General features: G+C 38.7%; 1 long non-coding RNA gene across 1 annotated transcript; it reads right to left on the reverse strand.

Moving 5' to 3' along the window:
* Positions 1-21049: 21049 nt before the first annotated feature.
* LOC118500962 lies at positions 21050-112154 on the reverse strand. The gene is made up of 4 exons (XR_004903531.1): positions 112002-112154; positions 84765-84907; positions 62473-62594; positions 21050-21847 (listed from the first exon to the last, which is right to left on the reverse strand). It is a non-coding gene; the product is annotated as an uncharacterized LOC118500962 (long non-coding RNA).
* Positions 112155-144179: the final 32025 nt, after the last annotated feature.

Below are 144179 nucleotides of genomic sequence, written 5' to 3' on the forward strand. Positions count from 1 at the left end.
CACGTTTCTCCTTTCACTTGGGAGACTCTCCTGGAAACCAAGATATTGTATCACTAAAGGAAATAAGTGGTGTATGACACCTGTTTTCAAAGCAACATTTGTTCCTAAAACCTCATTTCTTACCAGCAATATATTCACAAATACAGTTGATTTTTTTTATCTGAAAGCACAAAAAGTATTACATTTTAATCTTTTATTGCATTTTAAGTGTCTTTGAGCTGACAAACCCAAGGAGTGTATCTTCTGTTTAATTTCTTAAGTTATATTATATTTTAAGAGGTTAAAGTACATAGTGTTCTAGCCAGGATTCATGGGAGATAAGCAAAGATAATTACTCTGGATCTCCTAAAAACACAAATATGTAGGTAGGTAGGTAGACAGACAGATAGATAAATAACAGATAAAACGAAGTTCATGGATTTTCACGAGATGCTAGATGGAAGATTAGGCTGAAAATATCCATAGTTAAAGACAAATTATGGTCTACCTGGTACTCCTGCTGGAGCTGTGACAAGCTGACCTCGGAATGTCCCTCTGTCTATTCTATTTTCTCAAATTTAAGGTCCCCTCAATATTTCTTCTTCTCCTTTCCAATGTTTATCCTCAGCTAGGCAACACAGTTTTCAGAAAATAGCAAAGCTTACAATATACCTTAAAAGGAAGGATCTCTAAGCAAGGAGGAAGAGAGATGCAAACAGGTACTGGTTAAGCCTAAATCGCAACTTCATAGACTTTCCCCACTAGCAGCCCACAAAAAAGATTATTTGAAAAATCACAAGCAGGGGCTCAGATGTCATCCTTCTTTTAGGTATGGATTGGTGACTAGAGAAAAATAATCCCAAGGAAATACTAGCTCATAAAGGGAAATAATGAGACAATGAGTAATGAGTGGGAGTAAAATAAATGTATAGGCTAAATAAAGGAACATAGAATCAAAAGTGATTTAATATAGTTAGCCAGAAGATCCAGTGAAAGAATCATCACAAAAGGTATTAAAAATTTTCAAATTAAAAAGAGTAAATAAAAAGTTAAGAGATACAGGAGATGTAGAGGTGTCAATAAATAGTGCTAGTACCAGCATAAAAGAAATAAAGGAGGAAAAGATATATTTGGAGAATGATGAGCAATAAGTTGTCTAAATTAAAAGTTATGCAGTACTACAGATAAAAGGGGTCATAGAGTTCAATGAATAGATTTTTTAAAGTTAAATTATATTGATTATGCTATTATATTTGTCCTAATATTTCCCTTTTTGTCCCCTCCACCCAAACCCTCCCCACTCCTTCAGGTAATCCCCAAACCATTGTTCATGTCTATGGGTCATGCATATACATTCTTTGGCTACTCCATTTCCTATACTGTATTTTACATCCCTATGGCTATTCTGTAACTACCGATTTGTACCTCTTAATGCTCTCACCTCTTCACTCATTCACCCACACCCCTTTCTATCTGGCAACCATCAAAATGCACTGTATCCATGATTCTGTATTTGATCTTCTTTTTTGCATAGTTTGTTTTTTAGATTCAGTTGTTGATAAGTGTGTATTTATTGCCATTTTATTGTTCATAGTTTTCATCTTCTTTTTCTTAAATACGTCTCTTTAACATTTCATATAATAATAGTTTGGTGATGATAAACTCCTTTAGTGTTTTCTTGTCTGGGAAGTTCTTTATCTGCCCTTCAATTCTAAATGATAGCTTTGCTGGGTAGAGCAATCTTGGTAGTAAGTCTTCACTTCTATGACTTCAAATATTTTTTGCCAATCGCTTCTAGCCTGCAAAGTTTCTTTTAAGAAATCAGCTGACAGTCGTATGGGGACTCCCCTGTAGGTAACTAACTGCTTTTGTCTTGCTGCTTTTAATATTCTCTCTTTATCTTTAATCTTTGGCATTTTAATTATGATATGTCTTGTAGTGGGCCTCTTTGCATTCACCTTGTTTGGCACTCTCTATGCTTCCTGGACTTGCATGTCTATTTCCTTCACCAAATTAGAAAATTTTTCTTTCATTATTTTTTCAAGTAAATTTCTAATTTCTTGCTCTTTCTCTTTTGCTTCTGACACCCCTATGATGTGAATGTTGGACCTCTTGAAGTTGTCCCAGAGGCTGCTTATGCTATCATCATTTTGGGGAATTCTTTTTACTTCCTGTTCTGATGGCTTGGTTTTTGCTTCCTTTTGTTCCACAGCATTGATTTGATTCTCTGCTTTATATACTTTACTGTTGTTTACCTGCAAATTGTTCTTTATCTCAACTACTAAATGCTATGGGCTGTGACCCCTGACCATAAACCTCTATCCTCCATGGAGGATTCACTGTGTGGGGGCAGGTTAGTGGTACTCCAATGTGATCTGTAGCTGTCCACATGGTGTACAGGCTCTGGGTTTTCCCAGGTGGTGCAGGCCAAGGTCAGCCCCCCCACCTGTGTTCTGCCCAGGGCCACCCTACATGAGCTCTAAAGCAATCTGAGATGGCTGCTACTTATGCTTGGCATGGAGATTCCCAAGTGAAGCCAAGCTGTGGATCCTGGCTGGCTGCTGCTAGTGAAAGCTTGGAGTCACTTAGCAAGAGGTATGGCGGTTGGAGGCTCACTGAGGTCTGCTATTTCTTGTTTGATAGAATTTAGTAAGTTGTGAAGCATGAGCCAGGACAGCTATTCATATACAAGAGTCACAGTTAACAGTTTGAGTGGGCTCATACATTTTGTGGGATGGAGTCTCTGGGGATCTCCAGGGTGAGGCCAGCAGTGTTAGCCACATTGATGGAGTCTCAGATATGGCACCCACATTCTGACTCTGTGGCTCTGTGAGTGGAGAACTCAGAAAAAAGACAATGGCATCTGCCTACCTTTCTGTCTAGGAGAAAGCTGTCCTCCAGCTCCTACCTTGATTCCAGGCACTTCTGTTCCTCCATGTATGCCACTAATGCCTTCTAAAATGATACCCTGGTTCTGGAGTTCAGAGGGAGTGAGTCTGAGTAAGTCCGTGTGTAGATTCTTTTGGAACTCCAGAAGTTTCTCCCACCAACTGGTGTTTGCAGGCAGAAGTTATGGGGATTTATCTTCCTGATACTGGAACCCTGGAATGGGGGGCCTGGTGTGGAGCTGGGACTCTTCACTCCTGAGTAATCCCTCCCAAATTTTTATATACCACACATGGATGTAGCACTAGCCCATTCCATACCTCCACCCTTCCTACCAGTCTGGATGGACATGGTTTATTTAATAGTTGTTGGACTCCCATTCAGCTCCATTTCTGATGGTTCTGAGCAATGGCTGTCATATATTTCAGTTGTAATTTTGATGTGGTTGCATGAAGAAGCAAGCTGTGTTTACCAATGCTTCCATCTTGATCAGAAGCCCAGAATAGATTTTTAAGTGCCTACATATATTTTTATAATATCTAAAATACCCAATTCTCATAGAGAAAAAAAAATTGTAATTCACAGAGCTAAAACAATTCACCTAAAATAGGAAAGAAATGAAATTGATATAAAAAATTCCAATACTTACATTGAATATAAGAAAATGTATAAAAATTTTTATTTTAAAGAAAAAGAACTTGAGAAAATGCTATATCCAGTGAATTATCACTTATATATGAGAAGAGACATTACGCCACTTCTAAGCCAGCATAAGAAAATATGGTCTCATTCCAAAAAATCCAAAAAGATGGAGTCTCCCAAACTCTTTTTATGAGGCCAACATCATCCTAATTCCAAAACCAAATAAAGACACAACAAAGAAAGAAAACTTCAGGCCAATATCACTGATGAACATTGACACTAAAATCCTCAACAAAATACTGGCAAACCGCATCCAACAATACATTAAAAAGATCATACACCATGACCAAGTGGGATTCATTCCAGGGATGCAAGGATGGTTCGATATTCGCAAGTCAGTAAATGTAATACATCACATAAACAAAAGCAAAGACTAAAACCACATGATCATATCAACTGATGCAGAAAAAGCATTTGATAAGGTAAACCACCCATTCATGATAAAAACACTCCGCAAAGTGGGAATAGAGGGAGCATTCCTCAATATAATAAAGGCCATATATGAGAGACCTTCAGCCAACATCATACTCAATGGCCAAAAATTAAAATCTTTTCCACTAAGATAAGGAACAAGACAAGGCTGTCCACTTTCACCACTTCTATTCAGTATAGTACTGGAAGTTTTAGCCACAGCAATCAGACAAGAAAAAGAAATAAAAAGTCATTCAAATCGGAAAGGAGGAAACAAAACTGTCACTGTTTGCCACTGTTGTTCAACACTGGCACTGATGACATGATAGTATACATAGAAAATCCTATAGGCTCTACCAAAAAACTGCTTGACCTAATAAATGAATTCGGCAAAACAGTGGGATACAAAGTCAATATCCAGAAATCAAAGGCATTTCTGTACACCAACAATGAAACAGCAGAAACAGAGATCAAGGAAAAAATCCCATTTGAAATAGCAAAAAGAAAAATAAAACACCTAAGAATAAATCTAACCAAAGAGGTAAAAGACCTGTATTCAGAAAGCTACACAATGCTGAAGAAAGAAATCAAGGGAGACACAAACAAATAGAAACATATTCCGTGTTCATGGATTGGAAGAATTAATATCATCAAAATGTCCATACTACCCAAAGCAATTTACACATTCAATGCAATACCTATTAAAGTACCAATGGCTTATTTCACAGACATAGAACAAACACTTCAAAAATTTATATGGAATTATAAACGACCCCGAATAGCTGCTGCAATTTTGAGAAAGAAGAGTAAAGTAGGAGGGATCACAATACCTGAAACTAAACTATACTACAAGGCCACTGTAATCAAAACAGCCTGGTACTGGCATAAAAACAGGCACATAGACCAATGGAACAGAACAGAGAGCCCAGAAATAAGCCCAAGTCTCTATGGTCAATTAATATTTGACAAAGGAGGCAGCAACATTAAATGGAATAAAAATAGCCTCTTCAACAAATGGTGTTGGGAGAACTGGACAGCCACGTGCAAAAAAATGAAACTTGAGCACCAACTTACACCATATACAAAAATAAATTCAAGATGGATAAAAGACTTAAATATAAAACGTGACACCATTAAAGTCCTAGAGGAGAACATAGGTAGGAAAATCTCAGATATTTCACGCAGAAACTTTTTTACTGACGTGTCCCCTAGAGCAAGGGACATAAAGGAAAGAATAAACAAATGGGGCTCATCAAAATTATAAGCTTCTGCACAGCTAAAGAAAACAGTATCAAAATTAAAAGAGAACCAACTGTATGGGAAACATATTTGCCAATGATACCTCAGACAAGGGTTTAATCTCCAAAATATATAAAGAACTTACAAGACTGCACTCTAAGAAGACAAGTAACCCAATTAAAAAGTGGGCAAAGGATTTGAACAGACACTTCTCCAAGGAGGACATACAGAAAATCCAAAGACACATGAAACGATGTTCAATATCGCTAGCTATCAGAGAGGTGCAAATTAAAACCACAATGAGATACCACTTCACACCAGACAGAATGGCCATCATAAACAAAGCAACAAACAACAAGTGTTGGAGAGGTTGTGGAGAAAAAGGGACCCTAGTGCACTGCTGGTGGGACTGCAGACTGGTACAACCACTAGGGAAAGCAGTATGGAACTTCCTCAGAAAAATAAAAATGGATCTGCCCTTTGACCCAGCAATTCCACTGCTGGGACTCTATCCTAATACTAAAACACCAATTCAAAAGAACCTATGCATCCCAATGTTCATAGCAGCACAATTTATAATAGCTAGATGCTGGAAGCAACCAAGATGCCCATCAGTAAATGAATGGATCAAAAAACTATGGTACATTTACACAATGGAATTCTATGCAGCAGAAAGAAAGAAGGAGCTCCTACCCTTTGCACCAGCGTGGATGGAGCCGGAAAACATTATGCTTAGAGAAACAAGCCAGCCAGTGAAAGACAAATACCATATGAATCACCTTTAACAGGAACCTAAATAACAAAACAAAGAAACAAGCAAAATATAACCAAAGACACTGAAATAGAGGACAGGCCGACAGTGACCGGAGGGGAGAGAAGAGGGAATTTAAGGGGACAGTGGGAAGGGTTCACAGGAACAAACTTAAAGGACACATGGTCATAAACTAAGGGGAGGGTGGTAATGGGAGGGAAATGGGGAGGGTGGGAGGGGGGACTGGATTGCGAGTAAAAAGGAGAAAACTGTATTTGAACAATGATTAAAATAAAAAAAATAAAAAAAAAAGAAAGTGATTGTGGACCCAGCAATTCCACTGCTGGGACTCTATCCTAAGAATACTAAAACACCAATTCAAAAGAACCTACGCATCCCAATGTTCATAGCAGCACAATTTACAATAGCTAGATGCTGGAAGCAACCAAGATGCCCATCAGTAAATGAATGGGTCAAAAAACTATGGTACATTTACACAATGGAATCCTATGCAGCAGAAAGAAAGAAGGAGCTCCTACCCTTTGCAACAGCGTGGATGGAGCTGGAAAACATTATGCTTAGCTAAACAAGCCAGTCAGTGAAAGACAAATACCATATGATCTCACCTTTAACATGAAGCTAAATAACAAAACAAAGAAACAAACAAAATATAACCAAAGACACTGAAATAGAAGACAGGCTGACGGTGAACGGAGGGAAGACAAGAGGGAATTTAAGGGGACAGTGGGAAGGGTTCACAGGAACAAACTTAAAGGACACATGGTCATAAACTAAGGGGAGAGTGGTAATGGGAGGGAAGTGGGGAGGGTGGGAAGGGGGACTGGATTGGGAGTAAAAAGGAGAAAACTGTATTTGAACAATGATTAAAATAAAAAAAAGAAATTTAAAATAAATGCTGAAGTAAATGTTAAAAAAATAAAAAAATAAAAAATAATTTAAAAAAAGAAAATATAGTCTCAGTAAAGGAAATCATAATAAAGAAAAAGAGGAAGGAGAGGAAGAAGAAAGAAAGAGGTGGGGAAAGATGGGAGGGATGAAGGAGGAGGGAGAGAGATACATGGTTTAGGAAATATAAATAACATAATAAAATAAGTCTTAGCATTACCTATAATAATTAATATAGCTTAAGCTAACTAATACAGAATTAGAGTTTCTCAGAATAGTTTTGTTTATCCAGTAATATGTTGAATATAAGAGATGGTTTTAAATTAAAAAGAAAGAAATTACATGTAAACAGATGGAGACTGATACCAAGCAAATATTGAAGAACAGAATGCTTGAATATCAAATTTAATATGAGACAAAATTGAACTTAAAAAAATTGAGTTATAAAAATCTATGTTATAGAATGGAACTATATATCAATCATAAACATGTATGCCCCTAATAACATAGCCTTGGACTATAAAAAGCAATAACTTGCATGATGACAAAAGCAGATAAGCAAAGATATTTTGAACATTTTAGTTATAAATGTTAATGTCTTTAGCATAAAAACTGAGAAATAAAATACACAAAAATATAAATGTTACATTAAGACAAATAATAAATACTTAAAAAATCAGAATCAAAATTATGCTAATTATATTCTCAAATAGCTATACTATCATAAATAAATTACTAAATGATAACTTTAAAAAACCATATATCAAATAATTAAAATAATACCACCAAATAAATTATGGGTAAAAATTAAGCCAGAAGAAAACGATTAAAATTGGAGCAGAAAGACAATAAAAGCATGACATTACAAAATTTGAGAGATACAATTATAACAGTATTTAAAGTACATTTATTAAAAATGTATATAAGGAAGACAAAAACAATGAACTAAGTATTTGATAATAAGCTATGAAAAATACATACAGCTCAAGAGCAAAACAAAAACAAAAACAAACATTTGACTAAAAAAGTGGGCATAGGGTTTGAATAGACTCCAAAGAGCACATATAAATGGCTAATAGGTACATGAAAAGATACTCAGCATCAGTGATTGTCAGAGAAATGCAACTCAAAACCTTAAAAAAGAAATTCTGTCATATGTTACAACAAGGATGAAGCTTATAGATATGATGCTAAGTGAAAAAAGCCAGTCACAGGACAAGTACTACATGATAAGATATCTGAAGTAGTCAAACTCATTGAGGCAATAAACTGAATGATGCAGTTCTAGAGGTCTGCTGGATAACAAACACATATAGTTAAAAATACTGTACTGTACACTTAAAAATATGGTAAGAGGATAGATGCCATATGATCTGTTTTTACCACATTATTTTTTATTTTTTTATTTTAATTGTTGTTCAAGTATAGTTTTCTACCTTTTATTCCCATCCCAGCCCACCCCCCAGCCTTCCCCACCTCCCTCCCATTTCCACCCCCCTTTCTTGTCCATGTGTCCTTTATACTTGTTCCTCTCTGCAGTGTTTGCAGGAAACACAATTTTTAAAAAAGAAGCTAAAAAAAGAATATCAACCTAAACACAAAGAAACAAAATGAAATAATAAAGAGCAGAAATAAGTGAAAAAGAAACAAAACATATAAATTGCAAACTATAATATTTTATAAAAGATTAATAATACAGATGAATTTCTAGCAAGTACAAACTAACAGACATAGAAGAAGAAAATGTGCATATACATACATGTGTGAATACAAACACATACACAGAAGGAAAAAAGAGAAATAAATACAAATGTAACAGAGAATTTTATAAAGGAACAATACTTCTAAGAATCTACATAAATTGATATGTTTCTAGAAGAATATAAAATGCCAAGACCAGCACATAAAATACTACAAAATTTTGATGGATCAATATTCATTTTTTCAAAAAATGAAATGGTAACCAAATACCTCACCCACATTAAAAGCTATTGCAGGGATAGATTTTCAGATAAATTATACTAAATTTTCAAGAAATAAACATTTTTAAAAGTAGAAAAAGAGATAAAATAACCCTATCCATTTTTATGAGGGTAATATATACTTGATATCAAAATCAGATGACAAGATAAGAAAATAAAAATATAAGTCAATTTCAAATTTAAAAGTAGATGCAATGTCCATATAAAAATCTGCATGGAAATGTTTTTGGCAACTTTATTTATAATTTCTCAAACACAGAAGCCACCAATATGTCCTCCAGAAAGTGAATAATAAACAAACTGTGCCAATCCACACAATGGAATACTAGCCAGTGAAAGAGAAAAATAAACTATTAATCCATGCAACAACACCAGTGAATCTTAGGTGCATACTGTTTCATGAAAGGCAGATCAGTAGACACCAGGGATTTGTGAAGGGGGAGGGTTGAGTAGGTAAAACACAAGGATTTTTTAGTAAAACTCTTCTCTGTGGTACTATAGTAGTGCACTCACACTACCATGTATTTATTGAACCCAATGACCTTAACAACAATGAAAGTAAACTAAATGATATTTACTGATTTATAAATAAATTTGTTTAAAACAAATAATTTGTATATTTTCAAGGACTTACAAGCATTTACACTATGCCAGCCACTAATTTTATACTGCATATATATTAATATATTTACTTTTCAAATAACCATACAGAAATTAAGAAACTGGGGCACAGAGAGCCAGAATAGCTTGCCTTGTCACACTGGCAGGGTGAGGAGTTGAATGCAGGTTCTAATCCCTGAATTCTTTTTTTGTTGGGAACCACCCTGACTGGTATCAGAAGCTGAAACCCCCACCTAGGCTAAGGCTAAGGGAACACCCTTGGAACCCTAAGCCAGCAAGGAGACAAAAGCTTATCTCCCTGGCAGGAATGCTGCTTCTGCTGCTTTATTCATAACTGAACCCCAAAAAGCTTGGTCGGTTAGCCAAAGACGGGTAAGATTCCCCATGGGGGGAACGACCTAAGACAGGCATGATCACTTTGGGAGGCCCCCCAAAAGAAGGATTTGGGGGGCTGCAGCAAAAGGGGGTGATGGACCCTCGCTCCTCGGCTTTGACATAGCCTGAGTTCTCATTGTCTGGGAGAAAATCTCCTTATTGCCTTAGTTCCCTTGCTCCAGCTAAGCCTGAAACAATGACAGGGTGGTGCAGCTCTGCTGAAAAGGGCAGATTCCCGGGTGATCAGGCCTAAGAAAGAACATGTAAATTACTGTGAAACTTTCTTTGTTTAGAATGCTCTCAGTTGAATGAGAGGGGTCCAAGGAGGAAGTTACTTTGTTCCTCAAAGTCTTACAGCTCCTGGACCCCGACTCAATAGACCAGCAGAGTTCCTTGTTTTCTATAGTTCTTACTTCCCCCTGATGAGTACTGTACTTTACCTGAATTATTATGCAAAATGAGCCCAATAAAAGCAGGTATGGATGGTAAATCAGCGTGTTCCCCACTAGAAGGGGTAGCCTTTTCGTCCCTACTTCTCCACAGAAATTAGTTTGTCTCTGTGCATGTTTTTTCTCGCGTGTTTTTCGTCGAGCCATCTGCAGCGTTCCGTGATCACTGCTGGCCGGTGACCCACGCAACATTTTTTTTTATTGATGAGACAGAGAGAGAAACATTGGTTTATTGTTCCACTTATGCATCCATTGGTTGACCCTTGTATGTGCCCTGATCAGGGATTGATGCAACCTTGATATATTGGGACAATGCTCTAACCAACTGAGCTCTGCCAGTTGGGCAGAGCTCAGCCAGAACCCAGCCAGAGCCTGAATTCTTAAAACAGTGCCTTACTACCTCTTTTGTGGCAGATGGTTTAGGGAGCATATATCAAACATATTGTATTGTTTGTGTGGCAATTGTGAGAGGGAGAAAAAAGAACTAGGAGGAGAAAATGAAAGGAGAAATTACCAAAACATAACAAAACAACAAAAAAAGGGCACATGTACAAAGACTGATAGTGAAAGTGAACCAGACTGAGGAGGATGATTAACTTAAATCTATGCATCTGATGTTGAAAAAATATGCTGACATTAGCCAGAAAAGTCTGATTACTCTTCAATCTTAGATAACCAAACATTTTAGATGCCTGTTTTCAACTAAATGAGCAACTTTGTAGACCAGAAATGCCTTGCCCAACAGATTCACAAATACCTGCCTAGAACATCTGAAGGACAACTTCCAGACACCCCTTAACCCTACAGGTCTACTCACAACTCGCTTAGACTATAGTGCCAAACTACATATTCCTGATTTATGCTTGAATTTACTGACCAAAATTTCCTCCAATTGGAGAATTTCTTCTGAATGAAGATCAGTGTACTGTCCAGCATATAGCTTCTACCCACCTCCATCTAGAATACCTATTTCCCCAACTCCTTTTCTCCTACTCTGTTTTGCCCCTCGGCTCTGACACAACAGTCCTACATGACATGCATGTAGCCTTATAGATATTTTTCAGTATCTTCTCATCTTCTTGTCCATATCTGTATTCAACCACCAGACATCCAGTCCTCACTATGTGCCACACACTGGCCAGGCACCAAGGACACAGGGATGAGTTGGACACTAATCCTAATGACAAGAAGTTCACAGTTCAAGAAGGAAGACCAATATACAAATAAATGAATAAAGTACAATGAAACCTACCTTATTGGATTATCACTGGATTTAAATAAAATAGTGTATATAAATAACATGTTTATGAAAAGTACTGTGGTCATTTAATAGCTATATCAACTTCCACAGAGCTTCCCCCCAATAGACATCAATTTAATTATGCCATTTATTTATTCGGTAATTAGGCACTGTGAAAGGTGCTTGGGCAGAGTCAGCTAATTGAACACCCAAAAGCTGTACTCCTCTTTCCAAAGTATTGAAACAGTTTTCACTGGGAAGTAGTTGCATAACTAGGGATTATATTTTCCAACAGTTTCTGCTTCTAGATGAAGCTGGGTGTATTTATTAGAATAACCTTAGCCACTGTAGCAAACAGATTTCAACATTTCAGTGACTTAACACAATAAAACTTTATTCCGGCTCCCTGCAATAAAATGAACGTAGTCATGGTGAGTGAAGTGAGGAGCATTCTATAAGGTCACCCAGAAATCTAGGTTCCTTTGCTTTGTGGTTCTGTCATGCCCTGCAGCCTTATCATCACTGGAAGGAAAACGAGATTGAAAAATGCTCTTTTAACCACCATAGCCCAGATAGACATACATTACTTCCATTTATCTTTCATTAATGAGAAACTAGTAGTACAGCTCCAGCCTAATGCAAGAAGATACTCAGTAGTACCTGTCTGGACAGCTATCTTCCAGTGACAAATCCACACAATTTTAAAAAAAGCATAAATTTTAATGGTTTCATGGGACTAGTTCTAACCAATGAAATGTAAGAAGTATAGAGCACCACTCATGAGCCAAGGTGGTGAGGCAGTCAGTGTATTTCTTCCCCCTTATTTCCCTTCTCCCAGGTGGAAGGCCCTCAAGGATGACTGAGCGAAAAGTTTTGTTTGCCAAATCAGCACATGGAAGAAAGACTCCCACTAACTAGAAATGCCAGCGTGGACTATAATGTGATCAAGAAATAAGTTTCTTCTAAGTTCACCCATTAACACCCTGGTATTTGTTTTTATTGCAACAGCTAGAATTGCCCTGGTTAATGAAATACTATGATTCACTATTTAAAACTCTATAAATGATAGCTCAATAAATGGCTCAGCATCTTGCATGGCACAGAGCTAGAGTCAATAAATACTGTATACTTGCCTATTTGTAATTTCTTTAATGTCTTTTTGGAAATAGGTGATCCTCTTTCTGGTTAAATGACTCCCACACATTTGCATTCATCTCAAAGGCCTTCAGGATGTGGCTGTGGCCCTGCTGCTGCTTATATTAATGTGCAAAAGAGCAAATATATCAGGTTCACATTTAGTGTCAGGAAAAAAAAACCTGGGAAAACTTTCTCTACAGCATATTTTCTCACTTCTCTATTCATTTTTCGGAGCTCTCTTCCAGCTCTTTTCTGTGATATGAAAAGATATCTTGCTTTTGAATTTCAACAATTTAATCTACACAGCCATTTCTTTAAATAAATATGAATATTTACCATTATAAAATGTATGAATTATTAAAACTTTTGAGAACAAATCTAATGTGATCCAAAGGATTTATAAAGGTTTAAAAAAAGGCCAGATATCTGTATTAGTCAGCTAGGGTTGCCATAACAAAATGGTACAGACTGCGTGACTTAAAAAATATAAATGTATTTTCTCACAGTTCTTGAGGCTGGAAATTGAAGATCAAGGTGCTGGTTGGCTTGGTTTCTCCTGAGGCTCTCTCTTAGGCTTGTGGATGGCTGCCTTCTCACTGTGCCCTTTTCTCTATGCATGCTCCTGGTGTCTCTTCCTCTTCTCATGTGGACACCAGCACCTATTGGATTAGCATCCTACCCAGATAATCTCTTTTAATTACCTCCCTAAACCCCATCTCTAAATATAGTTATTTTGGGTATTGGAGCTACAAAATATGAATTGTGTAGGGGGAAAGGAGGCACAATTCAGTCCATAACATCATCTTTAGAGGTACAATATCTTCATTCCCAAGGAACTCATTGCTAAGTGTGCACAACAATTCTAAGTGTGCACACAACTTGAAATAAAATCTATAGCTCTACCACAAAAATCAAAAGTAATTGTTGAAGAATGATATCGTCAAAATGGCAAAATAGGAGTTTTATGCCATCTTCCCCCCCCACAAAAATACTAATTTTTAAATCATTTTTTAGATGTTGTTTGAATATAGGTGTTTCCATTTTCTTTCCACCACTTTCCCCTACCCCACCTACCCCCTCCTCCTACCCTCAATCCTACCCCCCTTTGGCTTTGTCCATGGGTCCTTTATACATGTTCCTTGATGACCCTTTGACAGTCACCCCAGATAAGAGTGCCTTTGTAGAAGTCTGGTAGTCCAGCAGAGAAATCCCAGCACACCAAGGGTGGGGGGGGGAATCAATATTGGACATATTGAAGAGGGCAAAAGGGACAATTTCACTGGATCTTTGTCACTCCTCCCCCAAGATGGCACAGTTCAGCACCAGTGGGAACTTTCTAAGCCCCCCATGAAAGATGGTGATTGAGTTTGAGTGAGCAACTGGCTTCTCTAATTGTGCAGGACTCTGCCAAAGCCCACTTCTTCCACATTCAGAATACTGAGGTGTACTGAACAACTCAGGGTGGGAAGAAGTTCCGGGAGAATAATAGCTGCCACTTAGAGGGTATCAAAGGAACATAAATCCTATGAAATGCATCACAAATTCCATCAGGTAGCCTGTCCATAGCCAATGGGGACACATTGCCTGTGGATCTCCCCAATTGGCTCATGGTACCCTCATTGCTCAGTGTATCCCACATCCAATGATATGACTATCTTAAAACAGCGAAACTGTGAACAGTAAAATGATTGGTGGTTGGGGAGGAAGGATGGACACATAGACAAAGCCCAGAGGATTCTTAGAGCAGTGGAACTACTCTTTATGGTGCTACCATGATGGATACATGTCATTCTAAATTGTCCAAACCCGCAGAATGTACAACACCAAGAGTGAGCCCTAGTGTAAACTATGGACTTTGGGTGATAATGACATATCAATGTAGATTTACCAGTTCTAACAAATGTAACACTTTGGTGGGGGATGTTGACAATGGAAGAGGCTACGCATACGTGGGGACAGAGGACATATGGGAAATCTTTGTACCTTCTCGCAATTAGGCTGAGAACCAACAGCTGTTCTATAAAATAAAGTCTATTTTCTAAAAAACTTAGAAGCATAGCTGTAATATCATTTTTATAGCTAGTTACAAGATTATTTTAATAAACAAGGTTTTTCTAATTAGTAATTGTGATTTTCTTTCACCTGCATTTCTTTTACCTGTTTATATAAGTAAGGAATATTGTTATCTCTCCTCCAAACTAGTACAATCTGCAGGTTACCCCAGGTTACCAGAGAAAGAAGGCATTTACTGGCACTATGGAACAAACATGATGTTCACTTTTATACACATTAGCTTATTTAATCACCTTATGAAGAAAGGATTATTATTCTTATTTAGCAAATGAGAAAACTAAGACTCAGAAACATTATATTATTCAAAATCACTGAACAAAAGGAAGGAAAGAGAATATTATTGCGGAAACTTCATAGACTTCAGAATGAAGGGGATAAAAATCTTGTCAATTACTAGCTATAAACTTGGGTCAGCAACTTAATAGCCATAGGACCTGACTGAAATAATGTCTATAAAAGCCTGCTTCATTGGGACTGTGATTTGACCCCACATCTGTCCAACTCCACAGTCTGTGCTCTGTGCCTTCCAAGTCTCCCTGCATCAGAAGGCTGCCTGGTGTATATTGGGGGCATGTGTTTTTGCAGAGTGCAGAGCTGGAAAAGAATTATTATATACAGCAACCTTAAAAATTGAGTATGTAAGTATTAATGTATTTTTATTTAATATGACTTCCTGAAAAACCTGTCTACTAAAGATTCCAGTGAAATTATTAGCCTACAGACATTTATGGATACATGACATGCAGCTCTAATAAAAATGAATTAACCCTCTCTTTCATATTTTACACTGCATCAGGCACTGAAAACTAAGTCTGATGTAATAGATCTCTTTTGTGGTTTTAATCATAACAATTGTACTAAATGACTTCTTTTGTGCATGTGATAACGTTATAATGGAAAACTAAATCGATAGCATATTTCTCAATCTAATTATATGCCTTGCATTTCTAAACCAGTTTTAATGAAATACAATAAGTTGTAGTGTGGAAATTAGGAGAGGCTTAAAAAAAGGCAGTTGCAAATAATACTGTCAGTGATAGGAATAGATGTATGAACTATGTCAGTCTATGAGAACAATGCCTTCCCAGTGGGCTTGTACAATAAAACAACAACAAAAAACCCTAGGGAGGATGATCCAAAAAAATAATCATGTTCAAAAACAGTCATTTTCACAGAATACACCTAAAATATAGCAGTTCAAAAATAGATAAGGAGCATCAGAGACTACAAAGTTACCTACACATAGACCTCACATGTGTGTCATAGTTTGGCCACCAATTTACAAACACATTAACACCTTCATATGATTTTTAAATAGTTTCTTTCCTTATTAGAAGAGGAAGTCATACTCATTACAAAAACAAAAAATTATGTTACCCCAAAATCCTATACCCAGAGATAACCATGGTTAATATTTCACTACAGTGCCTTTGTGGGTTTTGTTTGTTTGTTTTAATACTAACACTAAATACAGTGTGGGGAAAAAGTAGGTTTACAGTTGCATGTATGCAAAACAGAACTTATTCTTGTATTATTATTTATTTTATTATTTTCCATTCAAACAACTTTAAACTTAGTTTTGCCCACCCTGTATTTAAAATGAGGCACTAATCTGTTAAAAACAAAGTCAGGTAGTTCAAAGTAATAAACAAACAGGCCCTAATGTAAGAATATATTGCTTTTATAAGTCCTGTATTATGTTTTAGGGCTGCCATAACCAAGAACCACAAACTGGGTGGTTTAAACAAGAGATGTTTGTTTTCTCACTGTTCTGGAGGCTATGAATTTGAAATCAAGGTGTCAGCAGGGTTGGTTTCTTCTGAAGACTGTCCGTGGCTGGTGGCCATCTTCTCCCTACGTCTTCACATGTTCTTCCCTCTATGTGTGCTTTTTGTCCATATTTCCTCTTTATTTTTTAAGGAGACGAGTCATATTGAATTAGGGCCCACCCTCAGGACCTCATTTTAACTAGTTACTTTTTTAAAGGCTCTATCACCAAACACAGTCAATTCTGAGGTATCAGGGATTAGGACTTCAATATACAAATCTGGAAGGACACAATTCAGCCCCCAACAGACGTTAACTGTAGCAACACAAACACGTCATATGCCCAATAGGAAGATAACATGTTCTAGACCCTACAGCAGGTACTAGAGACATAAAGATTAGCAAACTGGGTCCCTCCCTAGAAGAAACTTAAATCAGTGGGTGAAGGAAGGATTATTTAGCAAACATTACTGGGAAATCTATGAAGGCTCTGTGGAAAATATAATAAAGGTTCACCTTATACTGTGTACCAAAATAAATTACATGCTTGGTAAAATGATGTTGGGGGGGCAGGGGGAAGAAGAAATAGGAGGTAGAAGAAGGAAGAAGAGGATGAAGAAAGCAAGGAAAGGGAAAGAAGAGAAAAGGGAACAGGAGATTGGAGAAGAAAAAATTAGAAAATGAAAATAAGTTTTATCTATCTTACCTATTGATGGGGTAAGTAGTTTGTTTTTAATACAGTCATTTATTCTTGATAAGCATTAGCTTATCATTTACCACAAGCCAGGTGTGCAGCTAGGCACAGAAATGGACCAGGTTTTTTTAATGTTTAGGTACACTGAAAGGAGCCTCTTGGATTGCTTATAATGTAAATACAAGTTCACATTTTTTTTACTGGCCTATTTGACATTGGTCACATCTCCCTATATAAAAGTCATGAGCTGTAGGCAGTCAATATGATCCTGCATAAGTTGTTTTCAAGACATTTTTGTAAATCAAATCTTACTAGAAATGCACAAAGAAGAGGTGGCTGTTTCGAGGAGCCCTGGAGAGAACCCTGTGGTAAAAAGAAGCATGCTGTGTAAAGGCAGGAACTCGACCTTAGATCCAGTGCTGTGTCAATCCCAACTGTCATACCTGTGTCCTGGCTTGCAGGTTATGCCTGAGTGCTCAACTGTGTTCTCAATGTCTGTCCTTCTGCCTTGGATTACAAATCCCTGGAGGTTGGCCCACCACATCTGTTCCCTTTATTGTGTTTCTGTCACAGTGTAACATTTACAAAGAGATCTTAGTAAACGCTTTTAGATGTGCAGAAATAGATCTCAGCAGGCAGTGTCCATGGGGCTACAATGAGGAGCTGCCCCATACATCCTACTTCTAAACAGTAAGGCTCTAATATGCATGCCACTGCACTGCCAGCTGTAGGGAGCAGGTTCCCAGGATCCCTTGGTCCTATCTGTGATCCCAGCAACAGAGAAGAAAAATTATTTGAGGAGATGACCAAAGAGTAAGAGAGTTGGAGACCCCTTGGGATACTGCAAGAGGCTTGGTCTGAGCTGTATTTTGTTGCTCACTCAGTGCTCTGAGGAACACAGGCTTTTCTGTAAGCTTCCAGGTAGGAGAGTGACAGTTGTGGTCCTCCCCAATGGGAATCCTCTCATACTGGTAGCACATTGCACAGCAGCTTGCTCTCAGAATCTAATTATCGACTCAGAAGATATGAATAAATCTCTGTCGCTTATCTTGGGTTCAGAGAAATACTTGAGCCCACAGTTGCCTTTCTAATAAGTACTTTTATAGTGTCATGGCTAATAAATGAGTGGTATGATTTCTGGCTGACAATTGGTCAATTTAATCAAAATGTAGGGAACAGAAAATTGTTTAAACTCAATATTCACAAAGACAAACATGTGCCCAGAATTACACCAATATTGGTGAATTTACCTAAGGAATATATATATATATTTATTCATGGTATAATTAAGTGATTTTAATGTTTTACCAATTTCCAATTTAGTAATATTTTCCATTTTTATTTCTATCTTACTAAAATTATTTTCATGAATATCAACTGCTTTCCATGCATATTTTATAATAGAGTTTTCATTCATTGATTTCTTTTTTGTCCATATCAAATTGAATGATAGTAGTTTCTGCCATTGTGAGTTTTCTTTGAGGGCCATTATTTCTACAGATTCTAATTTTCTTTACTCAATTCTTCATTTATACATTTTGTTAAAATGATTTTATTCACTCACTAATATTATCAAATTTTATCATACCTCATTATGACCATTGATAGTTTTGTTGGATTATGTCTTAAAAAACATTATTTCCCTAGTTAATTTTTGCATTTTTCAACTTTACCAATTTTTTTTATCTGAAACACATTTAAACATGTATAGTTTTAGCTGTTGCCAATTTTTTAACTTTGATTAATTCCACCAATAGTATCCTGTTAGATATAAAATAATGTATTTTATTATTTGTAAAGGTAAATAGAAAACAGAAGGAGTCAACATATCTGTGAAGTTAAATGTAGTGTGGTGAAAACTCCTTACTTCATTCAAATACAAATAGCCCTGGAAAGGTCAGCCACCATTTATATTTGGAATATGGAAAAAGTGATTCACATCGCATGCTTTCCTGAAAGATGAAAATGGAGGTTTTCACTTTCCCAGCTGCCTGGCAGCTGAGATATGAGCACATAACCTGGTCTCCATCTGTCCCTTTTTCCTCCCTGAAGTTTTGACTCAACAACTGGAGAAACAAAGCCCCAAAAATGGAAGAACTGTCTCCTGGAGGCACAGCTGTAGCAGCAGGGACACACAGAGCCCTGGAATGATCACAAGAGCCTCGAATTCCATGCTAAGGGGGGTGAACTTTACCCTGCAGGGATTGGGAGCCATGGAGGGCTCTATTTGGGGAGCCATATGCTCAGATCTGAGATGTAGAAAGATGTCTCTGGCAGCAGCATGGAGAACAGATTGAATACAACAAGTCTGGAGACAGACCTCGGCAGGGAAGCCTGCACCACAGTTCTGCATTTTCCCAAGCAAGACACTGGGTGCCAACACTGCTACCCTGGTCTTTTACAATGCAACCAGAAATTCCCTACTCCCATTCTTTCAATCTGACAGGCTTGTACACACATTTATTTCAATATGGAACAAACCTTAAAAACTATAATAATAACACTAAATATTTATTGGGAATATAGTTTACACCACTCACTGCCATTAATCTCATCAGGAGGTTCCGAAAGGTTGACTAACTTGTTCAAGTTTGCCCAGGTAGTGAGCAGTGAGCCTAGATTTAAATTTAGTTTTATTTTAGAGCCTTTGTATATTCTTAACCTACATCATACTGTTCCCCCAGCAAACATTTGAATGTGTCATGTATTTTCATACATATTCTCTTATTTAATCCTATGGCTACTCAAGGAGGCAGCTATTATTATTTTAATGCAGAGAAAAGTGAACTTTGGTAAATTTAAGTAATTTCCCTGGAGCTGGTCTATCTAACTATAAAGTCACTATAATTTTCTGTAAGTTCCTGGCTCATAGATGGTTCCTGACACATATTGGCCCCTTCTTGTCTATCTGTTCTGGCCGTTTCTGTCATGCCCATGTACCTGGGTTACAGGTACACAGGTAATGGGTCTGATGACACCTTTATCCAACACCAGCTAGTGCACATTTCTACTGGGAATCCAGCTTGACTGTAGGGCTGGAGAATTCAATTATTTATTGTACCTTCCTACCCAGATTCTTTTCAGCCCACAGGCCCTGCTACCTAAATGACTATGTTGTATATTATATGATTCTGCTCTTTCACCACAGCTGATTGTCCCTAAAAGCAGATAATCAGACATCCTTTCTTGAAAATGTTAAAATGAGTGCTAAGAAGATGAGTTAAGTTAATGTTGGGAACTGCAGCTCAAAGGTAGAGAGTCAGGATCAGAAGCCTCATAATGACTCAAGGGCAAGCCAAGGACAGAGGATACAAAAACAAAGCAGATGCCTAGAGATTCAGGTGGTAGAAAAAAAATGAATGCAGCGAATGTGCTCATGGACAAGTGAGAATTCTAAGAGGGTGGGGAGGCCATGCAGCTTATGAGAGAGGAAGTAGGAAGTCATTAGTGCTGCCTTATTTCCTAACAACTCCTTTGTTTCTATCCAAGTGTGTCCCTATAGAACACCTTTTCTCTCAGTAATGGGGGTGACACTCTGTTTCTTACCACTCAAAGAGCCAAACAAAAAAAAACAAACAGCCACTCAATCTTGAGGGTTTCCTATAAAAGACCTTTGGGTTTCAAATCCAAGAGCAAGATGGGAAAAAGTCAAACTATAAGATGTAAAGCCTTGAGGCCTTAAACTAAGCCCCTCACCTCAGCTGCCAACCCACACAGTCATCCTCCCCATTCTTCTTGTGCCTCTTCTTTGCATCCTCCCACCAACTCTCAAGAGCCTCATTCAGTCTCTTTAGAGCACAGGATGGCTGGGCCGTGGGCAATCTTCCTTTTATCTAGAACTTCTGTTATTTATGTGATTTGACCTCTCAAGCCCTTCAAGCTCTGTGGCTCAGGAATGGATTTTTGCTGTTGTTCATTCACTGCTGTTACAAATACAACCCAGATCTGAACCCCTCTCATTTCTGGGCCTTTTAAACCTGCTTTCAGAGCAAGACACCAGAAGGAAACATATCTTGACTTATTTTTCTTTGCTGATGATATTTCAAGTCAATTTTGTCCAGTGACCACATATACCATCATTACTAATGCGATTTAAAAGGTGAAGGTCTGGATTCTGGCAGCTTCACCAAACCTCTACATTTATTTTCAAACAACATTCTCACAGACCCCTGTAGTCATGAAAAGCTGCACTTGACAAAGGTAAAAATGTGAGTGCATTTGGACTTGACTCCTCTGATAAATGGTTTCCATGCATTCTTTGAAGGAAGAGGCCCCATGTGGCTGTGATGCAAGCAACTCACCATGTTCCAAATCTCTGTGTGTCTGCTTTAGTGGGAGTTTACTGGAAAATGAAAGAGAAGGTGATGTGGAAATAATGACTCAGCAAAATTGCCTTATTTTTTGTCTTGCCGATTGCCCCTTACCACTCACTCTGAATGCACAAACACACATGTGTACACACACTTACACACACAGTTGTCTGGAATACAACTGATCAGAGGCCAAGTAGGTCAACAGCATGATATCTTTTTCACTCACTGGCCTCTTCTGCCTGAAGTTTCTGTCATTTCCAGTTCTGGGTGGTGAGGGGTAAAGGGGGGTTCTATAGTATTTCTAAAGGTACTGAACTTCTCCCTGGAAAAGACAATGCAGATATCCTAGTGCCTTTTTGGGAATGACTATAAGAACCTTCCCTTATTAATAAGAGGAGCAAGTACTTAGATTTGTGGAGTGAGTGAGGAAAGGCAGAGTGGAAGATATAAAAAGAGTTCATTAATAATAAAGTTTGTATTTTATAATTTTTTAAATAAAAATATATATTTCTCTCATAATTTGAAGAAATGTAAGTAAATATTATTAAAATTTTTCAACTTATCATCCCATAACTATATCATTTTTTTAGGCTGCTCAAATATACCAGTTTTGGTAGGTTTGTATACCCTCATATAAGGTTTTATGTCTTAGGCTGGTTCCCCATAAAATGGTCCCCATAAAATGTCTGAGTCAAAAGTTTTCACAGCATACTTGATTGGGCAGTACAGGTCCAGGGACGCAGGAGATGGAGGAAGAGGAGTGGGGCTGGGAACAATGAAAGCATTACCTGGTTGGTCACAACTCAGTCACAGATGTCTTCTGAGAGATCCTATGAAATTATTGCTTCTCTATACAAGCTAAATATGGAGAAGAAGGGAGAAATATCCAGTGGTAAAGTTCATCCCATAGGGCTTCAGCTCCCTCATAAGTGCAACTTGTGTTATCCAGCCCCTTGGCAACCTGAGGGAAGCCAGGTCCCTGGAAATAGCTGAGGTGTGAGTCACTGCAAGAGTGAGATGGGGAGCCAGTGGCTCTCCTTGCTTGCACATGCGAAGCCTGCAGCTCTGCTGCCCAATCATGGTGAGCCAGCATGCAGGTATCACACTGAATCTTGGGACACTGTGGTGTTTCCTGCCTTGGTAGCAGCAAGGAATGTCCAGAACAGGAGCCATGTCAATAAGGGACTAGAAACAGGTGAAGTAATCATGACAACTTGACCTTGCCACAAAGGTGGTTACAGAACTCAAGATCAAAAACTCCCCTCTTCCCATGGGAATACAATTATTGTCACATGATTGTCCTAGAAGGCCATTAGTACCACCAAGCAGAAAACCAGGGCCAAGAACTCATGAAGCATGCATACAATGGGTCTGGCAGAACATCTAATAAACACCAATTAACATCTAAAACTTAAATAGCAGCTCTACCAATTATTGGTGTTGTGATCAGGCAAGTTTCTTAAATCAATTAGTTAACATAGTTTAAGCTGTTACAGTAAAAGTCCCTAAATCTCAGTTGCTCCATCATAATAAATACTACTTTTTGCTTACATCTCAGTCAAGTGTCAGTTAGAGCCCTTCTCAACTAATAGTGATAGCATCTGGGATAGAGGCCTCCAAGATCACCACAAAAGGGCAAAATATGGCTAGGGAATGCGCAGAATGTTTTTAAAGGTCAGACTTAGAATTAGCTTATGTTGTCACTTCTGCCCACATTCTACCAGACAGAACTCAGTTCATGACTTAATCTAGCTGCAAAGGAGGCTGGGGAGTGATGGGGAGTGCAGTCTGTATGTGTGCTCAGGAAATGCCATGGTGAGTACATGGCATTATTCCTACCATATTTAACCTTCCTGGACCTTAGTGTGACCTATACTTTGAAGATAATGATTCTCTCTTCCTTTCTCCTCTTCCTTTCTCTCTCTCTCTCAATGTTTAATGTGAGAATTAAATGAGGAGATGTTAATACAATTATCAAGTTCAAATAATAGATGTCAAGAAAATGGTGTGATAATAGTGACAAAAGAGATGGCAATGGTAATAATTGTTGTAGTCAACATAGTGGATGCAATTACTACTGAAATACTACTATTAGGATTTAGTGACCACATTTTCTTCAATATGTCAGAATCTTAGATCTAAAGCAGTCTATTTTCTGTCTTCAGTTTCTTCTAGCGAGCAATTATCTCATCTTCTGAGGTCAGAGTTCCTCTAGCTCAATATCTCCTTAGGACAAACATCCATTACCCAAAGTGTTTGGCTATCATAGCAGGTTCTTGTTTCTTTCCTTCTGTGTTCTGTCATTTTTCACATGTCCCAACCTCCCACCCTCTCAGTTGGGAAGATTCTGTAACTATCACTTGGCCCAGCCCTAGATAGCTTTGCTTATGTGGCCACAAATTGGAGCCAACCAGCATCAGGAAAATTAATCAGAGCATCAGGAGTTGGTCCTTTCTCCACAACGGAGCCAGTTTTTCTAATTACCAACTCATTTATGTAGTCACTATATACTTACTGGGTACCTTTTATGTGCCAAGAGCCATGCTGTGCACTGGGAATATGGAGAGAAATAAGACATGGTCCAGGCATTTAAGGGGGAGGGACACAAAAGACAGCATAAAAAGACAGTAATAATCAAAGAGATTAAATTTCCTTGAGGAGAACAGATTTGAAGCTTTTAGGAAGGGATTGGTTATTGTCAAGTAGGTGTCACAGTAATGGATTACGAAAGCCTGTTTACATCTTACCCCATAGGAAGAGGGCCATCCTACCTGATAGGACATGATACCTTGGATCTCTAACCATTTGGGATGCACAGTTAGGTTCTAACACTAAGGTGTTTGAGAACAAAGATCTTCAGTTGGTCAGGTAGGCAGTCCACAAATGATCAGGGAATCCACAGCCCAGGACTCACAGAGGAAGCAGGTTCAACATACTCACCCAAACTTTACCCAGACTTTGGTTGGGAAGTAACATGCTTTACCCAGACCCATTTATAGGAAGAAATGGTCCTTTAATGTCCTAATACATAGAACTAAGGGTTGAATCCTTAGTTCTTAAGCCTAGGAGTGAGGTTGTTAGGCCACCTTATCTCTTACAGCTGGGTCAGGTTGAAACCGCAAATCAGTATTTTTAGAGCTCTCCTGAGTTCATAACATCTAGATACCCACGCTTTGTCCTGAGTTTCTTAGAGTTCCTGATTCTAATGACAGCACATTGTCATGGAAAATATTGGCACCTATTTCAGTTAGGAATTATTTTCCTTTAATGAAAGTAGTTCAGAGATTGAAGTCTAGGGCCGGTAAGGCAGTTTTGTGTTTTTATCAATATCAGACTCCCTTTATTGGCTTCTCTGCCTGAGTAGAGTAGTGCAGATAATTTAGGATGATGAGAATGGAAACTGACTGTCTCTGATTAATGATCATTGCTTTGTTTCAATTTACTCCTCTGCCCTGGCTGGTGTAGCTCAGTGGATTGAGTGCAGGCCTGCAAACCAACGGGTCACAAGTTCAATTCCCAGTCAGGGCACATGCCTGGATTGTGGGCCAGGTCCCCAGTAGGGGCTGCATGAGAGGCAACCACACATTGACGTGTCTCTTCCTCTCTTCCTCCCTCCCGTCCCTTCTCTCTAAAAACAAATAAAATATTTTTTAAAAATTTACTCCTGAAATTTCAGCAATTAGAGAATAATGTTTGCCACTTCCTTAAAAATGCATCTTTCCCCCATGAAAGTAAAATTAAAATCAGTAGTTCATTCCTTCATACATATAGGTTGGTTTAAAAAATACTATTAATGCTTAATAAAATGTTGAATTTTTCAAAGGCATGGAAAAAGAGAATCATTTTGGAATGCAGTACTAGTGTCTTAGCATGTTCAGGCTGCTATAACAACATACTTAAGTGGCTTATAAACAACAGAAATCTATTTCTCATAATTCTGGAGGCTGGGAGGTCCAATATCAAGGTACCACCATGGTCATATTTAGTGAAAAATTTCCTGGTTCAGAGCCGGCCCCTATTCTCTGTTTCCTAACATGGTGGAAGGAGCTCGGGTCTCTCCAGAGTCTCTTTTATAAGAGCACAAATCCCATTTATGAGGGCTGTACCCTCATGATATAATCACCTCCCAAAAGTCCCACCTTCTAATACCAGCACATTGGGAGTTAGGATTTAACATGAGGCTATGGGGGGAACATCAATATTCAGTCTATAGCAAGTAGGAAAATTAGGTGTCTTAGAGAAGACAGGATTTTATGAGTGCAAAGTGGGAACAAGCTTGTTTTAATTTCATTCTCAGGGATTTATCACAAGGGTACAAAGGAATTTGGATTGCTGTGATACCACTTGATTCTTACTCATAGAATCATTTGTCTTCTAGTATCTTGAAGATGAGCAAATATTTCAGGCTTCAACATTTCTAATGACACAATCTGTATCCTAACTACCTGCTTTTCTATTTATATCTGTTAATTCCACATGCCAAAACAAATGGACAAACAAAAAACTGAGTACTGTATTGAGGTAATGCTAGCCACCATGACAAACTCAAAATGTATAAAAGCTCAAATACAACAAAACTTTCTTATTCAAGTATAGTCCACAACAGTTAACCTGATTGGAGATGACCTTATTCCTGAGGATGATTCAAGTGGCCCAGATTCCTTCCATCATGTGACTCCACCATCTTCAATACATGGTTTCTGAAACTACTGTGCTTGCCTCCCATAAGCCAGTGTTAGGAGAAAAGAACATGGAAGATACCTCATGGGAAGTTTCAAAAGCCAAGGCTGGGAAGGGACAGGTATTACTCCCACTTCTTCCATTGGCTAGACTTCATCAAATGGCCATGCTTAGGAATAACTTAGACAAGGAAGTATAGCCTGGCTCATGCCCATGAAGAAGAGGAAGAGGTTTGGTGAAAGCTACTGTTCTGCCATAAGTGCCTGTTCTCTTCCAGGCGTTGGGCTATGTACTGGGAAGACAGCAATTAACACAGACATGGCCTCCCCTCAAGAAGCCAAAAGTATAGAAAACAATGAAGAGCTGCAACAAATAGTCACAAGTACATGAGCACATATTGAAACAACTCCACTACAAATACTATGATAACATAGAGTACAAGAGGGAAATTTAATAAATAGTATGATCTATGTTACAGGGGACTATGATGTACAAGAAGAAGTAGGAACGAACACAGTTGAGAGAGGAGAGAGACAGAAAGATGGTGTGTGTATATGCACATGCACAAGCACAAAGACACATGTGATCTTTACAGGAAGCATTCCAGGGTGCAGTTATAACATTATGTAACAGCCTTTGGTGTGACAATGCCATTGGTTCCATCTACTCATTCAGAAAGTTGAGTGTTCACTCTATGCCAGGTATTCTGCCAGTTTCCATAGAAGATTCCAAAATGGAGAATGCAAAATCCTGCCACTACCTTGAAGAAGAACACATTTTGATCCATCAGGAACAAGATCTTACAGATAACCTCATATATGTGGTATGATTTCATTTGTGAACAAGGACCTTTATGACACTGAGTGATTAGCCTCCTTCCATTTTTTTAGCAAACTATTGAGTGCACTTCTGGGATATCAGTGGCATTCTCTTAACTCAAAGACCCAGCTTTAACCCACCTGAAAACAGACTAAAAATTTAAATATCTGTCATCTTCACAGTCCCATTTTAGGAAAATTCTTCCAAGCATATTATTGTGCATGACATTTCTGCAATCAGAGCATGAGCTCACAACGTCCAAATAAGATGGCAATGCACTGACCAGTTTTTTTCTGTTTATGCTTACAGGGATTGTAGCAGTCGTATTTTATAGTAAGAATTCAGTGACAAACTTACCCAATCAGATTCCCTCTCTTAGTATGACAAAACCAAATTTATTTCTCTTAAGATAAAATGCAGACTTAAAAAAAAAGTTTGTACACAGCAATGCTTCCTAAGTTGTACTAGCTGGATAAGAATTTACAAAAACATACAAGCTGAATTGCTCTGCATGTAAAGTAATAGGAATGTTGGAGCTGTGATCTAAGGAAACATGTCTGCAAGCAGGACCTGAACATAAACACAGCAAGTGAGGCTGTCGCCATGGAAAGGGAGCCGGGCAGTTGAGACATGTAGTAACCCAATTTTTAATTTAGGTTGGTTCCTGTTTGGTAGCATAATCCCTATGGCTACCCCTAAGTTTTTAGTGAAAGTCTGTTACATATAGCTGTCTTCTGTCAGTGATGCTTTGGAGAATGAAGAAGTCTGTCAGCAAAGGGAACAGGGTGGGGAAGGCAGGAGGGCAGCCACAAGAGGCCTAGTTGAGCTGGTTGATCAAGAAGCCAAGCAAGAGGCTACAAGAGATGATAAGGAATCATGTCATGGATCCCTTAAATCTTCAGGAGGGCACTGGGCTGCCCGCCGTAGACAGGAGAATGGCTCCAAGCCATTTTATCTGGTCATTAAATTAAAAAGTGGCCTACAGATGGCCAAAGCACATGGGGCCAGTGGAGTCAACTTCACAGGCCTCTACTCAGGCCCTGCTGACCTCACACATGCACATTTTCAGATGCTTGTGAAGATACTGATGGTTTGGTTTAGTAATAACACACGTTCTTCAAGCAACAAATAAGCAGAAAGAAATACATTGCCTCTACTTTCCTTCTCATATTTTGTTTCTAAATATATATATGTTGTTGGTTGATTATAGGTTGATGTTTTCCACTTTTTTTTCTGCAAGAAAATAAAAAAATTGCATCATGAAAAGCAGCCATAAATGCTTTCTGCAATTACCAAGAAACCTATCAATTTTATAGACAACCCAGCGGATAACATAAGGGTTTTCTTTTTTGTGTGTTTTTGGTTGTTTTTCTAATCTTTGGTTTCTTTCTTTTTGCTGTCTGAAACTAGCACACTTTAGAGTAATATTTTAATTTATTATTATGAAAGGGACAGCAACTGGTTTTTAATGGTTACAGAATGGTGACTTGCAGCCCTGTCCCAGCTGCTGTCACGGCCGTGCCGAGAGCAGACTTGCAGCATCTTGTCTCAGGCACACATCAGTGCTCCTGCCTGCTGCCTCCCTCCCTCCCAGTGGACAGGCCGCCACCTGCTGTTGGCACAGTGCCCACTGGCCCTTCGGGGAACAAATGTTCTCTGGCTGCTGGGTGACAGGACAGGACAGACGCTGGATTTCAAGGGAACCAGGGAAAGGAGCCCTCAGGCTGGCTGCCCCTACTCCTCCACCCATCTGCCTTCTCAGCCTAGCAGAGATCTCACTAACCAGGGCCTCGGAGAAGGGGCTCTGTGGTCAGACTAAGGTCAAGATTGTTCTGTCTCCTTTTTCCTACCAGTCTCCCTTAAGGCTATACTGGCCTTTTATTATTCAGGCCACAGGCATTTATTAAGCCCGTGTTCCATGCCAGGCAATTTGCTAAGTGCTAAGAATATAGACTTGAATATCTCAATCTCTGACCTTGAGAAGGTCACAGTTTAGTAGTATAAACAGGACACACCAACCAATAAATTATGATATAGCCTTGAGACAAGAGAGGTAAAAATGGAAGGCACACAGAAGAAGCATTAAAGTATCAAATGGGCATGAAACATACAGGCTTTGGAGACCGTTGGGCCAGGGAAATCCCAGATTTGCCTCTGGCTGCCTGATTGACTTTGGACAATTTATTTAAATTCTTTAACCCAGTGACTCATCCATGAAGGGTTATATAAGATAATGCAGTAAAGCACTTTAATATAGCAGGTAGTAAACATTCAATATATATGGGCCTTTCCTACCCAGTATAATTTGTATTCTAATGCCTCTCCCAGAGAAGTAGGGTCCCAGTCCCTGTACCTAGGCAGAAGTTCTGGAAGCAGAGAAAAGATGGGAAGATGAGCCCGTTGGTGGACTTCAAAGCTTAGAGCCAAAAGAAATCCCAAACAACATTGTCCGAGGACAAAGCTGGAATAGAAAACCAAGTAAAAAACAATCTACCTGGACAATCAGGCTGGAGGGGACAATGTGCAAGGAACTAAACCCAGAATAGTATAACAGGAATCAGAGATTATCAGGCAAAACCCCCTGAAAAAAGACAATGTGATGCAGCAGTGAAAATCTGGAGCACTGGAGTTTTGAAAATGCTGGGAAAATTTCAGAGAAGATGGCATTAATCTGGATCTTTTAAGATGAGTAAGAGTTTTCCAGGAAGATACCCAGGAGGGCTGTCCTTCAAGGGAAAACAGCATTGGCAAAGGCATAGTGATTCCCACAGTGGAGAGTGGGGATGTCAAGAATAGCTGAAAAGTGGAGTGTGTAGAAAGAGGTGAGGATGGAAACAGGAAAAGAGTCAAGACATGGAGGACCTTGAGTGCCAGACTAGGAAACCCAGTCTTATCCTGCAATCCCACAATGGGTGCAAATCAGAGTTATCCACTGAACTCTTACAAAGTGCCAGCGGTCAGGCCACACTACCAGTGATTTCTAGTTAATTGGTCTCAGGTAAGGCCCGGCCATGGGTAGTTTTTAAGTCTCCCCAGGTGATTCTAATGTGCATCCAGGGTTGCAAACTGCTGCTGCCAGCAATCAGAAGTCAGTGGAGATTCTCCTTGTGTGCCCAGAGTGCTGTGAAGCTAAGAAAAGAGATTCATTTTATTTCAACAAACATTATTAACACCAACTCAGTGCCAGGCCCTGTGCTAAGCTTTGTAAATATGGAGATGAGTAAGTCAGGGTCTACTGCTCTCTGTTTAGCTCTTTAGAGTTTATGAATCATGTTCACCTTCACTGTCTTATCCTGCCTGGGAATTGAGAGGGAATGTGGTTGCAGTCCTTCAGGGGAAGCGGTGCACATAATCAACTCGGTCATTGTGGTGCCTACCCTGAGGTCTGGCACTGGGCCGCAGTGGAGAAAATGAATTGAGCAATCTTTTATAGAGCAAAATCAATAGCATCAGAACAGCCAGCCACACCAGCAGCTGGGGCTGGAGGGAGGAGGAGAGAGAAAGGGGGAGGGAATGGGGGCTTGAGGGAGAAAACAAGGACACTGTAGTAGAGAGAAGACACAGAGATGTCACGGAGGGAGGAAGCAAAGGAGGTCCATGAGGAAAGAGTTAGGGGAGTGAGGTCGTGGTTCCTAAGAGAATCTGAACAAAACCACTGTATCCCTCTTAAGCTCCCTCCACTGCTAAAAGCAGTAAGTGTAGAGGTAGGTAATGTGAGAAAGCATGAGGGAGAAACTAACCCTTACCAAGTTCCTGGTGCTGTGCTAGGTGTTTGCATGCATTAATATAGTAATCCTCACCAATCATTAGTTTTACAAGTGAGAAAATAGAAATTCTAAAGGTCACGAGGCTACCAAGCTCATGTGTGATGGAGTTATTTATCCTCTAACAGCTTTAAAAGAGAAATGCATAGGAGAGTCATTTTATAAAAGGAAAGATACTTCAAAATAATTATTTTTTCACCCTCAGGCCACATGTAACTCATGTACAAGACTCAGAGTAGGAAAGAACATCACAGATAATCTGGTGTAGATGTGAGTGAATCCAAACCAAGAGCCTCACTGGCCCACATAGGTCCAGATAAGACCTTCAACCTATCCTTGACCAACATGATTCAGTTGGTCAAATGTCATCCCACAAAGCAAAAAGTCACTGGTTCAGTACTTGGTCAGGGCACATGCCTGGGTTGCAGATCAGGTTCCCAATTGGGGTGCATGCAAACAAGAGGCAACTAATCAATGTTTCTCTCACACAATGATGTTACTCTCCCTCTCTTTCTCCCTCCCTTCTCCTCTCTCTAAAAATAAGTAAATAAAATCTTTTTTTTAAGACCTTCAATCTATGTGGAAACACAATCATTCAGTTTACATGAAGCAATGAACAAGAAAGAGAATGTGCACTGTGTAAATGCAAAGAAAATACTTTAGAATCCTCAAACACAATATCCTAATAAGGGAGACCCATGAGAGGGATTGTGGCTTTCCCCACTGGGTCTTGAAAGGCTTGCAGGGTGGGGAATGAGCTCACTGCAACTTACCAGAGCAAGGAATGGGCCCTGTGGGAAAGCCCTTCTGGAAGGCAGCAGACTCTTGTTCTGACTCACCATGGGCTATTAAATGGAATGATAGGTCTTTTGAGATTGCTTAGATATATACCCAACTCAGACTAGCTTAGGTGAAGAGGGAATTTATTGGAAGGACTCTGGGTTATCTCACATAGATGGAAGTGTTGAACCAAACTGCAAGAATGTGAGGTTGTACTGGGCCTTGGAGCAATTAGAATCCTGGATATGAACTGTAAGTTCTCCACTTTCTCTTCTGCCCCTCCCTGGATTTGCCCCACTGATTTTCTTGTCTATCACTACAGACTGCCTTCTGTTGCCAGGTGGAAAACGTGGCCACTGACTGCTTCTGAGCCTCATATCCCACCTCCAGAGAAGTTAATTTCCTTAGTTGCAGCTTGAAAAATCCCAGAGAAGGCTTCTGTAAGGGATTTTATTTGGTTCAGCTTGGGTTGGTGCCTACACCCCACTTTATGAGAGCAAGGTTATGTTCAACAATGTGGCAACCCTACTCTATCCACATGAAGGGGAGGTGGAAGGAATACTGCCAGAAGGAGGGAGAGGAATTAGGATTCTATACTTCATCTCATCAATAGAAAGAAAACCCTTCAACAATGGCAGAGGGAGGTCAAGATGGTGGGAAGATTCTCAACACATCATTCATGGGCAAAAACAATGTGCAATCCAGAAAGAGAAATAAGACTCAGGCCTAAGTCCCCAAAGTGCTCACTAATGTGACAGATCATCATGTCCCACTTGTGGTCAGCAGGGTCATGTGATTGCCCTATGACCAATCACAGAAAGTGGTATGAGTCATTTTGAGACCTGTTTCATGAAAATGGCCCTCATGCAGTCCTCCATGTGCTCTTCCCTTCCCAGCTGGATGGAAGACAGATGAGCCCAAGTAGCCTGGCAGCTGAGTGCTAAGGACTATAGAAGCACAGGTGAAAGAAGGCTGGCTCCCTAAAGCACTGCTTAGAAGAGATCCACTAATCATAAGCACACACACTTGGGCTCTTAGATTCACAAGAAAAAAAACTTTATAGTGTTAAGTATTAAAATGTGGAGGTTTATTTATTACAGCTATTAGGCCTGCCTTCATTAATAAAGTTAGTAAACATTGTGTTAACTGGAATTAACTACTCTGAGTTCCAGCTCTGTGGCAAACCTGTAGGGTGACTTAGAGAATATCACTTTACTTCTCCAAGTCCCCCCATTAATTATACCCACATTGCAAGATGTTTTCATTAATGAATAGAGATAATGCATGTGAACAAATGTGAGTGCTACATTACTCTACAATTTCAGATGGCATATTACAAACTCATCTCTGTGTTGCTATTTCTCAAGTATGCCAAGATTTAATTTTAGTGGCTTATAAAGCTTTCAAGTTTCTCATTGAAAGTCTCCTACTTAATAAAGGAGGCAATATGGGTTATAGGAATATATTTTTTTCATAGAACTCAATAAACTTATTTTCACTTTGAATTGTTTTAAATAAGTGGCACTTAAACATTTTTTATTTCCTGAATTAGTCAGCTTTAGAACATAAATAGCTTGTTCACCACTGATATCATGAAGCTTCATTTATATCTTGAAGAAATCAAGGCTGAATTGAAGGTAAAAAAATACAAAAGTCTTTGTCCTTAGTAACTGGCAGCTCTGAACCTTGAACCTGAATCATGTGCCTTCACATTAGCATGCCCTGCCATCTTCTTTGTGATTCCCCTCTATGATGCATAACTAGTTCATAACTGTCATGGCCACTGTGTAGCCTCACATGACATTATGAATAAATGCCCAATCTCAATTAACCCTTACCTTCAACCTCACTAGAATGCTTTAATAAAGATGCATGCACCCCACTATGCTAACAATTTCAAATTGTGCTCTTATGAGCTCCTTAGGAGCCATTTGTGTTTGATTTTGAGAGGAGTCTCCACTGCTGCTTTAGCCAAAATAGCATGGACTTTATCTGTTTTTCCTATGGGGCTTCTGGATAAGATTTGCATTGAATGAGTTTCCTAGTGTGTTTTTTTCCCCAAATAAAAGTGAAAGCCACTAAACTGAAAAACTGAACATTGGGGTTACAATATGATGACAAGACCTTAATTTTCTAATGTCAAGTCTGTTACCTCTTATGCCTTTAGATGAACCTTTTCCTCTTTTAGGATTCAGTTTCCTTGTCTGTAAAATGGAAAGTTTAACAACATGTGAGCTCAGCCCCTTTCTGATTTCACTTTAGAAGGTCCATGGGGAGAGACAGCTCAGGGTGTGTATTCAGCATTGGAGGTGTATGCAGTGAATGCGGGAGGAAGCAACTGTGAGAGGAGAAGCGAAAGCCAGGACAGAGAGATTTTAATTGCATTAAAAAATTAAAAGTTGTGCCCCATTGTGGCACAACTACGTGCCAATCACTGTGCAAAGCAGAGAGAATATCACATTGAACCAAACAGATATGGTGCTCCTGATGCCAGATGTTGCAATGATAAATGTCAACACAGAGGGAGCATGGGGGCTGTGTAAGAGGCAGGGAAAGGCAGCAGGACGACAAAAGTGTCTCTGTTTGTTGGGGGTATTTCCTCACAAATTCAATCATTATCTTCTTCATAGAGTCTTAACTCCCTCTCTCATGCTTTCAGCCATTCTTCCAAATGGGTGGTAGAGGCTAGAATGAACCTAGTCCTTTCTTAATCATTATTCACTTTCACGTTCATTTTTAATTTATATAAGCATACCTTTACTGAGAATCTCTTACATGTAATAAATCATACCAGGCACTGAGAACCCAGAGATGAATTCAGTGTGATACCAGGCCTCAGATGCTCATGGTCTAGTGGGGAGATGTGTACAGCACTGTGATACAATATGCTAAGAGCTGTGATGGAGGGCCTCACAGGCAGGTGAGAGTGGAGCATTCACAGGTGGTTTTTCTCCACTCCTCAGGTGATTCCAGATTCCTCCTCCTCCCCCACCTCTCTGCACCTCACCTATGCCTCACGTATATGCCCCCGTATGCTGAATCAACAAGATCAGGCACAGACATCCGCAGTGAAAAAATAATGAGGGTACCAGAAGGTCACTGAAAATAGAAGGCAGTTAAGTTGCTTCATGATTTAAAGTACTAAATGGTACATTTATTTCCATTAACTGCAATGGGATGGTGTTCTTGTGAATGATAACAAAGGGATTTTCATGACATCACTTTGGCCTATCTGGTTACAGAAACTACTAGGTTTCCTGAGTATTGAATGTTTCTGAAACATTGAGAAATAAAAGATATTCTGTACTTATCTTCCTAGTTCCCTCTACTTGATTTTTTTTTTAGTTATAGACAAAGTCTGTTATTTTTCCATTGTTCAGTTAGGAGACATTTACTGAACTCCAGTGCATGGCAGACACTGTGCTTTTTACAGACATATAAATAAAAAAGAAATTGTCCCTGATCTCAAACATAAGAGTCTCATGGGGAAAATAATCAAAAAGATTAAATTCAATATGATTGGTGCCATATGAGAAGTGAGAGCAGCACACACAGGGAGCACAGGAGGGGGACATACCACCAGCTAGGAGATTTTCTAAAAGCTTCTGTGAAGAGAAAACCAACTTGAGTCAGAGGTAAAGAATCCTGGTTGCTCAAGTAGACAGGGGTGCTGAGAGGGTGTCCAGGCAGAAGAGAGCTGTGTCCTGTAACTTCTGCCCCAGTGAACTGCCCAAAGTGGCTGTGTTCATACAGCTCAGCATGCCACATGAGCTTTGTAGTCAGAAACATTTTATCCTCATTTTTGTTCTGCCTTCTCACCTGCTTTGAAGCATGATTATGAAACTGAAATGAAAAAAATGAAGTAGATGATGTGTTTCACACGGTATCTGACACCAGCAAGTTTCATAAATGGTGTTGGACAGAGGGAGGATGTATGTGGGGTATGGTGAATATGCAGATCAGAGAGAAGCCCCCTGACTAGGCCTTTGCAGCATTGAAGGATTACTTAATGTAATAAACTATCTCCAATGTGTGACCAAAGGTCCACTCCCAACCTCTCGTCACCAGCTCTGTGCCCTGGAAGCCTGGCCTGCTTCAACTGTATCTAAGGGCTGTCTCTTTGACTTCCAGATGGGTCAAGAACTAAAGAGCACTGGAGGAGATCAGAGGGAAGGAAGAGTGAGGTCAACTTCCCTCCTACAAAGTCTTCTCAACTGCTGCATTTTTGGCAGAAGGTCACAACTCCTGCCAAGTGGTCTTCTCCTTGACATTTTCTATATCTCTAGATTTTGTTAACTGCTCCCTCCTGTTGCCCATTAATCACAAGGGTAAAAACAGACAGCTTTTCATAGCCCCAGGACACTGCATTATTCTAGCGGTTTCCATACAACCTACCCAAACCTTTATAAATGGATTCTTTATACAATTATTTTCTAATCACCCAGTATGAGTATGCCATTTATTTCTTTCTGGGACCTTGACAGATACATATTCTGTAAGACATGCAAAGGATCTCCAAATATCAAATATGTGGACCCAGGGCCTCATTAAAGGTGGGGAGGAAATCCTTTTGTTAGGTACAGAGTAAGAAACTAAACATAAATGAACATGTATGAGGAACCCATGGAAGGAGCCAAGGAGGGGTGGGCTTGAGGGTGGGAGGTGGGCATGGGTAGAGTGGGGGGAAGTGGTGGTGGGAAAATGGAGACAACTGTATTCAAACATAAGAAAGAAAGAAAGAAAGAAAGAAAGAAAGAAAGAAAGAAGAAAGAAAGAAGAAAGAAAGAAAGAAAGAAAGAAAGAAAGGGAAGAGAGAAGAAATGAAGGAGAAGGAAGGAAGAAAGGGGAAGAAAGAAAGAAAGAAAAAGAAAGAAAGAAAGACCAAGAAAGAACGGAAAAGGCCTGCAGGAAGGAAGGATCTTTGACTTCAGTTTCCTTCACTTCCTGACTTGACATCTTCCTTTCCTCCACGTGCCTCCCCCGTCCCTCCTCTCTACCCTCCTCCCGACTCTCCCCCATCCTTCCGTCCTCCTCCTCCCTTCCTGCCTTCCTTCGGACCTTCCTCCGCCTCATCCCCTTCCTTTCCTGGAAGAATGAAACCTACACCATTACAGGAATCTTGAGAGGTGGGAGGCTCTCCTTTCTCTCTCTTCCTTCACAACCTGAACAAATTGAGAACAGTGACCAACTTTTATCATCTTTTAACCTGTGCCCCCCAAAATCTAGCTCAAAAGCTGGGATACAGAATATGTGCTCAATATATACAGAGTCCAACAGAAGTAAGGCCTGTTTGAGCGTGGTTGGTAGGGTAATAATATGGGTGTAATAATTTATAGTTTTAATTTGAACATTTCACCTAAAATGTTATATGGTGTGCTTGAGTGTGGTACTGTTATGTTACTGAATTGCATGCTTATGATTTTGTAATAAAAAAGGGGTATTGGGGTATTATTTGTGCTGGATTCTCTGTGTTAACTAGGTTTCCACAGAATTACCAGTGGATAGAAAGCTGAGAGAGATAAGAAAAAATTCAATGATATATCTATATTTCTTCTCTCTCTGTGCTCACACACACACACTTGTTATAATTATGCCTTTTGAAAATCATTTCAAGAAAGCTTCATTTGAGCATTCCAATATTGATTAAAATAACATTGGCCGTGGGAGTGGGGGGGCAGGATAGGGGAGAGCAATGGGGGAAAAGGCGGGACAACTGTAACCGAACAACAATAAAAATAATGTATTTCATTTCTTAAAAAATGAAATAACACACCTCTAAAGGTCCATCAGAAAAAAACCCATCTTCACTTTGTGAGATCAGGACTCAAAAGTGCTATACCACAGGTAGGTGGGTAAAAAACTCTACAATTGAATCCAAGACCTTAAAGCCAGATGGAAGCTTGGAGGTCATGTGGCTCAGCACTGCATGATGCTGACCACTCTGTTTGAACACCTCATCAAGGACATGGAGACCCCCACCTCCTCAGGAATGCACACCCTTCTATGGCTTTTTAGCCCTTACTGATAGGAAGGGCTTCTTTGAACAATTCAAAATCTGCCTTTCTATAACTTCACCTCTCTCTGAGAAAAAGCAAACATCTTTCTGACAGATACTTCAGGCTGTTCCAGGGCCCCAAGATAACAACTTCCTATAAATCCCTGACTTTAAATACTGGTGGCCTCTGAGGTGTGATCAGCAGAGAACCAGAAGGAGCACATGTCTGAAACTTCTCTGTGCCCCAAATCATCTCCTGCCACCAAAAATGTCTTCAGCTGGAGTCACAACTGTGGGTGAAAACTTGTATTCAAGGGGCCCCCTTTAAAATGGAAATGATCATTGTACATTTCTCTAAGAGAAGGGCTGTATTTTTCCACATGTTTTATATTGTGTCCGAACACTGGAATGCAGGACTGGGAGACTAGAGGTGTGTCAGGTGAGGCCAAATCTCATAGGAAGAGGAGGCACCCTAGGGAGCCATGGAATGAAAAATATCCCTGCATAGAGAACACCATTTTCAAAAGCACAGACAAGGGGAGAGTCCAGCCCACTCAGGTGCCACTGTAGTTGGTGAGGTTGCAGAGTGCCTGTGGAGGGAGGTTAAGCTATGGACTGGAGAGGGTGCAGGACCCAACTCTGCTCCCTTCTAGCTGTGACCTTGGGTGAGTCACTTCCCCTCTGTGTGAAATGAGGAAGTGGGAGGGCTACATCATCCCTAAAGGCCTTCCTTTCCATAAATCAATGATTCTAAAAATGCCTCCCATTTCTATAGCTCTTCACAGTTCATAAAGTACATTACCTCATTTCATTCTGCAGCACTGAAGGCAAAACTTGGCAGAATTCAGGGTTGACCTTACCCTTTTCTCATGACTTTTCAACTGGAATGCAAAACTCAGAGCATGCCCAACTTCTCACCTCTGAATCATTCTCTCAAGTAACTTATCACCCCCTTGTTCATAACTCAGCACACACACACACACACACACACACACACACACAAACACACATACACCCACAGTTTCTCAAGAGCAAAATAAATCTTCTTAAAAGATTTCCCATACTTAAATTTCAAAAACTAGTCTACACCCCAACCCCAACCCCAATTAAAACTCTGAAGAGTAAAAACCACTTCCAGTGCCTGGAGAATTAGGCAAATCACACTCCTGCCCTAGAATCCCTTAATTATTGGGAGATTCAGGTAAAATTCCTGAACATAGGGTCTGAATCCAGGGTATCAGTAAAGGTATTTCTAATGGGGATTTATTAGTGAATGGGAAGCCTTTTGATTCCTCACACTAGAATTTAAATTTGTATAATTGATCCAGAAGTATCTTAATAATTGACACTACATAGTAATGGAAATTCTGGAAAGTTACTTTTAGTCTAGATTCTAACAATACCTGGATGGGTAACCTAGAGCAAGTTAATTAACATATCTGAGATCTGTTTCCTCATGTAAGACTGAGGTTGACTTAAATGATTTGGTTTATTTTTTTGTTCACTCAATACATATTGATTGAGCATTTACCCTGTGTGAGACATTATGGAATAAAAAATGTTAATTAAAATTAAATGTGAGAGAGAAATAAAAACAGAGAAACAGAGACAAAGAAAGAGAAATATTTCATGCCTCAAGAGCTCACATTTTGGTTGGGGTGACAGATGTACAAACAAATAAATGTAATGATAACCATCTACACAGGAAAAGCATAGGAGAAGAAACTCTAGTGAAAGAGTCAAGGAATCTTCAGAGAGAGAGAGAGAGAGAGAGAGTGTGTGTAATGTTGAAGCTAGATCTGAAGGTGAATAAGGGAGAGAGAGGCTTCCTACCAAAAAGAACAGAGCAAATGAAGACAGGTTTAGGGGAACAGCTTCAAACAAGGAGTGATGAGAAGAGAGAGTGGTTACTGGAAGTGCAGGCAGAGCCAGACTGTGTAGAGCCAAGTTAACCTATGTAAGACAAAAAAGAGTCACTTAAAGTTGTAGACAAGGGAGCAGCAACAGATCAACTCTGTATGCAGTAAACGTCATAGGGCATAAACTGGAGGAATATGAGACTGAAGGCAGGAGCTCATTGAGAAAATAAAGATCACTATATTTTCCACAGGCATTAGAATCAGAACTGAGTCAGCCTCCATGGAGATGAAGAGGAATGTGTGAATTTAATAGCCTTTCCAGGAAGGTTACACATGATTTATTTATTCAACAAACATTTGCATAGCATTTACTATGTGCTAAGCACTGTTCTAAGCACTTAGAAAATTAACTTATTTAATCATCACACAAACCTATGAAGTTAGAACTTTTATCATCCTTATATTGTTATACTACATATGACACAGAGAGGTTAAGTTACTTACCTACCCTATCACAGCTACCCTTGAGTCTATGTTCTTAACCACTAATACTAGTACCACCAATGTCATGCTGCCAAGCGTGACTCTGGTTTGGTTGACTACTGATTAGATAGATGGTCATGCCATTTACTTCCTAACAGAAGAAAGAGCAGTTCTGAGGAAAGGAACCAAGTTTGTTTAGAAGCCCATTAATCAAGCCACCTGTGACATCATGGTGGGAAAAGCCCAGCAAGAAGCTGGGAAAGTAAGTTTAGAGCAGAGAAGAGATTTCTAGGCTGGATACCTAGATTTGGAAATCATCTGTGTACAGATGGCAACGGTCACCAAGTGCGTGACCTGGACTGTCACTGGTGTGGCCCACGTGAAATGGCAGGGCATGTTCTTCAAGTTGCACATCTGGTTCTGATTGCATGTCAAGGACTGTTCCTCATTTCCTATGAAATGCTTGTTATTCTGCTAGTTGTGAACTAGCTATTGTCTAAGGACTTGGTTATTTTCAACCAATGGCCATTTTTAAAGTATTCCAAAAGACACAAAAATAACACACAATTCAGTAGCTGACAGGAAATAGGACTTTGAGAGAGAAACTATGAAAAATTGAGAGAGATAAAACTTCTAGAAAATTTGATAACTAAGTCCTCCTTAACAATTGTGTTATTTAATATTTAAAACTTACATGTAATAACTGGTACAAAACATCAGAAATGTAATTTGGTCATGTTATTTCTGTATTTATATTTCTTCTTTTTTAAGATTTTAATTTTATTTATTGAGAGAGGTAAAGAGAGCAAGAGAGAGAGAGAGAAACTTCAATGTGTGGTTTCCTCTCACATGCCCCCTGCTGGGGACCTGGCCCGCAACCCTGGCATGTGCCCTGAATAAGAAGTGAACCAGTGATCCTTTGGTTCACAGGCCAGAGCTCAATCCACTGAGTCACACCAGCCAGGGCATTTTATTAAAAATTTAGTAAAAATGAATAATTAAAGAAAGACCAGAGTTCAAAAAAATTACAGCTAAAATCAAACCATCTTTACAATTTTGTAGTCTGATGAAGCCTTTTCTTTATCCTGTTAGTGATACCTGTAGCCAAGCTCAAGCCATGAGTTATTACAAATTCTGAATTGATAACAATGAAAAACAATGAGGCATGGATTCATTTTTCCCCTTAGAAATCTACATAAAGCAAATAACCCCTCCCTCTTATTTGTAAAGGAAAGAAGAAAATGGAAGTGACATCTTTGTGAACCCTAGCTAGTCATCTGCTCTTAGCCCAGGGTAGTTATGCAATTGCTTATCCTTTAAATAACTCTATTGTAACTATGTATGGTATGTATTTTTAATGAAGGACTTTAAAATACCATTGTTGCAGTAGAGATTAGTGTCTGCAAAAATTTTTTTGCAACTACACATTAAAGGTTGAACTCTAGTCTACTGAGTAATATCTATATTCATATAAAATTGGGATATTTTGTTTTCAGAGCTCAAGAAATTCTGACATGATTTTATGGAAAGCAAAGACAACCCTCACTGATTGCAGGCAAGTCTCTTGATTCATATGCACTTCAGTTTTGAGTTTTTAGTAATGTACCAATCATTGGGTTTTATACACTTTCTATCCATTGTCTCATTAAGATCTCACAACTAGCCCTGGCTGGCGTAGCTCAGTGGATTGAGTGCGGGATGGGAACCAAAGTGTCCCAGGTTCGATTCCCAGCCAGGGTACATTCCTGGGTTGCAGGCCATAACCCCCAGCAACCGCACATTGATGTTTCTCTCTCTCTCTCTCTCTCTCTCTCTCTCTCCCTCCCTTCCCTCTCTAAAATGAATAAATAAAATCTTTAAAAAAAAAAAAGATCTCACAACTGCCATGCAAAAGCAAAATTATTGTTCTTGATTTAAGAATGATGAAATCATAGTTTAGAGAGGGGAATTCACTTGTCCAAATTCATTCAGTGAATAAATGGCAAAACTGAGAACTCCACCACTATTCCAAGTCCACATTCAATTTGGGTGGGAATCAAAGTCTCTCCAACTTCAGAGTCCTACCATTTCTCGATGCTAGTACTATTTCGCTACTTCCCTGGAAAGCCCACCATCTGTTTTTCAATGACCCAGTCTTATCCATTTTTCCACACATTGTGTCAGGATCCACCTCCCACCCAGCCAATATCGATTCCACTCTTTGTTTTTCCCTGGCTTATCCACCCATTCTTGTTGTCATCTGGGGCCAGGAGCTCCCCATGGACAAGCCCCACCTTTCCCACATAACTGTATGCCCTCTCAATCCAAAGTTACCAACTCCTTGCAATGGGAGTAAGACTTGTTTAGCAAATTATTGCCATGTTAATTGAAAATTGCTTGTTTTCCTGAGTACTGAACACATTGAAATATAAGCAAGAATGTCAGATAAAAATCAAAAGGTCAACTTTAGTGTCTATACTGATATTTTGAAGGATGCATGCTAGCATGAGAGCCAAAATGGCTTTCCTAGCACTGAAAACAAAAACCTGGAACCTTAGACTCAGTTACAGCATGGTTAGCCTGGGGAGGTGTGTTCAGGTGGCACCCACAGTGTGACTAAGCAGGAGAGAAATTAATTGCAGGAGAGTGGCCCTGCTTCTTCCCAAGAGGAAAAGAAAACAGAGCATCCATGGTTATTCTTACCTAATTTTTTCATAAAGTCTTGACACGTCTCTTGAGATGGAGCAACTCCATAAGAGAGATTAAGAACATGCATAAGACAAGGTATAGGAAAAAGACATTCACTTCCAACAGTGTTGAAAAATACCAAATTTTCATCCATTCTACATTTACTGAGTATAAAAAAGTGAGGAACAATGGCATCTTCTACAAGACCCCTGAGAGTACCTGAAAAACATTAAAGACTCCATCATAGTCATAACAATAATAATAACAAAAATTATAGTTTGCACTTACTATATACTATATATTATGCTATGCTTCAAATGCCTAGAACTGCCATATGTTTGACACTGTTATTATTCCCATTATACCAATGAGGATTATCAAAATTAAATAAAATTTCCAAGGTCACATATCAATTAAATGGCAAAGTCATGACTAAAATCCAATTTTTCTAACTCTACAGGCTCTTAATAATAATAGCATGTAAGTAGCCATTCCTACTTTTGCCTACAAGATAATTTCCAGACATATGACCCTTACTTATAATTCTCAAATACATATGTGTATATACATATATATAAGAATTATACATATATACCATCAACTCTCTTAAAATATGACTTCCATATTTTAAGCATATTTTATTCCAGAAGCTGTTAGCCTTTTATTCTTAACATCTACCAAAGTGATTATCAATGTCAACATATATGCATGCTGAATAGAGGCAGCTATTACATAATGTTATGTGTGATGTACTTAAAGTCTAAATACTCAGGCTTGAAAGCCAGCTCAGACATTTACTGACCATGACAGGCTATTTTGAACAAATTACTTAACATCCCAGATCTATTTTTTAAATGGAGTAATAAAACATTACATCGTGTTGTTATAAAAACTAAATTAGATGGTCTGCATAGTGTGTAGCACAAGCCTAGCACATAATAAATATAAAAAATTGTTACTAAGAGGAAGGCAACAGGTGAGAGGGAATGGAGAAGAGGAAAGCTATCATGAATTCTATCTTGGCAGTGTTTTTGTAGGAGAATTGAGGAAAGAAAAGAAGATGGGAAGGAAGAAAAGCTACAACAAAAAAGTATAAATGTAAATTGTTTATTCAAGTATTGAGCAGTATTATAACAGCAGGAACCATATGTTATTGTTTGTATCTCTGATGACTAGTAGAGTGTGTACTTAGAATAGTAACTCCATAAATGCATATGATACAGGACCAATTTTGCTGCAAGGTCATCCTAGACCCATGGTTATTTACCAGACAACTTCTTTGCTCCTCAGACTCTCCCTGACTCTCCATCTGACCTAAACTGCATTCCTTTTTCTACTAATGAATACAATCCCCTTCCCTCACCACTGCCTAATGTAAATAATTTCCTTCATGCAGGGCTGTCAATCACAGCTATGGACAGAACACTAACACTTTTCTGGACCTCAGTTTCCTCATCTGTAAAATAGGGGGCTTGCAATAGCTGCTCCTTAAGGATTCTGGTAGGAATATAATAATCAATGCATTTAAACCATGTTTGGCAGATTTATGGTTCTTTCTTACACACATACCCACTCTTTATCATAACCTTCTGAGGTAGGGAGTAAGGCTTGTGTAAAGAAACAAGCACTTATTTTTATAGTAATTTTGTTTCATTTCTTCTTACTTTATCAAAATCTGTTCTGTTATTATTGAGCTTAGGTTAATGCACAATATTTTTCTCAGTTTTCAAACAATATAGATGTTTAAATATATGTATCGTATTAATACTCAACTTTGTATAATGTTTTATAATGAGACCATTTTCATTGTCCTTTTTTTCATTTGGCCCTCTTGGTGACAACATGATGAAGCAGAGCTGCCACAATGATCATTATTTGGCAGAAGAAGAAACACAACAGAAAGATAGCAGGTCCTGCCTTAGGCACCTGGTTAATTACAAATCTGGGGCCAAACCCAGCTTCCCTAGTGCTGAAGCTCAGATCCTGTCTATTCTCTCAGACTGACATTATTGGGAAAGGAGGCAATGAACATGGGACCATTGTCAGAGCCCTTCTCTGGCACCATAAAATTATTTAACTAACAAGTGTACACTGAATACAGCCCGACAAAATCTTCAGTCTCCTGCAACAGTGTAGGGGAGCTGCCATTAGTCCTGTGTTACAATGACAGAACTTCCTCCTGCTAGAGAAAGAGTTCCACAGATGTATCAGAGACAAAAGTCTCCTCTATCCACTACTGAGCTAAACAGAATATAAGCTCCCCAGTACTAGGCTTCTCAGCTGCACTGCTTTGGTCTGCAGGGGAGGGTAAGAAGGAAGCCCTGACATGCCAGCATGGCATCTCTTTTACCTCTTTCATGGATTGTGCCTCCACCTAAGATTTCCATTCAAGAACATTTCTGCCACTATTAATAAATAGATTAATAGTCCAAAAATCACAAATCTTGTCTATATACCCTCACTGGATATTCAAATCTTCTTTATGGCATCTGCAAGAACTTATCCAAAGAACTTGACATCCCCACTGATAGGAAAATACCTACTTCAAGAAGCAGTTCATGTCATCTTCAACTTTAAAGAGTTCCTTCCTTGTGTTAAGCAGTAATCATGAAGTTTATTGCCCTTTGGTCTTAAGTTAGGGTAATAATCAAAATATTAATAGCCCACAGAGCTGCTATAGTGTATGTCATCTGCATTTCATCCCAGGTCCAAGTCAACACTAAGGCCATACAGGACAGGTGTAATTACTTATCTGCCAGAGGTCCTTTTAGTAAGGTGCATGGGGCTAGAGGGAGGTAGGGCAGGGGAGAGAAAGCCACCAATTCAAGGCACTTCAGGATTGGCTGGGATCCATGACATTCCAATTCCATGAGTATTCCTCGTTCTTAGTTGATTTTTAGATTTCAGTCTACACACCAACAAAATGTGGAAAGATTCGTTTTGATCCTTATATATATTGATATTACCAGTAGTAAGGGACCTGGAATTTCTGTCTTTAAATAAAATGTCAATATACTTCATTATTATGAAGAAAATAAATTGCACCCTGGAAGCAGAACTCCACTAGATTTAAGAAAAAAATAGTGATTTCCATAAGCTTATTTATTGACTAGTTCATGTAGTAAACATATAGAAATTAGTTTGGCATAATCATTAATAGCAGGAATCTATTTGCTCTTTGAGTTTAATGTCTAATTCTGGCATTCCTGCAAGCTGAGTTTTGGTTTACACTAAATTGCAAATATCATCCCTTAGCTAAAACTGGATGGTAACAACACTATTTAGTACACAAATTTTCTCTATTCCAAGCTAAATGGTCACAGTTTCTTCAACTGCATCAATTTCATGCACCATGCTGGTGACTTCCCTGTGTATACTGCAAATTTTAAACACCCTTAAAATAAGTTGCTCAAAGTTGACTTCCACAGTGCCTGTGTGTTTGCTCCTCAATCAAGGTAAATTTGGAGAACTTCCGGCAAGATGGAGGAATAGGTGGACGCACCGTACCTCCTCGCACAACCAAGAACAGAACAACAATAATTTACAACAATGATTTGCAGTCATAATATCAGAACTGTCAGAGGATTTATCTAAATGGAAGTTGGACAGCCTAGAAGTTGAAGTAGACCCGTACATCCAGACTGGTAGGGGACGACGAGCCAAGCGAGCGGGCGCGGGGCTGGCGCGGGTCACAGGCGCGCAGAGGTCAGGGGAAATTTGGCACAAAATCGGCGCGACAGCAATCCGGGGCGTGGGAGCGCAGCAGTGCAGTGGTGATCCCTGAGTACGCAAGCAGCGGCTGGGGGAATCAGTGGGGCAGCAATTGTGGACCAGGGCAGAGCTCACGGCCCAGAAGCCCAGGGAAGTGTCTGGCTCCAGGAGTATGGAACGGTCGCCATTGATCCCTCCTGTCCCCGCTCCCGCCCCTGCCCCCACATATAACGTCACAATCTAGCGACTGGGGCACCCAGCCCAGTGAACACCTAAGGCTCCGCCCCCTACCATAACAAGAGCGACCAGACCGGAGAATAAATAAATAAATAAATAAAATAATAGGAGAGATAGGGAAAGACAGAAGATATATTTCCAGCAGAACAGATCAGTCCCCCAGGACTCATCCTTTTGAGTGACCAAGAAATAGCCAATCTATCAGATGCACAGTTCAAAACACTGGTGATCAGGAAGCTCACGGAACTGGTTGATTTTGGATGCAAATTACATGAAAAAATGCAGATTACCATAAAAGGGATGCAGGAAGATACATGGAGGAGAGCCAATAGTGAAAGGAAGGAATCTGAGTCTCAAAACAACACAGTGGACCAGAAGGAAGATAGAATCAACCAAGCAGGAAAGCATGATGAAATAAGAATTCAAAAAATCGAAGAAAAGCTTAAGACCATCGAGGACACCTTTAAACGTTCCAACATCCGAATTATAGGGGTACCAGAAGGGGAGGACCAACAAGTGGAAAAGTTATTTGAACAAATAATAAAGGAGAACTTCCCTAAACTGGCAAAGGGAACAGTATTCCAAGAAATCCAAGGAGCGCAGAGAGCCCCAAAGAAGTTGGACCCAAAAAGAAACACACCAAGGCACATCATAATTACTTTAGCCAAGGTAAAAACGAAGGAGAGAATCCTAGAAGCAGCAAGAGATAAGGGGACAGTCACCTACAAAGGAGTTCCCATCAGACTGTCAGCTGATTTTTCAAAAGAGACCTTACAGGCAAGAAGGGGCTGGAAAGAAATATTCCAAGTCATGAAAGACAAGGACCTACATCCCAGATTACTCTATCCAGCAAAGCTCTCATTTAGAATGGAAGAGAAGATAAAGTGCTTTTCAGATAAGGTCAAATTAAAGGAGTTCATCATCACCAAGCCCTTACTTTATGAAATGCTAAAGGGACTTATCTAAGAAAAGAAGATAAAGAAAAGACATGTATAGTAAAGGGACAACAAACTCACAATTATTAACAACCACACCTAAAGCAAAACCAAAAGAAACTAAGCAAACAACTAGAATAGGAACAGAACCACAGAAATGGAGGGCACATGGGGGGCTAGCAGTAGGGGTGGGAGGAGGAGAGAGGGGGAAAAGGTATAGAGAATAAGTAGCATAGAATGTAGGTTGAAAATAGATAGGGGGAGGGCAAGAATAGTACGGGAAAAGTAGAAGCTAAAGAACGCATAAGTATGACACATGGACATGGCCTAAAGGGGGGGGAATGTGGGTGGGAGAGGGGGTACAGGGGGGAGGGAAGTGAAGGGGGAAATGGGACAACTGTAATAGCATAATCAATAAAATATATTTAAAAAAAAAAAGACATTTAAATTAGCTGTTACAGAATAGTCACGGGACCGTAAAGTACAGCATAGGGAATATATTCTTTAATAGTTTATAATAGTTTATGTGTAGTGTCAGATGGGTGTGAGATTTATCGAGATGATCACTAAGTTGCATAATGTCTAATAACTGGGGTGTACACCTGAAACTAATACAATAATGTATGTCAACTCCAATTGAAAATAAAATATGATTAAAGATGAAAAAAAAAAAAAGGTAAATTTGGCTCACATGAAGATTTCTTTGTCTTTGTAGAAATATTGCCCTGTCAGTTTACAGGGGTGGGCAAAAGTAGATTTATAGTTGTTTGTGTGGAAAATGATACAAATACCATATGATCTCACCTTTAAAAAGAACCTAAACAACAAGACAAACAAACAAGCAAAATATAACCAAAGACACTGAAATAGAGAACAGGTTGATAGTAACCAGAGGGGAGAAGGGAGGGAATTTTGGGGAAAAGGGGAAGGGTTTACAGGAACGAGTACAAAGGACACATGGACAAAAACTAGGGGCGGTGGAAATGGGAGGGAGGTGGAGAGTGCTGGGAGGATTGGCTGGGATGGGAGTAAAAGACAGAAAACTGTACTTGAACAACAATTAAATAAAAAATAAAGATCTACATGGCTCCTCCTGCCCAAGAAAGAAAATGATACAATAATTAATAAAAATAATACAAGAATAAACTCTATGTTTCTCATACTCACAATTGTAAACCTACTTTTGCCACCTCCTTATATTAAACCCAAGGCTAATTAAAACTGAACTACTGCATCTCAAATTTTGGTGTGCATAAGGCTCACCTGGGTGTTATAATTCCAGATTTCTGGGTCCCAATGTAGAGATCCCAATTCAGTAGACCTATGGTGGAGCTAAAGAATCTGAACTTCAGTAATCCCTGCACCCCAGTTATTCTAGTGTTAGTCATTTCTGGACTCTACTTTGGAGTTTTGGATTTTGGTCTGCACTTCGAGAACACTGCTTTAATTCTTTCTCATGGATGCTTTGAGTAAAGTACATTCCCTAATGGTGTTTCTTGAGCATTTGGATTTAAGAGTCCAGATTCATAATTTTGCTTCAATCCCTCTTGAATTCACCAAAGCAAATTTGTAGTGTTTTTTTAAAAAAAAAGCATAGGTGTTGCAGGTAAGAAAACTTGAATTCAAAACCTGGCTCTGCAAATGATGTCTTGGGTAAGTCAGTTAAATGCCTGAGTTTCAAGCTCCTCATCTGTAAAACAGGAGAACACATTCCTCTCTGGTTTATTGTGTACATTAAGATAATCTATGTACTATTGAAGTATAGTGGAGCTCACAGGTATTCTATATGTATTAAGTTCCCTCAATCCATTCCTCCATTACCCCAACATACAGACATCTTTGGGGAAACTGATATTATCACCCAATTAATTAATACATACTTCTTTCTGGGTCCATGTCATTGGAAAATGTTGTTGACTTTTTAACTGTCTTCCCCTTAGCCAGGGGCACCCAATCAGATGTGTAGATGGGAACCCCCCAGGAGCATCTTAAAAGAGCTACATCCCTCAAATGAAAATCTCCAGAAGTCAAGCCTAGGGACACACAGGTTTACAAATCTCCCAGGATGATTTTGATATGCACCTTGACTATAGAATTACTGATCTAAATAATTGGTAATAATATGTTTTACTATGCATCGAACCCCATAAAAAAGGGCAGAGACTTTGAGCCATAAGTATTTACTCCTAGAAATGGGCTCTGAGGAAATAACCATAGGTGGACACAAAGATTTGTTTACTAGGATTTTTAATACAGATTTCTTTTTAAGTAGAAAGAGAGGGAATGAGAAGAGGAGAGAGAAGAATTGAAGGAGGCAGTAAAGGAGGAGGAGAAGAAAGAACAAAATATTGGCCACCCCCCAAAAATAAATGGTACTTCTTACTCCACAGTACAGTGTGGCCCTAAATTAGCTGCTACATTTTATAATGGTTGCACAAGAGTATGAGAGGTATGATCTAATTCTTTGTTGTTGAAAATATAACTATGAGGGGGGATGTAGAACAAAATGTTACCAGTATTAACTTGGTGTTAGTATTATAGTTATTTTAATTTCTTTTATATTCCATGTTCTAAAATTTTTCTACAAGACATCATGTTTATATCAAAAATTTTAAATGTGCTATTTTTCATGAACTATGAATATATTGCTAGAAACTCTCTCCAGCTTAATCTGAATTTTCTTGGCTACCATTACTTGGTTCTGAGGTCAGGTCACATTCAAGTACTGTGCTGGGATGTCTCACAGATATTATTTCAAATGACCAAAACAATCTAATACAGTATGTACTATTATTACTCCCATTTTACAGGTGAAGAAAATGAGACTTAACTCGATTAAATTACTGCTCAGGATCAAAAACCAAATGATGGGAGAAGCTGGGTTCATAACTTACACTGTAGAATAACATCATTCAAAAGAGACTCATATCCTGAGAAACAGAGGGAGACAATGGTTGGGAGAGGTTTGCAGAGTACACGAGATCTCTCTGTATTATTTCTTACAACTGCATGTGAACCCACAGATATCTCAAAATAAGAAGCTTAATTTTTTAAGGGATTCACATATGACCTTATGTGACTCCAACACCTGTACTTTTTAAGCCACATCAGTACTAAATTGATCCAAAATCATCTGGCCTTTCCTTCTCCACCTTGCCCAGTTAGATAACCTGAGAGACTCCATTAGAATTTTGCAAAAGTCCAATTCGTTGTCCTCTATGGTGTGACTCTGTTTAAACTTTTCGAGGAGCCATTTGCCAGATTAGCTAGAAGCAGCAGAGGGGCATCCTGTAGATTTTGGTGCCAAGAAGGAGCACAGTAAGGAAGGTAAGAGTCAATGGGCATTTTGCCTGACTAAGGACTCTGGGATTGGACCCTCAATAGATATGCAAATTGAATTCTGTGTAATTTGTGCTTTTCAATAACCTCAGCATGTGTTGGATGTGTACAAAAAGAACCGTAAAATAAAATTGCAGACAAAGGGGGGAGTCAGAACACAGAAAGGGGAAGAATTGGTTTATTCCACAAGCCAAACAATGGGTCATAATAAATTCGCCAGCCATTAGCTCTTTGGTTGCATGGAACAAAGAGATTGAAATGAAATGGGGAAAAAGAAAATCACAGTTAACTGTTAGGTGGCTGGCCTCCTTCCATTTGGCCGACCAGACAGATCACAGGATGAGCCAGGGAGCTGCCCTGGGGCATCTGCTACCTCCATGGGGCAACCCCCACTGGTTTGCAACCCAGCCGTGGCTCTTCCATATGTTCAGGTGCCATTGGAGCAATTTTTCCTCAGGAAAAACATGTAATAAGAAGATCTGATTGTGTTTTAATCAGCCATGAGTTAATCCATAGTTACATGCTCCCAAAAGAATTATAAGATACACAGGGTGTGAAAGGAGAAGTGCAGAGATATAAAGTAAAAAACAGAAAGAGGCATGCAGAAAGAAACTCAAAGAGAAGCAGAGAGAAAGAGAGAGGAATTGATCAAGATGATAATAACCAGGAATACTATTGCCAGTGTTGTTTCTCCCACCAGCAGAGCCATCATCATTTTGGGGTATTAACTGTGGCTTCAAACCTCAGGGCAGCCTTCCCCAGCAGAACAGAGCTCTGGCAGCTCTCCACACACTTCCTAGGAGCCCAATGAAACTGTCGTCTTCTCTGAGTATGTCTCAATCACTAAACTTCCCACATTAGTTTTTAGTTATCTTGTAATTTGTCCGTCCTCCTAGTAGACACCAAGGTCCTTGAGGGTAGAGTCTAGAGTTCAACTATGTATCCTAAATACCAAACATTAGGCTTGACCCATTTTAGGTACTCAACTAATATTTATAAAATCAGTGAATGAGTTTTGAATGGAGGATGGATGGATGGATGGATGGATGGATGGATGGATGGACGGATGAATGGATGATTGGTTGCAGAGTACCCTAATTCTTACATTAGCCTAATGAAATGGCTGTTACTATTCCCATTTTACAAATAAAGAAAGGAATGCCTAGAGAAACCCAAGTCTATCTGATTCTTTACACTGTAGAATAACATCACTCAAAGGAGACTCATCCTGAGAAACAAAGAGAGACAATGGTTGGGAGAGGTCTACAGAGCAAGTGGATGGGAAAAGAGGAAGAGACTAAGAGAAAGAAACTTGGGGAAGAAGTTGGGGTAGAGCTAAAGGGAGTTCTGCTTGGCACCCTCATAACAGAGGACAAGGTTTTGGCTTTATTTGAAAAACAAATAATAAAGTCTAGAGTGAGCATAAGCCAGAAATGGATGACATCATATTAGCATAGAATCAGGAGTTTAAGAGAGACTCCTAAATCCTATTTGGCTCTCATAGCAGGTAGACTGGGGCTGGGGATTTGCAAATTGGCCAAGGTAATTCCTGGTAGTCTTAATACAAAGCAAAAGTCAACAGAGATTTGATAAACAGTAGTGCTCAGAGATTCTGGTGTTTACATTAAAAAGAGGAAAATTGTGAGGTAGTCTTGCTTGAGTGAGGCTAGAACAATCTTGCTCTTAAAGACATAAGCCCCATGGACCCTACTTGCCATAATTTTCAGAGTAATATGATTTTTGACAAATTCATTAAGCAATAAGACATGACAGATTGTAAATTGCTTCACTGTTAATTTATGTCCACTATATTATTAGGCATCCAGCCAACATTTGGTCCTATCTGAGAGCAAAGATATAAATTGCTGTGCTGTGGCCACAGTCTGGAATGCTTTGTGAGGATCTGAAAATGCTTAAATCCTAGAACCTTCAACATATAGAATGAGAACTCAATCTCTTTTTCAGGCATTAACTTCCACTGAGTGCACACTTTGGAATGGCCACCTCTCCTGATAAGAGTTTATCAGTGTCAGAACTACACATAGCTTGCTTTCTAGAAAGTGGTAAACCCTGCACTACAGGTAAGAAGCTATTACTTACATAGTACAGAAAAGTAGTAATCAGTTCTAGAATAGTAGGGATGAGGGGAGGGGATCAGGGAAGGCTATAAGAGAAGATAAATTTTGAATTGGGTCCTAACACAGGATTTCCCCAAAGAAAGTTCACTGCCTGAAAACCAGAGGCATGAAAGTATGGTGTGTTCAAGGAACTTAAGCAGTTTGGCAAAACTGTAACTCAGTGTGCACAGAAGAAAATTATAAGCGGATTATAAAACAAATTTTATAATATCTATGCTAAGTATCTAGGAGTTTATTCAACAGTTCCCTTCTATGCATCTTCATTGCCACTGCCTAACTCAAACTCTTCTTTTTCCATTTGGGGACTAAAGACTGCCATCAAGAATAACTGTCTAGATTAACCATTAGTTATTGAGCAGGATGTAAACCCTGAGACTGGTCATTTTTGGCTCCTGGACCCAATTCCAATGTGTATGTGGAGTCTTCCTCGCACCAACAAGCAATTCCCAGACACCAGAATGGTGTTCAAGAATTCAACTCAATTCTCCTGAATTCTGACAGTATCTACTTGGAGAGAGAATCAGATTCCACATGTAAAAAGAGCTCAGTTGCACAAGACAGCCCTCCATTTCAGATGGCCATTGCAAGGCTAGGTTTTTCCCTGTATTTCTGACTGATAGGCTATAAATCAGAGGTTCCTACAACCCCATTTTAAGATTTTATTAATTTGCTAGAGCAGCTCACAGAAGTCAGGGGAACATTTTACTTACTAGATTACCAGTTTACTATAAAAGGATATAATGCAGGACAGCCAGATGGAAGAGATGTACAGAACCAGTATGAGGAAACGGTGCAGAGCTTCCATGCCCTCTTGGAGCCTGCCACTCCCTTCCACATCTCCATGTGTTCACAATGTGGAAGGTCTTCAAACCCTCTCCTCTGGGGTTTTTATGGAGGCCTCGTTTCATAGTCATGATTTATTAAACTATTGGCCATCAGCTATTGATTCAGCCCTCTTCTCTCCCAAAAGGTCTGAAGGAGGGACTGAAAATTTTAATTCTCCAAATACCTGGTTGATTCTTCTGAGAACAAGCCCCCACCTGTAAGCGTGGTCCAAAGGTCACTTCATTAACTTAAAAAGAGATATTTTTATTTATCTCATTATAGGAAATTCCAAGGGTTTTGGGAGCTTCAAGCCAGAGACTATGGACAAAGACCACAGATACATGAGAAATGTACTTGGATTATCTAAATGATCAAATATATATTCTTATAAATCATAATAACTCCCTGGTACACTATGCTGATATCTAGGTAACAATCAATAATAAAAGGAGCAATGGCTGGTATGTGCTGATCACCACTGTCAGAGTGACTCCTGTGGAGGAGTCGCGTTGCTCAGGCTGGAACACTGGACTAGAACATAGCCCCTCAGTGGTGCCTTTTAGTGGGGCGATTTTTCAGGACTACTTCCTGATAATCCAAGAAAAAAATTCAGGTTCCTTCTTTTTTGTCTAATCATCTAGGGAAAGATTAGAGGAAAACTTGAGTTTTGAACAACAAATAACTCCATGGCACCAGTCCTATTCCCTATTTATTCTGCCATGCTCCTTCCACATACCCCTAGCCTGAAATCAACAAATAAATTCAGCTCCATGGACTTGATTCCTCTTTAAGTCTCCACTGGTACATTTACACAATGGAATTCTATGCAGCAGAAAGAAAGAAAGCTCTACTACCCTTTGCAAGAGCGAGGCTACAACTGGAAAGCATTATGCTAAGCGAAATAAGCCAGGCAGTGAAAGACAAATACCATATGATCTCACCTTTAACAGGAACCTAGTCAACAAAGCAAACAGACAAGCAAAATATAACCAAAGACACTGAAATAGAGAGTGGGCTGACAATGACCAAAGAGGAGAGGGTAGGGAAAAAGGGGAAGGGTTTCAGGGAAAAAGGGGAAGGGTTTACAGGAACAAGTATGGGGGACACATGGATGGAAAAAAGGTGAGGGGAATAGGAGGGAGGTGGACAGGGCTGGGGGGTGGGCTGGGATGGGAGTAAAAGGCAGAAAACTGTACTTGAACAATTAAAATTTAAAAAATAATAAAAAAGATATAAAAAAGAAAAAGAAAGAGGAAGGAATTGCAGGAACTGCTTCTTAACTTGTGGCAGCAGAATTGAGGGACTTGTACTCTGAAAAGAACCAGTTAACCTGGGTTTTACTGCTCCTTCTCACTTGCCAGCACTTTGGCCTTGAGCAAAGACACATCACCTCTAGGCTGCTAGAGGAATTAAAATGAGATCATGCATTTGCAAACATCTGGCACAGAGTAGGACCTCAAAAGAGGCTTACTGAATCTAAATCTATAGTCAGCCAGTGTGGATCATGAGAAATAATCAATGTTCATATGGGAAACGTCCAATATGTTGGAAAAGGGCTGAAGACCCAAGGAATAAGCTCAATGAAATCATCATCATGATCTCTTGACGTCGAGGGGTGTTTTAAATACTTTATCCAGTGATTTTCAGCCCCCAGAGACCTTTTATTAGCTCGCACTCTATACTGATATTGTTCGTGAAGTTGGCATGCTTTATTAGTCTTCTTCAACCTATATACAGTGAGACAGATCCCAGGAGCGGAGGGAAGTTTTGTTTTATGTGAATCCAGCTATGTGTGAAATGCATTGAGTCCTTGGGGATTCCTGACATGATTTAGATGTTCTTGCTTGCCCACTGCAGTAGGCTTTGTACAGAAAAGGCTTCCTGTCATCTCAGTAATGGGAAGCAGACAAGGTGCAGTAGACAGAATGCTGGACTTGGTCTCAGAAGGCCTGGGTTAGAAGGCTCAGCTCTGTCAACTGGGAGACTTCCAGCAAATTAACTTCTCTGAGCCTTAATTTTTTCATCTAAAATAAAAATAATATCACCTACTATTTGGGATTATTCCTTGACTCAAATGATACAACTTGTGTGAAAGTATTTAATGATTCATAAAGTGACAACAATTGTGAGTGTTACAACTTTCATCAGTATTATTTATGGTGATGGAGTGTATAGGTTTTGCTCCCAGCTAAATCTTTCAGTCCTCATGTCCCCATTTCTACTTGGCTACTATGTCTATCATGCAGGGTCACTGCAGGAGACATAATTCATTTCCAGATTTTCAAATGGGGAGACTATTGAAACTATTTAGAAAGGTGTGGGCAGAATTAAGAGAATAAATAAGGGATGGTGAGGTGCTAAGAGGACAGTAACAGCTAAAAGCAGTTACCTTCACAATGGCTAAAGGGACAAAGAGAGTAAAAGGCTTCTATCAGGGCTCAGTGAGGACCAGAGCCCTAAATGAGGATGAGCTACCCAAAGGGATACAGCTCTCATCAGATGTATGATGTTAAGACAGGGAGACTGATTTCCCACTCCTTGTGCCCACTCAACTTCCAGAAGGCAACCAGAAAGAGATTCCAAATAATGCAATTCACATGGTCAAATTCTCAAAGACCGAAGTCTTCATGGTCATCTCTTATGTCCTATATTCTGCTCTTCACCGTGTTTTATACATGATACAAAGGCAGCAGCAAGGCTGGTGGTTGGGAGCAGGATTCTTAGCCATGTATGTCTGTATTCAAATCCTAGGTGTCACTTCTAGCTGTGTAAGTTGGGTAAATTCTTTTAATTTCTCAGAACCTCCATTGTCTCATCTATTAAAGGGGCCCTATAAAAGTACCAATTTCATGGGATAATTTGAGTGTGAAATTCAGTAATATCTGTAAACCACTTTCCAAGGTACATAGTTAGCACTCCCTAAATATTATTGATGTTGCTGTTCTACTTTCCATACACCCATTTTCTACTGGTCCTCTTTCTCCCAAATTTCTACCCCAGAAATACATCTTCAGGGAAACATTACCTTTTTACACACAAACCTACTTAGTAATCCTACCATTTTTTTTCTAAATGAAACCTGGATCTCCCTGGTAGACTTTTCATAATTATTTCTTCTTTATTTGACTTGTTGGCAGCATTTAAACTGTTGACTATTGCTTTCTTCTAGAACAGCCATCATCTCTTGATTTCCTGGCTTTTGCTTTGCTTTAATAGACAATGTTCAAAACTGAATTTATTTTTCCCACAAAACATGCTCATTTCCTCTTACATATACCATTCAATTGCTTATACCTGGATGTCTCACCTCTTTCTCACTCTGTACATTCAAAACCCACAGGGCTACATACATTAAACTTCTAAATTCTCTCTATAATCCATCCACTCTTGTCCATTCCTAAGAACACCATATTTGTGTGAGCCATCACCATCTCTTGGCAACTGTATTGCAATAACTTCCTAAGTGGTCTCATTGTCCCTTGTCTTTTATTCTTCACACTATAATCTGAAAAGTTATCCTAAAGAAAACACTTTCTCATGTCACCACCCTTATTAAAAACCCCTCAGTAATTCTCTATTACCCTCATTAAAAAGCCCACCCTCATTATTGCTAGCAAGACCCTCTATGACCTAACCTTGGCCAATGACTAGATACTCATTTAGTGTGACTCCCTTATCTCACCTGACCCCAGTTATATCAAGGAACTTGCACATCCTCCAGCATTCCAACTTTCTCTCTCCTCTGGGTATTGTACATGCTGACCAGGACCCTTCATCCCCAAATTATATTTGGCTAAGTCTCAATTGCCCTTTGCAGCTCAAATTAGATGCCATTTTCTCTGGTAACCTTTCCTGGCCCTGAAATTCTAATTTAGTTGTTCCGCCCAGGTGTGCCCCAATGACTTGAAGTGCTGATTCTATGCAGGCAGGGATCACACTGGTTTTCTACCTTTTGAAAAGAAAAAGTTAATATTAAAGTCCACATCTAGTTCAATGCCCTGCTTTGGGAGAAAACTACCTTTAATTTAATTATCTTTCTGAGTGAAAATATGCTGCATGAATATTCCTCAAGACTGGAAACTAAATAAATGATTTTACTTAGCAGTTATTGCCCCCTTCCTCCAGGCACTTGCTGTAGTTAGCGTTTTGCATGCCTTATCACACAGAATCTGCACAATAAGCCTATGTGGTGGGTACAGACATGCTTCCCTTTTCACCATGAAGGAACTCAGGCCAGAAAGTTGATAGATTTCCAAGTAACAAGTAACCGGGTAAGTAAGCCCAGATTCAATTCAGGCTTTCTGATTCTAGAAACTGAGTCTTTAACCTCCATTAGCATTTAGCCTCTCATAACACTTCCAAGATCATGATGTTTGATGGTTTGAGAGTGGGATTTTGCTTCTTAAATGTTAACTAACACTCAGTCCTCCTTCCCTTCATAATTCCCAACTGAGGAAGCTCGCACACAAAATAAGTCATAGAAAAGAAACAAGTTAAGTTATTGCCCAAGTCAGGGTTTCTCCAATAGCTGGAGTGAATCACATGGCTGGCACTGGTAGGCGTAAGAAGGGCTTTTCACTTTTGACTGCATCTAAGGTACTGCAAAACAGAACCAACTGACATATCCACAAGGGCCTAAGAGTGAAAATAGCCAACCTGCTAGTTCTGAGCAGGCAAGTGTGTGATGACTGAACAACAGCAGAAAATGCAAGGCAGCAAGTAGAGACCAAGGCTTTGGATACATTAGATCAGAAAATCTTCTCCCATATCTATAGAGGGGGATGGTCTGGGATACTACTTTCTCTGCAGGCAAGAGCACAAACATGGGAGAGGAGGCAAGGCATCCCCCTCCACACATGCACACACAGTAAAGATAAAACCATACATTCAAATAGCTTCTGCAGTTTCCTAAGCATTTTAACATTTATTATTCCATTTGAACTTCACAAGAGCCCCTTGAGAATAAAACCAATGCACAGAGATTAAGTGACTTTCCTAAAATCAGACAGCTAGTAAATTAGACATTTATCCTCCCTAATTCTACCCATATCTTTCTGAAGTCCCAAGAACAATTTTCATCTCACTGTTGAATGTAGGGAGTGAACAGATCAGACAGGGAGGAATACCATTATTAGAGTGTGGTTAGACCATTTAGACACATGCTCATTCTAGCATTTCTTCTAAGTCTCAGTTCAAATTTTAGATGATTAAAAAAGAAGAAAAGAAACATTACACACAGCACATTTACTGGTCCTATCCAAACTATAACTTCTTTTTAAAAAACACCAATTTTAAAGTATGACCAATGGTTTTAATCATTCAAATGAACTCAAGAATAAACAATTAACCATGTAAAAATATTTTTTCATAATTTCTAAAAATGTCTTTTTCAAGCCACCACTTCATACCACCAATGAGCAACAGCCCTTGCTTGTTCAGTGCGCAACCTGCTTGGTCCCTATGGAAACCTTCTTCTGCCAGTTTATACCATGCTACCTAAATCCCCACACACTTACTGCGCCAATGAACCACAGTATTATCCATTTGTCCTTTGTTTTTAGTTTTTTTAAATTGAGATATAGTTGACATATAACATTTTGTAAATGTAAGGTATACAATGTAATGACTTGATACATTTATGTATAGCAATGTGATCATCATGATAGCATTAGCTAACATCTCTGTCACATCACATAATTAACATTTTTTGTGGTGAGATCTAGTCTCTTAGCAATTTTGAAGTTTATAATACGGTATTGTTGACAACAATCACTACACTGCACGTTAGGTCTCGTTAGAACTCACTTTTCTACTTTTGTAAGTTTGTAACCTAAAACAACTCCTGAATTTCCCAACTCCAGCCCCTGGTAACCACCATTCTACTACCTGTTTTTGTAAGTTTGGCTTTTTCATATCCTCCATATAAGTGATACCATACAGTATCTGTCTTTCTCTGTCTGACATATCACTTAGCATAATGTCTTCAAGGTCCGTCATGTTGTTATTACTTTTAAACAAATATTGAGCACATACTATGTGCAAGCCCAAAGCTACGTTCTAGTGATAACAATGATGCACAAGACATATTTTCTGCCAACAATACCTCACAGCTTAGTGGGGTAAAGACACAAGTAAGCATACATTTACAATGCAATGTTATAACTGTTTATATAAAAAATATATTAAGCACCTTTTATAATAGCACTGGCTTCACATGGTTGTTGTAAGGATTGAATGAATTAATGTATAAGAAGCACTTAGAATGGTACCAAGTACCAGTGTTCCTTATGCAATAATTCATTCAAACTTCACATCAACAATACAACATAAGTGCTATTATTAAGCCCATTTTATAGATGATAAAACTAAGGCACAGAATAGATAAGCAATTTTACATAGTGGTACTTGTATTTGAAACTGCACTTAGATTCCAGAGCCAACGGGATTTAATCACTACCCAACACTACCTGTCCAGGAGCAAATACAAGGAGCTGTGGGAACAAAAGATGAGGGAATCTAGTCCAGCCTGGTGTCAAAGAATGGCACACAAGTCCTGTCTGAGTTACATAATTCAGTCTCTATTCATGCTAATACTGAACTGAATACTCAGCTCTAACCTCCAGTGGCTCTCTCAAAAGTGAAACTGTGCATCAAACCAAACAACACAGTCAATTTTATATCAGCCTGTCATATTATTAGTCAGTTAGGCTTTGGGAAACTGACAAAGAAGCAGATGTTAGGAATATTATATGTGGTATAAATATCATAATGATATTCAGTTGTCAAAATCATATCCTGCCTTAGTTAAAAACAAGAGCATTTTATGTGGGAAATTTTTTACAAAGCCAAGTTTTAGCCAAGGGGAAGAGGAGAGAGTAAACATGAGAAGGCCAAGGAAAGGTACATGGAAGCAGAGGAAAAATGTTTAGTCTGTGTCTAATAGTCTGTACAGAACATGTGCAATCTGGGGAGATTCTGGGGAGAATTGCCAAGGCCAGGCACACTCTCTCTAGAGGTCTGAATGCTGAGTATTCAGAAAGCACCACTCTCTGTACTAGGTTGACCTCTGGCTTCCCTGGTAGAATGGCATAGGAAAGCAGCAGAAAGACCACTATCTGGTAAGTACTTACTCCAAGTTCTTTACATTTATCATTTAATCCTCAGAATATTTCAAGAGAAATATTTTTATGTCCTCCTTGCAACTGAGCAAATGAGTCTCAAAGATGTGCCCAAAATTGTGCTTGTAAGTTGCATAGTCAGAATTTGAATCTACATCTATCATTGAAGCCCTTTCAAAAATTATAAATTCAGATAAAATAAAATTCTAAGTCATTAAGAAAGTAGAGTTATAAAATCTGTTATTATATCATAACTTTTAGAAGACTAGGGGTAAAGGGAAGTCCTCCACAGTCAAGCCCTAACCTATCACTCTCATGTTCCCACCATACACACTCCTCTGGTCAAACTGTCCTGTCTGCTGCAGAATGTAAATCTGCTGAGTGTCTATGTGCACTGGGGTTGGGGAGTGAAGACATGTACTCTCAAATCTTAGTCTAAAATCCCTCTCATTGCTATATGTTAGTCTTCTTTAGCTCTGTTCTACTCCCTAAACTAGAAATGCAAATACAGTCATATCTCTTTCAGTATTATAATTAATTGCTATGGGGCCAGCTGCCAATATTAGAAGGAAAACAGTATCTCTACATTGACATACCTTTACTTATGAGACTTACAGATATTAAAACATAGTAAAGCTATAATAATTTAGACTGGTACACATATAAATAGGACAATGTCAAATTTTGAAATGTACCCAAATATATAGAGGAATTTGATAGTATATGATAAGTGGCATTTCAGTTTTGAGAAAATTTGATCAGTGAATAAATAGAATTAGTGTGATTTGGAGACAAAATTGGATCTCTACTTCATAGCTCACACACAAATGAATTCTGGAGGTATCAAAATCAAAATTTTTGTATAATTTAAAAGAAAACTATAAAAATACTAGAAGAAAATCTATTATTTATTTCACAGAATAACACAAAATCCTGAAACTTTAAGCAAGTCAGTAAGTTTGACCACATAAAAATAAAATATTTATGAATGGCTAAAAAACAGAAGACAAATGAAATACTTGGGGAAATGTATTTTCAACACATATCACAACAGAAGGATCATTTACTATATAAAGGGTATTCAGAGAACATTAAGAGAAAATACCAGTAATCCCATTCATAGTTAAATTGAATGTACATAGTTTACAGAAGAATACAAATGGGCTTTTAAAATAAGATATCATATTCAATTTCACTCATAATGAGAAAATATTCTGAGGTGACACATTTCTCTTAAAAACTGGCAAAGACTCATAGTTTGAAAACACACTTAGATGGTAAGGGAAACACTCTTGGATACTGTTGGTGGGACTGTACATTGCTACAACTGCTACAGAAGGACAAACTGGAAGTACCTCTCAGAATTACATAGGTCTATGCCCTTCAGCATGGGTAAATTGGCCATTAAGTAAATAGCTGTGTGACCTTGGGAAAACTTACCTAAACTTGCTGAGAGACTGATTGCTAATCAGTGAAAAACAGACAATAATAACTCTATTCCTGGGATTATTTTAAGGGCTATTTCAATGTGGCAAGGAAAAGCCTCAGCTCTGTGTGTGATCTCTTGACAGTGACACAAAACACCTCATAAAATTACATTATATTATCCTTGTCACCACCAAGGAGGAAGGTCAGCTGGAGCAGGGCAGTTGGAGGGCCCAGGGAGAAACTAAGCACCAGGTCAGGGCAAACCAGGAATTCAGGTACAGTGTCCAAAAGCTAAGCAGAAGAAATTAGGTATAATGGAGACTCAGGCTTGAAATAACAATATTTCATCCAGTTCAAGCTACAAACAGGCATGTATTGAGTTTGTTTGCAATAGGGAGGTGGTAGAACATAGTTATCAAGAGGATGAATTTTATAAAAAGACAAGAGTGGGTTTTAATCCTGACTCTGGAACATACTGACTACGTAACTTCTGAGGAAAAGGTGAAAGTAATAAGCCCAATGATATCATATTCACTGTGGTATCAGAAAAGGTGTCCTGAGAGGCAGAACGCCATGGAGGGAAGTATTCAATCCCTAGAGACAGACCTGGCTTGAATCCTTGCTTAGATATTTATTATGTGACCTTATGGAAGTTTCTTAAAATATCTGAGCCTGAGCTTTCTCAGCTATTAATTAGAGGTAATAATAATTTCTAATTGATATCAGGTAAGTAAAACACTATCACAATAACTGACACCTAGCATGTACTTCAAAAATGGTTGCCCTTTACCAGACACTATGCTATGTGTTGGGCATACAATGTGAACCAGAATACAGTCCATGCTATCCAACGTGACTTACAGCTATTTAAAGAAAAGTACTGTTTGTCCACCCCTTTCCATTCCCATCTTCTCTCCTCCACTTTCTTAGCTAGTACCCCCCATGACAAGATTTCCCCACACAACCCCCTCCTCTGCAGCCTTTGCTAGATGAGCTCTGTTTTAGCAACATTCCTTCAAAATATGGCACCCAGAATGAAAACTGTTTGGCCAGAATGTGATCAACTTGGAATATTATGGTATGAGAGTTTGGCTTTGGCCTTAACCTGTATTTCAGCTGATTCAGCCAACATCTCTGTTAATTTCTATATCCCTGTAATAGTCAGAGGAAACTACTATGGAGCTGCTGAACTCATTAGCAGAGTGCGTAACCTGAGCAAGTATTTAGTTGTTTTAAGCAAGCTTAAAACTAAAGAGGCAAAGATCCTGTATGAGCATCCAAAGGAGAATCATGGAGCGGGAAGAGGCCATGAAACCTCCTTATTCTTTAAGCACTTGGGATTGCCCTGACTTAGTACCATTGAGAAGACAGATGTTTCAGTATGGAGGGCAAGAAATGAACATGACTAACAGTAGAAATACTTACCCAGGAAGAAATAAGCTTTGAGTATGTTTTAAAGACAGACTCCCTAGTAAAACTGAAAATATTTGTATTATTAATGTCAAATGTCCCCTTTTACAGCTCATAAATCCTCCAAGAGTGACAGAGTGGAGTGAGAGCAGATTTATACCCTCCTCTTAGGGCAGTCTTCTACCAAGGCCTCCGGCTAACCCAAAGGGTCATCAAATCAGCAGCTTTAAGACAGTCAACAGGTAGTTACTCCAACTTCAGAATTTAAACAACCTTTTTCAAATTAAAAAAAAAGAAGTTCTAAAATTCAGATCACATTCTCTGAATGTTCCTGAGGACCACTTTCTGCTCTTTGATTTATGTGCCTAGGCCTGAGTGTCAATACCCTCAGAAATCACAGCTGGATTAAAGAGTTGAGCTTAGCATGAAAGTCACATTTTGTTTTATAAAAGCATCAAGGTTTGAATGGCTTGGCACCTCTTTAATCAAACCAGGGCTGCTCAGTCTGGGGCTTTGTGAGTGAGCTAATTAGTAATGTGCCAGAGACTTACCTGGTTAATCAAATGATTAATCACTTGGTAGACTTCATTCTCCTTGTTTCCTAGCTGTCTTTGGCTTTCTTATTTGGTTTTTTTGTATTTTGGTGGGGAGGGGAAGGAATTAGCATTTTAATAGCTGGCAGTCACCATTCAGGGTAAAAAAATGGCATTGTCCCATTTTAACCATTTTTTGTACAAATGAAAGTGAAACAGAGGAGATTCTTTTCTAGGACAATGAAAAGAATAATCCTCAACTATGGTTTCACCAAGAAATGTTAAGCCATTTCTGAGGAAATACAGTATTTAAGTGGAAGAGGGTTTCAGCGCTATGGAAAGTTTGAGTGTCCCTTTCCATATATAACCCTGGTTGGAGAAGAAGGTTTTGAACCTTTTTAGAAGGTTCACATGACTGCAAATCAGCAGACTGGATTTCCATTTTTCTTCCTATTATTTATTTTTTAATGTTTAAAGTAACTTTTAAAGTGACCAGAAAGGTGGCCATTTTGGCAAACTATAACATGGAGAACAAAAAATGCCTATTGCATAGTTTTATTGAGCAATTGATTAAGTTAGCTTCCAGTGGACCATCAAGACATCCAAGTTTTGGAACAAGGTATTTAAAATACATGCATCTTCTTGATGAAAATGTGCCAGCTCTGATCTTTTCCAGATTAGTGATATTATTCTTAAACTTTATATACCTAAACTGTTAAGCAGCTCAACGATCTTTTTTCATAGATAATAATATAATGGTCTGAATTCAATTCAATATCTTAAAATATTTGTCAATTATAAAAACATGTAAATAGCTAAGAACCATAATAAATTCATCAGTTACTGATAACTCCCTCATTATGTGTCTATCATCACCCATGACAAACTGTCCTCCCACTGTTTGTATCCATCAGCCCATCCTTCAGAGCCTGTAAATCTTCACCATGCACCACAGGACAGCATTTTCAATAACCCCAATGGAATTTTAAATGGATGCTAACATAGTAACAATTAAAATTTGTTTACAATATGCCATATACCTGAAATTAATACAAAATAATATTGAATGTAAACTGTAATTGAAAAAAAATTTAAGAAAAATTATTTATAATAATTCCTTTTGTTTGGACTCCCATATACATTTTCTCCCATCAGTATACATATAAAATTCCTATGTGTACTGCAAAGAAGGTAATAAGAGAAGTATTTTACTTTATTCAAGGCTAGTGTAGGTGAATCCTGAAGGCAGGTATGAATGATGTAAAGGGTCAATATGCCTCTATCCTCTAAGACTAGTGATTCTCAGTCCATCTAGAAATAGCAACAACATCTAGGTAAAATATTTCAAACAGCATAGTTTGTTGTCTCTTCAAAGACCCTGATCTTTTGCCATAATAAACCACTATTTCTAACAGGAGTCAATCATTTCAGAGGTGGTGTGTGAGTAGCATGTATGTGTGCGTGTGCATGTGTGTATGTGAGTCAAGGGACAGTGTAAGATTGATGAACTTTACTAGGTACACTAAAATGCAAGAAGAAATTTTAAGCAAAGGAGTATTATTACTCTAGGGCAAAACAGAGAAAACTTGGGAGAGGTGAGTATTTAATTGGGTGGATCAAATTTCATTCATTATTTCTTCATTAACTACTGTCCCAGAAGGGTCAGATCCCCTAGAAGCCTGTAATATAGGCAGAAATTAGTTCTTGAGACAAAAGCTTTGATTAACAAGAAGACTCATAAATGAAGAATTTCTAAGTTAAAGGTCTCTTGGATAACTTAAAGACAGTCCTCAAAAGAGAATTCAAGATAAAGACTAAGTGGTTTATTCTCCAGGCAGTTATGCACTCAAGTAGAAGTCCTAGGGGAGGAAATGCTGTCACTTCCTGGATCAGGCATATCCTATGGCCAGGAGCAGACCTAGAAATATTGTGAATTAGGTCAAGTTATTAGTTTCCCCTCCAATTTTACCCATATCCAATCAGTTATCTACTAGCCTCCAGAATGGTCTTTCTAAACACAGTCTGATCTCAGTATTCATAATAAATTTAAGCTGCCTTGGACTGGCTATGAGGTTGTCCAGGATCTTCCCTACTGCCCTCCTCCATTATTCCTTCAGCTTCACTATCTGCTTCTGGATCACATTTACCCTAATAAGAGAAATTTTTGTGGCAAGTTGGACGCCCCCCCCCCCCATTAAACCAACACTAACCACCTTCAAGACCTCCCCTACAAGTAATTTCTGAAATTCTACAGGCAGATCTCACTCCTGGACAAGTCCACACCTGCACACTGGGCATCATGGTGTTCGCTGCTCCCCTATGCCACTCAATCAAGCTGTACACCAAGGTGCATAGCTGTTTTACCTCTGCTCTGTTCTGTAATGTGTCACCTTCAATGCCTCGAAGATTTCAGTGTACCAAAGCTTCAATGTGATTTTATGGTCAAATGAAAGAGAATATTTCCTTTGCATAAATCTCCAAGAATGGGAGTAGGGGTACCAAATTGTGTATCGTTTACCCCGAAGTTTGCAGACATTTAAACAAAGTAATTATTTCTCTTTTTATATATGACAACAATGGGTTTCCTAATACCCAGGCCTCAAAAGACCATAAGACAAATTGGTAAACAAACCCAAAAGACAAGCACTGTACCATGTCAGAGCTACTGCTCCCTGGCTTCTGATGGTAAAGACTGTAACTGTACCAAGATCTTAACGAGGGATTCCTTCTCACCAGAGGATCTTTTTTTTCTTAGTACTATGCTAGCCCCTCCTAAAACCTGAGGTCATTCTACTGATATACCAGACATGCTTGAACTGCTCCAACGTATCTGTCTGGATCCCACAAGTGAAAACATCATGATTTCTTTCACAGGAGGATCCTCAATATCCCCTAAAATAGAGCTCCATCATTCCTGAATCTGCAGTTTTCCAGACATGCCCAGATCCGTGAACAAACATGGCCCATGCTCAAGCTGAAACACGAGTACACCTTAATTTATGGGTTGGGTGGAAGAAAAAGTATCTTGGGAAAAGACAGTATTTGGGCCACATATTGGAGGAAATGTAGAATTTATGCAAACACTACAGCAAATGATTCATAAAGAGAAAGCATGACAGAGAAAACAGAACCATTATAGAAGCAACATATCAAAATAATCCACTTAAATCAAATTTTGTTAAGATGTACGGAGAAGGACATACTAACATTCTTTAAAAATATAGTGACTCAAAGTAACTACTCAATAAATATTGTTGAATGAGTAAATGAATGGGTGAATTGTTTTATTTTCTTTAAGCAAATTAAATTTGACTCTGAGCTCCTACTTGCTAAGGTCAGGGAGGATTCAATTTCAGTCATTTTTGATGAGGACTTCCTTTCATTCCTCAGGTTTTAAAAACAACTTTGGAGGCTTATACAGTGTTCACAAAATGAAGGATTACTCCATGGTGTTCACTATCCTTATAGTTGTCCATTCTACACATGATGCTGCTGGGCAAACAGTCCTCCACCATCTGGCAGGTGATGGTGCTTCAGGTAGGCTCAGAAATATTCTCTCAGCAGTCATCTCAACACAGCTCTCCCTCAAAACCAACACCACTCCAAAAGCCTCTCACAACCATCTCCCCATATTTGGTGCTTTGTACACATAGGAAACAGATCTCTGTCACTCATGGAAACACCCAAAATTCTACTAATTCTGCCTCAGAAGGAAAAAAGGGAAATTTATCCTTTGACTCTGTACCAACCCTTTCTATTTCCTTGTACCACCACACTGGCCTCTCTCCATGAATTTATAAGCCAAAAGGAATCAGGGCGTTTTTCTGCAGGTGTTTTCCAATTTCTGTTCTTAACCCTGACACATAAAAACTATTGACAATCCCTTAGACAAGGAACTCAAACTCACAACAGAGAGATTTGGCTTTTTTTTTTTTGTATGTTAAGGAACGGGAAAATACCTCTTGATCTTTCCATTGTCACTAGTGGCCAGAACAAAACCCAAAATAATGCTGCAGTGGAATATGTTGCTCCCAACATTACACTAGTTCCTATGAGACTCTGGGTAATAGGCCCTAGTAAGAATTCTGAATCTGGAGTTGGAAGACTCCACCACCCTGTGCCCACTTCAGCTCATCATAGCTCCATTTTATTTCAGGTAAAGGTAGGTCCATTGACCTCTAAGACTATCATGGAGATCACATGAAAAAGGAATTTTATAAATGCTGAGGGCTAGACAGAGTGCATGGTAGTGTGGACCATGGCCAAAAGTCAGCAGAAACCTAGATTAGCGGCCCCTGCTCTTCTGTGACCAAAAAAAAGTCTTCAGAGTTGCAGTGACCCCTTGGGCCTCTGAACAGGTACTCACCTCCTCACAGGCTAGTTCTGCTGTTTCATAATCCTGGAAGGAGAACGGGCCCTAGTGGCAACCCACAGTAATACCAGGCAGAATGTGATCCCTGGGCCATTGCAAGGCAGGAAAGCAGGTCTATCACCTGCGCAACGTTTGCTGTGGGGCCCAAGGTCTGAAAGGCAGCTTTGTTCAGCTACCAGGTGAGCTGCAAGAGGAAGGTGCGTCTCCAGCCACTGCCACTAAGATCTGCACAAAGCAATCATTCAAAGGCATGCTCCTGGCTGGGCCTTCTGATGCTGCTTCTGACTTATTGGGTTGCCTATACAGAGATTATTTCCCTGCCAGGGCACCCCACTGCTGACCCCACTACTGCACAATGCCACTCGGAGGGCACGGGTAGAATATTACATTCCAGAGAGAAAAGGCAATGCTTAGGCTGAAAAGACCCAGCTACAGTGTAGGACACTCCTCTTTCACCACAGAGCTCCCTGTGTCCCTACAGACAATAGGCCTCTGTGCAGCCCCATCTCCTAATGCAGGGACAGCTTACATGTTTTCATCTTTGGAAACTTCAAACTGCTCAGTCCCCAGGAACGGCTGTAAAAGGAAGCATCTGTCTAGGAGGGAAGGAGAGAAGAAGAGGTGAGATTTATTCCTTCAAAATAATCTCCTGGCCAGGTTTATTTATTCCATGGTCAATGCCAGGTTTTGCTAGCTTATTCTTTCTTTCATTTAAACAGTCAGTACTTCAGTATCTATAGGTCATCAACTATGTGCTTGGCATCTTGGTAAGGTCTCTTACTAGAGATGCAGAGCCCTAAAGGGGAAAACTAAATAAGATTGCCCTGCCCTTAAGCAGATGGTGTCCAAGTGCCTGAATAAGCATTTTGTGAATTGGTTTTGTGTTGGACATCCTTTTTCCCACTCTATGCAGCACCTAGCTTTTATCTTCATTTTGTACAGACTCCTGAATCTCTTCTGATGTATCATGATGTGAGAATAAAGTCAAAATGTTGGGTTTCCCAGGCAATATCGTACTGATGGGAATGTAAAATAGTATAACCTCTGTGAAGGATAATTTGTCATACAACAAAACTGTATATGTATTTACCTTCAACCCAAAAATATCTCCAAGAGAAATTTACCTTGAATATATACCTCTAATATATGAAAATACATATAAACAAGGTTACTCAGTGTAGCATCATTTTTATTTGCAAGACATTGGAAACTACCTAAATGTCTAAGCATGGAGGAGATTGGTTGAATAAACCATAGTATTTCACAATGGAGTACTATGTTATACAAAAGAATGATGATCCTTATACAATAACATGGAGTGATTTCCAGGAGATATTTTTGTGACAAAAGCGCAATGCAAGATAACATATATAGTATGCCACCTTTTATAAAACATAAAAGGGGAAATAAGGAAAGATACAAATCTGCTTATCTTCACCAATAAGAGAGGACAAACTGGAAAAAAATTGGGTACTTACGGATGAGGAAACAGGGAGGTAAGGGAGTGACGCTCCTCTGGGTATAGCTTTTTATACAGTTTTGACATCTAGATTCTATAATATGCCTCAAAGGATGTTATTGGGTCAATTGACAGAGTTGGAATAGGAACAGTAGATTATATCAAAAAATTTTGTCAGTGTTTACTCAAGTTGACAAGCACCTTGTTGTTATGTAAGAGAATATTAATGTTCCTAGCAAATAGACACTACAATATTTAGTGAAAAGGCTCTAGGAGATGAAACTTGCATCAAATGGTTCAGAAAAATTGTGTGTGTGTGTGTGTGTGTGTGTGTATGTGTGTAGGGTAAAAAGAGAGGGACAATAAAGCAAAGGGAACAGAATGTTAACAATAGGAGAATCTGAGTAAAAGGCATATAGTTATCCTTTGTACTAATCTTATTCTTATAATTTTTTTGTTATGATTTAAATTATGTCCAACTTAAAAATATGTTTAAATGTTGAGTAGGATTTCCACTGATTACATTTTAGAAGAGAAATGTGAACCTGATTGCCTCAGGCCATCCTGCCACTTCAGTTATTATCAGAACCACTGAATGCAACAGTCTCTTGGTCTACTATGGGGTCTTCCTAAAGTTATTCTCAGAATTTGACAGGTAAAGTTTCATCCTGGGTGCACTTTTCACTGCACCAGGCAGAGCCCAAGGTAAAGGAAGTTAAAGATTGCCTTGATTGGGCTAAGAGGACTTAGATTAAGAATAGTTGCAACATCATGCACCAGGATTAGGCCAAGAACTTTACGCATGTCATCTCATTTAATCCTCCCAATACATGGAGACAGGAGCAGTAATGTTCTTGAGGAAGAAGCAAAGGAATAGGGGCCTTAACCTATGAAAAGTAACAGTGTCATGACTGGAATTCAGATGATCTAGTCTCAACTCCTGTGCCCTTTAACATTTATGATGCAACACCTACCCCAAAGGTAGAGAGACAAGACTGACCTAGCAAATGTTAACATTCTACAGGCATTGGTTCAGAGGCTACATCCTCTGTAAAAGCTTCCTTAAAACCTAGGGAGGCACTGATGCTGATTTTCCCAGTTTCCCATCTCACTTGGTACACACCACTGAAAGACATTACTGGCCCACAACAAAGTAAGCAAAAATAAAGACAAAGTAGTAAGTTTTTCACAAAAATGAATTACTTCAATTTAAATAGTTGGTCTTTATAACAAGATTGTGTGTCTTGGTGTTGGAGTGTCATTTTTTAACGAAATAAGGATGTCAGGAAATGGTTTTTATAGTGCCTTGACTTGGCAAAAAAAAAAAAAAAAAACTAAACTAAAAAAGCAGATTAACAAATCTGCATCAGTTGCCAAAATGTATTTTGAAATTATAGAGACTTATGAAATTCAAAATTCAATCACCTAATAGACTAGTCACCCTTTGTGGCATCTTCCACCAATAAGGGTGAATGGCTCTACATCCCATAGACTCAGAATCTTGAGTGTCACCTACTGGGTCCAGAAGAGAGATGCATGGTTTCATACCATGGTTCAGCTACTCACAAGTCAAGAGACTTTGAGCAAGTTGCTTAACATCTTTGAACCTCAGTTGTTTTTAATTTATAAAATAAGGATAAAAATAGTATCCTTAAATACAGTTTCATGGGCTTTGGGGCCCAAAGCCACACATAGGCTTGTGTGGCATATAATAAAAATGGCCACAAATCTTTGCACTTCTTCCATCAAGAGGTAGAATCTGCTTCCCCATCTTTTATATCTAGATTGGCCTTTCATTGCTTCAGCTAAAAGGATGTAGCCTGGGCTACAAGTGTCTATTCACATTTGATCTTGGTCTTGAAATACTCCCTGTCTGCCACATGAATAAACCCTGAATGACCTGAAAGTCGATAAGGCCCCATCATTCTCACTGTCCTAGTCGACAGCCAGCCAATAGCTAGAAAGGCTTTTGAAAGAGGCCATTCAGAACTAACCAGTTCTTAATTTGACCACTGATATAAGAGTAAGCCCAGCCAATATCAGCCAAGCCTGACCCAGATCATCAAGGACAGGTAAGTGAACCTTAGACTTATGAGGAATACTAAACAGTAGTTATTTGAAACCACTACATTTCAGGGTGGTTTGTTATTCAGCAAAAGCTAACTGATACAGTTTCATTTCCAGTATTAATATTTTCAAAGTGACCTCAAGCAATAATCTTATCTGAAAAATAGATTGAACAATTTCTATTTCTTTAGTTTATTTCAAGAACTACATACTATAATTCAAATATCTGTCACATAGTGCTGGTTCATATTAAATACTTAATTAGGGACAATTACAAATATTCAGTTTAGAAGTGATGTAACAGTAATAAAAGTAGCAATATATTTCCTCCCCAACCCACCCTCTACATGGGATTCTAGTCCTGAGAAACTGCAAACAGAGGTTATTTGTTTGAAGTATCTATTCATCCTGTGACCAGTAAGATGTCTTATGCAGTTTGCTAGGGTTTAATTGATTTTGTATTCCTGACTCATAGTCTTAACTTTTTAGTTATACAAGGTAGGTGCTAGAGTATCCCAAAATACAGAATTTTTACCCATTTTTTCAGAGAGTTGACAGCATAACTTTCCCCAGAATCAAAGAACCTTATATGGTAAGGAGGTTGGGAATGGGGACTGCTAACTTATTTTGCAGAGTTCCTGGGCACCAGGCATTCTCTCAAAGGCTTTACATAAGGTATTCACAACAATCTTGGGTCAAGCATTTTTGCCCCATATACTGATTAGGAAATTGAGTCCAAGGTTGTTGAGTGACTCTTCCATGACCATATAGTCAATAAGGGACACAGCCAGTGTTGTATCAAGTCAGATGCATCAAGACCTGTTGATCTTTCCCTGGAGACATGCTTTCTTCTTTGAGATCACCTGAGAAATCTCTTACAGTGTCCCCCTTTTTGCCCCAGCATCTACTGCCTTTCTAGTCAGTCAGGCTTACGGCACACCTGTCATCTCCCACCTGAACAAATACAGTAGCCTTTTGTCTCACTGCCTCTAGGCTCACCCTCTAACTATGGTTCCACTCCCCACCACAGTGACCTCTATGACATATAAATCTGATTATACAAAATTCCTGCTCCTCAAAATTATTCTGTCTCTCTATCAGCTGCAAGATAAAATCTAAAGTCTTCTATGTGGCATGAACAGCTATCTACCTCATCAGCCATGAGTTCCAACTCTCCTCCTTCCAGTCCATACTAAGCTACTTCTAGTTCCCACTGCCACTATGCTTTTCCTCATTGCCACTCTTTTGTGCATTTGTCACTCTCTGCTGTACTCTCCCCAAGGGCTTGAATTGCTTACAGACTCTGACTTGATCATCAAGTCTTCCTTCAAATATCAAATCCTTTGTGAAATCTTTACAGGAGCTTTTAAACCAGGGGTGTCCAGCCTACAGCCCATGGGCTTCATGCATCCCAGGACAACTATGAATGTGGTCCAACACAAAATCGTAAATTTACTTAAAATATTATGAGATTGTTTTGTGATTACATGTCACAATGTATTTAATGTGTAGCCCAAGACAACTCTTCTTCCATTGTGGCCAAGAAATGCCAAAATGTTGGACACCCCTGCTAGATCATCTTCTCCCACCATCCCTCCATTCACCAGGTTAAAACAATACTCATATTATAATTGTTACCCTATCTCCCCCAGTAGCATTGCAAACCAGGCATCTCTCCAAATTAGTAGATTTTGTATTTGTACCATGCTCATAAAAAGGATTATTATAATGGTCTCTGCCTTTTAGTTTAGTGGGCAAGAGTCTAAGACAGAAACCAAATTAGATGTCATTAATCAGTTATCAGACTTTGAACCAGGTAGCATCTCAGGGCTGTAGGGTAACAGGTGTCTTATTGATATGCACCTCATTTTTAGATACAATAAAGGACTGTTCAAAGCAAGCAGCTGTATCCGGAACTAAAGAATCATTGAGCTAAGAAAAAAAAAGGGAGAGAGATAACAAGGAAAACCTTAATGAAATAAATAGAAAAACCTGCAGAAGGGCTTAGAAAACTATTTACTTCAATTTTCAGAAGTGCCAAGACAGAATGTATATTCCTTGTAAGAAAAGGAAATTTTGTGAGAAACAAGATCTTCTTAAGCAGGTGCTAGAAAAATTAAATCTCATAGAGGATGCACCAATGCCAGAATTATGATCCACTTGGTGAAAAAGGAAAAGGCATTTGGCTGGACCAAGAGCAGAAAGGGATTGGAAAGAGACAACATGATACCAGGTAGGTAGAGAGATCCTCCAGGTTCAGGCTGTGCTGGCTGTGAGCAAATTCATACTCTAGACCTCAGACAGGATTGAAAGGAGCACCTAGATGCTGGTGATTGGGCCATTCTTAAGCCATTTTGCAAAGAAATAGCATCATTTTTTGTCTGGATGACAAAATCATTAGGACAATTTAACTATCTGCCTTTCAAGCATAAAGATGATAAGCTTCTCAAGAACATTAAAAACTCAAAAACAACACCTATGAGCCTTTGGTGAAAAGGTACCTGGTAATAAAAGTTAGCCAACCAACAATGTTTCTAATAAAAGGGTTCTTCAATGATAAAACTATGAAGAGAGAGAGAAAGAGGAAAAGAAACAAAATGAAATGAAAAAAAAAAGAAGAGAAGAGAAGAGGAGAGGAGAGGAGAGGAGAGGAGAGGAGAGGAGAGGAGAGGAGAGGAGAGGAGAGGAGAGGAGAGGAGAGAAGAGAAGAGAAGAGAAGGGAAGAGAAGGCTGGTAGTAAGCACTAAATAGCACTAAATGAATTTCAATGTTGAATTAGGATTAAACAATAGTGGGAATATAGTTACAGATTAAAACATTAATATCATAAATTCCAACAATGTATAATAATTTCACTAAGAAAAAAATGAAAAGTGTGAGGAAGGGAGGTAGAAACATAGATGACCTAATAGTCCCATATTTCAAAAAAAGTGACTAATAGGTACTATTTAATTTAAAGCATGTAATTTAAAAGCAATTTTTCCTCATCCCCTGAATCAATTTCAAAACATTTTTCTTAATTTTGAGGTATCTTTTAAGAATAAATATATCTTCTTGTAAAGAAACGAGCTGAAGTTTTGCAATTTCTTCTGTATTTTCTTCCATTAGATCCAAGAAAAAATAAACATACTTTGTATTAAAAATTGTATGCATACAATGATCCCACTTTTATAAAATTATATCTACTTAGCTTTATCTCATAGTTGCAAAAAGAAGTGTACAAAATAATGCTCTCTAAAACTTACATATTAATATAGGGGTAGAAGGATTTGGAGTAAGAGTTTACTTTCTTTTATGAACTTTTCAATTCTGTTTGATCTTTGTTCTTAAACAATATCTCTAAAAATAATAGATTATTCTTCAAAACAAGAAACAAAGACATAAAATTGATTTTGGCTATCATGCCCACTCTGCTGGTTGGTTGTAGTTTTCTGAAGCACCATGTTAAGAAGAATTTTGAACTGCACTGGGGCTCAGCAGAAAACAGTACTTTGAATGATCAGTAAATCTGCATGGTGCCTTCAAAGGAGTAATGCTATGCAAGCTATACAGTCAAAATCGCAATAGTCTAATAAAAATGATAGCACTGTTTTGTGTATAACAATTAGAGAAGTCAAATAAGGACAGGCGCTTACATTGTTCACTCAATAACAGTTGACTAAGCAAAGACACAGGCTAGATAGTTTATATGCATCTAGAAAGCACAATTTGTAGAGAAACATAAAAAGAGGCAAGTGATAACTGTATTATATTAGTCTTTTTAGTTCATGTATATTTGAAATTTCCAATAATATAAAATATTTAAAAAACAGAAAGTTGGAAAATTCATGTAGAAGCCTCCATCATTCTAAGAATAAGTAGTATTAATCCATAGATACATTAAACTACATGAAAAAGCCCATTCATCTCATTGAGAGATGTTTTTCAATGATATTCTAATTTTATGTTTGATAAAAATTTATCAGCATTCATCATATATATATACAGATTATTTTGATCAAATGGGAACTAACAATACAGTGATGACTTAATCCAGAAGAAAAATATTAAAACAAGATCAGGGTAGTAACAAGATTTTTTTTTAATTATATTTCAGAGGGAAAAAAAACAAATAGGAAAAAGTACATTGAAATGATTTCATAATAAATGGTGATATAACACTGCTGTCTTCTAGGAAGGGAAACACACTGCCAAAGAAAGAAATACTGTCACTCAGGTGAAAGGGAAACCAGGAGAAGGTGGGTGGGCCCTTGGAAGACTAGCAGAAGAAAGTTTGGAAAAGGAAATGCTGAGTTCTGTGGTAAAAACTGGGGTGAAAGCCATGCTATTGGGAGGTCGATGGGTGTTTCAGTGGAGCAGTAAGCAAAATTTTTAGTCTCCAGGAATCTTGGGTTGACTTGCAAGGAGCTATGATTAGGTCAGACATTTTGTATGCACAGCCTGCAGAGTGAGGGACTCCACGACAGGGGTAAATGTAGCATAGAGGGGATCTCTAAACTCCACAGCCAGACAATCAAATGTACAAAGCAGATGCCAGGGAGATTTCTGGTGGGGAAAGCTGGGGCCAGAGAGGAGAGCTAGTTATGTGGACAATACTAGCTGCAAGTCCACTTCTGTGAATTTGCCTGGACAGAATTTCCTGGGATCCAGGATGAAAGGAGGCTTCAGGGCTGCCTAGCAACACTATGTTTATGCTACCATCCTGAGGTCATTGAGGGAATAAGAGAAAAAAGTCCTCTTTCTGGAGAGAGGGTGCCAGAAAGCTAGAGCAGCACCCGTGATGGGGAGCCCCAGCTTGGGAGAAGGACTGCTGTGGCTGAGTCTGCCCTTGTGACACTCACATTCCTCAGGCTTGTGTGCTGACCTGGGAACTGGGCCTGGTGGGTCCCAGATTTCCCCAGCTTCCCCCGATAATCACAGCTTTCCTCAGCTCCTCCATTGTTTTCACAGCTGTTCGGCTGCTTCTGCTCAGTCCGGGGACAGACAGGCTGACTCCAAATCACGGAGCAGGGAATAATACTCAGGCCAAAGAGAGGATGCACAAAGCAGGATTTTTATTGGTGGAGGGAGCTGAGGGGGTGTCAGGGAGATGAGAGAGAAACAAAACTCTTAGCCCCTTTATTGGCTGAGCAAATATGTTTATTTCCAACAGAACAGACAGTACTCAGAATTAAAATTGTTCTGTAGCTACAAAATTTGTGAAAGATTGGTGTTTTCCAATATGAGATCATATTTGCCCATAAAAATAACATTAGAAATGGTAGCCATTTGCCCAGGCCAAACCACAAAAGCCTGTTTAATTCTCAATGTTTTCAGTTATATTCACCATCCTGAAAAATGAGTAGCTAGATGAGAGAAGGAGGAAACTTAACAGTCCAAAAGAAAAGCACAGCTAACATTTACAAATTGCTCATTATGGACTCAGAATTATATATATATATATATAATAACAACATCCTTACATTTATATATAATAAATGTATATATAAATAATAAATATGTATGTATGTAATAATAAATTTATATATAAATTATATATATATAAACAACATCCACATTGTAAATCTGGGAAGCTAATAATCTCATTTTACATGAGGAAACTGAGGCTTGAAGCAGTTAGTAATTTGCCCAAAGCTATAAAATTATTAAGAGATAAGGCCATTATTGTAAAAGAGCAACCTGATCAACAAATCAATATTCTCAATCACTATAGTGCACTGTTCCCTTTAATATCTCTGCATTAGTTTCCCATGACTGCAGTAACAAATCACCACACAATTTAATGGCTTAAAACAACACAAATTACAGTCTGGAGGTCAGAAGACTGAAAGAAGTTTCACTGAGCTAAAATTGAGTTGTGACAGGTCTCTGCTCCTTCTGGAAGCTCTAGGGGAGAATCCACTTTCTTGACTTTTCCGTATTCTAAAAGCTGCTGAAATTCCTTGGCTTGTGGCCCCTCCTTCCATCTTCAAAGCCAGCAGGAGAGCATTTCTTTCTCCCCTGGCTTCTATCCTTACATCTTTTTCTCTCATAAGGATCCTTTGACTACATTTGAGCCCCACCAAGATAATCCAGGATAATCTACCCATTTCAAGCTCCTTAACTTGACCACATCTGCAAAGTCCCTTTTGCCATGTAAGGTAACACATTCACAGGTTCCAGGAATTAAGATGTAAACATCTTTGGGATTCATTACTTAGACTACCACAACCCCTAATAATATATGCACATTTTAACCAATGCATGCATTCACCATGCTGTATTCCGTGAATCTACATTCTCCTTCCAACTACACAAGTGTTTTTGAGGACAGGGGCTTTTTCTGCTCATCTTTAAATTCTGAGTTCTTCAAAAAATAAAAACAAAGTGGGCTTTCATAAATGTTTATTGTATTGAAAAATAAATGATGAATCAAGACAATGAATGGATTTAAATGTGACAATAATCTGAGTCAACATATTTGAGTGACATATATATCATTTATAACAGAAATAAAAAGAAGAGAATTGAACATATGCTGGGCTTTAGTAAGCAAAATAAAGTGTACTAAATGCTCTATCCTCATGCTGTTTTAGGCCCCCTTCTTTTGCTCATTCTGTTCTTCTGCCTGGGAAGGGGAATCCTTCCTACCTTTCTTTGCCTGATTATTTCCTACTCATCCTTTCAAATTAGGCCAGGGGTCCCTTCTCCTAATAATCTTTCTCTGACACACACATATACACACACTGATGTGCTGGAGGTGTCTGCAACTAGCTCACTAGAGCTGAGTATGCACATTGCTTCTCAACTTCTCATTTTGTAACATCTTGTTGTTAACCATGGTAGAAGTATTTACACCACAGAAATCAGAGCTTTTCTTTCCAGAGAGTAATTATTCAATATTTACACCACTGCACAGATACACCCTCTATAGGCTTAGTCCTCACTTGCTGATTGTGTACCTACAGCACTCCCTCTTACTTCTCCCACACTATCTTCCCATCTTTCATAAGCTCTTGTCTATATGCTGATTGCTTTTTCAAGTGCCACTACCACCACCACACAATAGAGGAGAGGTGAAATTGGGGAATGGTTTGTTGATACCTTAAAGTTACCAAATAACCATTTGACAATATCATGATCCTTCCAATAATTCATCCTGGTTCAACAATTTCTGCACTGATCCTTCAATTCATTTCAGGAAAATGTTGAGTCCCATGCAAGAGTTATTATCTTCTATCTATCCCTGCGTCTTCCACTCAGCAGCTGCAGAAGGCCACTGAGAAAGGAGTGTGACCCATTCATCCCTGACTACTCATTTATCCTCATGTTTTTGTGTTTTGTCCTTCTCCTCCATGTCTCATGGGCTGGCTAACATGGGAGTTGGTGTAGGTGGAGGAGCAGTCTGTTCCCCAGGAGAATGTGAGGAACACACTTACACGTTCCAGTGGCCTTTCTCGTTTCTCTTTCATTGTCTTTCTACTTGAGGTTTGAGATACATGTGTATTAATTGCTTCAGCCATCAGTGACCTGGTCCTATGCAGGGGCCCTCAAGATATGCAGGGACATCTTCAGTCTGATTCCAGCCTATATCATTGATATCTGTAGTAGCCTGATAAAGTTGCAAACCACCAATCTCCTGATCTTCATTATCCCAAACTCAAGGCCTGAAGAAGCATGCATGATTTTCCACTGTTCCTTGAGAAACCACAATAATAGGTGGGATGATCTTTGCCCCTTTCCAACATTCTGCATCACTTCTGACTCCAAACTCCAGAATCCTGAAGGTACCTTAAATCCAGCAAACTTCTACTTGGAGAATGAGCTATCAGTTTTCCCTTCTTGAAAAACTCCAAGAATTCAATTACAGTGGGAAATGGATGCTAACTTCCTTTAAACTCTTTCCCCAAAGTAACTTCTCCATTCACACACATGCCACTTTTATTTGATTAAACAAGTTGGTGGTGAGTGTTGTCAATAATTTGTTTTAAAATTCCATGCTGTGTGAAAATCTCTATGCTTCCTCCACATTATTTTACTTCCCTGCTTTAAATTTCTATGTGTACCAAGCATTATGATAAGAATTTTAGAGAAAATATGTTGCTACAATAAGTAGGCATATTACAGATGAGAACATTGAGTTTCACAAAGGTTAAATATTTTCTCAGTATCACACAGCTAATAAGCTCCAAATTAAATTCAAAGACAAGTTAATTTAACTCAAAAACCTGAGTTCTTTAACACTATTCTTACCCCCATCTCAAATCCACCCCCAGCTGTGGACTCATCTCTGCCTCTCTGTAAGTATCTCTAATTTGGGTTATATTATTAAGTATCTTTTTAAAATATATGTTGCTTCCTGGAAGGCAAGCTTATTAGCCCTTTTTATTATAAGAGAGTTTTTATTGCTCATCACTGCCAAGAAGCAGATAAGGGGTCACCAAAATGGCAAACAAGTAGAAGTTTAAAATTTTATGGCATTTTACCAAGTCCCTGCAGGGCTTACCCTGGACTAGTTAAGGTAAGAAAACTGTCTCATGGAGATCCTCACAGCCCTGCCTCCAGGAATGGTCTCAGCTGCCAAGTTGCCAGTAATTTAATGACTCACACAGACCTCACAGAAGTTTCTGGGTCCCCATGGAACAAAGAGGGATATTTTTGTAAAATCTTCTGCTGCTTAAATCAGCAAGGGGCACTGGAGTTTGCTGGATTTGCAACTGGGATCCCTTTTCCCCAGCTTCCAACTTCCCTTCCTCTGTGATGTCACTGGCCCTTACTAAAGTTCACATCATTATTCAAGTCCTTTGCCCACCTCTAACGATCTGGACTGAGCTATGGGACATTTCCAGAATCTTCCTCCCCACTCCATCAGACCTAAATATACATTTATGCATTTTTTTTGACTGAGTCTCCTCTTGATCCTGAGAGGCCTTTGGAGGCAGAGTTCAACCTCCTCAGTGACTGGAAGTGCAGACAATCCTACATCATCATCCCAGGTGAAGAGCAATCCCCCCAAAATAAAACAAGCAAGAGTGTGTGACCTCTGTCTCCTCTCCCATGGGTAGGAAAGTCCAACCACAAAGGTTCTGAGTGAAATTCCCCAAAAAGAAATTTTAAAAAGCAAAATTATCATTTTAATCAATTTTCTGTTTTGACCGAATCATCTGCTCCTAACCACCAGTACTAAAACTATTTAATTCATTCAGGACGGTGAGCTCAGTGCCATAGACCTGTATATGTGTGTGTTTGTGTGTGTATTTCTAAATAAGTAGTAAAAACTACAAGTCAGGATGAACAAATGTTGCATTAAGTACCTACAATCAGGAGTGGCCAACATTTTGGCATCTCTGGGTCTCTGGGCCACACTGGAAGAAGAAGAGTTGTCTTGGGCCACACATTAAATATATTATGATGTGTAATCACAAAAAAAATCTCATAATGTTTTACATAAGTTTACAACTTTGTGTTGGGTCACTTTCACAGCCATCTTGGGATGTACGCAGCCCATGGGCCACAGGTTGGACACCCCTGAATGAATGCAACATTTTGTCAGCTACTAGACTATGACTCAATGCACATGGTTATTAATCCTTATAGGATATGGGGGATGTGGCTGCATTTTAATGTTTGAAATGATGCTGGATAAGGCCTCCAAAAAGAAGGTTGTGCCTAGAGTGCTAAAGCTTCCTTGCCTAAGTTCCATGGCCCATGATGTGTCTTTGACCAAAACTATTGTTTATACTATAGTTAAACTATATAGTTAAACTATAACTATAGTTTATTTCTTCTTCAGAAGAAAAGAAAGGGGAGGACTGGATTAAGTCTTCACCTATACTATGGTTCCATCCCTTACTGATGCAAGGGTCCCATCCCTTACTAATATTGCTGCTCTCCCTTCTACATTCTGGTTAATCTTTCTGCCTCTATCTCCCATAGTCTACATCTGGGTCCCCCACATGTGCTGCAGGAATTTCAGGTGGAGGAGATTACACATATCACTTATTTCAAAAGAGTAACCTCACCTCAGGCATCTCCAAAAAGTAGAATGCCCATCTCAAGGAGCCAACTGATGGGCAAATACTGAGAGCTCACTGTACACAAATAATAATAACACATTCATAATACTCCAAGCACTGTTCTAAACCTTTTCCAATTATATCATGAACTCCATTATTAGGCCCATTTTTCAGATGAGAAATCTGCAGCAGAGAGTTTTGTGCCCCATCTGAGGTCCCACAGGCAGAAAATGGCAGAAGTTTCAGTCCACCACTGTGTCACCCAGACAGGAGGAGCCCAAGACCAACAACACCTGGAACAGCTACCTGGAATCCAACCCTCATGTGAGGATGGCAGATGAAACAGGCATCCCAACACCATTTTTTTAGAAAGAAATGCCTTTCTTATTTGTGTCATGGACTTGGAGTCTCTGAGCAGCTCAACCTGTTCCTTAACACCCTTTGTCTTTCAGCCTCTCAATGAGCATGTGGAGTCACTTTGGGCACTTAACTACACATAACCTGGTTGTGTTTGGTTAATCAGTTACTACTTTTGATAAGTCTCATCTCCCCAACTAGATTTGAAAAAAATGTCCTTGCAGGTACAGAATGGATTTTACTGTGGTCTTAGAGAACACACCTGTGGATTCCCATTTCCTAGGTGTACATCCCTGCTCCCACATTTCAACTGTGGCACCATGGACAAAATACCTCATTTCTCTGTTTCAATCTCCTCAATTGAAAATGGGGGTGGTAAGGTATCTAAGCACAGGGCTGCCAGGGATATTAAATGGGTCAATAATTCACAGAAAAAGCTTAGTCCATTGGTTGATACAGAAGGCCCATTCATTGACTCTTACCCAAAACTAAACATATCAAGATAAAAGTACCCAAAACTGTACCTAGTACTTTATATACATTATCTCATTATATCCTCCAAACAGACTTCAAGGGAGGCAGATGTATTAAAATATTACAGAAAAGTGATCTTAGCTTTAGAGAAAATTAGTACATTACCTAAGCATATGGCTTACAAAACATGGAACCAGAACTGGAGCCTGAGGTTCTTTCCAAAAGAACATAACTTTCAGCCAGAGCTCCAGCACAATCCTGAAAGACCTGGCACTCATGCATCTGATATTTGTTGATTGAATAAATGATTCTGAATTCATAGAGGGTTTAAATAGGCTTGGTGGCATTACTAAATTTGATTTTTAGGATTAAAGAGTTACACTACAAAATACAAGGCTATGATCAAGGGTTTCATGCTAATCAACTGTTATTTATAATAAGAATAAACAAAGATAAACAGCTTGCTATGTATAAGCACTGAGCTAAGTGAATGTCTGGAGTTATTTCCCACCATCCTTATTTGAGTCAGGGTTGGGGAGGGTGAGAAATACATGTGCAAATGATATCACATTATTTCCAGAACTGTAATCTATGGAACAGATTGCATTGACAATATTTGTTTGAAATAAGTCTACAGTAAGTTATACCCCAGGGACTAGTCACTGCAACTAACCCATCAAAAATAACCAGGGCAAGGAATTGGAGCCTCCTGATATAATCTGTATATTTATAAGAGGCTTTGCTTCAAAAAAGGTAGCTCCAACCCCGGATCTCAAGACCTTTATTTGAACTCTTGGCTACGGCGTAATTGACAGAGAGAATTAAAGGGGATATGAAGACCTGGGACTGAACTTTCTCAATAGTCTCAGCTCGGCTCACATTGCTCATGATATTAGAGGCTGTGGTGATGATATTAAATGATGCCGCACTGACAGAGATTAACAGAGTATGCAATTAGATTTAAATGCTGTAATTGGAACATGCTGTTAAGTGCCTACCATCAGTCCTGGGTCTCCCCTTATGGTAAGTGAGTCTCTCCTTGGGTTGTTCTGTAAATTTAACACTCTCCTCACCAGCCACAAATCCTCTACCACTTACACAGAGTGAGCGAAGAGGCCTGACACTATTATGAAGTCGTCACGGATTGTGCTGCACACTTCCATGTTACTTTAAAGTGATAGTTTCAAGGTGCTTTCAAACCTCATTTGATCTTACAAGCTTTATAACAGCCTATGAGGAAAGGACAGATATTGTCAGGGATGCATTTAATGATTGATACATGTGAAAATACCCACTCAGGGTCTGTGTGGCCAGTCTGTGGATGAATTATGAATCTAAATAAACTAGGTCATTTGACTTCAAGCTCCATGTGCTTTCCATCATGCAATGTTGCCTCCACAGGTTGTGATTTAATACTAATGTTGCCTACTGAATTTGTCTTTTAGGATGTAAAGCTCCTTGGGCCCACACAGTACAACCTGCCATATTTTGATATCTGTTATCTTCATGCCATAGGCCTCCACCAACAAGATGACTGCGTTTAATGAATGACAATACCACAGGGTGAGGTCAAGCCATCACCATTGTGCTTGTTGAATATCTACTATGTGTCAAAACATCAACAAGAGCCATATAAGAAATAAAAAAGAGGATCTTAAAATCTCATTGACTATTTCCAACTATGTGATTCAGTTTGCTCCCCCATACAAAGTATGAATATAAAAATAATAGTTAACATTCTCCAAGATAATTATTATGGGCTAAGCTTTTCATAGATACTCTCTATGTACTAACCTTTTGATTTTAAAAGTTGGTTTTCAGATTTTCCATGTGGTGACAGGATTGCAGTACGGTGCTGTCAAGGTCATTGAGAAGTGAAGAGGGTTCCTTGTATGGGCCTCTGGATGAGCCCTCCAGCCTTCACCCCGAAAGAGAACCTGAAAATTTGGGATTCACTTATTCATAGATTATGTAGGTATTGGGTTTCTTAAAATATATCTACATTCAAAATTCAAAAAATAGAAAAATGCATTAAAGGAAAAATCTTTGTTTTATTCAAATTCTCCAGCTACCCAGTATACCTCTCTCCAACAGAACAAGCAAAACAAAGCAACAGAAAAAGTTGTCATAATCAGTATGTCTTTGTATGTCCTTTCAAGGGTATTTTTAATGAATACAGAAGTGAATCTGAGTATTTATTCTTTTTTCATTTTCCTTCTGTACCATACACATTGTTATATACCTTGATTTTTTACTTAAAATGCAACTTGAAGATCTTTCCATATTATTTCTAAAAAGCTTCAGCAGTATAATTCCATTTCACCAGTCCTCAGTTGATGAATATTCAGGTTATTCCCAGTCATTTGCTATGAAGAATAATATTGCATGTGGCATTTTCACACAGGCAAATATATCTATAATATAGTTTCCTGGAAATAGAATTGAGGGTCAAAGGCTAGATTCATTTATAAATTTGTTTGATATTGTTTAACTTATACCAATTTGCCTCCCATTAGTAGCACATAAGAGCATTTCCACACAATCTTGGTAACATGATGTATCATCAAACATTTAAATTTCCGCTAATTTGATAGGTAAAATGGTATATAGGTATAATTTTAATTTTCATTCCTGTATTATGCAAAAAGCCAAGTGGCTTTCTTTTTAATAAGAGCCTATTATTTTGGACTTTCCTGTGACCTATTTATGCATATCCTTTGCCCAGTTTTCCACTGGGTCAGTGATGTTTTCTATATTGATGGTTAAGAGCTATTTTATATATCAGATATTAGCTATTTTGCTGTAATAAGTTGCAGATATTTTTCCCAGGGTCATTTGTTGTTTGATTCTGCTTATAGCATTTTTTTTGCTTACATATTTTTAAATGCATAAAGTGAGACATATCATTTTTTTCTCTTCTGGCTATTGCACATTATATAATAATTCAACAGATTTTTCCCATTCCAGGTAATAAAATAATTCTTACATGTTTTTTCCTACTATTTTTATGGTTTCATATTATCACCAGCACCTGACCCTGCACCTGGTCCATAGCTGGTTTTTAATAAATGTTTGTTGAAATGATTAGTTAATGGATTAAATGACTGCTAAGTACCTCCTAGTAAGGCTATATTTTTATACTATATCAATGTATTCCTACCTCATCTGAATCACAAGGTGAGTTTCAACCCCTTTTTCCCTTTTATGAATATATTACCTTGATGGTAGACCGCTTACCACTAAGTATCTCCTATTTGATCTACTCTATGGAAGGAATCTTTTTCCCTTTTCTTCTAGGCAAGCAGTCTATCCATTCCCACTCCCACCTCACCCAGATACAAACACCAGACACACCGATACACATATACTGAGAGCTCCCTCTGTAAAGAGCAGACTTTATATGTGGTTTCTGTATAATGTAAACACTTTCTCTAACTGTAAGTGACATGTATATTAGACAAGGAGAAACTCTAGAGTTCTGTGCAAGGCTCAGAATTCAGATCTATTGCCTTTAGATCCGTTGCCTTCAGAACTATTCCTCATCCTTCCCCTGCTCTATACTACAAAGTGGGCTCACCTCCACAGCCCTAGAGAAGTACTGACCAGACTCTAAAGCAAGAGAAAAGGGGGAAGCCAGAGCATTCTGTACCCCCTTCTCCATTCTCAAGAGCTGGAGTATATCTGTAGCTACAGACCACATATGATAGGCCTTTGGTGGCAAGTTTTTCCTGCTGCCTCTGCCCCTACAGTCTAGAAACACTCACCTCCTTTGGTGCTTCTAAACAAGAAGGACTAGGGACTGTCTGCTGCTGCACATCTTTGGGTTGCTTTACGATCCCTTCTTGACTTCTTTTGTATCACCTGTGTAACCAATTCCCTACATTACATTCCTCCAAATGGTCTTTATTTTCCCATTTGGACTGATACAAGGAAAGATGACAACAGAAATCGAGAACAACTAATCTCTATATTGCCAGTTCACATTTTGTTTATGTGGATGCCTATATTCTCATCTTAGAATGCAGATACCAAGTGTTATGCATTCTCTACACTACCACACTAACTCCCAAAACACATCTACATATTAAAACTTCCATAAATATTTGTTGAATGAAGGAATAAATGAATGAATGAATGAATTAAATTGAACCTTGGGAGCTATAAAATCTTAAGTGTTTAAAGCTTCTACATATATCATAAAGTTGTTATACATTAATTGGAATCAGTCGATAACCACCTTCCTCAATAACATACAAATCTGGAAGTAATGTAATTAATTCAAGATTACATAAGTAATCAAAGTGTGCTTATTTTTCCATCAATCAAGACATAATTACTTAGCTGTGAGAAAGCTCAAAAGGTGTTTGTATAGCCTTTAATGGGGTTTGCATGGCATGTGACAACTCAGGAAGCAGCGTGGCATTCTCAAAAGCACTAGACAATCAGGCAGGAAAGAAAGGCCTATTACTTCTCAGATACTGTTGTAATTTTCCTTACAGAATTTCTTGTGCAGATGACCAGATCTTTTGGGATACAATTTCACACAAATCTACACACACACACAGAGCACCAACAGCAACAATTATAACAAAAAACAACAAGCAGATAAGATAGATATATAAATAGATAGATAGATAGATAGATAGATAGATAGATAGATAGATGATAGATAGATACATAAGTAGTTTTGGATAAGAGAGGGAAGAGAGACATTAAATAGTGCTATAGCTTAGTTTGGGTTCCTTTGCAAGAGTAGAGCTGACAGAAGAACTTAAGTGCAAGTAATTTGCTTACTTAAGAGATTGTTCTGTTTTCCCAAAACCCACAAGTTGAAGTCATAATCACCAGCACTCCAGAATGTGACTGTATTTGGAGGTGGGCCTTTAAGGAGGTGATTTGGGTTTGATGAGGTTATTAGTGTAAGATGTACTCCAATATTGCTGGCCTCCTAATAAGAAAAGACTATAGCAAATTTTTTAAAAAAGACTAGAACACAGACATGTACAGAGGAAAAGCCATGTGAAGACAGAGGGAGAAGACAGCTTTCTACAAGACAAGGAGAGAGACCTCAGAAGATATTAACCCCAATGACTTCTAGCCCCCAGAACTATGAGAAAATAAAATTTTGCTATTTAAGCCACTCAGTCTATGATATTTCTTTGGGCAAATCTAGGAAACTAACACAGAGGTAATTCCAGGGTTCAGGAGTTAATTCAGGAATAGGTGAGAGAACATTGAAAGAACAATGTATGTTCTCCATTCCAGCACCCATTCTTTGTATTGCCCAGTTTTAGATCTCTTTGTCATCATATAAATATTCATTCAACAAACATTTATTGAAACATCAATTAAGTATCAGGCACTCTGCCTGACTTTACAGGTACAGCAGAATAAAAGGCAATCCCTATGTTCATGGTTGGAATTTAGCTACAAGATCTAGCTAATGATTCTGGAAGCTCTGGCCTCAAGGCATGGCAAGGTAGCAACATGCCTCTTACATAAGACCACAAAGGATTCACTGGCCCAGAAACTTTCTCACCCTACCAACAGCCTGATTGTGTGGTTCCCTTCCAGAATGCCCTGGCATCCCATGTATTTAGATTTTGTCAGCATTACCTTTTAAGAGCTTCATAAATATTATTTTAAAAATCTAAATAATTTATTACCATGAATAATATTGATGCATCCCACACTGGTAAATTTTAACAGCATCAAGGGACAGCAGGGAGTCTCTTCCATTTTCACTGTTCAGTAACTTTTAGACCAATCTGCAACCAGAAATAATTACTCCCAAGTGGGCAGGAGAGAAGGTAACATAGCATCAGGCATTTCTGGTATTGCTGATAGAAATTAAAAATGTTCTGTAGCCATTAGAAAAGACCACTGGCATAGAATTGTTAATGCCAGAAAGGAAGGATTCTATACATCCTGGCTTAATCTAGCCCTGTGTTTAACACATTTTTTAAATGTGGTAATGTAGCATGAGCCTGGATATACAGTCACACAGATCTAGGTCCAAATACCTACTCAACTACTAACTCCTTGTGTGACCTCAACCAAGTCACTTCACCTTCCTGAGCCAAGGTTCTTCATCTACAAAATAGAACCCCTAGATCACAGAGTTGCCACTATGTTTGTGATGAGCTCTTTTCTACCTGGGCCATGTGAGCTAAATCTGTCATCACATCCCTCCAGCACTCCCTAACTCTCTTCCCTGCTTTTATTTTTCTCCTCAGCACTTAACATCATCTGAAACTCCAGATAGATCTCCATCTTTATCTCTCTTCTTATTTACATGTTGCTACCATTTTAGAATACAAAATCCAAAGAATTCTCAGATTATTTCATTGATTGCTGTATCCTTAGCACAGAGTGGGAGTGCAAAAAGTAGTTGTTGAATTAATCAGTTAATGAATGAACAGATGAATAGATAAAACATTAAAAGGTAGTCATTAAATGTTAGCTGAATGAAGCAAAGGACCACAAGTCTAGGTTAAATAGCTGGCAGAACAATGCCAATACCAAATAGTGACACCACTACTGTGGGTTTTCCTCATGAGGAAAGCTAAGATTTGGCTGAGACTTGACCACAAAGTGCTTTTTTAACAACAACATCAATTATCCTGGGTAAGTATCTTCTCCTTGGCATCCTAAATTTCTGACAAGTACCCAGCTGGTTGAGAGACAGCCTTACTTAATAACAACCCCTGACCTTTAAAGAGCTTTTTCCTTTAATCAAAGCACTTTCAGATACACATTCTACTATGGCTCCATATCTGTGCAGCAAAAGGTTCTTCCCACAACTTCTACCTTGTGTGTGAGTAAGGACACAAAGATTACAACAGCATGTCTCAAAGAGAAATCAGGCCAGCAAATGAGAGAAAATGTGCAATAGTGGGTTGGGAGTAAAGCCAAAAAAAAATAATGTTTGTTACTGTTAATATGACCTCACTTTTAACCCTTAGACTGAAATGGTCTGGGATACAACACAGGTCACAGAAAGGTGGTGCAGTGAGGTAAGAAGGGGCCACTTCCCAGAGACATACATTGGCTAACTGAAGACTGGCCATCAATAGGGTCACAGAAGTTATGGGTAAATGGTCCTCATACCCAAATATGAGTTGGACAAGTGTTTCTCCAGTGAATAGATGAATAGGTGAATGAATGAAATATATGTATTTGTCTTCATCCATAAATATTTATTAAGTACCTCCATTGTACCAGGTTCTGTGGTAGGCACCAGAGGTATAAAGGTGAATGAGACATGTAGAGTGCTGGGGCTGCACCCATGACTATCAAACATTTTTTAGACTTGGAATCTCCTTCAAAAGAACAAAAGCCCAATATACAAAACAGTTCAACAGTGAGCTACTCCAAATTGAACAGGGTCTTGTTTGGATGGGTAGGAAAGCGGAGGGTGAAAGGGGCCATTTTGTCTGTGGGGTGTCTGAAGAAGCCCTATAGATTCCCAGAGCATGTTTGAAAACATTGACCATTCAGGTGCCCCTATGACAGAGGTGTTAATATTCTGTGGGTTATAATCAAGCCCATTATAAGAAAGAAGGGTTCTGAGGGGTCAAAGACAAAGAGAGAAAGGTTCAGAACTCAAAGTGTCCTTTACAGCAGGTACTACTATAGGGTTCCCTGATAATCAGAGTTTGTGAAGGCCAAGGCTTTGGGGTAGGAGGCTGTCATGGACATTAGTCATTTATATTGGCTACTCAGCATGGATCTTGTTGAAGGAAAAATTGCTTCTTTTTATGGAGGCAGAAATGCTAGATGCTTGCACAGGTATGAACCTGGATCTAGAGATATAAGTAGATGTCCCCTCTCCTCTCCTCTCCTCTCCTCTCCTCTCCTCTCCTCTCTTCCCCTCTCTTCCATCCTTTCTCATTCCTTGCCTTCCTTTCCCATCCCCTTTTCAAACCTCCTTTACACTCTTCTAATTTCTTGCCTATCCTTAGTGACATTTTAAAGCCTGAGGTTCAAGTCAGATCTTGACACAGTCACACAGTGTTGGGGCTCACTTCCCTTATCAGACCAGCTCCACTGAAAGCTTTCCCTCAAGCCTTCTATGCAGATTCCAACACTTTTGTTGATACAGGCTACCAAATAGAAAGGAGGTCAAATGGAGACCAGGAGACAGGCACACTTCTCCTTCACAAGTTCACCTCAAGTCAAGCCAGAAAATTGCCTAAAACTGTGGGTGCAAAATGAAGAAGTCTAAAAAGTTTCCAATCATATCACCTTGAAATAGTTCTGAATTCTTTCTCTTTCAATACACAGCTTTAACAAAATAAAAAGACTTCCTAGCTTATGTATTTATAGTTTAGAAAATGTCAGCCAAAGACAGTGGTTTCTTCCTGCTTAGAACTTTGGGTGATCTAAGGGTCATATGCTTTGAGAAGTCATTTTTCCTTTAAGGAACTCCTTAAAGAGGAATCCAGGTGGACTTCCAATAGCCAAGTTGTTGACAAACTACCAGAGTTTCTGATATTTCCTGGACACCACTCCATATTGCTTTAACAGGATTTCATTGCATTCAACTTGATATTCCCTCCAAAACCATTAATCCAGTCTCAGCTACTTCTGTTGGTCAGAATTGACTTGGAAACTATACTTAGAGAGCTCCAGAGAGAGAGAAAATATTCTCCTGTGTTAATTTAAAAACTGGTGACCAAGAAATAAAGTTCTAGTTAGGGAATTAGGAGTTAGGAAATTGGGGTTCTCATGCTGAACTTGCCAACTTTCAGGTTTGTGAACTTGGTGTTCCTCATCTATGAAACAGGGGAAATATAATTCCTGGGATTTTTGTAGAGATTAATTAAGAACATATGTGATTTTTAAATATAAATAAGAATATATATTATTAATATATTGCTGAATGAAATTTACCATCTATTGTTGTTTCTTTTTGTTGTTGTTGTTGTTGTTGTTGTTGTTGCTGTTGTTCTGATTCTACAGAATCAGAAGCAAGTGTGGCCAGAGATGCTGGTGAAGACATGTGGATGGGAAATAAGAGAAGCTGTGATGATGGGGAAGACAGAGAACTTTGAAGTCAGAGGGTTCTGTTTCCCACTGGTCATGTGATTGTAGCCAGTCAGTTTTAGCTTTTGGGATAAAATTGCAAGAATTGAATAATATGATGAATATAAAAGCCCTAAGTATGGTGCTTACTTCATAGTATGAAGTCAGTCAGTATTGATTTCCTTCCATTTACTCCTCTTATTAAAGAAGGGGAACCTTTTTCACTTACAGAGGTGTAAACCAAAGGTCAGCAAATACAGCCAGAAGACCTAGTAAGCCCACCTGTTTTTAGAGATAAAGTTTTATTGAAATACAGTCATGCCCATTATATACTACTGTCTATGACTTTTAGTTGCTACAGAGACCATGTGGCCCACAGAACCTAAACTATTTACTATCTGTAACTTTACCAAAAAGTTTGTTGACTTCCAATCTAAGCTATCCAAGTCCAAACTCCATATTTAGATCTTTGGTTAAAAAGTTCCATTGTTCTATATAAACTAGTCATTGTATATTCAGTCCCTCAGTCCCATTTTTTATTATTCTTTCACCTGCGAGAGGTTGACTAATTCAAGGAAGGCCAGAGATTCAGATCATCTTGGGATTGCCCAGTTTTCTCCACAGTCAATTGTACCAAAAGATCTTCTTAAACTTTTTATAGTCACATCATTATGGCAACCATTTGATGAGATAGCTGCTGTGCAGAAGCACTTATAACTTTGTACAGAAAGTAATGGACCAGTACTACAACCACTATGACAAGAACAATAACAATTAATAGTCCTGTTAAGATGATTGGAAGGATTATCTCCCTTGGCCTAGGAGAAAGGAAAAAATAAACAAATGGAACTATATCAAATTAAAAAGCTTCTGTATGGCTAAAGCAACCATCATCAAAATGAAAAGGGAACCAACTGTATGAGAGAACATATTTGGCAATGATACCTCAGACAAGGGTTTACTCTCCAAAACATATAAGGAACTCATATGACTCAACACCAGGAAGTCAAACAATCCAACTGAAAAATGGACAAAGGTAGTTCTGGCCAAAATGGAGGTGTAGATAGAAACGCTTCACATCTTCACACAACCAAAACAAGGATAACAACCTATTTAAAAACAATAAACAACCAGAAGTGCCAGAAAATCAAATTGCATGGAACTCCAACAACCATGGAGTTAAAAAACATTCACCCAAATCAGTAGAAGGGGCAGAGATAGGAGATGGAAAACTGAGCAAAGAGGATGTATGGCAAGGTGGCAGACCATGTGGGCAAGGCAGGGCTGGCTGAATGGGAAACTAAAGACTCAAAGCTAGCCGGGGTTTCCATGGTGGAAGAAACTCCCAGTCTCACAGGAGAGTTTGTTGGAAAGTGGGGCAGGCTAGGGCCGAGCAAGTGAGCCCATTGTTCTCTCTCTGACCCCCACTCCCCCACCAACAGACAGTGTCACTATGCAGCACAGAGGTTTGCCCTACCCAGGTGAATACCTAAGACTCCACCCCTTATGACACAACAGGTGCACAGAGACAGAGATACAGCCAAATGAAAAAGCAGATCAAAACTCCAGAAAAGGAGCTAAGAGATGAGGAGATAGACAACCTATCTGGTGCAGAGTTCAAAAAACTGGTAATCAGGATGCTCACAGAACTGATTGAGCTCAGATGCAAAATGAAGGCTACCCAAAGTGAAATAAAGCAAAATATACAGAGAACCAACAGTGAAGGTAAGGAAACTAGGACTCAAATAAATGGTTTGGAATTAAAGGGGAAAATAACCATCCAACCAGAAAAGAATGAAGAAACAAGAATTCAAAAAAATGAGGAGAGGCTAAGGAACCTATGGGACAACTTTAAGCACTCTTAACATCCACATTATAGGAAAAGCAGAAAAAGAACAAAAGCAAAGAATTGAAAACTTATTTGAACAAATAATGAAGGAAAAAACTTCCCCAATCTTGTGAAGGAAATAGACTTCTAGGGAGTCCAGGAAGCCCAGAGAGTCCCAAAGAAATTGGACCCAAGAAGGAACACACCAAGGCACATCATCATTAAGTTACACAAAATTAAAGATAAAGAGAATCTTAAAAGCAGCAAGAGGAAAAAAGAGAGTTACCTACAAAGGAGTGTCCATAAGACTATCAACTGATTTCTCAAAAGAAACCTTGTAGATAAGAAGGGGATGAAAAGAAGTGTTCAAAGTCATGAGAGACAAGGACCTACATCCAAGATTGCTCTATCCAGCAAAGCTTTCATTTAGAATGGAAAGGCAGATAAAGTGCTTTCCAGATAAGGTCAAGTTAAAGGAGTTTATCATTACCAAGCCCTTATTATATGAAATGTAAAAGGTACCTATCTAAGAAATAGAAAATCAAAAACTATGAACAGTAAAATGATAAAAAAAAAAAAAACTCATAACTATCAACAACTGAACCTAAAAAGCAAAAAAAAATAAGCAAACAACTAGGACAGGAACAGAACCAGAGAAATGGAGATCACATGGAGGGTTATCAGTTGGGATGGGGAAGGGAAGAGTGGAGAGGAAAATGTACAGAGAATAAGAGGCATAATTGGTAGGCATAAAATAGATGGGGTGGATTAAAAAGGGTATAGGAAACAGAGAACCCAAAGAATTTATATGTGCAACCCATGGACATGAACTAAGGCAGGGGAGGAATGCTGGAGGGCATGGGGTGCAGGACAGTGGAGCAATAAAGGGGGGAAAATTTGGAAAGCTGTAACAGCATAATCAGTAAAATATACTTTTTAAAAAAGGGGCACTTCACCATAAAAAAGTGACTTAACCCTTTAAGGGCAGTTCATATGACTTGAAGAACAGACACTTCTCCAAACAGGATATACAGATTGCCCATAGTCATTTGAAAGGATGCTCAATATCACTAGTCATCAGAAAGATGCAAATTAAAACCACCATCAACACATCACAGTGGTCAGAATGGCTATCACTAATAAATCAACAAACAGTAAGTGCTGACAGGGATGTAGAGAAAAGGAAACCCTAGTCCCCTATCGGTGGGAATGCAGACTGGTGCAGTCACTGGAAAACAGCATGAAATTTCTTCAAAAAACTAAAAATGGGACTGTATTTTGACCCAACAATTCCACTGCTGGGAAATACTGAATCCCAAAACACCAATTCAAAAGAACTTACATACCACTATGTTCAGACCAGTTCTATACAATAGAACTTTACACTAGCCAAGTGCTAAAAACAGCCTAAGTGCCCATCAGTAAATAAGTGGATCAAATAACTGTGGTACACTTACACAGTGGAATACTACATTGCAGAAGGAAAGAACTCCTACCTTTTGGGACAGCATGGATGGAACTGGTGAATACTATGCTAAGTGAAATAAGCCAATTGGTGAAAGAAAAATACCATATGATCTCACCTATGAGAGGAACCTAATGAACAAAATAAACTAATAAGCAAAATAGAACCAGAGGCAAGGAAACAAGGAACAGACTGAAAGTGACCAGAAGGGAGTGAGGAGAGGGATAAGGGTGGGAAGAAGGGGAAGAGGCTCATCAAGGAACATCCCAGAATACCCATGGACATGGACCATAGAAACCCCATAGGGTGAGGAATGACTATGGGAGTGAGGGGTGGGCTGGGTGGAGGAGGGCTAAGGGGGAAAATGGGACAAATGTAATAGAATAATAATAAAATATTTAATAAAAATATAAATAAATCGCATTAAAAAAAGATGATTGAAACCAGGAATTCCAATTGCCCAATCCAAGCAAAAGGAACAAATCCCATAAGCCATAAAAACTGGCCTTAAAGGGTTAAGTCTCTTTTTCTTTATGGTGAAGTATAGCCTGATTTATTAATGTATTGCCTGTTTCATTGATCTAAGTAAACAGGGACTATTAGCAATGACACAAACACCACAAGTAGCCAACTAGAGCAATGCAATTGTCCAATACTACTCATGCCAACAAGTTGCAACTGATGCTATTTATCTAGGGCAAGAGGAGTACCATTAATAACTCCTTCTACAATTAGTGATATGTTTCTTGCAGTCTTTTCTATTCCATTGGAAACATGGCTTGTAGTGTTCACATAAATAATGAATAAGCAATTCCCAAGGGAGAGGTTGATCAAAGTTGGCAAGGTTCAATGTAGAAAAAGTAGTGTGCATATCTAGTAGGAATTGGTGAGGGTGGTCATTTATATTTGTAGTTAATTTACCTTATATACTTAAGATTAAAGCAGAATATTGAGCTCTTTTTCATTCTGTGAAGTACTCTCATTGATCTGAACTGGGAGACTTTTCCTTGACTTGGTTTTTCTTTTCCAAAATAGGATAATCTTTTTCCCATTGTACCTTCTGTTTACAAATTCTATCAGTATCCTTGTCATAAGTGTTGTTAGGAAGTAGGCCACCTAACTGTTTCATCTGCAAGTCCATACTTTATTTGGAGTCTTGTTTCATTTTTGTTCTAGGGCCCTTTCAAAATGTTCTACCAGGAATTATAGTCCATGTAAAAGATGTTTTCCATTCTAATTTGTTTCCTTATTAGGTCTCCAGTGAAAGAGATGTTATTATGTCTGTGCCTTCTTTAACTCACAAATGTTGTCAGAAGTTATTTACTGATCTATCCCAAAATCTCTATCGTATCATCTTTTCTCTGATTGCACAATTACATTTTGATTCAATCAATATTATTGGAAATGTTTAACATTTGGTTTTTAGGAGCCTTTCAGGGGTTTTTGACCTTCAGATTTATTGTGGAAAGAGAGGTCATACAGGTCCCTTTCTGGGTCAGTCCAATTTCTCTTGCCATCCACATGTAGTATCTAAAGCTCCAACTGACATGTGTAAAAGTTGATATGTCAGATAACTATAGGTTGTATAAACTCAACACAATTTTCAATTCTTAGATGAAAAGTTGCTGGTCATCTGACATGACCAGCAACTATTTAGGCAAATGCTTAATTATAGTTTTTAATTCTAGTAAGGTTCAAGGTTTCAATTCTACTATAGCCTGCACATCTGGCTTATGTGCAAAATGGATGTTTACAGGTGAGTGACATATTGAGGTCTTCAAGGGAGTCTTTGTGAAAATGTAGGGCATCTTGTCAAAGTAAAGAGGTAAGAAGCATCAACACAGTTAGTAGACAGATCAGAAGAACAGAGAGAAAGAGAGCTATCTGCAGGAGACAGATCAGAAGAACAGAGAGAAAGAGAGCTATATATATGGGGTAACTATAGGACAAGGAATGAGATGATTTACTAGAGAAGAAAAGTAATGCTGGTACTTAGGTTTGTCAAATTACTCATTAACTTTGGCCAAAAAGTCTTTTAATAAAGTAGTTTTTAAATCAGAATTTTTTTTAAGGCCTCTGTACCTCAAACAAACAAACACCACACATTGGGTCTGGGAAATTTTAATTCCCTTTATTTTCCAAAGCATCTCTCAAATGAATGATTTTGTTCAACTTCAAATAGTCCCCAGAATAACCACTGAAAGCCCAAATTATCTTGGTGAAGTTATGCCATTTAGAAATATATGAAAAAAATTAGGATTGCGATGAGAGTACAGATAAGACAGGAGTTTTTTTCCAAGACTTGGAAAAGATGTAGTATACTTAACCCCATGAGAGCTGGCAACAGTAGAAAGTAATGCTTGTGCATTTTGTGTCTCAGGACCACAATCTGACAGTTTGCTACCTCCAAATGCAGGCAGCACTACCCCACTCAAAAGTCAAGGATAAGTGTCGTAGATTCGATTCCCAGTCAGGGTACATGCCTGGGTTGCAGACCATGACCCCCAGCAACCACACATTGATGTTTCTCTCTTTCTCTCTTTCTCCCTCCCTTCCCTCTCTAAAAAATAAATAAATAAAATTTTTTAAAAAGTCAGGGGCACAAAAAAGAAAGAAAGAAAAGCTAAGTTTTTAGAACAAAATATCTAGATAGAAGGAGAACTTTACCCAATTTTATTGGTGACCCACAGCAAAGTTTGTGTGACTATTGGTTTTGTGAGAACTGCAGACTCACCCATCTATGAAGGTGACTTAAACAGCAGGGTTACAGGGCCTATGTAAAGACACAAAAGAGAAAAAGCAAAAGGATGGAAAGGAATGGCTTGATTTCATCAAGGATGCCAAGCAAATGGGAACTAATAATAAAACCTGGTTACTAAGTTGAGAATAGATGCCAAGAAATTCAACATGAGAGTGTGGTGTCCAGACCAAGTGATCACTTACCTTGTTGGCATTGACTCTATAAGCTGTCAGCAGTGAGACACAAGGTCCTCTGTGGCTGCCACACCTTGTTATAGGCTGGGATCCATGGTTACAGGCAGTGCCAACCCTATCTCAGTGGAACCTCCAGAAAAACTGTGGGAATAAATAACACCACCCAAATGAGAAGAAGCAGAGGCTGCTTATTCTGTGCTTGCTATACCAAGGAGTTAGTCACCATCAATTACATTTGGTAGAGACTCACAGGCAGATTGGGTGGTGGGAAATCTTTTTAGTAGTAACAAAGAGAAAGCTTCAGATGTGCTTTAACTAGAGATTGTTGGCATGAGGAAGCGAAAGTCAGGTTAGCAAAGCAACTTATGTGATTGATTTGGGGAACATATTTGGCTTTCTCTGGTTGGTCCTGAGTTGGAAGTGGGTGCACAGGACAGGGAATTTGGCAGTCACTGACCAAGTCCTGGCAGAGGTGTAGTTTGGCTTCTCAGGTTGATTGCTGCAGAAGTTGTAGGTCAGAGTTCTATTGTCATATATGGTCTGGCCACTGTCTGTTTATATATTCAGCTTTTCAATCTTTTAAATGTTCTAGTTCATTTTTCTTTAATTGTCCCTGCTCTTTGTGTTTATAATTGCAAAATTTTGGCACAATCTAAATATCTAACACTAGGAGATTATTGGTGACTGTTTGATTTATATAATATAATCCCCTACTGTTGGCCATTTAGGATCCCTGGCATCAGTTCCAAGTGGAGAGGGGGATGAGATTCCAGATTCTGAGGGCTCTTGAATAGGCTGGCTACATGTCATATAAATTCTAGCCCCAACCACAGCAGGTCTTCAGCAGTACAGGGCGGTTGAAAAGCAAGGAAAATACAAATTAGCTGTTCGAAGACAGAGAATAAGAAATGATAGCAATAGCTAGTATATTTAAGTAATTGAATCTTCATGACATCTTTAAGGATGCAGCTTCATCTCCATTTTATAGATGAGGAAACTGAAACAGAGAGGTTAATTTAACCTACAGGTACAACTAGTAAGTGGTAAAGCAGGATTCAAGCCCAGGCTGGTCATACACTTAAGATCCATGTTTTTAGATAAATTAACCAGGGAAAACTATTTCTGAGGGCAGCAGGAGCTGGATCCCTAACAGTTAAGACAACTGGATGTGGAATCATTCAAACTGAGTTCAAATCCCAGCTGTAGCACATACTGTCCCTATGACTTTAACAAATTCATTAACTCATCTGAAGACTCTGAGTTCCTCACCTGAAAACTGGTGAGCATATACCCAGAGCCAGATGAAATCCATCAAAACTTCCAAGGAGGTATATATGACATATTAAAATATCACTGAAAATAAAATGAAGTAGGAGAAGTATTTTCCAAAACTTCTTTTGTGGGGAGTAGAATATGTGGCTAGAAGGAATATTTTAATTAATTGCTGGGAGTGGTGGAGGAACAATTTAATAATAAATGTTACTAAACCACCATCTAAGGAGAGGTGTGTTTGGTTAACAGGAGGACTTTTGTTGGACAGACTACCATATGAAATTGTGGGCCAGAGCTTAACTGTTCTGTGAAGTAGAAAAATGGCTGGCACAGCCAGTAGGAGTCCCCTTGTCCACTTCCCCCAAGCTACCCTCAGCCTCTGTAAGTTCTAAAGATTTAAAGATGATCAGTTTGAAAGGACACAAATTATTCAGCTGCCATGATATCTGTGATTTTTTTTGTTCTGGCCCACCTAAGGTTTTAGTCACATAAATGCTGTAAAGTTTAAGTGATACTAAGTGAAACCATGCAATTGCTAATATTTAATTGTTTTGACCCACAAAAAGTGGTAATTTGGTGTGGTTTAACCTAATATAATGTATTGAGAATACTTTGTAGCCCAGGATCTAACTCAAGGTAATTCCTTGGTAAATGATAGCTAGTCTTATTGTCAATTACCAAGAAGGTGCCTGTTAACTCATGCAGGCTTCAGGCAGACAGCATTGAAGGCCCAATCTAATGGATCGGGGAATTCTCAAATTCTGGTGAAAACAAACACCGTCGTTTGGAACTTAAGTCCATTTAAAGCAGAGTGTCTGCCCATGAGCTATCTGACACAGGAGAGAGGTTCCTACCAGAGTGAGGCTAGATTGTTGGGCTTTCCCAACCAGTAGACTGAGGTTCAGGGCTGTGTCTGCATTTCCTCAGAAAGGGGAACACACACAGGGACACTGAGGCAGAATTCCAGGCCTTGAACAAAGCTACCTTGAAAAGGGAAGGGAGAAATGGGAAAGGAATGCTTTGATTTTTCCCTTCTAGTCTCACTCTTAAAATGTTTTCCATGGTAAAATAGTTCAGGGGTCAGTTTCAAGGAAAGGAGCTATGAAGTCAGAGAACCTTACCTCTATCTTGTAGGTGTGAAATGCACTTTCATTCAGTAATCTTTATATGACAAAGTTTGTTCATGTCTAATAGATGCACATTAGAAAGTCTTACAATAGAGAGCATGTTTAATTGTATTGAATCCTATATTTCTCAAATATTGGACAATATAACTTTCTCGATACAATGCTTAACAGTCTGTTGGGCCCAACTTTTCAGAATATGCTTTAGAAAATTCTTCCTTGGATTATAATATTTTATATAGATATTCTGTGTGCTTAGCTTAATTTTGTATCTTCTGTACTTAGCACAATGACTGGCATAGAGTTGAATTTAAAAAGGTCTTTTGAACTGAATCTACAAAATTAAGACTATCAACTATATCATTTTTCACACTCTTTTAAGCTTTTAACATCTATGGCTCTGTCATGCAATTATGTGCCTAATATTATACTAAGAATGACCATCACCGGCATCAAGGAAACACTGATTAATAAGGATACTCCAGTTTCTCTTTAGTGCAAATGAATTTTTTGCCTTTTAACAAAGGATTACAAGAGATTTCTGAGTAAAATAGGGAAGGTCAAGGAGAGCTCCCTGGAGCAGGTGAGCTCTGAGGACATCAGAGTGAGGAAGACAGAGAGGAGGGGATAGAGTGATAAGCTTGGATAAAGAAGAAGAAGAAAAAGAAGAATTAGAAGAAGAAAACTTCCGACCAAGATGGAGGCATAGGTAGACACACTGTGCCTCCTCGCACAACCAAAAGAAGGACGACGACAACAATTTAAAAACAAAAAACACCCAGAACTGACAGAAAATTGAACTGTGTGGAAGTCCGACAACCAAGGAGTTAAAGAAGACATATTCATCCGGACCTGTAGAAGGGGCACTGATGGGCAGCTGGTGGGGAGAGAGTTCACAGCAAAGCAGTGGCTGGTGGACCCAGTGAGGTGGCAGATTGTGGAATGGGGCATGGCATGCAAGGTGGCTAGCAGACCTGGAAGCCCCACATTTACATGCAAATAAGCCAGGTGAAACGGGGTAGCAGGACAGACCACGCAACCCAGGGTCCCAGTGCAGGGAAATAAAGCCTTAAACCACTGATTGAAAACACCCGTGGGGAGTGAGGCAGCAGGAGAAACTCCCAGTCTCACAGGAGAATTTGTTAGAGAGACTCACAGGGTCCTAGAACATACCCAAGCCCATCCACCAGGAATCAGCACTAGAAGGGCCCACTTTGCTTGTGGGAAGCAGGGAAAGTGACTGAAATCTGGCAGAGAGCGGAGCAAGTGCTATTGTTCCTTCTCAGACCCCTGCCCCACATACAATGTCAAAACCCAGTGATGTGGGTTACCCCATCCCACTACATAACAGGCACATCAAGACAAAAAAAAATGGCCCAAATGAAAGAACAGATCAAAGCTGCAGAAAAAATACAACTAAGCAATGAAGAGGTAGCCAACCTATCAGATGCACAGTTCAAAATACTGGTAATCAGGATGCTCACAGAATTGGTTGAATTTGGTCACAAATTAGATGAAAAAATGAAGGCTATGCTAAGTGAAATAAAGGAAGATGTACAGGGAACCAACAGTGATGGGAAGGAAACTGGGACTCAAATCAACAGTGTGGACCAGAAGGAAAAAAGAAACATCCAATCAGAAAAGAATAAAGAAACAAGAACTCAAAAAAAAATTAAGAGAGGCTTAGGAACCTCCAGGACATTTTTAAATGTTCCAAAATCTGAATTATAGGGGTACCAGAAGGAGAAGAGGAACAGCAACAAGTGGAAAAGTTATTTAAACAAATAATAAAGGAGAATTTCCCCCAAGCTGGCAAAAAAAAAAAAAATAGACTTCCAGGAAGTCCAAGAAGCTCAGAAAGTCCCAAAGAAGTTGGACCCAAGAAGAAACACACCAAGGCACATCATCATTACATTACCCAAGATTACAGATAAGGAGAGAATCTTAAAAGCAGCAAGACAAAAGGAGACAGTTACCTACAAAGGAGTGCCCATAAGACTGTCTGCTGATTTCTCAAAAGAGACCTTATAGGCAAGAAGGGGCTGGAAAGAAGTATTCCAAGTCATGAAAGGCAAGGACCTACATCCAAGATTGTTCTAGCCAACAAAGCTTTCATTTATAGTGGAAGGGCAGATGAAGTGCTTCCCAGATAAGGTCAAGTTAAAGTAATTCATCATCATCAAGCCCTTATTTTATGAAATGTTAAAGGGGCTTATCTAAGAAAAGGACATTTAAAAAATGTATAGTAAAAGGACAACAAACTCACAATTACTAACAACCTCACCTAAAGCAAAACCAAAAGAAACTAAGCAAACAACTGGAAGAGGAACAGAACCACAGAAATGGAGATCACATGGAGGGTTATCAACAGGGGAGTGGGAGGGGGAGAGAGGGGGGAAAGGTACAGAGAATAAGTAGCATAGATGGTAGGTAGAAAATAGACAGGGGAAGGGTAAGAATAGTATGGGAAATGTAGAAGTCGAATAACTTATATGTATGACACATGGACATGAACTAAAGCAGGGGAATGTGGGTGGGAGAGGGTGTGCAGGGTCGAGGGGAGTGAAGGGGGGAAAATAGGACAACTGTAATAGCATAATCAATAAAATATATTTTAAAAAATAAAAATAGAGCCCTGGCTGGCGTAGCTCAGTGGATTGAGTGTAGGCTGGGAACCAAAGTGTCCCAGGTTCGATTCCCAGCCAGGGTACATTCCTGGGTTGCAGGCTATAACCCCCAGCAACTGCACATTAATGTTTCTCTCTCTCTCTCTCTCTCTCTCTCTCTCTCTCTCTCTCTCTATCTATCTATCTCTATCTCTATCTCCCTCCCTTCTCTCCCTAAAAATAAATAAATAAAATCTTTAAAAAAATAAAAAATAAAAAATAAAAAAATAAAAAATAAAGTTTCAGTGTTAGCCCCCCAAAAAAGAACAACACCGATTTATTAGTTAATATTGTTATATATTTTTAATAGCCTTAATTTTTTTGAGATTCCTCCTATCAAATGCTGAGGTTTGTGTACCCTCTTCTTGATTGATTCTACCCATATATTCAATAATATGTCAGAATCATACTATGTGACCTCCAAGTCTAGGCCATAAATGGTCATGCAGCATCACCTGTTTGGCTTTGAATGCTTGTTCTTTCAATGTCTCTCCTAGAAATACTTTGTCTTAAAACCTAGCCACTGTAGTTTCAGAAGCCTTAGCTACATGGAGAGACCAAATGCTGGTGCTGCAAGCAATAGTCTCAGGTGAGCCCAGCTTTGGAGTCATCCCAGCCCAGGTGCCAGTGATGTGTAGGAAGGAGCCATCTCAGTAGTTGAACCACCAGCCCCAATGTTAGTCCCAACATTTGAGCTATTTGAGTCACCCCAGCTATTCAAGTCTTATTGGCCAAGGCTTCAGCCATTGTGGATAAGAGAGACACCATTCCCACGGTACCTTGTATGAATTCTTGATGCACAGAACCCATGCCACAATTCATAGTGGTTGTTTGATATCACTAAATTTAGAAGTAGTTTGCATGCAATAGTACATAAGTGGAACAATTACAATGGCTATAAGTGTAAAACTCCAACTGAATATGAGTAAACGAAAAGCATAATCTACTCACTCATGAATCTGGAAAGAGGAGGGCCAAATTTGGCCTCAATGACAATAGTTCAGGAACTGATGTTGTTATCAAAACTCTCTCTACTCATGGCCTCTACTTCTCTCCCCATACTGACAGGAAAGAAAACTTGTACCCCTCAAGATCAGTATTTATTTAATCTTCCAGAGAAAGACATTGGCCCAGTTGAATACTGTATATATTCCTGAATTAATAACTATGGTTAAAAGACTGGGAGGCTATGAGTGGCCTATGTCAGGAGCCAATTCCTCTGGCTAAAGGCATGATCTATGATATTCAGTCTTTACCAGAACACATCATTAGAGCAAGGAAATTTACCCCAAAAGGACTGGCTATTCTGGAGAGACAAAGCAATATGCAGCAACTACAGTGGTTTAAAATATTATTTCAGGGTACTTCCTAAGCACAGTAGTTCAATTTACCCACAGGTGGGATAAAGTGAGGGATGAGATGATCTCTCTAACTGAAAATTCTTAAACTGTCAAAAGACCCAGAGAAGGATGCTTTGCTCACACTTGACAGATATTTTTCAATGTACATGTAGTACATGTTTTCACACTGTACTGGCCATCTCACTGAACCCTCACAACCACCCTAGGAGGCAGGTAATATCAATCCCCTGTTATGAGTAAAGAAAACAGAACTCCCACAATTAAGACTTACTTGCCACCCAGCTGGCATAGCTCAATGGATTGAGCATGGGCTGTGAACCAAAGTGTCGCAGGTTTGATTCCCAGTCAGGGTACATGCCTGGGTTGCAGGCCATGACTCCCAGCAACCACACATTGATGTTTCTCCCTCTCTTTTTCCCTCCCTTTCCTCTCTAAAAATGAATAAATAAAATCTTTAAAAAAAAAGACTTACTTGCCCAACCCAGGTTATACACTTCCAGGGGTCAGAAATAACATACAGAGCCTGGCCTTCAGTTTCCAAATTCAGAACCTTGTATCCAATTCACATTAAGAGCACTGGAACCCTTGAACAAGGAGTTACTCACCCAGACTAACAAAAACAAAAACCCTTAAGTTTGTCCACATAAAATCTAAACAAAAGTATCTCAAAGTGCTAGTTGTTCGGCCATCAATAAGGCAATAGCCAGTTAGGTCTTGAGACAGGCAGAGACATTAACCACAACCTGAGGGACTTGTTTTCTCCATTGTCTAAGTGCCCTTGGACCTCAGACAAACCTCATTATTTCTTGGAAACATGTATTCCTCTGAGAGCCAGGGAAGGCGTGTGGTCCAGTAAATGCAATTAGCAGTCTCACTGAGCGTTTCCTCGTCTGTTGTCTCCCAGAGAACAGCCATCAGAAAGCTCACATTTTCAAAAAAAACACTCTTCCAAATGACCTGAGTCGCCAGAAGATTTTAAGTGGGTCTGAGATGTCTATCTAAGGAGCCTTTGGGAAATACGAAAATATTTATTGAGCACTTCCTATGAACAAGACTCTACTCTAGGCACAGAGGCATACAGGAATAAGAGAAAGAGGGTGGGGGGGGGGAGAAAAGGAGAGAGAGAGAATATAGGAGAGATTTCAGCAAGTTATATACCCTCATCTACAATGTAGGATTAATAATAATGTGGTGATGATGCACAGAGTTTTTTTTTAGCTCCAGCCCAGCCACTCTGGTAGCTCTTTTATATCCAAATGCCTACTCAAAATTTGTTCTCAGATGTTTCACAGGGGCCCAAGAATCAACATGATCAAAACTAAACTTATGTCTATCTCCCCCAGTTCTGCACCTCCTCTGGTACTTCTAACATTGTAAAAAGTTCTCAGCAACTCCATTCCAACATTCCTATCAAATTGAGGATCTTAAACATTAATATGGAAAACATGTCAAACATACCACCTTCTCAGTTCTGTGAACTCCAAATCAAAGACAGCTTTATACCCTTTTAGCCACCAATGACAGAAAGATTTGGACAAGTCTGTATTTTAATGCTCCTTGTACTCAATTGTTTGCCCTCCCAGCAGATAGGGACACCTGGTCTCTAGGGCTGTGTCTGAAACCCTTATTTCAATGGTCAGGTCATACACCAAAGAATAACCTGATTTTCAGTGGTAACACCCTATAAGAACAGCTATAGCAGAGAACAAGACCATGCAGGCCACAGATCAGAATTTCTTTTTTTTTTTCTTTGCAGGATGATAGCAATCAGGAGTTGGAATCCTTTAATCAATCACAGAAGTGACTCTGAGTTGAGAAGAAGTGCCTTATTGCAATAAGTGGAATTGGGATTCAGAAATGTTTCACCTCCGAAAGTACAACAAATCTTGTTGTATCAGTAGGTAGTGCCTTTTGAATATCTTTCAATAGACTGTGAGTTCATTGAGACCCAAAACAATGTCTACACTGTGTCGGTTTTCCTCACAGATCTTAATACTGTCAGTGCCCAAAATATGTGCACTGAATTACTTTAGCCACTAAGCTTCCTGTGGACAGTCATAAATTTTCCATTTCTTTCACTTCCATTATATAATCAAGAGATAATTATTGAATTGAGAATCTTGGGTTTCAGTCCATGATTTTCAGTAATTAGATTTCAATTTGTATCTATTATTAAATAGCTAATTGGAGTTGGTTTTGGTGGACAGTTCACCAAGGAGTAGTGAATGAGTATAGGCCTGGCGTGCTTTTTGGCAACTACAGGGGTGGGCAAAAGTAGGTTTAAAGTTGTTTGTATGAAAAATAATACAAAAATACTAGACTGTTTCATGTACTCACTTTTGCAAACCTACTTTTTTGCCCACCCCTGTGAGCAAGGAATTTAAATCTTAAACAGTGATATGGCATTGTGGTCCAGCTGGGTTACAAGAATGCAATTCTTACTCTCCCAGTGAACATGCCAGCATTGGTATGTGAGCAGAAAGGGGAGCTGTGGGTCAAGTTGCACGGAAACCTTCCTTTCCTTTTGGTGCTGCAATGGTATAATAAGCAGCATATGCATGGGAGGGTCAAAGCCATGAGAGGTTTGGTGGCTTCAGAGGCAGCATTTGGGGTTACATTGGGATAGGGGTGTCTCTTGCATGGTACTGGAATCAATTTGTTCTTACTCTCTCTTGTTTCCAGGGCTTGAGCACCTGTTTCGTATTTGACTTTTCATAGCTATCCCACAGGCTCATATACCACACAGGAGAAGTACAGGCATGGTAGGTCTGTGGGTTGACTTTTATATTTTAAGTAAAATCCAAATGAATGGGTAATAGATGTTGGAGGAAAATCATAAAAGGCATGACTGCCTAAGATTCTTACTCTTTCCACAGATAGTACAATCCCACTCCAGAAAGGGTTCCAGGGGCTGGGAAGTGTTATGGTATAAAGGCAAAACCAAATTAACAGGGATCTTTTGTCTATATCTTCTGTTCAGACTACTGGGGTGGCTTAAGGTGCTTCACTTGTCCCTAAATTATCTATGAGACATCAGTAAATGAATATTATTGGTGGCTTCTTCCACTTACAGCCCCCTTCACTCCTTAACTACTTCATATTTTCTATAGCTCACATTTCACACTGTTATGATCTACAGTGTTATATTCCATAGCTTAATCCTTTATTTTCCATCCTCCCTCCCTCCCAGTTTTACTTACACTGTATTTTCACAGTCTAGGACCCAGGCTACTCGGAACATAGAGTGGTCGGCTTCTCCCCACTGATTACCCTGGATAAGCAGTCCCCACTCTCCAGCCCTGGACTTCTTTGCCTCCCTGTGGAAAGGAACCCTATCAATCTCATCCTTTGGTACAGGCAATACCTGGACACACCCTTGAACTCTTGAGGCTACTGATAACAAAGCATCAAAATGCTTCTGGGCAGGAAAAATCAATGGAAAATAAAATAAAAGAAAAAGAAATATCTGAAAAAGACCATAAAAATGACAAAGACACATCAAGAGTTAAAAATCTACCTAATAGTTTTCTAAAATTACCAATACCTCCAAGAAAACATACATGGCATATTCATGCCCACTGTACTAACCAAATTTTTATGTTGACCAACAACAAATATTTCAATATTTTTATAAATATTTAACCAAATATTTATGTTGACCAACCTAACCTGGAGCCTCTCTCACCCTCTGGGAAGCACAAAACATTTTCTTCTCTGAACAAAGAAACAAAAGGTAAAATGAGAGCTTGAGTGAGCAATTATCTCTAGAAACTAAGTAAGTACACCAATCCCCAGAAGTACTGTAAATTTTTTGGCTTAATTAGATTTGTATCTAACCTGTTCTGCAAATCAGTCAAGGAAGGTAATGAAAGACTGAATAGATGAGGGGAAAAAGGAGATGTTAGAGCAAGGTCTGTTGGGAACATCTCTCACCTCTGGAATTACCATAGATCCTCCTTCCAATACAAGAAAACATGTACACCTGACCTGAGTTTAATTCCATTCCCAAACACTGGCTGAAAACATCCTTTATATTAGACACTCCATTTAAGAAGAAGCCAAAATATAGTCCTTGACTTCAGTGAGATGACAGTTGATAAGATGGAAACAGAGCTAATAAATTTAATATAATGTGACAAGCACCAGATGCTAGAGGACCACTGCATGGGCACCTAGCCCAACCTAAATGTTCAAAGGTTTCCTGAGGGACACATCTCAACTGAGCCTTGAAGGCCAAGTAAGAAATATTGAGATGGGTCTGAAGCTACCCAAAAGATTTTCATTAGTCCCTCATTATTTTATAATAACCCAATCCAGTGCACATATTCTGGGGCACAGAGACATGACACTACTCTAATGAGTTTACAATCTGGTCATAGCAAGAAGACTTCTACATATACACAGAAGAGTTCTAGGCACCTCTCCAAGATTGTAAATACAGGCTAGATATTGTGGTTCCAACTGCTTAATTTCTAGTTCAGTATTGAGAAAAAAGAAAAAGCAAGAGTTGAAAAGGTCAAAGAAAATTATCTTTATTGTTTTCATCACAGTGTCTGTGAACATCACAGAATAAGAAACACTGCTAAAAAACTAATGAACCTAATCCTCTTAGAGAAAACTGAGACAATAGATGATAAATTTCTTTGTCCAAGTTCACATGACCAGGAAGTGATAGAGCAAGATTGAGAGGTCCTTGAAAGTGCTTTCAGGTATTTCTGGTGTTCTGGATATAGCTAGTAGTCAGTAAGTATTTGTTGCGTTAGTTAACATTCTTCTCTGTAGGATCATTTTAGGGTAATCCCAAAGCCCTAATTTCTAGAGAGGCAACTGCAGATGAACATGTCACAAAAGATAAACAAAAGAAAATAGACTTTGTCCTTTGAATTAACCACATATGGGATCAGATTTCAGACGTCAAACAAAACAGTTCACAATTCATATCCAAAGACAAGATGTAGTCAATAACTCTATTCTTGGATACTGTGAACTTCATCTTGGCATATCTTTTTCAAATACCTCCTGTGTGCAAAGCATTTGATTCATCTCTGAGACTCAAAGATTGATAAACTAATCCCTAACCTCAGGATTTCACTTCTTAAGAAAGAAGACAGTACATCCACCTATGATGCTTCACAAATGTCATAGAAACAAGCATGAAATGTTGAGACCAAATGAGATAAGTACTTTGATTCTAACTTAGGTGGATCTATGAAGGTGTTACATAAATGAGAACATTTCATCTTGGCCTTGAATTATGACCAAGTACTTAGCAGGAGTCAGAGACATCCTAGGCAAAGGGAATAAAATGAGAAGTCAGACAGAAGCAAGATTATATTGTTCACATCTGAGAAAGAGTAAGAGGTCTCATGCAGCAAATGAAGAGGAATGCCTTCTATAATGAATGGTAGTTCAGAGACTGAGCTGGGCTGGGAGGGGTCTTTACCCCAACGTACAAAAACCCTAGTCAAAAGATGAAGCTAAATAAAGTAGAGCTGAGGTCACGTCACATGGCAGACACTTTGGGGGGCCCAGCTGTATCCCTTCAACATGCACTATTTCTGTGTGGGTCAGACCCACTTCCACCTGTTATCACCTATGACTCTAGCTGCTGTAGCCCACTGTGCTGCATGCTAGGCAAGCCAGAGCACTAGAAAATTAACGTCTCCTCTCCCCCTCCTCCAGGTAATGATTAATAGTGGATAAATATTCCTCTTCACTTATCTCAGGTAGGGAAACCAGTTGCCCACATTATTGTTTGACAATGATTTTCTATTAGCTTCTTCTCTACCCTGTCTTACATCCCCACCTCCTTACTCAGGTTTTCTAGGATCACCCTCAAAATTTACCATTGACACCTGACTTAGTCTCAGGCTCTGCTTCTGTGGGAAAGCCAAACTAAGACATTATCAGGAAATTATCACTAATGACAAACTAAGCCATTATCAGGAAAATAAAGCCAAAGACCAGCTGTGATGATTAGGACAATGCTATAAAGAGGAAACATGGATAAGCTAGCAGGTAGGAAATTGAGAAAAGTTGCAAGATGTGGGCTAGGAAGGCAGTATATAGGGGTGCAGCATGACAAGAGGTTCAGAACTAAGGCTTTGGAAATTAGATGTGCCAGTGACTTGATTCAAGTGTAAGCCTAATGGATTAATGGGTACTTAAACTATTTAATCATCTTGATTTTTGGACCTCTTTGAGAAACTGATGAAAGCTTAGAACTTTCCATCCAGGAAAAAAAGTGTTACAAACAATTCTGCTGGGAACTTCAAGGTATTCCCCAACCCCAGATTAAGAACCTCTGATTAAAGGCTGTATGTAAAGCTGGACTGTGAGGGCCTTGATTGCCTGCAGAGTGACAGCATTTACAGACTATGGGAGGATAGCAATGGTTTTTACTGTCAGAGTTCCCAAGTGGTTACAGTTTTCCATCCTAAATGGACCCCAAGAAATCTGGATGTTTTTAACAGATAGAAAGAGAGATTTGGAGTGGGGAGTACACAGATAATTGAGCTCCCTGTTGGCCAGAAACATTTTCTACCAGATGCACGGTAGGGCTTGATAGGCTGCTGACTTCAGAATCCAGATGCACCTCCATACCACAGAAAGTCACTTCCACAGCCCAGTGTTTAGGCTGCAAAAACTCCTGGAACAGGACAGATACTGAAGGGAGCTGGAAACAAACTCAAGGCAAGCACACTGTCTGTATGATAACAAGTAAGAAGTGTGGGATGAAAAGGTCCCTGTTGCAGAATGGGCAGAGGGAGGGAGGGAAAGAGAGAGAGGGAGTAGGGAAAGAGAAGCTAAGAATAATAGAATCCATCTGGGGGAATAAACAGAGCTGGGAGGACAACGCAGAGAAAATATGAAGAAGGACCTATCAGAAATATAATTGTAGGAAGTAAAGGCTTGTTTGAGTACAAATGAGAAACGTATAGAGCTAAAAAAAAGGGGGCAGTAACTAGACTTGACAGATCTGAAACACTAACAAGGAGAAAGAAAAGTTAAATTATTTTTTCTCTTTTCCATGAATGAATTTAAGCAATGGTATCATTATTGGAGTATCTGCTATATGGGAAAACTATAATTAACATCACTATATACAATAATCCTACAAGTAAGGTATTATCCCCATGTCACAAATGAGTAAACTGAGACATAGAAGAAACTTGCACAGGGCTGCCAAGTGAGCACTGGTGAAGAACCAGAATTTGAACCCTGGCCTGTCAGACTTGGAGTCACAGGCACTAGTTCCTGCTGCCTTCAACCCAGAACTCATTTGTGAAACAAACACCACTGAGGCAAAAACAAATTTCATGACACAGGGACCAAATCAAAAATGAAGACTTACCCATGTCAGGATTTTTATGGACTGAGCTGATGGAGTGGAAGACGGTTGCTGTGGCTGGTTACATGATCATCTACATGATGACTTCCGAACCGTCTCTCATGATCCAAGCCACCTTGACTAGTACAGTCCCACTGCTTAGTCAGGTCAGGACCTGAGAGAAAATGGGAGCCTTGGTATGCTAGAGGCAGAGGAGCCTCAGACTAGCTCATTCAGATAGACACCTTCAAGTTCCTGGAGTGGCCCATGGTGTAGTATGGCAGAAAGAGCACAATGCTGAGGCAGGCGATGAAGGTGAAAATCCTGCTCAGCCACTTATTATCTCAACAACAGGCTGAACCTCTTGCAGCTTCAGTTTCTTCATTGGTAATAACTAAACCACCTGTTTTTCAGGGTTAATGTGATGATTATACAAAATAAAGGATGCACTGTGACTAGCACAGTGTCTGGCAATAGTAATCTCCCAAACACTAGAAGTCTTGCGTTCTAACATCCTTTCTTTACTCTTTTTCTATTTGAATCACTTCACCCAATACCAAGGTCAGTTAGCACCTTGGGTATAGCTCTTTCCCTCAGCTTACCTCAATACACATATGTTTGGTATCTACTATAATTGTAACATAGTTTTGCTTGGAATTGTGCAATTTGCAAAACTCTCAAACTTCTGTCACAACATCTATCTTAACCATAGGCATAGGAAGTGATCAAATAGGAATAATTACCCCTTTGTTACCTATGTTGGTAAAGGGGTCAGAGAATGGGTATGATGTGCTCTAGTCACACAGCAACTAACACAGCAAGTAAGGGCCAGGCTGGCTTAAAGCAACAGAGAGCCAAGTAATATATAAGTGCTCTCTTAGTCTCCTCTAGCTGCTATAACAAAATACCAACCAGAAGAATTATTTTGTACTATTCTGGGGGTTGGAAGTCCAAGATTATGGTGCTGGCCAATTTGGTTTCTGGCGAGGGCTCTCTTCCTGGTTCATAGACAAACACCTTTTTACTGTGTCCTTACATGGCAGAGAGGTTGGAGGTGGGGCTCTCTGCTGTTTCTTTTTATAAGGACACTGTCTTACTGGATCAGGGCCCCAGCCTTACTACTTCATTTAACCCTACTCTATCTCCAAATACAGACATGCTGGGGAGCTGGGCTTCAATATCTAAATTTTGATGGGACACAAAGATTAAGTTCATAACAGGTGCCTTAGACAACTCACTTGCCTTCTTTATCTTAAAAAAAAAAGTATGTCCTTGGACATGGCTATGTCCAAGATCCCTTCCTGCTTGGATATTCAAGAACTTTATTCTAACTCCCAGTGGGGATTATCCAGCAAAAACTTTTACTGGTGCACACACAGTGTGTCTTCATGCTTTGATTTTAAGCTGTCTCACAGACTAGTGTTGCTTTTCCACCTTCAGTGAGTTTCCCTGGCAGAATTCTCACTCATTCGGTCACCAAACATTTGATGAGCACTTGCTATGTGTCATTTACAATACTAGATGGCTGAGGGTGTAAGTGTAAAAAGAAAAAAGTCCTTACCTTTCAGTGTAGAGACAGAAGAAAATAGACAGTTTCAAGTAATCAGTTACAATGCTGTTCGCTGCAAATAATGGACACACAAGCCCCAATTCAAAACATGATCTCATATGTATGAAGGTTTTACTATCCTAAACAACAAGAAGTTCAAGGTAGGTGTTATGGTCTAAATGTTTGTGCCCTCCCCCCCCACAAATTCTTATGTTGAAATCCTAACCCCCAAAGGTAATGGTATTAGTAAGTAGGATGTTATGGAGGTAGTTAAGTCATGAGGGTGCAGCCCTCATAAATAGGATTAGTGCTCCTATAAAAGGTGTCCCAGACTCTTAGTTCCTCCCACCACATGAGGACACAGACAGAAGGCACACCCTATGAATCAGGAAAGGGGCCCTTGCCAAGTGTACCCATGCCGGTGCCCTATTGGACTTCCTGCCTCCAGAACTGTATGCAAAAAATTGCTCTTGCCCTAGTTGGTGTGGCTCAGTTGGCTTGAGCATCATCCCATGCACCAAAAGGCTGGGGGTTCAATTCCCATTCAGGGCACATACTTAGGTTGTGGGTTCACTCCCTGACCAGGGTATGCATGGGATGCAACCAATCAATATTTGTCTTTCACATTGACATTTCTCTCCTCTTCCCTCTCTCTTTCTCTCATCAATAAACATAATAAATAAATAAATAAATAAATAAATACTGCCTACAAGTCACTCAGTCTGTGGTATCTTATTATAGCAGACCAAACAGACTAAGAGAGCAGAACCTCTTCAAGAATGGTTTATGCAGTGGGTTAGCACTGTTATAAAATGTAGCTTCTTCCCATTCCCAGTACACTGGCATGGCCACATGCTAGCTCTTTTCATAGCCACAATATGGCTGCCATGGCTCTAAGAACCCACATATAGAGCAACAGCATGCAGCAAAAGAAACAGGAGCATAACCTTCATATATGTCTAATTGTCAGTGAAAATTAGTGTTGCCATGAGTAGGCAATCATAGTTTACACCTAGATTTGGGGTGGGACACTTCTTCTGATTCACATAGGAAAGAAGTAGATGGCTTTACAAATCAAATTCTTGCAAAAAGGAGGAGCTGTTGTGTGGGTGGCCAACAGAGTCTACAGCACACAAGGCACCACTTGACAGAAGGGAGGTGAGCCTAAGATACTGAGAGAGCAAATAAGACAGGCTCCTAAGGCAGCCTGCATGAGCATGTGCTAAAAACATAAAGTCAAAGTATTTAAAAGCTAGAGTTTCACATGGGGTTTGAGGCAGAATGTGACTGCTTTGGAGTGAAACAGTGATATTTACAGACTCTTGTGAGCCTCTGGCATCAGCTGACTCCAGCAGAATCTTGCTAGACCCTTGCAGCAGTGTCCAAACCAAGGCTTAGACATGGGGAGACAAGCTACCTTAACGCAGCTTGGGACCCAAAAGGGACAACCAAAGGTCAACTCTCTAACGATGAAACCAGAATGAGGATTTGATGTGCTGTGATTCAAGGGGTGTAGGTTTTGTAGTCAGACTGCCTTGAGTTAAATTCAAGCTCTATCTATTAGGAAAATTATGTAAACTCTTCAGATCTCGGTTTCCTTAACTACAAGATAGGGATGCCTACTTGGCTGGTAAGAATTAGGAATAACATATGTAAAGAATTAAGTGTCTGGCAGCCATGCAGTAAATGGTATTATCATCACTAGAAGAAGATGTAAGTATGAATAGATCAGAGGTGAACAGGACAAGAGGGATGAACAAACCCTGTGAAACAGAAATTTTAAATGAGATACAGTTTTCAAAGTACAACTGGCAAAACCCTTTTCTCACACATTGTCTCATTGGACCTTCACAATCAATTTGTGCTGGCCAATTTTACAGATTGAAAAACTGAGGTTCAGCAAGGTTTAGACTATGACTATCACATGGTTTGTTCATCTTTGATAATACAACAGAAGAAAGCTAGGAATTCATTTTCTGGGGGAACTCAGGCTTCAAGAGAGACTTCTCTGCAAGTCAAAAATTCAGAAACAGTAGCTCTAAGATAACCCATTATGGAGTCACTAGCTAGAAGTCTCCTTAAAGGTCTCCTGTGGAGAACAGTGTTTCTTGAACTTTATGAAGCATCAGAATCCCCTGGAGGGCTTGTTAACCCACCGTTTGCTGGGCAGGACCCCCAGAGTATTCAATTCAGTATGTCTAGGGTGGTGCCTGATAATTTGAATTTCTAACAAGTTTCCCATGATGCTATTGCTAATGCTTCAGGACCATACCTTGAGAACCACTGGCCCAAAGAATGGGCCCCAGAATTCAGATCGAGGCTCTCAAATTTAAGTGTGCAGAAGAATCACGTAGGAAGCCCGCTGTAAATGCCTTCTACCATGATGCTGGTTCAGATGCATAGGTGACTCTGATATAGGACTCATCTGTCCTCTTGGAGAAAAGTTGATTGGTCAGTTCTCTCAAGGTCTTTTTGACATGTACCCCTAATTATGTATATTTATTTACTTATAAGTTATTTACATATACTACTGTACTAATAATGCATTACTTACTCTATTTACTATTTAAAATCACAATGTTTTTAATTTTATATAAATATACATAAATGTTCATACCCCAGTGGATTGCCTTACATTCCCACTTTAGGGACCACCAAACTCACCAAGTGCTGTTAAAAGGTTGCTCCACAAATTAGCAGCATCAGCATCATGGGATCTTGTTAGAGGTATATGTTCATGGCTCCACCCCAAACCTAGTGAATAATAATCTCTGTGGCTGGGGCAATCAGTGTTTTAACAAGCTCCCCATGTGATTCTATTGACAAATTTTGATGGCTAAATAGATGATGCTGAGTGGTCTTGACCCTAAGGTGAAGACTGATGGGACAGAAGCACAATCACAAGATACAGCTCAGCTGGGGTAAGTTCTTGAACTCTGAGGTACAGGATTCCCCACTGGAGTTTACTTTTTTTAACAAACAATTTTGAGCCAGTAATAATCATATTATCCAGAAATCTTGAATTTTTATGATGCTATTTTCTTATCATGACATTGTCAAAGAAAATTATTGATTCCTATGAAGTTCAAGAAAATCTACCTGGTTAGGAGAATTCAACCTTCCCAGTTTGCCTAGGGCCACAGGTATTCCCAAGATGCAGGACTTTCTGTACTTAAACCAGGCAAATCCTGGGAAGATAAAGACAAGTCAGTCACTTCTCTTGGACTCCATTATGACAGTGGTTGATATCTTTAAAAATCAACTTATTTTCTCTGTGCCTGCCAACTACACAACCCCTGCATAAGGTGGGTGTGGACAGGGCAAAAGAGCCTGAGACTTGAAGACCTGGTCTAACAGTCATACAGCAATGTGACATGCAGCCAAGTCAGTTAATCTGTGCAAAATGGGGAGCAAAAGCCCCTGCCTCCCACACCTCACAGGACAATTGTCAAGGTCAAAGAGGTGGTGTTACAAAGGCACTTTATGCATGACAAAGTAGTCTAGGAATATAAGAGATGGCCATCTGACATCATGGAAAGAGTGCAGGCTTTTGTACAGGCAGATCTTAGTTCAACCCTAGCGCTGCATCAGCACATTATTTTATCTCTCTGAGACAATTCTCATCTGTAAAATGGGGATTCAAATTACCTTTCTCATAGAATATTGAGAAGATTAAACGAGATGGTGGTTGCTAAGTGCCTGGCATATTTGGAACTACAAAGTATTAGTTCCCTTCCCCATGATTATAAGACATTCAAAGACTTAATGATAGTTTTTTGCAGTTAATGCAATGAATAGCATCATTATGCTTGCTTCCTGAAGTGAAAAGCCACAAAACACTCCTCCCTGCTCCCAGGGCCCCTTTGATGTGGCAGGGGGTGGGAAAGGATGTTACTTCCACTTGGTATAACCAAGCCAGAAAAGGTTGTCCAGTTCCTACCCACAGAGGAATGCAGTGAGCTCCTGCTTAGAGAGGCCTGAAGCTGAAATTCACGGTGACCTTTGCATCGGGGCATGCCAAATTTGCAGCTTCTGCGCCTATTTAATCATTCCCTCAAGTAAGTCATACCTAATATGAATAGACTATTTTCAAATCATTTCAAAAATTACAAAGGATGTATATAATTTTTTTTTTAATGTATGAGCACAACCTGTCCTTCCAGGGGGGGAAATGAGTGCTTTGAATTTAATGTCTCTTTCAGGCAGGGATTTGTAACATTTCATTTCTGAAGGATTTCATCCATTCATCAAGCATTTAACTGAGCCAGATAGTCCATGTTTTGAGCATCTACTTTGTGCCAGGCTTGGCACACAATAGATCCGAACAGTTTCTGCTTGGCTAGAAGGTCACAAATACAAATAAACACAGAGTTACAATCCACAGTGGAAAAAAAGCATTAGTATAGGTAGGTCTGAAGGATGGTGGTGACAAAAAGGAGGTTTAGAAACCACACCAAGGGCAGTATTAGGAACAGACCACACTCTGTAAATTAAGCACGCACCAGGATTGACAGAAATTATCTCCTACTATCCATTGTCTTCACCTTGGCACATAGTCTCTTCCAGGGATCCTGAGAGTAAATTGTGGCCAGTTGGATCTGGGCATCAGTTGTGTGTATCATGTCCAGGCTCCATCTTTAAAGGGAAAGGCATGTTTGCCTCTTCCCCTCTCTGCCTTCATTCTGGATGGAATCCAGGCATGGTGATGAGCAATCTTGGACCATGTGGCTGAGAGTATCACCTAGGAATGTCAGAGCAACAAGAGAGAAGAGGCCTGGGTTCTTCCTTCATGAATTCATAAAGCAGAGCTACCCTAGCTACAGGACATTTATATGGCAGAGAATTGAAAGTCTTACCTTACATATGTCTCTATTATGTTGGGTTTCTGTTATAGGCAGTCATACCAATATGCTTTTACACTTGCCTATAGTGTAAGTTATTTGTCTGGGTGAATTCTGTTTATTTCAATTGACAAATATTCAAACACAAGATATATGCAAACACTAGCTGTTATAGAATGATGAATTATAATCGGAAGCCCAGTGAGCACTTCTGTGAGTCCTCCAATACCTGGCGTGTCACTCAGAGGCTACAGCCTGAATCTGCTAGGTCTCTATCTAGGAAGGCCAGTGCTGGACTATTCTTGGCTCCCAGCTCCTATTGTTCTTTTCTTCTCCCAGCAGGAGTTGCTTGAGTCTCAAGTACAAACCCTAGAGCTACCTGAGGTAGGATTGTATGAGTAGCTCCAGAACCACCTCCTATATCTCAGTTTCAATTCTCTCTTGCCAGAGATCAGGATATTTTATTTTAGTTCTGCTGCTTTTTTTCTGCCTCAGATAGAGTTCCTGAATTCCTGTGCCAAGTCTAAAGTCTAGACCATGAGCCCCAGGAGCAGGGACTCTGTTAGTTTACACTTCTATCCCCAGGTAGCACAGGACCTAGCACAGCACAATGTTAATATTCAACATTTGCTGAATATTAAAAGGACAAAAGAGTGAATGAATTTCACCTTTCTACCACTTTCCCTCCAGGAGGCTTTCCTATTTTTCTATGCATCTTCCAGAGACTAGAGGGCTGTCAAGGAATACTATTGACTGCCCTGCACCCTTCTGGGTACCCTTCTGCAACTCATCTAGACTCCCAGGCTGGCACATCTAAGTTACATATGTTGAGTATCTCACTTTCTTGTACTGAGAAGTATTGTATACTTTTCCTTCTAGGCAAGAAAGTGCCCTTACTGATTTTTCAGGCTGGGATTCAAAAGCCAAAGGTTAGGAATGAGGCGATGGCCAAGGCCATGGAAAAGAGAGGAAAGAAGAATCAAAGTCTCTCTCCTGAGTAAGGCTGGGCCTTGGATAAAAGTGTATGTCAAAATATCAAGTCTCAGTATAATGGCCAGAGATCAAATGTGAGCTCTGAACTATCAAGTTTGCTCCAAGAGAATAGATAGGATACAGTTAAAGCACCCAGGAGGCAGAGACTGGAAAGGTGAGGGCAAGAAAGCTTTTCTGCGGTTTTTTCTAGGAAGCATATAGATGGGAAGAGAGCTATAAAGGCCTCTGAGGTAAATCAGACATGCCTGGTGGCCATGCTCAGACTACCACTTGCAATCATATTCTTCATATTCTTGGTGATTCTAACTGTCTGTCACAAAGAACATTCCCTCATCATTTCATTCCAGGTCCTTCAAAACACATATTCCAAGATGGAATTAGAAGTGCAAGTGATTTATCGAGAACAATTCCTATGTAAGTAAAGGGAGAAGAAGCAGTAGGCAATTGGCTGCCAGTTTAGATCTGATATATGTGAAAGGAGAAGGGGAGACAGGATTGAGTATACAGAGCCTCAGACTGGTTCAACTCTGTAAAAGTCTCCACTAGCCAATGAGAGCTTCATTACAAAGATAGCTCATACAGGGTTCCTGGGTTGGGCAAAAATGACATCTAGCTTCATCACCAGTGCCTTTATTTACAGTTCCCAAACAGCCTTAGATAAAATCCAGACTAGGAGTTGCCTTAGAGATGGGCAATATTCTTCAAAAGAACTTCTGCAATGATGGAAATCTTATAATTTTCCCTATCCATATGGTATCTACTAACACATGGAGCTGCCACCACATGAAATGTGACTAAAGATCTGACTGTTTTATGTAATTACTTTAAATTTAAACTTAAGAAATCATATGTGACTACCATATTAGACAACGCAGATCTAGCATCCCAAGGGTTTTGAAGGCAAAATGAACATACCCAACACAATACAAGAAGTTAAAGGCAGACCTAAAACTTGAGCCAGTCTTTTCTTTCTAAGTACAGCCTTCTCTAATTAACCACTTCTGAATCATGATATAGAACATAGTACTTTTATTTAGAAAACTGGGTCTTCATTTGCAAGTTGTTTCAGACATTTAAGAGGTCACAGACTCTGATCTTCCTTTGAGTACTTAGCAGGTAATTTCACACCAAAAATGTTTCTTTCTTTATGACCAATCTCTTCCTCCATTCTTGTTCTTGTCTTTGTACTTTGGCATGACTCCTCTGACGTTTACTGCATAAGAAGTTTTCTGCTCTCCTTCACTTCCAACTCAAGTGCTCCTCTATTATTGCTTAGACACTACCATCTGCCCCCAACACTGTACCCAAACATGCTGCCCTTGGGCATTAAAAATTCCCCTGCATGGTCATGATTGCTACCTTCATGTTAATCCAGCTAAAGCTCCTGCTGAGCCCAGGGCCTTGGGTTCCCTCCTGGGCCTTTCCCTCTTCCCTGACTTAATCCCACTCCATCACCTGCAAACCAGATGGAGAGACCACAAGTCCCCAGGAATGCATTCCCAGCAGAGAACACATGATTGCTTCAAGGCTTACCATTCATTCTAAGACCTGGAATCTGGCTGCCTCAAAGAGTACACACTTCCTCTAGGCCCAAGATGAGAGAGCACTATTCCTATATCATCTGAAACATAGAGGCCTTCACTGTATCTAGACATCTCAAAACAAAAAATGACTTTTAGAGTTCCCCCAAATCTTTTCCATCCTCCTCATGATGAATCCTCCTTTTGAATAAATTATCATCAGTTGTAAAACCCAAACAGACATTCTTCTCACGTGCTCTTTCTCCTCTTTTGCCTTAGATTGCTTCAGCTCCAAACACTTATTACATCTAGACCTCTCAATTCTTTCTTTTCTGCAATAGTATCTTCTGACTTTTTAACTTATTACTCTTTCTCTAAAAATGATTCACAGGATTGGTAAGTAAGGCAATCAGGCAATACAAAACAGAAAGGATGTGTTGGTCTCAGAAGTTGAGGACTTCCTTTGAAAATGAAACGTACTAGGACTCCCTTTAACATAGAGCTTGGCAGATGCTATGCTGGGCTGACTCACTGTGGGTTTACTATCTATGTTAACCCAGGTAATGTCAGAAGTGACCAGATTTAATAATATAACTTCCATATTTTTATGCCTGTAGTACACCTGGGACTATGATAGAAACAGTCCTGTTTCAAAAATCTCCACAATACATAAAAAATCATCAAAGGCAGCTTTTTATTTGGTTGGTAACTCTGTCTTTTAGACACTGGGTGTAATACTATAGGACCAATTTCTTAAGGCAGAGAACATTATATAGAAAGTGACATTATAAGTTAAATCATTCAAACCAAGACCATTTTGTAAGTGAAAAGGCACATGATTAATAATTATGCTGAGATAAGGAAGTAAACAAGGATCATCACTACAAACCCATGTGTAGTCACTTTTCTTTGTTAAAGCCCTTGTCCATCTTATTCTCCACTGGTCTGGGAGATGTGGAGAAGCAGAGATACTACACAGCCCATCACCACCAATTGTTGAGTGCTGAGTGATGTGGGACACTGCTAAGGAAATAGAATGCAAAGAGGTGAAAGAGTAAATTAAGAGCCAAGAACCTTGAGAAAATCTGGGTATGAATGTTAAGTCTGAAGGGGCCACCAAACCTAGCAACATGAGCTGGAGCTAAAGAAAGTCATTTAGAGAAGTCTAGTCACATTGAAGGGCATGCAAGTCTGAATCTAAGTCATGGCTTCAGTCACCATTGGCCTGTGAGGATGGTGTGGGTGACTTAAAAAGCCACCAGAAATCTCCTGGCTGCCTAGGTGCCACTGCTCATGATTCCAGAGGTATTTGGTTCTAGAAGGAGGCAGCCTGCATTATAAATACAACAGACATCTAAGGAAACATCCTTAACCTTTACTGTACACAGATGGTACAGAGGTAAGACAGCATTTATTTTGGAATGTAGAAGGTAAATAGCCTTAGAAAATGTGAGACCAATTTTTATTTTTCTAGTTTTGCTGATAAGTCTCTTGAGATTCTGTTGGTGTTAATATTTATGGCCCTATTGTGAGGGCAGTTGACTGGGAGCATTCTAAGTTATATAACTAAATAAATAATACCAATGCATCTTCAGCACACCAAATTTCTGTCTCAGCCTGCCTGTACATATGTGGAAAATAAAAATTTTTTATTTAAATTATTTTATTGTTGTTAATTGCAGTTGTCCATATTTTCTCCAAAATATATAAAGAATGCACACAACTCCACTCCAGGAAGACAAAAAAAAAAACAATTATAAAATGGGCAAAAGACTTGAACAGACACTTCTCCAAGGAGGACATACAGAGGACCCAGAGACATATGAAAAGATGCTCAGTATCACTAGCCATCAGAGAGAGGAAAATAAAATTCTTTTTGAGACATCGAAATGTTGACTTTACATAGTTGCTCAGAAGAGAATAGAACATATATGATGACAAGCTCATTTCTCACAGGTGTTCTTTCTGTAGTCCAATGCATTTTATTAGAGATTGAAGAAGGAAAACCACTATAGAATATAGAGCCATATTCTTACATAACATTTAGGCTATGAAAAGTAAGAAAACTGAGACTCAGAGACATTGCTAATGCCACAGAGATAGATAACATTAGAGTGGAAATTACAGTTGACTTTTACTTATTTACATATAGTTCAGTATAGATTTATTGGCAACTTGGTGCAGCATAGTGGTCAGTTAGACGCTATCTTGGTTCCACTTTTCCCAACTCTAGGAACTCAACTGAGGCCCTCTATAATGAGTATCTTTTTTTATATTCGCCCAAGGATATGTTTCTTAACTGATTTTATAGAGAGAGGAAGGGAGAGAGAGAGAAAGAAAGAGAAACATCTATGTGAGAGAGAAACATCAATTGGCTGCCTCCCATACATGCCCCAACCAGTGATTAAACTCTCAGGTCTTTGGTGTATGGGATGATGCTCCAACCAACTGAGCCACCTGGCCAGGGCTACAATGAGTATCTTAACATCTATTTCATAACATAGTTATCAAGAAAAGATGAGATTATGTTGATAAATTATCAGGTAACTTGCCTAGGATACAGTAGCTTCCTTGTCTATTGCTGTGGCTGAGACATTTTCCATCTCATTTATTGTTAGGGTCAATTAAAATTATGTGGATCTACTCCATCCATGGCCCATTTATAGGAGAATATACAAACTCTTTTGACATAAAAATCACCTGATCAAGAGAACAAGAATACAAATCACAAATTGGGAGAAAATATTTTCAAAAGATACCTCTGATAAAGTACTAATCCAAAATATATAAAGAACTCTTAAAACCTAACAATGATAGAATGAGTAACCTGACTGCAAAATATAACCAGAGACATTGAAATTAAGAACAAACTGACAGTAACCAGAGGGGAGGTGGGAGGGGATAATGGGGGGGAAAGGGGAAAGGATTTTCAGAAACTATAAAGAACACATGGACAAAACCAATGGGGGATAGGATCAAGGGTGGGAAGCGGGGGTGGCTGGGGTTGAGGGGAGTCATGGGGGAGGAAATATAGACAACTGTACTTGAACAACAATACAAAAAAAGTTTAGAAAAATAAAATGTGTTTTGCCATTAAAAAAGAAAATGCACCAAAGACCTTAACAGATACCTTAGCATAGAAGATACACAGATGGCAAACAAGTATATGAAAAGATTCTCCACATATTTCATCAATAAAATGAAAATTAAAAAACAATGAAATACCACTGCTGAAGAGGATGCAGAGACATGAGAATTCTCATTCATTACTGGTAGAAATGCAAAATGGCACAACCACTTTGGAAGACAGTTTGGTTATTTCTAATTTCTAACTAAATATACTCTTACCATACTCACATTCCTTAGCATTTATTCAAAGAGTTGAAACTTATGTCTATACAAAAGAAACCCTGCACATAAATATTTATAGCATTTTTATTCATAAATGCCCAAACCTGTCTTTTGTAAGATATCCTTCAATTGGTGAATGAATAAATAAGTTGTGGTACATCCAGACAAAGGAATATTAGTCAGTGTTAAAAAGAAATATACTAACAAGCTAAGAAAAGCCACAGAAAAACCTTAAGTGCATATTGTTAAGTAAAAGAAATAAATCTAAAAAGGGCACACATTATGTGAATTCAGCTATGGCATACTGGAAAAGACAATAGTATGGAGACAGTAAAAGATCAGTGATTGCCAAAGGGTTAGGGGAATGAACAGAGATAAATAAGTAAAGCGCAGAGGATTTTTAGGGCAGTGAAAACACTCTGGGTGATACCATAATGATGAATACATGTCATTATACATTTGCCAAACCCATAGAATGTACAACTCCAAATATGAACCATAGTGTAAATTATGGACTTTGGGTGATTATGATGTGCTGATGTAGCTTCAACAATTGTAACAAATGTACCTCTCTGGTTGGGGATGTTGATCATGAGGGACACTATGCATGGTAGGGAGCCGAAGGTATATGAGAAATCTCTATACCTTTATCTTGATTTTACTGTAAGCCTAAAACTGCAAAAAAAAATGGATGGGCAGGGGAGAGCAATGGGGAAAAAAATAGGGACAACTGTAACTGAACAATAGTAAAAATAAATAAATAAAAAATAAAGTCTTAATGAAAAAAAAAACCCCATACCCGAATCATTTGTCAGATTCAGCAGGATTGGAGTGAAGCCCAGGAATCTGTATTTTAATTTGCATTCCTGTCTCACTTTCACTCTCACCCTCTCACTCCTCAGACCCAAATGTAACTGGGCTACTGACCACACTTGGAAAAATTCTAGTAGAAAAAAAAATAGTTTGATGCACTATTTCAATAGTTTCTAAATTTTTCTGTACTTTAGATTAAAATAGGAAGAAAATGCAAGCTACAAATTTACAAGTCCCTCACCACACTAATTCAGTAAGATGGTCTGACATCTGTATTTCAGTAAGTTCACTGGTGATTCTGATACTTAACCACATTTGGGAATCACTGCTTTACTTATGCCGTGGGACTGTGGTCTCATCCACTCTAATTTCAATGGCTAACTTGCATCAAATTTTCCAAAGCCATCCAACATTAGATGTACTTTCCTACAAGAACAAAAGGATTTTGCTATCATCCCAATTAGCAATTTTTGTGCATAAGGCATTGCTCACAGGTATTCATAATGACTTTGTTTTCCACAGCCAGTGGGATTTGAGGCTGGCCTTCATGTTTGTTTGTTTGTTCTTGTTTGTTTTTAAGTAAACACAATTAGGTAATAGTAAAGCTAATAGCAAAATTCTTAAATTCAAATATGTTAACTTCATTATAGAGAAAAAGGTGAAATGGGATACAGTGAGGCCCACAGATTACCACCTGGTTTTTAGAGATGATGAGAAATAGTAGAATTGACAATCTTTAAATAACAATAATGGCTATTTTGTCCATTTCATGTCTGGACCATTAAATGTTGCCCACCTTCCCAGATACTAAGTTGAAGTAGATCCATGAAAGCCAAGACTTTTATGTCTGTTACCCATAAATGTCTGTGATAAGCCTTCCCACATTCACTGCCTGCTGGTCTTCTTCGGTCTCTGTCCTTCTCCCAATCTTGAAATCATATTCCACTTTCCAGGTAAACATGGAGTACTTTCACTTTTTACACCCAACTTCCTGCTCAAATTTAACCTACATGTGATGAACTACCACCATTTTCAGCTTTGAGAGAGAGACTTCTTCCTGCAGCACTAAGCCCACCAACCAGATCAACTCCAGTCCTTTAGGATGAGAGGTTTTCAAACACTTTAATGACATTCCAATAAAATGCATAGACCACAAAAGCTTCTGCTGAGCAGATAACCAGCAGTGAACTCTAGGAACACACTGAAACTCTTCATCACTGCACACATTCTAAGCTAGACCCCTAAATTCCCGTTGTTGGAAACAATAAAATTCATCTTTCTACATTTTGATATTAAATTATCAGGAACTTTCATATTATATTGAACAAGAATCACAAAATATTGATTTTAACTCTGCTTTTAAAGAATGCCTGGAGAAATAGAAGGGAAATCAATTTTCTGAAGAAAAATTTTAAACCTATGAAATTTGTGTCTCTCTAACACACTCCTGGTCAATCTGTTGGGTTAGCCATTGAAGAAAGATGATCATTTCCAAGGACAATTTGATTTTATTTATACCATTGGCCTTCCTAGTATGTGTTTCATGGTTTTCTATGATTATTTATTCACCTCAATGAACTCCATCTACAAGAAGCTATATTACCAAAGGGTCCTATCACTGGCAAGTGATTTGTTTGACTTATGCTTTTTGTTAGAATATTTTTAGAAATTCCAAAAAGAAGTAATTATAATTATTTTTAATGTTAATTAGTAATTGAACATTTACTGTGTACCTAATATAATAGATGGGGTTTTAAACCAATGTATTTCTCATTCCCTTATAAGTCACTTTGCCCTGGAAATCAAATTCTCTGACAGCCTTCTACAATTAAGGCAAAGCAAGAAAGATCAACTCTGGAAAGACTAAACAAACTACAAAAACATGGATCTTTTGTCAACCCAAGCAGATGCTCTTGAAACCTTAGCAAGTCCATAGTTTTAAAAAGATTTGTGAGAAGAAAAAAGTGAGTTATAATAATGCCCTTTACACATAAAAATCCAGTTTTACTTAGACCATAGAAAATACTGTTTGTTCATTTTTATGATAGTAACACCCCTTATTGATTGCTCTTTTTATGACAGGTACTGTTTTGCATCTATTAACTCCTTTCAACCTTACAATAGTCTTCATTTTGCTTGTTCACCAGGGTGCCCCAATATCCTAGAACATAGCCTGGTCAAAATAGTGGGCATCTAATCAATGTGCTAGGTGAATGAATGACCTTATGAGATATATACTATTGTATAATTTTTGCAGATAAAGAAATAGAGGCATAGAGGAGCTAACTATCTCTTCCAAGATTTTATAGTCAATAGTGAGAACCAGGATTCACAATAATGAAACATTCCCATAAACATCAAATGAGTTGCTCAAAGTTATTAGAAGCAAAACCACTCTAGGAATCAGAGGAAATAACCAAATTATTAAACATTAACTCTGCCAAGCATTCAGGTAGATATTTTACCTTTATCAGTGCAATTAATCCCACAGTAACAATTCAACTTTTAACATTGTGATTCCAACTTTACAAAGTTGGGAACAAACCCAGGAAAATTGAATGACAAAAAAGGGAAATTGTAGAAACAAGATTAAAATTCAGATCTGCCTATTTACAAAACCCTTACAAAGTCTTTGTTCTTGCTTTAACTCCTGTCCACCACCAAATAATGTTATTTAAAGCAGCTTTCCTCACTATCTTAGAAAATCTCCCCTCTTTTTCCCTATACTCATTTATTTTCTCTCACTCAGGCATGGATACTTGGAATGAAATTCAACAATTTCTCCTTTGTTTCTACTCAAGATGAAAAGAAAAGAATCTATTACCTGCTCTACCACACACCTTGCTATGAAAAAAGAAAAATGGAAAACCCTCTCAGTGTTACAAGGTTATGGATGTACTCATTTTTATTTTATTTTTTCAATTGCCATTTATTCCCCTTATACCCTCTCCCCCAACAATCACCACACTGTTCTTCATGTCCGTGAGTCCTTTTTTCCTTTTTGCTCTATCCCTCCACCCCTACCCTTAGAGAAGTCAGACTGCTCTCTATGAGTCTGTCTCTATTTTCCTTGTTAGTTCAGTTTTTCATTAGATTTCATATATGAGTGAAATCATATTGTATTCATCTTTTTCTGACTGGCTTATTTCACTTAGCATTATATTCTCCATGTCCATCCATACTGTTGCAAAGGGTAAAATTGTGTTCTTTTTTTATGGCCAAATGGTATTTCATTATGTAAATGTCCTGTAGTTGTTTTATCCACTCATCTACTGATGGACACCTGAGCTGCTTCCATATATCTTGGCAATTGTAAATAAGCTGCAATAAACATAGGGGTGCTTGTGTTCTTTCAAATTAGTGTTTCCAGCTTCTTCAGATAAATTCCCAGAAGTGGAATCATTGGGTCATAGGGCAGTTACATTTTTAACTTTTGAGGTATCTCCATACTGCTTCCACAGTGGCTTGGCACTCATTTCATGTGTCTTCTTCAAAAATATCAAGGAAGTTGAAATCTAATTTAATTTATTACATAATTTTACTAAATTACTCAACCACATCAAAACATCAATGGCCTCACACTCTGAGAAGTGGACATTACAAAATTGTTTTCAATATATAATGCAGTCCCTCATGTGCTTGAAAGAGGGACACCCATCTCTGAATACAAAGCTTCCTTTAACTTCTGAAATTAAAACAACAGAGCCATTATTTGAGAAGCTGGATCAAATACCAGAACTATTTCTTTTCTTTTTTTTATTTATTTAATCTTTATTGTAGTTTTCCCCATTACTAGAGTTCCTTATACCCCATTCCCCCCACCAATCACCACACTGTTGCCCACATCTATGAGTCCTTTTCCCTTTTTTGCTCAATCCCTCCACCCCCTCTTCTCACCCACCCCCCCACCACTAGCTGTCATTATTACCTTCAGTCATTAAAGAGAATTTAGTAATCTGTCAATTTATGCATTTTTCTTCCTTTAAAAAAGATAATCTTAATGGAATAAAAGGAGAGAGATTTTAAAGATCAAGATGATGGGTAAATTTTCTACTAATTGCATTGTTCCTACTGTCAGAAAAGAAAACCCAAATCAGTTTTCCAATTGCTCTCCATCTCTTCCTAAATAATTTAAGAATGAAAAAGATATGATAAGCATATTGGTTTTCACTAAGAGTGAAGAAAGTTACAACTGTACCATCACCAATACCATAAGTACTAGTGAAAAATGTTCTTGTGTGAATCTCTCCTCTGAAATGTCAAATGCATTTTCCCATAGCAACAATTTTGTGAACAAAAGTTGGATTCCCAGGAGGGTCCTCAAAAACCAAGTCAAGCTGTGATGGTGATGAAGAATAGTGCTTTAATATTAAAACAAGATCTTAGGAATAATCTCTGAAACATCAGAAATATATCTCATCTATTTCTCTCCTGTCAACAAAGATTTTGCAAGACATATAGTAGTGGTAGTTCAACCTTCATATGAAGAAAAGAGCATCTGAGACACCAGTGTGGCTTCATAGTTATCATAGGCACTAGGGCTAGAATTCCTAGGCTTGACTCCTATCTCTAAACACTGCCTAGATCTGAACATTGGAAAAGGTACTTCCTTTATTCTGTACTTCAATTTCCAAATCTATACAATGTGAATTTAAGTGGTATTGTTGTTGTGATTTTAAAAAGTTATTATTTCACTGATATGTCCCCTATAGCAAGGAGCATAAAGGAAAGAATAAACAAATGGATCTCATCAAAATAAAAAGCTTCTGCATGGCTAAAGAAAACAGTATTAAAATGAAAAGAGAACCAACTGTATGGGAAAACATACTTGCCAATGATACCTCAGACAAGAGTTTGATCTCCAAAATATACAAAGAATTCATTCGAGTGCACTCCAGGAAGAAGAACAACTCAGTTAAAAAATGGGCAACAGACCTGAACAGACACTTCTCCAAGGAGGACATACAAAGGGCCCAGAGACATATGAAAAGATGCTCAGCATTACCAGCCATCACAGAGATGCAAATTGAAACCACAGTGAAGACACCACTGCACACCCATGAGAATGACCATCATAAACAAATCACAAACAACAAGTGTTGGAGAAGATGTGGAGAAAAGGGAACCCTAGTGCCCTGTTGGTAGGAATGCAGACTGTTGCAGCCACTGTGGAAAATGGTATGGAATTTCCTCAGAAAATTAAAAATGAAACTGCCTTTTCTTCACACCAGCAATTCCACTGCTGAGATTATACCCAAGAACCATGAAATACCAGTCTAAAAGGACTTATGCACCCCAATGTTCACAACAGCACAATTTACAATAGCTAGATGCTGGAAGCAACCTAGATGCCCATCAGTAAATGAATGGATCAAAAAACTATGGTACATTTACACAGTGGAATTCTATGCAGCAGAAAGAAAGAAGGAGCTCCTACCCTTTGCAACAGCATGGATGGAACTGGAAAGCATTATGCTAAGCCAAATAAGCTAGGCAGTCTCACCTTTAAGTGGAACCTAATCAACAAAACAAACAAGCAAGCAAAATATAACCAGAGACATTGAAATTAAGAACAAACTGACAGTAACCGGAAGGGAGGTGGAAGGGGATAATGGGGGAGGGAAAGGGGGGAGAGTTTTCAGGAACAACTATAAAGGACACATGGACAAAACCAAAGGGAAGTGTAATCAGGGGAGGGAGGTGGGGATGGCTGGGGTGAGGGGGGAGTGGTGTGGAGGGGAGGTACAACTTTACTTGAACAACAATAAAATAAAATAAGTAAAAATTTAAAAGTTATTACTTCAAAAAACATAGGAAATTTTTATGTACATAGTAAATACCAAATAATGTCAAGTATTATTGGTAATGTGCTACACATTTTAGCTCATTTAATCTTTGATATTACCCTTGAAGATAAATACATATATCTTTCATTTATACATACAGAAACTGAAGCCTATGGAGATTGGGTAGTTTGTTCAAGGAAACACAAATTATAAAAGATGATTTTAAAAAGCTAGAGCCAGATTTCTAATCTAGCTCTGATTCCTAAATTCCAGTCCTGGAATAAATGACCATGATGCATTATGAAAATACAGGGTTCCTGAGAACATATTTCTTTCCTCAACTTTCAATCCCCTTCCCTAATTTCTCAGCCACTGCCTCCACAGTAAGAAGACAGATGGACAACATTTCAAACTTTGTCTCCTTTTCCATGCCAAGCTTCTAAAGGATGTTTGATCTCTGTAAATTGGATATTCAAAGGTCAGTGAATGCCTATGCTTTGAATTTCCATTGTAGCTTTCTGGCAATTCCATGAGTGTGAACTCATTGAAAAAGCCACAAGCCTATGGATATGTTGATCTCAGCTTTAGAAATCTTTGTGAATATAATTAGAGAAAGTGAAGATGACTGACCATTTACAGACAGAATCATGAAAACCTGAAATAATAGGGAGACTATGAAGCCAAAGCACAGTGCAGGTGTGGGGGGTGGGGTATGGAGGAGGGCAGGGGAAGCTAGGACCCACAAAGCAAGCTGGCCCTGGCTGGTGGGGCTCAGTGGATTAAGCACCCTCCTGTGAGTCAAAGGGTCACTGGTCCATTTTTAGTCAGGGCACATGCCTGGGCTGCTGTCCAAGTCCCCAGGAGGGGGCACTCACGAGGCAACTATGCATTGATATTTCTCTCCCTTTCTCCCTTCCTTCCTCTCTCTAAAAATAAATAAATTAAAATTTTTTTAAAAAGCAAGCTGGACATAGCCATTTCCCAAAAACCAATTGTAAAAGAAATAAGAAAGCATACTCTTCACAGGGACGAATTCTGAAGAAAATAAAGCAAACACAGGTAGAGAGGAGAAAAACACACAAGGTCTGGAAGACAGGTCTGATGGCAGTAAGTTTCCTCAGGGAGATGGGAAAGGAGGGATTTGCCTTCACATTCTGCTGATTTCTATCAACCTTCCAAAACACCCCAAAACACTTTTTGATTATCTTAAAAATGTATTTTTGATTATTAGGAAGATTTCTTTCAGGATTATAGAATTCCAAAACCAGAAAAATGATTGGCCTTTATGAAGTACTTACAATGTGTCAGGTATTGTGCTCTCATCATAAATCTTCCCAGCAACCCTGTAATTACCATCCTCACATTAAAAATGAGGCTCAGAGAAGTCACAGAGATCCAGGGTCACAGAGCCAGCACATAGCACCACTGGCTCCCCAACTTGCCCGGTCCCACAGGCAGAGCTCCTGTTCACTAGCAGTTCGCGACTTCCTTTGAAGTCATTTAATACAACCTTCATTAACCTGTGGAGTTGCCTGGATAGCATCCCCATTGAGTGGTTTTCCAGTCTCCATTTGAATACATGCTACCGAAGGAATCTCGCCTACTTCTATTTTTATTGTGGCAAAATACACATAATATGAAATTTACTGTTTTACCCATTTTCAAATGTTCAATTAGTACATTCACAAGGTTGCATAATCATTATCACAGATCTAGTTGCAGAAAATTTTCATCCCCCAAAAAAGAAATCCCATATCCATTAAGCAGGTAACTCCTCACTCCCTCTTCTCTCAGCTGCTTATCAGCTTTCTGTCTCTATGATCTGCCTATTGTGGACAATTAATATGAGTAAAATCACACAATGTAAGACCTTTGTGTCTGGCTTCTTCAGTATAGTGTTTTCTAGGTTCATCCATGTATTAGAATATATCAGTTCTTCATTCCTTTTATGGCTGAATAATATTCCAATATATGGTTATAACACATCTTATTTATCTATTAGTAAGTTGATGGCCATTTGCATTATTATTATGTTTGGCTACTGTGATTAGTGCTGTTGTGAATATTTTTAGCACATTTTTGAACACCTGTTTTCAATTATTTGGGGTATATACCTGGGAGTAGAATTTCTAGTTCACATGGTAATTCTGTTTAACTTATTGAGGAGCCATCAAACTGTTTTCCATAGTGGCTGCACCATTTTACATTTCCACCAACAATGAATGAAGGTGCCAATTCTTTCACATCCTTGTCAACACATGCTGTTTTCCATTGTTTTTCATTATAGCTATCATAGTGGGTGCAAAGTGGTAATTCATATTGCTTTGAGCAACATTTCTGTAATAATTAATGATGTTGAGAATCTTTTCATGTGCTTATTGACCATTTATATATCTTCTTGAATAAATATCTATTCAAGCCTTCTGCCTTCTTTTTTACTGGGTCACTTAAATTTTTGTTGAGTTGTAAGAATTCTTTATGTATCATGAATACTAAATCCTTATTGGGTACATAATTTGCAAATATATTTCCCATTTGGTCTTTTCACTCTTTTGACAATGTCCTTTGATACAATAATTTTTTTTTAATTTAGATTAAGTCCAATGAATCTTTTGTTGTTGTTGTTGCTTGTGCTTTTGGAGTTGTCTAAGAAATCATTGCCAGTAAAGATTATGCTATGTTTTTTTTAATACTTTTAAAGTTTATATTTGGGTCTTTGATCCATTTTGAGTTAATTTTTAGATATTGTGTGAGGTAAGGTTACAGTTTCATTTTGTCACATGTGGGTATCGTTGTTTGCCATTTGTTGAGGATGATTCTTTACCCATTAAATGGCCATGAAACCCTTGTCAAAAATCAATTGACCATATGTGTACGTGTTTATGTCTGGACTCTCAATTCTACTTCATCGTTCTATATGTCATTCTTACACATTTACCACACTATTTTGATTACTATAACTCACAATTTTTAAGGAAGCCTATACCACCTTTAGATACCACCAACTCCCTTATTAGAAAATTCTTCCTTAGTTTGTGCAGAAATATACCTCATATTACTGCTAACCTCTGATCCTAATTCTACCCTCTAGAGCCTCATTATTATCAATAGCAACATTATCACTAACTTTATTAAGCTGTCATTATTTTTCATATTTATTCTAAGTGTTCTACAGCTTTATCATTTTATATCTTCAAACACAAGAGCTACAACTACTATCCCCAGAATATAGATAAGAAAACTGTGGCATAGAGAGGTTATGTGACTAACCTATTCATAGTTAAATGGTAAGTGGCAAATATACAGGGTCCAGCAGAAGTGAGGCTTGCTTGAGTATGGTTGGTAGGGTAATAATATGAGTATAATAATTTATAGATTTAATTTGAACATTTCACCTAAAATATCATATAGTATGCTTGAGTATGATATTGTTATGTTACAAGGTTACATGCTTATTATTTGATAATAAAAGATTTTGTAATAAAAATGGGGTGCTATTTGTGCTGGACCCTGTGGGATGCAAACTGAGACAGTGCAACATTCCAGCTCACACTCTTAATCTACAGAGCAGTCAAGCAAGGATTCATTGAGTGCCTCCTGATCAACTACTGTGAAAAAAGCTTAAAGTACAAAACTAAATAGGCTGCTATTCCTGCCTTCATGGAGTTCACAAATTTGTAGAGAAAATGCAGGTCAATATAAAACCTATGGAGAGTGTTATAATGGAAGAATTCCAAGGATAACTGTTATCCTTGGGAAAGTAGAAGACGACACTCTGCTAGTTCACAAAAACCTGGATCCTTGCTTCTCACCACTCTGTCCCTGCCCATCCCTCATTCAATCTAATTTATGCCCATGGTATTGCTACTAATATAAATATATTCATCTCTCAGAAGAGATTCATACTCTCTAGACCACCAACACTCTCCTGAGTTTCACATGACCTTACATTGGCCTAGAACATTGAGATGGATCATTCTCCAATATAGAATTTTGATATCACACAAAGGTACCCATATTACCATTCCCAAAATGATTTCCTCACCCATTTCTGACAGTGCCTAAAATGTCTTCCATTATTAATTCTTTCCATTGGTAAAGGTGTCTATTCTTCCAAAGATCAAACATTTATATCTCTAATGAAGTAAGCAGTGGACAACTACATGAGGACCTATCCTATTCTAAGCATTTTATATGGATGATCCCCAGAACAACACAATGGGATAAGTACTGTTAGCCTCATTTTACATTAAAAAAAACTGAAACTCAAGAGTTTAGAGAATAAGGTGGCAGAATTCACATTTAAGTCCAGGTCCACCTAATTTGAATGCAAGGAAACTATCCTGACTGCAAGATAGTTTCCTTGAAAAGGGAAATTTTGTTTATGTTCATCCCCATTTCTGAGACTATGAGCTCATAAACCCACATTTGACTCAACCTATCATGAAATTGCCCTAATTGTTAGTAAGTGTTTGCTATTAACACTAAAGGGATTTCCTAAATAAAAAAGGATCCTTTGTTGGGGGTAGGAGGTGATTCCCCATCCCAGGACTTTCTCTGCTGCCAAAGAGCCTTTGGTTTGTTTTGAATGGAGATTTTCAGTTCCTAGTTAGCTAATTCATTCCCACATACAATATGCCAAAAATGATAATCCGCCACTAAAACCAATTTGAATATTTAAATCATTCCTTTAAAGCAGGAAGGACAAAATTGATTTTTAAAAATCCATGTTTATTTTGCCACTTTTCCTAAGGCAAGGGCATTACAGGCAATGGCGAATAAGAGGGAAATTAAACTATAAAGAAATATTTGACAGTGTTTCCTTAATCATGGACTATATCTGCTGATCCAGCCAAAAGTGAGGGGGCAGAGGTGATCTTTGCTATGCCACAGTGAATAATGCAATCATATTTTTGATACCAAACTACATTTAACTGCCATATAAATCCTGCCTGCCTCCATACCACACCTCATTATCTCACAGGAAATGTACAATTTCTGGAAAGTCAAATGTGGTCCTGTGCTTCTGAAGCTGGTATGGAGACACAAAGTTGAGAGTCAGGTGTTTGCTGCACTAGCAGTCCAGCTTCCTGAGTGCACATAATGAGTGTTGCCCAGGTATCCTTGACACCAACTTGCTGTGGGACATTAAACAAAACACTCCACCTCTCTGGGATTCAGTTTTTTATCTTTAAAATGGGAGTGGAGCGTATCATCATTTCGGTTTTGCAAATGAGGAATTCAGGGACAGAGAAGTTAGGAAATTACTCAAGGTCAACATCAAATATCTAGCTAAAGGCAATCTGGGCATGAAACCCAAGTCTTTCTGTTTTGACTCACAAACATGCTCTTCTTTAAGTAAAAAAGCTTTAACACTGTGACTCTGTGGTGCTTTAGCTTGAATTACTATGTTTAAAAACTCTTAACAAGTTTCCACAGTTTGAAGCATCTTGTTGTCAATATGCTGAACTGCCCAAATTCCCAAAGGAGGGAAATGTATAAAATAAGCACAATTACAAATGTTTAATCTTGATTCCAGGCAGTGTAATAGGAGTAGCAGAAATGATCTTTACAGAAAAGGGGAGAGAATGTTTTCTCACTCTCATTGGAAGACAAGAAGAGGATGTTACTCTGCCTGGCTTAGGAAGAAGAAAGAAGCACATTGGGTCATTTTTGCCCTGTTTCTAGCCTCATAAATTGAAAAGCCAACCTCAGGTTTAATGCATCATTCTTGAGACAGTGAACAAAATTCCTCTTTGTTCTCCAGTGAAACTTATCTCTGAAGAGCTGCACTACTTCCTATCAGATACAGCACTGCAGATGTGCCACAGGAGACCCACCCAGCTGTGATGCCTTCGTTCAAAGTGCAAGAATGGACACTTTGTGCTGGTGGGCTGAAGTGACACTCCTCTGATCCCCACTGGGATTCCCAAGTGGGCAAAACTTTCTGCTTAAGGGAGCAGCCATAAGCAGTGGGTGTGTAATTTTGTTTTGTTCCTTTGTAAATTTGTTTAGCTATTTGTTGAGGTAAAGGAGAAAGTAAGAGGGCAGAGACTAGCAGAGTATTTTTCAAACTGATTCCCATGGAGTCCCTCCAAGAGTTAGAGACTCCAACAGCTGGAGGTAGAGATAGGGTAGGTGGGAGCAGCAGGTACCACTCCAGGCCCTTCAATCTGCCTCCTTTCCCCCCTGCCAACATCACCAAAAATATCAAAGAAATTCTACTTCTAACAATTTGATTTAGTGGGCCAGATATCATTTTATTTCAACAAGGACTTTTATAGCTAAAAAAGTGTTTCAAAACCCAATTTTCTATAGAAAGGTCCTATAAGATAAGAATCCATCTTAAATTATATTCTCAGTTCTGCTAAAATATAACCCTGGGGCTTTGAGTAGTTCATTTCAACTTTGGTTTCAGTCTCTTCATCTATAGAATAAGGAGGTTTTAACAACATGCAACATCTAAGAGTGAGTACTCTTCCATGTTTTCTATATTTGTAAGACTGGCTCCACCTGAAAGTGTCCTTTATGTCTATTCACATTCATAAATACTTATTAACACATATTTGGGGTCAGGCATTGTCTAGGGAGGCAAAAATGAAAAACAGAATCCCTGTCATAAAGACATTCAAAGTCTGAGCTATAAATAGGGAACTACAGTAAACCCTTGAGCAGCACGGGTTTGAATTGTACAGTTCCATTTACACATGGGTTTTCAATAAATATACACTTAGCCCTCTATATCCTTGGCTTTACATCCACAGATTCAACCAACCACAGATTGAAAAAAGCGTTTTTCATTTGAGGTTTGGACTCTGTGGATATGGAGAAACGACTCTATACATTGTTCTATGACATCTTTTATAAGTGACTTGAGCATCTGCAGATTTTGGTATCCCTAGGAGAGTTCTGGAACCAATCCCCTGCAAATATCAAGGGACTAGAATAAAGTTGGGGGAGAGTCCAAAATTACACACTGGTTTTTGACAGCACTGGGGTCAATGCCCCGAACCCCAGTATTGTTCAAAAGTCAACTGTAACTGAATCGTTACAATAAAAGATGAGACATGCTATGTTCACAAAAGGTGTAGTAATTTCCAACTGTGAATTCCAGAAAGGTTTTCAGTTGGAATTGCCTAACTGACTCAAATCAAAGTTGCCTGAGGGAGACCTTAAATAAACAATTTATTCTATATAGGCACAACTTAAGAAGGAGTACAGAACAACATCAAACATTTTCAAAGAACAGCTAGAAGAGGAGGGATCCAAAGTGACAAAAAACTTAGTGGCCAGGATAGTACTCACATCAGCCATTATGTGGTTAATTCTTCAGGGGTTTGAAGAAGAGAAAGAACTCTAACAAAGAAAAGTGTAGGTACTTCCAAACAGTTCACTTTTCCTCTTGCCATTCCTAAACTTATTTAGAGTTCATGCACTGATCCTTTGCACTACATGAAATATAACTCTTGCATGTCAGGTGTTAAAAGGATGGCCCAGAGGTTCAAGGAAAATGATGTCGTTAAAGGACCTCTTGAAAAAAGATACATGTAGGCTTCAGACCAGCCATACCACCAACTGGCTATGTGGTTTGGTAAAATTTAACTTTTATGATCCTGTCTTTCCTCATTTGTAAAGTGGAATATTAAAACCTGAATTATGGAGTTATTTTGTCACCCTGGTATGTAGTTTCCTCATATATAAAATCCAAGTATTATACTATATGCTCTCTGAGGCCCTTTCAGGCACTACCAGTCTCTAAAATTGGTCCTAGACTCAGAGGAGGTTCTTCAGTGAAGACTGAATTTTCACCACAAGAAAGATAGTGATAAAAGCATCAAATCTCCTAGTATACTTCAGGTCAAAGGAGGAATTGTTTATAACAAAATAGGCACACCTCTCCCAAGAGGAAGTCATAAAAGAAGGTAACCCTCTCCATAAGATGGTTTAATTTTCAATTAACATAGGTTAAGAAGCTCTTTATGACATTTCTATTTGTAGGCTCAGAATTAAATGGGTGCCAACAGACTGTACTCAGCACACAGAAAACCACTGTTGGTATTATTAAATTGATGGTCTATTTGAGCAGTATTCTTATAAGGGACATTAATTTTTCTCCAGTGGGAAACATGACCTACACTAAATTGATGTATAGGTCATCAAAAAGGGGGGGATACTATGCGGTTAGAAAAAATAAGAGCATCAAAAAAAGAGAATCAAATTTTTAAAAATTTGTGTACATGTAGTAACTACTGATAACATAAGAAGTGAATGAGTTTATGCTGGATTGTTCTATTGTCAACTGAGTTAAACTGGGAACTTGATTTTCCAGAACTCTGTTCTGTATATGGATCTGAGTTAGCCAAAAGGAGAACTTGTGTGAGATTTGAGCCGCGAAAGTGGATCAGTGGCCATGACTCTCTGAAGGTCTTATTGTGGTCAGTGACAGACAGACACAGAGGTACTCAGTGGTTTCCAGCTTGTCTTCACTCTTCTCCTCTACATGCCTAGCTCCTCTTCCATACCATTGGCTCTGCTAAACAACAGCAGCCCCAAGCTCACCACCAGACACTGGACCCACACAGGCAATACTTACGCAGAGGAGGCAACAACTTTCCATTGACTTCATTCACCATGAGATGTTCCCTCAAGGTCCCACTCCAGCGGCTGGACATCCACATGGTTAATCAAGTATGAAGCTCTAACTTGTCCATCTGCACAAATGTTTCCAAAAGATTGCTTAGTGACATATTTCTCTGATACTTCGACCCTTCTTTTGAAACTTCACTGCAAGAAGTCCTTCCACAATTGTGTCATGTCTAATTCCCTTAATCAGTCCCTTCTTCAAACACTCACAGGAATTCTGCTTCCCTGGCTAAATCCTAACAGATACAGAAAATTCCACTTAGATGTCAGAAATTGCCATAGCTTACAACCTAAAATATGGGCCTTTGACACTGGGCAGCAAGATGAGGTCAGAAGGGTAATTAGGACATTGTAGAGGCTAAAAGAGCAGTGAGTACATTGCTATTGGAGGCCAGATGGAGCAATCCATTTAATGTAGTGGCAAAACAACTGGCAAAGCTATCACTTGTGGTAATTTGGAAGTTAGAAAATATACCTAAGAAACTTGTGAATCTGCCTAAAAACATTTCCAAGCAGGATGTTGAAAGCATCTTTCATCTACATACAATAAGTTGCAGAAGAGAGATATGAGCTAGGAAGAGAAATGGCCAAATTTCAAGCAGAATTATCTTTTAATTACATATGCACATCAGACTTCTATGAGCAAACACCTCTGCTTGTGTATATTCATGCAACTTAGAATCTGCTAAGTTAAAAAATAAAGTTGTTTCACATTCCCTGGTCTCTACAGCCAGGAAATCATCTCAAATTAATAATTAGCCTCAGAGTAAAGATTAAACATGTGTCTATAAAAAGCTTTATTAAAACCTCAGGAAAATTTAAATTGGTGGCTAATAGATGCTCTCAGTAGGCAAAAAGGGGTTAAAAATCTTAACCAAATATTCTCTGGGCAGAAAGTATGCTGATAACTTAGTTGCAAACACAGGTCAGCTTTTATAAAAAAAAAAAATAGCTCAAAGAGTGTTATCAAAACATGAAAGTCAAGAGTAAAAGAGAAGAGTGGGTTAGAGAATCACACCAAAAGAACAGAATTGAACCCCAGTCAATGAACATGCCCTCCCCACCATAGCATAGGGAGCTGTAACATACCCTGTGCTGGATTCCAGAGTTTCTGTTCTCCTGTTCTCCTGTTATTGAATGCATCTTTTGGAATCACTCATCCCCTATGTCACCACTGAATGCTGGGTGAGACACAGACAGCTTGACTTTTTAATTAATAGTTCCTAGAACCAAAAGCAAATACCCATAAGAAGATGAATTAAAGAGACTTTATCTTCATCTAGACCTAATATAGATAGTGAGATAATAACTGCAAGCCTTTGTCATAATGAGATGAGGCTTTGAGGGGTGGAGGTCTCATTCCATTATTAAAGGTTAAATATATTTTGTATAAGGGTAAAATGCAAATAAGTGTGACCAGAGGATATATCATGGGGGTGGCTGAAGGGTATAATATTGGCTGCAAATTTTTTGAAGATCCTACCACCAAGACTACCTATTTCTCCACCTTTTTCATATGGAATTGCCATGTGACTTTCTTTGACAACAGAAAATAAGAGAAGTGACAGGTACCACCTGTATTCTTACTCTCTTGGAAAATTGCCACTCCATGAACAAGCCCAGACTAGGCTCCATGAAGCTGAAACATAACATAGTGAGTAATACTATGTGGAAGTAGAGATCAGTCAACCTAACTGTTGTATCCATCCCAACTGAGTCCAAGTTGAGTCCCAAATATATAAGTGAGGCCATCTAGGCCAACCACTCCCTAGAAAATCAACCAACTAACTTTAAATGCATAAGTGAGCCCAGTCACCACATGGATGATCCCAGTACAAATTGCTAACCCACAGAATCATGAATAAATAAATGGCTAATTATGTAAATGGCATGTTGTGTAGCAATGAAAGCCAGGTAGTTTCAGGGACACTAAACCTTACAGATGAAATGTTAAGGCAGCACTCAAACTCTCGAGGTTGACCAAGTGCTTCCTTAAATTTTGCCCCATGAATCTCTTCCCCCTAACCCTAGGCCCTGGCTCTCCTATATGACTAGATTAAAAGCCATTAATGACCCAGGTGCCAGTGGCGAAGGAACACTACTCATTTGCAGCATGAAGTAGAAAAATACTTACCTAAATTATCATCTGCAGTACCTGGAATCAAGTGCCCATAGAAGAGAATTCTTTAAGTGACCTACTAGTTGCTGCCATAGATAATTTTAGTAAAAATAAGGAGTTGGTATGTTTGTTCCTAAGAGTGAAAAAGAACTTGGGAAGAAAATGGTGAGCTTAGGGCTTTAAATTAGCAGTTCAAAGTATGATTAAATAACCAGAAAGTTTGTATGACTACACTAAAAATAAAAGAAAAAGGAAAAGACATTACCTTTCATAGGTCAAGGTTTCAGAAAACCAAACCAAAAATGTGATCCTAAGGGTGATTGAATTATAACACAAAATGTATTACAAACTCATAGGGTCTTATAATAAAGTTAAGGTATTGAATGGGAAAAGATAAGACCCTTGAAATAGGAATGATGCATATCAGCAAATTCCAATGAAGCTGAGGAAATTGAACTCCAATTCTTTTCAGCATCCTTTGCCAGTAGAAGCAATACTTTCTTCCTAATATTTTTTAGAAAAAAAGAGATGGTGAAGGGACTAAAAAGCATTAAAGAACATCAGTAGAAATAGGATTGCTTTGTGCAGGAAACAAAACACAAGCAGGAACATGAGTTTTGACTCTAATTATGTGAAGGAATAGCTATTGTAAGAGACTTGGGTTTGTGTCATCTAACTTAAGGGAGGAAAATCAAGAATCAATCAGTAGATATTGTGTGCATACTAATTTTCCATGCTAGAATTTCTTCCTAGCATTTCTTGAGAAAATTATGCTTTTCCAAACTCTAAATGCCAAAAACCTTGTCAAGGAATCAGGAAAGTGAGAAAGAGTATTATAATTTTCCTGAAAAAAATCAGCATAATAATTAAAAAATAATTTTAACAATCAGCATAGAGATATTATGGTTCAAAAGAATCTACAGGTGTCAAGATGAAGGCAAGAGCAAGAACATGTTAACATTTCTAAGAAACAGGACAAGAGTATGTAAGAGAAGAGTACTCACTACCCAACAGTAAGTCTTGCTTATAGCTGAGGACGTGTTATAAGTGTTTGTCTGTGGTCTTGTCTACTGCTAATGATGAATGTGTCTTGAAAATAAAATAATTATTAATAATTGTATATGCATAATATATGAACTTTATACAAATCTTGTGGTTTGTATATCAAGAAATAATAGTTTTGGAAACAAAATAATTTCATAAAATGAGAATTTGACTCATGGTCTTGTGCAGTGTTTCTGACCTTGCTAGGAGACCTGCATGTTATATTATTTGAATAATCAGATGTTTGAATTACTGGAATTTTTCTTAGTGTTTTCCTGTGTTTGAATTAGACTTTGTTTTTTGTAAATATTACTATATTTATTTATTAAATAAGATTTTTAGCTATATACAATAATGTGTAAAGATTATGATACTGTTGAAATAATCTCAGAATCGCTGTAGAATTTGAGAACTCCTAGATTTTCTGATTGCTTGCTCCAAGTCCCCAAAATTGACATCTGTTGGGAATTTAGAAACACTAATGCAAATAGATTTTGGGTCATTTTAAGGAATAACTTTTTAACATTTTTTTCTGCAAAAAGAAGAAAAGGACCAGTGGTAACTGGCAAATTCTTCACCACTTAGAGGTATTCAAGTAAAGTGTGATGATCAAGGAATTCAATCACGCAATAAGTAGCTGAACAAAATGCCTCCCTAGTCTTGGCATTGTGTGTCTTTCAATTCACTTTCCGTGTAGTTAGTAGCTGTATGACCCCATAAATATTAGTTAGGACTCATATCAGTTACAAGTAAACCAACCTCAATTCTAACTATCTTATGTAGGAAAGAGATTTATTGTTCTATGTAGAAAAAAAACAGCTAGGGACAAAATACTCAAGTATATATAGGTATAAGACTCAATAGGTGCCATAGATATCTGTATTCCCTATTTATTGACTTCCTTTGGAATTGTCTTAAATCTCAGTCATAAACTCCATGTGCAAAGGCAAAAATAGCACAAAAATTCATCCTTGCAGGATATTTGTATGCTGTTGGTAGGAATGTGAACTGGTATAGCCACTATGGAAAATAGCATGAGGGTTCCTCAAAAAATTAAAAATAGAACTATCGGATGACCCAGCAATCCCACTTCTGAGCACACACCCAAAGGAACAAAATCATTATCTTGAAAAGATAACTCTACTCCCATGTTCATTTGCAGCATTAGCCATAATAGCCAAGATATAAAAACAACCTAAGTGTCTGTCAGGGGATGAGTAGATCAAGAATATATATATTTATATTTATATATAAATATAAATATGTCATTTATATGTATATAAATGAAATATTATCCAGCCTTAAAAAAAAGAAGAAAACCCTGTCATTTGTGACAACATGGATGGATATAGACAGCACTGTGGTGAGTGAAATAAGGCCAACAGAGAATGATGGATACTTCATGGTATCACTCACATGTAAACTATTTTTAGGTCAAATTTATGGAAACAGAGTAGAAAAATGGTTGTCAAGGACTCAGGGGTGGGAGAAATAGAGAGAGGTTGGTAAAAGGGCACATACTTCCAGTTATAAGATGAATGAA

Source organism: Phyllostomus discolor, chromosome 5 (genome assembly GCF_004126475.2).
Source record: "Phyllostomus discolor isolate MPI-MPIP mPhyDis1 chromosome 5, mPhyDis1.pri.v3, whole genome shotgun sequence".
NCBI lineage: Eukaryota > Metazoa > Chordata > Mammalia > Chiroptera > Phyllostomidae > Phyllostomus > Phyllostomus discolor.